General features: G+C 54.0%; 8 protein-coding genes across 17 annotated transcripts; 3 read left to right on the forward strand and 5 right to left on the reverse strand.

The window, feature by feature from the left end:
- Positions 1–443: 443 nt before the first annotated feature.
- Positions 444–6980, reverse strand: ISG20L2 (interferon stimulated exonuclease gene 20 like 2). 3 transcript variants are annotated; one of them, XM_081113190.1, is made up of 4 exons: positions 6696–6980; positions 5222–6070; positions 2238–2438; positions 444–1413 (listed from the first exon to the last, which is right to left on the reverse strand). In XM_081113190.1, the coding sequence occupies exons 2-4, from the start codon at positions 5954–5956 to the stop codon at positions 1300–1302; spliced, it is 1050 nt and encodes a 349-aa protein (XP_080969316.1). In that variant the 5' UTR covers positions 5957–6070; positions 6696–6980; the 3' UTR covers positions 444–1299. The 3 variants fall into 3 exon arrangements, with proteins under 3 accessions (XP_080969316.1, XP_080969314.1, XP_080969315.1); XM_081113188.1 differs by having other exon boundaries at positions 6641–6915; XM_081113189.1 differs by having other exon boundaries at positions 6440–6698.
- METTL25B (methyltransferase like 25B) lies at positions 6748–13658 on the forward strand. 6 transcript variants are annotated; one of them, XM_081113182.1, is made up of 9 exons: positions 6748–6913; positions 7107–7439; positions 9733–9857; positions 10013–10205; positions 10701–10763; positions 11046–11189; positions 11652–12136; positions 12788–12972; positions 13356–13658. In XM_081113182.1, exons 2-9 carry the CDS (start codon positions 7329–7331, stop codon positions 13529–13531), a joined length of 1482 nt encoding a protein of 493 aa, XP_080969308.1. In that variant the 5' UTR covers positions 6748–6913; positions 7107–7328; the 3' UTR covers positions 13532–13658. The 6 variants fall into 6 exon arrangements, with proteins under 6 accessions (XP_080969308.1, XP_080969310.1, XP_080969309.1 ...); XM_081113184.1 differs by having other exon boundaries at positions 13404–13658; XM_081113183.1 differs by having other exon boundaries at positions 13373–13635.
- Positions 13659–13698: 40 nt separating this feature from the next.
- On the reverse strand, positions 13699–17617 carry MRPL24 (mitochondrial ribosomal protein L24). 3 transcript variants are annotated; one of them, XM_081113191.1, is made up of 6 exons: positions 17529–17617; positions 15472–15715; positions 15295–15390; positions 14986–15089; positions 14625–14755; positions 13699–14522 (listed from the first exon to the last, which is right to left on the reverse strand). In XM_081113191.1, the coding sequence occupies exons 2-6, from the start codon at positions 15652–15654 to the stop codon at positions 14386–14388; spliced, it is 651 nt and encodes a 216-aa protein (XP_080969317.1). In that variant the 5' UTR covers positions 15655–15715; positions 17529–17617; the 3' UTR covers positions 13699–14385. The 3 variants fall into 3 exon arrangements, with proteins under 3 accessions (XP_080969317.1, XP_080969319.1, XP_080969318.1); XM_081113193.1 differs by having other exon boundaries at positions 17393–17599; XM_081113192.1 differs by having other exon boundaries at positions 17246–17550.
- Positions 17618–18482: 865 nt separating this feature from the next.
- HDGF (heparin binding growth factor) lies at positions 18483–28047 on the reverse strand. Its single transcript, XM_081113195.1, has 6 exons — positions 27675–28047; positions 21541–21617; positions 21263–21401; positions 20402–20593; positions 19973–20181; positions 18483–19795 (listed from the first exon to the last, which is right to left on the reverse strand). Exons 1-6 carry the CDS (start codon positions 27759–27761, stop codon positions 19789–19791), a joined length of 711 nt encoding a protein of 236 aa, XP_080969321.1. The 5' UTR covers positions 27762–28047; the 3' UTR covers positions 18483–19788.
- An 8921-nt stretch (positions 28048–36968) lies between these two features.
- PRCC (proline rich mitotic checkpoint control factor) lies at positions 36969–62344 on the forward strand. The gene is made up of 7 exons (XM_081113318.1): positions 36969–37693; positions 48516–48563; positions 50767–51333; positions 53869–53964; positions 56384–56527; positions 59299–59364; positions 61917–62344. Exons 1-7 carry the CDS (start codon positions 37235–37237, stop codon positions 62001–62003), a joined length of 1467 nt encoding a protein of 488 aa, XP_080969444.1. The 5' UTR covers positions 36969–37234; the 3' UTR covers positions 62004–62344.
- A 4968-nt stretch (positions 62345–67312) lies between these two features.
- Positions 67313–77426, reverse strand: SH2D2A (SH2 domain containing 2A; the record flags this gene model as incomplete). The annotated part of the gene is made up of 8 exons (XM_081113277.1): positions 67313–68412; positions 70092–70403; positions 70580–70729; positions 74302–74470; positions 74641–74730; positions 75496–75680; positions 76441–76595; positions 77393–77426. The coding sequence occupies 8 exons, from the start codon at positions 77424–77426 to the stop codon at positions 68263–68265; spliced, it is 1245 nt and encodes a 414-aa protein (XP_080969403.1). The 3' UTR covers positions 67313–68262.
- A 13518-nt stretch (positions 77427–90944) lies between these two features.
- Positions 90945–105728, reverse strand: INSRR (insulin receptor related receptor; the record flags this gene model as incomplete). The annotated part of the gene is made up of 22 exons (XM_081113278.1): positions 90945–91245; positions 91483–91617; positions 91733–91862; positions 92175–92334; positions 92471–92581; positions 93038–93267; positions 93433–93485; positions 93880–93982; positions 94171–94333; positions 94417–94553; positions 95623–95846; positions 95923–95964; positions 96115–96310; positions 96399–96566; positions 97192–97430; positions 98844–98970; positions 99190–99404; positions 99542–99686; positions 99904–100046; positions 100141–100444; positions 101940–102491; positions 105644–105728. 22 exons carry the CDS (start codon positions 105726–105728, stop codon positions 90945–90947), a joined length of 3963 nt encoding a protein of 1320 aa, XP_080969404.1.
- Positions 105729–107818: 2090 nt separating this feature from the next.
- NTRK1 (neurotrophic receptor tyrosine kinase 1) lies at positions 107819–127372 on the forward strand (the record flags this gene model as incomplete). Its single annotated transcript, XM_081113279.1, has 17 exons — positions 107819–108192; positions 111366–111440; positions 111749–111820; positions 113304–113372; positions 114029–114168; positions 114432–114574; positions 117277–117409; positions 118914–119240; positions 119728–119745; positions 119914–119969; positions 120239–120341; positions 120817–120963; positions 122576–122706; positions 122795–122967; positions 124950–125190; positions 125577–125735; positions 126984–127372. 17 exons carry the CDS (start codon positions 107819–107821, stop codon positions 127167–127169), a joined length of 2547 nt encoding a protein of 848 aa, XP_080969405.1. The 3' UTR covers positions 127170–127372.
- Positions 127373–136873: the final 9501 nt, after the last annotated feature.

Raw genomic sequence — 136873 nt, forward strand, 5'->3', positions numbered from 1 at the left:
TGTGATTTGAGGTGTGGTCCTTAGTATGTGGTAAGGATGAGGACAAGGCGCCAGAGCACACGGGCTACACAAAAGGCTTAGTCAGTGCTTCCCCATGATTTCCAGCAAACAAGGGCCTAGTTAGTGTCATCCAGACTCTGGAACCCCCTTACAGAATTATAGCCCTACAGGACCTGTGACAGAAGTTTAATGTAAAGTTAGTAAGGAAACACCACACACCCTGGCTGGGTTGCTCAGTGGGTTGGAACATTGTCCCGTAAACCAAAAGATGGCGGGTTCGATTCCCAGTCAGGGCACAGTTCCAGGTTGTGGGTTCAATCTTTGGTCAGGGTGCATATGAAAGGCAACTGATTGATGTTTCTCTCTCACTTTGATGTTTTTCTCTCCCTCCCTTCCTCTCTAAAAAAACAAAGCAAAAGACAAAACACCACATAATTGTTTTTCCATTATTAAAATTTATCAAGAAAAAAATTTATCAAGGGAATAATTTGAGTTTTTAGAGGCTTGGTTTAGCAAAGTAAAAGCCTAGAAACTGCTGGGAGGATAAGGGTAGGGGAGAAATGGGAGATATTTGTAATACAATCAACAATAAAAAATATATTTAAAAATAAAATTTTTACCCTTGACAGGGGGAAAAAAAAGACTAAAACCATTTAAACATTTTAAATCTTTTAACCTACCAAGTGGGATCTCAGTTAAATAAATCCTCTCATGCTTTAGGAAAGAGAGCTTTCCTAAATCATAAAAGTTGACTTCCAAGTCACACTCTTACCTCGACTGCCCTGTAATCCTACGAACCACACCTCACCAGGGATGGCTTCTCTGGAAGTCAGGGTGGGATAAATAGGCGCTATCCTGACACAAATTAGATGTAGACTCTGATATGCGATCATACAATTTATCATCCAACCAGGATACTTTTGAGAGTGAAAAGGGGTGCTGTTCACCACTTGAGAACAGAAGGCATACAATGGCCACGCTTGGATAAGGCAGTTTGGGAGACTAAATTTCCCAATATGCCCTGCCCTTGAAAGTAAAAAAGCTTGACTAGAACAAAGCACTCTGGGACCTGTGGTTAGCACCATTTAAGAGGTAAACAGTATAGGGCTGGGTGCTGGCACGGAAACTTCCTCCTTCCTGGGATACTTAACCAGACACAGAACACAACACCTGAGGTGAGATTTCAATGGATATTAAGTCTGGGGGAGAGCCTCTCACCCTCCCCAATAACTCTAGCTTCCAAAGGTGCGGAGCAGGTAGAGCCATCCATTGGTTCACTGCCCTGTGCCCCCACTGCTGCTAATCTTTAGGGGAATTCTGGGCCAGGTGCTGCTCCCACTCAACTTCAACCAACTTGTACAGCTCCATGGTGGCCTGAGCGTCTTCCACAGAGGAATGTCCACTTTTTCCAGCCTGAACAAGGGAGGAAGAGAAAAGCATTGGGCTATAAGAAAGTGTTGTTTTATATGCATAACCCATAGACCAGACAATGGGGTGGTGAAGGCTTGGGGGGAGGTTGGAGAGGGCAATGGGGGGAAAGGGTCCATATGTAATACTTTCAACAATGAAGATTTTTAAAGAAGTGTTGTTTTCCCCCCTTCCCTACCGGTTCCCCCTAACCCCTTCTATAAGCAGTTGCTTCTGCAGTTAGTAGGCTGCAAAGGTAGAACTATGGTAGGGCCCTACTCCTTAATTTCAAGGGTTCAACTCCTAGGAAGTCTGCTCTTATCTGCCTCAATTCTTTCTGTGGCAACATGTGAGCGCCATATTCTTCTATTCTGTAGAGACAAGACATCTAGACCATAGCCAGGCCTTCTAAGTCCTCCATTTTCCCCAGTTCCAAACTCTCTCTCTATGACATGTCTACACCCTCTACCAGGCAGGTCACCCCTTTCTTGAATGCCAAATATGTGAAATACATGAGAGGTCCTTGCATCCACTCTGAGGTCTTTAGACCATCACCACCTGGTTTTCTAGTTTCTTAGGGTTTTACACCCACTTAAGACTTTTTTTTCCTTTCCCAAGTACAATTTGGAACACTGGTAGCGAACAGGAATTATTATCCTTATGTACACATGGAGAGATCAGTGGGCCTCTCAGCCCACAGCTCTTCCTTTAAGAGCAGCCTGCCTGGATTTCTCTACAAAGGAATTCTGGGCTCAGAGCCTGGAGAGGCAGTAAGAAAGGACCCCCCAGTGTCCAACCAAGGGGCCTGGCAGCCTTTGGGGAGAGGTTACCTGGATGTCCCGGTTCAGCAGCTTCTTTGTGAGATGCTTCAGAGACATGGTAACATTCTCGGGGCAGTCAGCCTTCCGGTTGAGAGGAGGGATGTGGGACGTGTCACGGGTGAGAGACTTGGGGTGAAAGTACTGAAGGGCTTTGAAGTCATTGTGGATGGCGTGTCCCACCACTATCTTCCCTGTGAGTATTTTCAAGATCTGAAATCGGCATGGAAGAGGTAGTAAGGAGGAGGACTCGGGTGGAGCCCTGCATCCTAAAAGTCCATCGTGGTCCTAGGTCCTTTCAGATTCTTTCCATCAAGTGCCCACCTCCTTCTCCTTGAAATGCCCTCTCCCCAAGTTTTCTTTCACTTAAAATCTATCTTCTCCCCACAAGGTGAAAGGTGAAAGTAGGCATTTGTGTGTGTGTGTGTGTGTGCGTGCGCATGTGTGTATTATTTTTATTTTTCAATTACAGTTTATTTTCAATACTATTTTGTATTAGTTCCAGGAGTACAGCATAATGGTTAGACAATCATATACTAATACTTTACAAGATGTTCTTCCCAATATTTCCAGCATCCACCTGGCATCATATATAGTTATCACAATGTCATTAACTACACTCCGCATGCTGTACTTTATATCCTCATGACTATTTTATAATTACCAATTTGTATTTCTTAATCCCTTCACTTCTTTCACCCAGTCCCCGAACCCCCTTCCCTGAAAGTAGATATTTTTCAGTGTAACTCTTTTTGAACTTACATCATCCGTGATTCCTTACCTTCTCATCAATTTCCACTCCAATGATAGATTAACTTGCTACAGTCTTAAATCACACTCACATTCAGGATGTTTATGTAACTATATAGTTCAGTTCTGGCTTGCTACTTGAAGTTCTTTAAACATTATCATTATGTTGACCTTAGGCAGAAGGCTGTGACAAACGGAGTCAAAGATGGGCTCCAGGGAGGTGACAGAAGCCCTAAATTACAGGCCAATACATATATATACTAGTATATAGTTTGTTTTTTTGCAGGGAGAGTCTATGGCTTTCATCATATTCTCAAAAAGTCTACAAACCATAAAAGATTAAGAATCACTTATGGCCCTGGTCACTGTGGCTCAGTTGGTTCAGCGTCATTCCGTGCATGGAAAGGTCGCTGGTTCAATTCCAGGTCAGGGCACTTGCCCAGGTTGCGGGTTTGGTCCCCAGTTGGGGTGCGTATGAGAGCAACAGATCGATGTTTCTTTCTCTCTCTCCCTCCTTCCCTCTCTAAAATTAATAAAAACATGTATTTTTAAAAAAAGAATCACTTGTAGACTAAGGCTGTAGAGGGAAGTGGGTGACCCATGCCTGTGCTGTTTTGTTTTGAATGTTTTTATTAATTTTTTTTTTTTTGAGAGAAACAGAAACATCGATGAGAAACATCAATCAGCTACCTCCTGCACGCCCCCGACTGAGGATCGGGCTGCAATCTGGGCATGTGCCCTGATCTGAAATTGAACTAGGGACCTCTTGGTTCACGGGTCGATGCTCAACCACTGAGCCAGAGCAGTGCTGTTTTAACAGAAAGTCAGTTTCACTGCTGTATAGCTCCTCCTGTCATAACCAAAGGGTATTTACCAGCTGTTCAGGAAACATGCACACTAGACTTGCAACCAAATAGCTTCCCATGATTCCAGGATCCTAAAGTATGACATACTACCTACCAGTGAGGACAACCAAAAACTATGCCATGGGCTCTGAAGGCCATTCCAAAATGGAGTTCCAAATAGGTTGTGAGCAAGAGCAATAGTCCTAGAAAAATCAGTGTGTGGCCTCCCAACGGGACCTCTTGGGAGGGGCCAGACTCACTGGGATAGACCTTAGTCCAGTGATGGCGAACCTATGACACGCGTGTCAGAGGTGACACGCGAACTCATTTTTTTGGTTGATTTTTTCTTTGTTAAATGGCATTTAAATATATAAAATAAATATCAAAAATATAAATCTTTGTTTTACTATGGTTGCAAATATCAAAAAATTTCTATATGTGACATGGCACCAGAGTTAAGTTAGGGTTTTTCAAAATGCTGACACGCCGAGCTCAAAAGGTTCGCCATCACTGCCTTAGTCTCATGCACAGCTTGGGCACTGGGAAGTGATTTATGATGAAAACCAGATGTGTGTAATCAACCAAGTATTTAGTTGCTCTTGATTTCACCTCCAGTTTATTGTCCACCAACACCTTTACTTCACATTAACTTCAACACATAGCCCTTGTTAGAGCTGAGTGGATTTGCTGTCAGAGACCCACCCCATCTTCTGCCTCTCCCAAGCCTTTGTTCAGCTGTGCCCCTAATGAAGACAATGTTCTTTAACTCCATTCTGAAGGCTAGGCGCTCTCGCCTCCTGGGAGCACACCCACATCTTCCCTCTCCTCCTCTTCTTCCTCCCAGGCATATTTCCTTTACCCTTCTCTCTCCTAAGCTCCAAGGGTCACCCCCCCCCCCTTTTTTTTTTTTTTTGCCTCTGAACTTGTTTTCTGAGCCCATTTCTTCTAACACTCACTTCTTTACCTCTATGAATTCCTAATTAAACTTTCCCTTATCGTTTGAAAAAAAAATTCCACTGTTTGGGCATATAAGCAATTATTGGAACAGAGTGTGTCCTAGAGAAGGCAAAGAATGTGACTCTGAAATTACAAAGAGGTGGACCAAGGGCGCCCTCTGCAGGCCTCCCTGGTTCATCTTCCTTTCCTGTTCATTTGTTGCGCTCCCAGGATCCAGCACAGGGCTACAATGAGCAGGTTTGCTCAACGGGTGAAATTAGAAATCGGACACATCAACCCTGTGTCTTTTATCCCCTTCACTGCAGGCTACCTGTTCCAGTTATACAAATAATCCCCAGCTCCTTCTGTAAACGTTCTGCCTTCTCCTACCACCAACACTGTCCGCACTTACCTGGACCTCTCCCCACCCACCTGGCTGCTATCGTTGTGCCCCATGACGCTCACCTGGCCCCGAGCAATCTTGAAGGGGGTAGCATTCACCATGTGCTGCTTGCGGATACCACTCCATCTGGTGCGGTAGTCCACAATGTGGCAGGGGGGAAGGATGTACTCATCGTAGAGCACATCTCCGTTGTAGCTGACGATGCTACATCGAGCCAAGGAACTCACATGCCCCTTGGGTCCTGTGCCCACCATCTCACAGTCAATTGCCACCATCTTCCTTGGCATCTTCTGGGATGCTCCAGAGCATTTATTCTCTGAACGAGCCAGGGTGGAGTTATGTGGTGTATTCTTCTGAATAGGGTTCTTTTGGGGGTTCTTCTTCTGAGGGCGAGTTGGGGGGCTCTTAATCTCTGGAAGGGAACTCTGGAACTCCTCCAGCAAATCCGCTTTCGCCACAAAAGAACCAGTCTTCTGCGAAGGGGCAGGGGTCAGCCAGGGCACCGAGGCTTTCTTGTCCAGGGACCGCTCTGACCCACTGCTCGAGTCTGCAGTCTTCTTCTTTTTTGGAAGGGGAGAAATTTTCCAAGCGCCATCCACCTGAGGCGTTACCCCTTTCTTTGCAGGTTCTGAGTGCAACTTAGGCACATTGTTAGGGGGCTGTTTCTTCTTATTCAGAACGCCTCTCCTCTCTAGGAACCGCCGCCTCCTGACAAATTTTTGGTGCTTGGCATTCCCTTCTAATGCCTTTTTGGGGGGAGGTTCGCCAAAATCCAGATTGAGGAGTAAGGTAGACATGAGGATGGTGGATGGTAGGAGAGCAGCTGGGACGAGTGGCTCACCAATGAGAGGAGAGAGGGCTCATCCTCTGCCGAGTCCCACAGGCCAGCATCCGAGGGTTTGTGGTATACCCTGGGGAAGAAAGTGAACCTGATAGCAGATCCCAGATGGGAGAACAGTAAGACCCATCTCCATAGAACTTAAGGTAGGAAATAAAGCAGAGCAACCTCCCAGATAGAGGGGGGCAAATCTGTAATGTGAAATGACGGAAGGACACTGTCCGAGGCAAGCCCGCGATTCACCAGTCCCATGGCCTTAGGAAGGTCACCTCCCGCTCTCTAGATCTGTCCCACTGGTAAAATGAGGGGGTTGGAGGGCCAACCAGCCTGATTCTCTTTCCGAGTCTGGAAAGCCAGGACAGGTGGGCTCTACATCCGCCCAGGGAGAGAACGTCTAAGTACGCTCGAAACCAGGGACGAGGACGGCGTAGATGACTCTTACCTGGCATCTATCTAGGTTTGCCAGGCATCCCCAGCGCGGGTCCCACGAATAGGTATAACTCCAGGTACCCCTTTCCCCCGTTTCCGGGTGGAGGCCATCTCCACATGCTTCTCACCCACGTCCTTCTCCCAAGAAAGGACCTTTTACAACACACAGCAGCGGGGGTGGGCGTCGGGGGAGGCCGAGGCCGGGGGCAGTTACCTCGGCGAGCGCACTTGGGCGGTCCAGAAGCCGGTTCCTCGCCATCACCACCTACCTCTCAGATGTGCCCGCTGAGAACGGAAACGCTTGGAACCGGATACGGAAATGAGCGCGCGCCGACGGGGCCCCCGGGCCGGCAGGCGTGCGGCGGGGAACGTGCCGGAGGCCGTAGGTCCCCTGCCCCTGGGAGCGAGGTCCGGACTTCCGAGTGCTAGAGCAGCGGCAGCGCGGCGCGGGCGGGACGCGCTCCCCGGCCCCTCTAGCCCCGTGGAGGTACAACTCGAAGGTGTGGGGAGGCCGAGACGAGCGGGAACTGCCGCGCGCTAGGGCCCCGAGCCCCACTTCCGGGATGGGCGGGAAGTGCACGGGGTAGGCGGGGCGTGCACGGGGTGGGCGGGGCCTGAACGCCGCGGCCCGCCTCTGTGGCGTCACAGTCGGGCACACTACTTGTTTTCCGTGCTGACAGCTTCGCGCTGTGGACGTCGCGCACTGTGATGTCAGGAGGACGCCTCGGGTCTTGAACCTCCATCTGGAACCTGGAAGAGGCAGCGTCTCGGGCCAATGCTGAGCGCTTTCTTCTCGCCCCGCCCGCAGAGCTGAACCCAGCCCGGGCTCTGGATCCGCGTGGTGCTGACCCTGCTTCGGTCCTCACCGCGTTCTCGCTCCAGGCGCCACCGACCGGACCCCGATGCCAGGCGTTTCCGCCCGGGGCCTCTCTCTCGAGGAGAGGAGGCAGCTAGCTGTGAATCTCACCCGGGTGCTGTCTCTCTACCGTTCCATCCTGGACGCCTACATCATCGTGAGGCCACGGGGTTGGGGACGGGGTGCTCCTGGTTATGTGCTTGGCTGGGTGCCCGCGACAGGGAGAGCATCTGGAGCAGCGGTTCTCAACCTGTGGGTCGCGACGCCTTTGGGGGTCCAATGACCCTTTCACAGGGGTCACCTAAGACCATCGGAAAACACATATATAATTACATATTGTTTTTGTGATTAATCACTATGCTTTAATTATGTTCAATTTGTAACCATGAAAATACATCCTGCATATCAGATATTTACATTACAATTCCTAACAGTAGCAAAATTACAGTTATGAAGTAGCAACGAAAATAATATTATGGTTGGGGGTCACCACAACATGAGGAACTGTATTAAAGGGGGTCGCGGCATAAGGAAGGTTGAGAACCACTGATCTGGAGAGTTAGTGTCTCATCTCTTTTCTTTCATGATTTTCAGTCTGTCGTTACAAGAAGGGGTTAAAACGGGGGAGCTTCTTCCTTTTTTGTTTTTTGGCAGATGACACATACATTCATATTTCTAATATCTAGGTTATTTTTCCAAATCCAAAATAATAAAACGCATGCTTGCAGCTACGTTGAACTGTCTAGGAGCATGTGAGGTATTCCCAGAACACACAAGTTTGTTCATCCACGCTTTGAATAAATTCCTGGTTTTGTAATGTAATGGACAATTTAAACTTTAGAATTAGGCAGGCTCCAACTAGAATCCTGCCTCCCCTGCTGTGTTAACTTACGTAGGCATGAAATGAAAATTCCTCCTCGCCCCGGTTGCTCAGCTGTAACATGGAATCCTGTTTGAAGGGTCCTTGTGAAGAATGAATGAGATGATGTGTTAGTGGCACCAGCATCCACTGAACTGTTCAGCCCCTAAACCCAGAAGCCATTTTTGATTCAGCTCTTTCCTTCACTGATCTACAGTCCAATTCTTCAACAATTCCTGTTGGCTCTACCTCTAGAAAAGATACCACCAAATTCACCCATTTGTCCTCATTTCATTGCTACCACCCTGGACCAACCCACCATCACCTCTCCTGGACTGCTTCCTAATTAATCTCTGTGTTTACTTCAGCCCCTCCATAATCAACTCTTCACAAGCAGCCAGATTAATCTCTTTAAAATAAAAATCTGATCATGGCAGTCCCTTGCTTCCTAGGTGTTTTGATGAAATCCTAACTCTTTACCAATACCTGTGCTACCCATGAAGCCCTATGGGATTGTCCCCTGCTGTCTCTTGAATCCTGTCACATTTCATCCTCTTCCACATTCACTATCCTGTACCTCCAGTGGCCTGAGTTTTGCTCCACAAATATGGCAGACATCTGGGTCTTTGCTCTTACAGATCTGCCTGGAATGTTTGTCCTCAGCAGAAAGGCTATAGAATAGAATGGTTAAAGGCAAGAATTCTAAAGTCAGGTTGATTTCAAATCTCAGCTCTGATACTAGCTTTTTGATTTGGGCAAGTTACTTACTTGTGTGTTAGTTTTCTTATCTGTAAAATGAGGGATAAAAATGGTACCTCATAGGGTTGTTTTGGGGATTAAATGTGTGTGTGTGTGTGTGTATAATGTTTAGAACAGTGCCTGGCATATTATAAGTATTTAATAAGTGTTTGCTATTACATAATTTTTTTTACATGCCTGTTTGCTGTTCATCGTTCAAATCTCAGCTCAAGTGTCAGCTCAAGTCTTTTCCTCATTACTCTTACCTAAAGTGGTCCTGTCTCAATGTCTCCTGTTTTGTTAGTGTTTTCTTACCCATGTGTCATTTGATGCTCTGAAAAACATTTCTTTTTAATGTGAACTGTGCGAGAGTAAGAATTTTGTCTGTCTGGTTCATTGTTGTGTCCTCAGAGCCTAGAATAGAACGTGGTGCATACCCAAAACTCCAGAATTTGTGTTCAACAAATGAATGAATAAAAATACATTCTGGCATATCCAGTGTCTGACATATACACGGGTCCATTACTAAATGGTAACATACTAACACTGCATGTTAGTCACTGTGGTGGTGTGGATGGGATTGTAGAGAAGGCACCATCCCTGCCCTTAGGTTCTTCACTCAGTTGAATGGAGAAAACAGACACATAAGTGGGAAATTGCTAAAAGGAGAGGTGTGTTCAGAATGCAGTCTGGGCTCTGAGGAAGGAGTGGGAGGCTGGGGCGGGCTTTACAGAAGAGGTAGCTCGGATGCGTAGTAGGTACCTGCTGGTTGCAGCCAGTGGCCCTGTGTTGAGAGAGGGGTGGAAAGCATGGGAAAGGTAGGAGCCTGCTGATTGCTTCTCCCCTTCTGCAGGAATTTTTTACAGACAACCTGTGGGGCACACTCCCTTGCTCATGGCAGGAAGCATTGGATGGACTGAACCCACCACAACTGGCCACACAGCTGCTGGGGATGCCTGGGGAAGGGGAAGTGGTCAGGTATGGGCAAGGGGGGCCCTGTGCTGGCGGACTTGGCACTGAACCCTGTCGCTAGTCATTGCTCAGAGGGTCTCACAAGGGATTCCTGGGTTGTAAATGGGTGCACCCAGGACACAATGGGACGATTCACTGGGGTTCTGGCCGGGCTCTCTCAGGTACAGGTCAGTGTGGCCACTCACCCTGCTTGCCCTGAAGTCCACAGCCTGTGCCTTGGCCTTTACCCGGACACCTAAGTTTCAGGCCCCCTCAGAGTTTCGGGAGAACCCCAGCCAGAGCTCCCGACTTAAAGCTCCATTCCGAAAACATGTCAGGCCCAAGAAGCAGCATGAGATCCGGCGGCTGGGAGAGGTGAGGAGATGCCTGGGGTATAGGTGGTGTCTGGGAGCCTGGGGACTGAAGCCAGTGGAGGGAGGAAAGGACAAAGATGTGGGCATCTTATATCATCTGCCGGTCCCTTCCTTGGCAGGTGTACGAGAACCCTGGCTTGATGCTGGTTTGGGGGATTTGTGGGTTTTTGTTTTGTTTTTTTATCCTGGGTTGGTTGGTAGCCTTGTCGGAGTCACTGCCTTATTCCTGTGTTCACACCCCCATAATCTGTTCATGGCTTCACAGAGGGGCTCTTCTTATTCTGGGGGGAGGTTGAATCACTGACCTTAGAGGGGTGAGGAGAGTAGCCTGAGCTCAGAGTCAGCACCCCTAGTTCTGGTTTCCCTATCTCGTATCTTCCATGGCACCCTCTACCCCTCTTCCTCTGCCATCTTCATCTTCTTCACTCTTATTATGGCTAATGCTCCCGGGAATCAAGAACCAGTGGCCAAGAGAGAATGTTCCCTTCTGTTTCAGTTGGTGAAAAAGCTGAGTGACCTCACAGGCTGCACCCAGGTTGTGGATGTAGGCTCAGGCCAGGTGAGCCAGACACTCCTAACATTCTTATTTTTGTTGTTGTTTGTGTGTGTGTGTGTGTGTGTGGAGGAGGGGGGCGGGGGTTGAGTGTGGGGATAGAGCAGCTGGAAGGCAACAGGTTGTCAGGCCTAGGCCCAGGGAGGCAGGTGCCAAGGAGTGATAGAAGTAAACGGTAGAATTTAAGCCCTCTGGGCGCCTGGGACCCAGGTGTCTTGGCCACTGAAAGAGGTGACAGTAGATGAGAGCTGAACGGGGCTGTCTCTACCCTCCCTCTCGTGACTCCAGGGCCATCTCTCCCGCTTCATGTCTCTGGGGCTAGGGCTGAAGGTGAAGAGCATCGAAGGGGATCAGAGGCTGGTGGAGAGAGCCCAGCACCTGGACCAGGAGCTCCTGCAGACTCTGGGAAAAGAGGAGAAGAGGAACCCGCAGGTAGGCCTGCCCTTCCTGCAGCCAGGACTGCAGCAGCGGGGTCTGCCTGGCTGGATTCCCGCTTCCAAGTTTCTCAGCTTGAGATGATGTGGTCCCGATCTCCGCTCCCCCTCCCCCAGGTTTCCCCTTCGCCAAAGCCTCTTCACATCTTAGAGGCACTCTCTGGTTCCAAAGTGCTTTCCACACGGGCACGTCCATCTCACCACCACCTGTGAATGGCCAGTCGGGTATTGGACTCATTACACATGAGGAAATTGGGGCTCAGACATGAAAAATTTGCAGTTATGATGACAGATCCGTAATTTATCCCCTCTGGTTCCAGGTCTAGCTCTCTCCCATGCCCGTTTCTTCTCCACCTTCTTCCTTAGGAGGGAACAGAGGACAGACCCCTCCTGCAGCCTGAGGTGGCATGGGGACCGCACACGGACTTCCCAGCTGCCTTGTCCTTTCCTGCCTCCACAGGTGGTGCAAATGCACTCTCACCGCTCCCCGCACCATGTGGCCCAGTGGGTAGACCCTAGGACCCTGTGTGAGGAGGTTCTGCTTCCGCTGGAGACCTCCCCTCAGGGTGAGGCCCGCTTGCTGCTGACAGGCCTCCATGCCTGCGGGGACCTGAGCGTCGCCTTGCTGAGGCACTTCTCCTCCTGCCCTGAGGTGGTGGCCCTGGCCTCAGTAGGCTGCTGCTACATGAAGCTGAGTGACCCTGGCGGCTACCCACTTAGTCAGTGGGTGGCCGCGCTGCCTGGCTATGAACTGTCCTACAGGCTGCGGGAGGGGGCCTGCCACGCCCTGGAGGAATATGCCGAGAGGCTACAGAAAGCAGGGCCTGGCCTCCGAACCCACTGCTACCGGGCAGCACTGGAGACGGTCATCCGGCACGTCCAGCCCAAGCTCCGTCGGCCAGGCGTGCAGGGGATCCCCAGGGTCCACGAGCTCAAGATTGAAGAGTGAGGCTGGAGGAGGTTGGGGGGCGGGGGTGTTGGGAGCCCACGGGAGGTCCGATTCCCCTCCCACCCTCGCTTGTTAGCAAACCTTACAGTAAAGCGAAATGCAGGCAGGGGAGTGATTGAATTCTCTGACTGGGGCAGCTTCTCAAAATTTCTTTAAAAAGGAGTGTCATTCTTTTATCAGTAGACTATCAAGACTTAAATGTTAAGAATATGGCTAATTGGACCAGTCTGGCTGAAAATACATTTTTGGATCAATTTGTTATTGGATAGACAACTCATAGCCAGAGAAACATTTAAAAGTGCCCATTAGGCCCTGCCTGGAGGGTGTGGCTCGGTTGGTTGGGGGGTCGTCCTGTGCACCGGAACATGCCGAAGGCGACAGAAAGCAGCCCCTGGTCCTATTCCGGCTCAGGGCACATGGCAGGTTGTGGGTTTGATCCCCACCCAGTTGGGGTGAGTACGGGAGGCAACCAATCAGTGTATCTCTCACATCGATGTTTCCCCTGGCCTCCCTAAAATCAATTAACAACAAAAAAGAAAAATACAAGTTAGGGTAGCAAATCAAGCAAAGTTGGAATCAGATGAGTGGACAGTTTGGGAGGTGGAGGTTCTAAAACCAACTGAGTGCTGTGTGTGGCTGACCCACAGATACGTGCAGCGGGGGCTGCAGCGGGTGGGGCTGGACCCCCAGCTGCCACTGAACCTGGCAGCTCTCCAGGCCCACCAGGCCCAGGAGAACCGCGTGGTAGCTTTCTTCAGCCTGGCCCTGCTGCTGGCCCCACTGGTGGAGACACTGATTCTACTGGACCGGCTGCTGTTCCTTCAGGAGCAGGGTGAGGGAGGCCTACAGCAGGGACCTAGGGCTAGAGGGGCTGGATCTTGGGGTTCCGCCTTCGGGTCCCACATTTCATCACTGTAGTGGTTCTTAGACCATCTTGCTTCAGAGTCACCGTGGGATGGACGTGGGGTGGGGACTTGTAAAGAGAGATTCCTACTGACTCAGCCTCCGGCGTGCATTCCGGAAGTGTACTCTAAGCGAGTGTCCCGGAAGTACTGAGGACTGCCTTCTCCCGAGTCAGTACCTCAGGCACCGGTGTTCCTGGTAGAGACCCCGGTCTCCTTAGTATCCCGGGGCCTCCATGGGGGAAAGGGGCTCTGCCTGCCTGCAGCCTGGGCACCAAGTGGGGCTGAGTGGGCTTCATTCCACCCTTCTCAGTCCTGCCTTTCTCCCAGGCTTCCATTCTGAGCTCCTGCCCATCTTCAGCCCTCAACTCTCTCCCAGAAACCTGGTTTTGGTGGCTACCAAGAGGCCCCTGGGTCAGGCCTTCTCTGTTCTGGAGACTGAAGACGCTGCTGCACTCTGAGGAAAGGTGCATCTTGGACCCCATCTGAAACCACCCAGGTGCCACAGTGGGTCCTCACCCAGAGAAGCAGCATCCCACACCCTCCCCAGAATCATGGTGTCCCACAGACCTTTAGCTTCGTACTCTCTCTCCCTCCATGTGTTATGTAATATTATGTAAAAACTTATTTTTAATTTATTAAAAGTTTAAAATTTTGCTCTGGCTAGTGTTGCTTAGTGGTTAGAGTGTTGGTCTGTGCACCAAAGGGTCATGGGTTCAATTCCCGGTCAAGTGCATGTACCTGGGTTGCAGGTTCAATCCCCAGCCTCCGGGTGCTTGTGAGAAACAATCAATTGATGTGTCTCTCTCACATCAATGTTTCTCTCTTCCCCCTCCCTCCTACTCTAAAATAATCAATGGAAAAAATATCTTTGGGTGAAGACTGCCCCAAAATTACAGTATTTATTTCCCTTCCACTTCTACTAAGTATAGAAAAGGACAGATGTGCACCCTCTCTACTTAGATCCTGCAGAGATGCAACAATCAGATCTTACACCCCCCAAACTCCACTGCCCTCCAGAACAGGTGGCATCTTCTGTTACTCAGAGGTCTCCATTGGAGGGAGCCTCTCTCCCTTTGGTCTCTATCCCAGAATCTGTCAGCCCTGCCCCTTGGGAAGGCCACCTTAAGGCTAGCTAACTTCCATTCCGGACCCACAACAACACTGGGACAGATGCTCCCCTCCTCCAGTCCCTGAAACAGGTACCGTGGGGTTAGGGTTAGGGGTGCCAGAAGACAGCAGCTGCACGGAGAGCAGGAATCATGGCTCTTTATTGACGTCTGAAGGTGATGTGGCCCCAGCCTTCAAGGCTAAGACTAGGAGGGGGCGAAGCTCCCCCAGGTTCAATACCAATAGACTTTCTTGTGTCTCCGAGTCTCCTGGATCCCCATTGCCTCCATCACCTCTTCTTCCAGTGTCTTCAGACGGGGCACATAGGTTCTTTCTAGAGCATCTTCCACTGATGTGTCTTTAGGGCCATCTATTGAGGAAGGAAGACCAGTGGGAGGTCTTAACATCTCTTATTCCCACTTCTGTCACCCCCACCCCCACCCCCATCTTCCTATCCATCCCCCAGCCTCACCAGTCCATGTTTCAGGGACGATGCCATCCGCTCGGGGAAACTCAGGTTTGGGAATAATTCTTCCTGATCTTGTGGAGACTCGGACCCGCTCTCCTGCCTCAGTGAACCTCCACTCCACCTCAGTGGGTTTCCTAGTGGGCAGAAGAGGTGAGCCTGGCCTGGGAGCCAGGTTTCCCTGCTGCTCTGAAACCTAAAATTCAATGGCTGGAAATACTGAGGTCACCATCTTGTTTCACTGCTACCTCTGCACTGGGATTGCCTGTAGGGTCATGTCCCACAAGATGACCCCTCTCAACTTCCAGAGCATCCAAACCACCATTCAGACGATGGAAACCATCTGACCAGAACCCCACGTGCTTGCCTGTCCACAGGATCCACAAGTTTGACCTGGTTGTGGAGCAAGGGTGCTTCGCTAGGGATCATGGTTCCTCGGTAATCCTTGGTCCTGCCAATGTAGCGGTAATGCTGTCCAAAAGAGGGGGTTATCAGAAACCAAAGGGAATGAAGGCAGCTTGCCTACTGCAGCCCTACGCATCCAGTCCATGTTGAAGAACGGACGGCTCAGTGGTCTCACCGTGCCCGCAGCTAGTGCCAGGCCCTGTGCTGCTCTTGCTGACAGGGCTGGATGGGACAGGCTTCCTGAGCACCCACAACCCCATGCCTCACTCACCGTATTCAGCCCCTCCAGGACCACCCAGTTTCGCTCCCGGATGACTTGAACCACTTTGCCTTGCTTCCCGGCATCCTTGCCTTCTAGAATCTCCACCTGTGGCAAGACATGAGGGTCAGGGAGGAAGATCCTTCCCCAGGAGCCCCACCACCACGCTATCCCCCCTGAGGTTCTCACCCTATCCCCACAGAAGAGATGCCAGTCTTCATCAGAAATGGGTTCCACAACCACGGGGCGCCGCCGGGTCCCTGGCGGGTTCCTCCTTTTGTCTGCCAAGCTACCTGGGCGGCTCATCCCATAGCGGTAGTTGGGGGGCAAAGTGACCTTGGATGCCAAGGCCAACAGGGCCGAGAGACGCATGGCTGACGGCTGTGAGAAATCCCCGGGCCAGGGAAGGACCCAGAAACCTTCCTGGTCAGCGCTGGGGTAGACAGGTGGAAACAAGGGGACAAAGAAGCAAAGGAAGGGATTTTTTGTAAGTATTTACTCTGTTGTTCAATGGGCCTCATCTCGTTGAATCCCCACATTATATCACCTTCATTTTACAAATGAGGAAATAGAGCCAGAGAGGTTAACTGACTTGTCCATGGCCGTAAAGCTACTATGCAGGAGAATCAGCATTCAAACCCACATATATCTGACTCCAAAGTCCGAAGAGTTCATTGAGGCCAGGAATCATATTATCTAGCTCACCCCTGAATTCAACAGATTTCGGTAGGGCGTAGCACATAGTAGGTACTCAATAAAAAGTTATTGAATAAATACACAAACAGCAGGATAGGAAGAAAACAGGTAATGGAACAAAACACTAACATAAGGCCAAAAAAACCCCAGGCAGTTATAAAGTATATAACAAACAGGGAACAGAGGTAAAACTGTTATTAAAATGTTCCTACATTACTTTCAATTCCTATCTTCTGTCAGGAAAAGACCATTCTTAAGACAGCTTCTTTTCTAAAAGAAAAGGACCCAGAGCCAGACTCTAGGATTATGATGAATTAAATCAACAGGGTGGTGGAGAACTGATGGCAAAAGTAAGTGCTTCTGTTTATTGAGCATTTGCTACCTGCCAGGTGCCATCTAAGTGCTTTCCTGTATTGTATCGTGTAAGAAAGGAGACAGCATTAACCTTGTTGTAGAGCTAAGAATGAAGGCAAGCCTCGAGTACAAATAAAATGCACTGCAATGGCATAAACATGTCTGGACGGGGAGTTAGATGGTCTAGGAGGTTCTAGTTCCTACGTCACCTTATTATGTGACCCAAGGCCCCTTAACTTCTGAGCCTGTTTCATCATCCATGAAACTTTACAGGCTTGTTGGTGTCATTCAAATTATTTGTAATACTTCAAGAATAATGTAAGCAGTATTATTCCTTTTGGGTAAATTAAAAAAATATATATGTATTCTGGTACAATCATAAATATTTATCGGAAGGAATTAGGAAGTAACTCTAGTTTTGGGGGAGAGGAACAGTTTGGGAGGGCTCTTTCCATCTGTTCCTTGCCACGACGTTTGCATTTCTTAACCATGGGTAGTTTTAAATAATTGTTTATCTGAACAGACATTTCTTTATACTTCTCAGTATGAAAAAGGCCTAACGTTATTTTGAATGTTAGTTGAACATGAGGGCCTTAATGCTCCCATTCAGAATTAACAAACGGTCTAGCGAGCACGACTATGAGAACCAATGCTGGGAACTTCACTCTTGCTGGCATTTGGTCTTCACACTCCTGTGAGACCAGGAAACCGAGGCCCCGAGAGCTGTGTGCCTGTCCCAGCTCACACAGCTAGACGGGCAGCGCCCATCCTAAGACCCACGACTCCTGCAAGAAGTCCTTTAGCCTCCGCCATTCTAAATCTGAAGCTCTGGGAGGAGATCCCCAAAGCGAGCTCCTTGCCCCCCCCCCCGCCCCCCCGCCCCGGATCCTTTCCATTTTCCCCCCCTCCATACCCTGGAGTGGTTGGTGTCTCTTTCACAGTAAAGCGCCGTGCAAGGCAGTGCCTGGTGGCGCGTCTGCCCTTCCAGCCCCAGCTCCAAAGGCTTTCCCGCCAGCCCCATCCCAGGTGCGGGCATGTCCCAGCAGCGGGCAGCACCCACCCGCTCCAAGCTTCCGGTGCAGGGCAAATCCAGGCGATACCACTGAGCAACAGCCCGGGAAAAGGAAGGCCTTTACCGCACCCACCTCCCCCACGAGCCCGACGTTGTCAACATCCCCAAGCTGAGCGGGCCTCACCTCCACTACCCGTTGCACCGTGGCCCTTCCGCCCGTTACCTCCTGCATGTGAGCCCCAAGTCCTGTCCGTCCCCGTCCCTCGGCTTTCTGGGAAATGTAGTCTTACCGTAGAGCGGAAGCTCAATCAATCTAGCCTCTCTGCATGCTGGGAGTTGTAGTCCGCCGCTACGAAGCAAGCTGAAACAGGAAATAGGGTCGGGTAGGAAATCAAGGAAGCGTAAACTCACCGTGAAGCACCACGGGCGTTGGAGGCCAAGCGCGATAGGCTGCCGCACCGGGCACAGTTCTGAACAAGCTGTGTGGGCTGCTGGGAATTGTAGTTGAGACGATGGCTCCATTTTCTACATGATTGTGGCTTCCAGGTTAAAGCAGAGAGCCACCCTTTCCAGGCAAGGCTACGGATAATACTCTTCCCACACGCCCTTCTCTGCCGGAGGCGGCCGAGGCAGATTAAAACACTGTCAGCCAATGATCTGGTCACGAAATGTCAAATCTGCCAGGACCCGCATATGATCGATGATCTCATCCACCTGGGAAGATTCCACCTACCAACCCCCTCGCCTCTGATCACCAGTGAAAGGTGCCTGTTTACTGAGCTCTTGGGTGTCAGTTACTTCCACAGCCAACCCAGATGCCCCACTTCCATGGCCATGTGGGCTGTGCCTGGTATCGACACTGACACCTCCATCGTGTGCACTTTTTTTTTTTTTTTACCTTTTCAGGTGCTTACGGAGAAACCTGTGTTAAACAGTGACTGGGCAAGAGAAGTAAAACAAATAGTGTATTCTGTGACTTTGCCTTCATGCAGAACTTTGGATATTTTGAACAGCCTGAGAATGAAGGAGAGGCTTGATACCCCCTATCTCAGTCTGAAAGTTAATTTGGAAATCATTTGTATTCCCCTTCCCCTCTCCCTCTCAATAGACCCCCCCAAAAATCAGCCAGAATCCAATGTAGTAATCAACAGGTTTATTTTCCTAGAACTGAAATTGTCTACGGTTCTCAGAGCTAAACTACAGTCAGCAATTTTTCATCAGAGCCCTAGGGAGAGGGAGAGGGGCACGAGATGGAAGAGGCAGAGAGGCCCCGAGAAAGAGGCTGGGAGGGGCACTCACTTCCCTGTCCTCTCAGGGGGGACAATCGGATCTGGTGAAACACGGAGGGAGCCGGGTGGGAGAGTGTGGGTGGGGAGTGACACCAGGAGGGACACCAAAGCCCCAGCTACAGAAGGAGCGTCACCAAGCCCTAGCAGAAGGGGGGCCTCCCAGTGCACCTCAGAAACGAGGGCAACAGCGAGGAAGAAAGGAGCCGAGTGGGGGCCACACAGAGGGATAGGGATCTTTAAATTTTTTTTTTAAATTTTCTTTTATTAAAAACATTTCCTAAAAAATGTGTCTTCTCCTTTATGTCTGGGTGACCTGTGACTGCAGGCTGGCCTTGAGCACTGTGGGGAGAGGGGAAGGGCAGTGAGGGGTCTCCCCAGGGCATCACATCTCTGGCCCAAGATCTAAAAGGAGAAGCTACTCCTCAACACTCCCACCGCAGCTCAGCGAAGTCGGCCCTTCAGATCCCAAGTCCACGGACCAAACAACTGGAAGCCCCAAAATCTTTTGATGAATAACTACAACTCCCAGAACTCCTGGGGTGATCAGCAAAGGGAAAAATGGGTGTTATCCATCGTCGAGGGAGGCCCTCCCCCGTGAGCTGTCCCACTTTCCCTGAATCGAGGCAGCTGAGATAACAGGTGTCGGAGGAAGGGACCGGAGCTCAAGGAGATGCCGTCCTCCTGCCCACTCCCCACCCCGACCTGAGGACTGTCCCTCTCGGCCCAGAAGCCCACCCTTGCCATTTACCCTCCATCCTTTTTACTCCTAACTCTGACCCAAACCAACCCAGAGACCCAGAATGCCTGGGGGAGGGGCAAAAGGGTGTAAGGAGATGAAAACAGCTGGTCCAGAAACCCTGGGACCCAGATCCAGGCAGGGAGGGACATAATGGCCTCATCTCAGCCCATGGAGCAGAAGACATAGCCCTGACTCAGATCCCAGCGGTGTGGGGGCGTGGAGGTGACGTGGCGGCAGGGCCAGATGGCGTGCCACATCCAGGTCCATCTCCGGGACCGGCTCGGGGAGGGAGAGTGAGTGGAAGAGAGCAGGTGGGGTGGGGAGGGGTTCCCAGTTTGCAGGCCATGGCCAGTTTCCCCAGTAGCACCCAGACAGCAGCAGGAACGGGGCAGGGGCTCCTCTTGAAACATTGGTGGCTACAGGCTGCGAAGGAGGGTTAGAGGGGAGAAGGGTTAGTGATGAGGCCTTGGCCTGCCCTCGCCCCAGCCAGTGCCATCTCCTCGCCAAGTCCACCCGGCCGCCCGAGAGGCGGGTAGCTGCAGACCCTCCACCCCGCCTCGCCAGAGGTGGCTGGGCCCTCCCAGCTCAGGGCTCACTCACCTCTCATGATCTCTGATGCCTGGGACCTCAGCATCTTCCTTGGCAGCCTCTTCCTCCTCTTCCTCTGGGGGCTCCCGGCCAGAGCTGGGCTCCGAGGGGGTGCTGTTCTTCTCCACCTCCACAGGGACGGGCCGCTCCCCCTCCAAGTTGGCCACCTCCTTCTCCTCCCCTTCAGGATCTTCCGCCTCTTTGGGACGTTTCGGGGAGTCCTAGGCGGGATCGGGAGGGATGGATGAGGTGGGCTGAGGCTAGAGAGGGAGGGTGGCAGCCACCGGCCTGGGCCTCCCCCTCCTTTCTCCAGAGGCTCCTTCCTGGATAGGCCAGTCCCTGGCCAGCCCTCTGCTCCTCAGCAAGGGACTCCCTAAGACGAGGGGCCAGGCCTCTCTCAGACTGGGAACCCAGCCCCGGGGCCCCAGGGAGGCCAGTTACCTCCAGCAGGTCCCCTGCTCTCCTTTTCAGCGCTCCCTTCTCATTCTTCTCCTTGGTGGCCTCGTCGATGACCAGCTTCCCTTCCTCATCACTGCTACCTTCGGTGTTCCCCTTCTTGTCACCATCGCCCTCTGCGGCCTCAGGCTCCGGCTCCGGCTCCGGCTCCTCCACGCAGCTCTTTTTCTGGGAGGACTGTGGCAGTGACGGCAGAGGCTGAGTGGCACCAGTGGCTGCCAGGCTGGGCCCCCTCCCCAGACCCCTCCCTCAGCCACTCACTCCTTCCTTTTCCCACCTCTCCCCCACCCCCACCCAGGTGCCCAGTCTCACAAGTGATTTGAGACCCACCTCTGTCGGATTAGCCCCGGGGTAAACCCACTGGCCGGGCAGGCAGGGCTCTGTGCAGGAGGGGGGAGGGCTGGAGCAGGAGGCAAAACCTCGGGTCAACTTCTCCCAAAGGGAGCTAGGACCCTTTCCCCGCCAACCCCCGCCCCCCACCCTCCCGCCTCGTCCTGCCCGGCTCACGTGCACCTCCTCCGGGAAGCCTTTGTGAAAGAGTTAAGGCCAAGTGCTACACTCACCCTGGGCCCAACAGAGGCCTCCCCACTTACCGCCTCCATCCTGTTCTTGCCCCCCACCCCCGGTCTCACAGCTACACCACACACCAGCACCCCATACCCTCTGGCCAGAAGCCTCCCCCGCCCCCTGGCCCCCGTCCCTCTGCCCTCTGAGCTACTACTGTGAGAGCCCTGGTTCTCCTGAGACCCATTCCTGAAGACTAAGCATCCTGCTTGGGCCCGGGGTGTCCAGAGCCTGTGGCCACACCTGCTCTCCAGGGGGTCTACTGGGCAGTTGGCAGCTCACCTGGTAGCCAGAAGCCTTGACCGTAGGGTTGTTCTCGATCTCCCACAGCCCCTCGCTGAACCCTTTCCTCTTGTTGGGCTTGCCAAACTTCTCCTTGGACTCCTCGTAAGGGAAGAGGTCTTTGGGGCCCAGGAATGCCCTGGTGAGAGATGGGAGACTGTGCTCTCGAGCCCCTCGCTGCCTCGGAGCTGTGCAGCCCCACAGGGAAGGGGCGCCATAACCACCCGTTCCCCAAAGCGGTCTGCCTGGGGCCCTCCCCACCGCTGCCCCTCACTCACGTCTCGTGGGTCCCGAAAAAAAAGACTTGGTATTTGTTGGCGGCTGACTTCACCGCAGTCTCCGGCATCTCGTCAATCTGTGAGCAAGAAGAGAAGTAAGTTGAGCGGGAGGTCTGAGTTGCAGGTTTGGGGTGGGGGCTGGCCTCTAAGGCACATCAGCGTAAGCCCGAGAGGGACCCAGGAGGTCACCCAGGGGCTGTGGAATGACCCTTAGCGGTGGAACTTTTCAAACAAAGCTAGACATGACGGCTCATCAGAAACCCCAGAGTTGTCACCCCCGCTCCTTCACAAATCAAACAGCATCCACTCTGCCCTCAAATGCCCAGACCCTATCCGTACGCTCTACATCTCTGCTATCACCCTGGCCAACCACGGTCCCCTCTTGCCTGGACTAAAACCACAGCACCCACATCCTTTCAGGCTCCATTCTTGCCCCCCTACCCCCCCCACCCCCCACGGCAGCCAGCGCGGCCTTTGGAAGTGCTGGACCCCGGTGAGCATCTCCTCCCATCAACCTGTCACCTCTTCTCATGACGGCAGGTCCCACTGCTGCCACCAATATTGGTACGACGCTGGGCAACTTATGGCACCTCTCTGCCTCGGTTTCCTCGTCTTTGAAATGGAGATAGTCATAGGGCTTAAGCCACAGGGTGGTGAGGGCTAAAGGACCGTAACCAGCCAGGCTGATCCTTCAGCCTCCTGTACTCACCAACGCCTGACCAGCCTTCCAACCTCAGCCCTGTCACCATTTCCTCCAGAAACTCCCCCATCTCCCCCAACCTGGTCAGCTCCCCAGATACAGCTCTCAGCACCTCAACTTCACGGCAGCCTCACGATCCCAATTTCAGCCGTTCACGTTATCATCGAATCAATGTCCACGAGGACCACGCATGCCCGAGATCAGGGAGGCCTGTCTGTACGCCCCGCAGTGCCTAGCACACAGCAGGTGCACAGCAAAGGCTGCCGAATGAACCTGAGACAGATGGAAGCACACGGCTCTGGTGCCAGTGGAGGGGCGAGGCCATGGCTGCCTATTCCCCGCCCCCCCCCCCCCCCGCCCCCCAGTAGTAACCACAACAGGCTTCTAGGAAAACACTTTGAAAAGTTATTTGCCCAAATAACAGGGCAAGTGAGTGAGGGCCAGGGCTTGGGGAGAGCCCTCCTGACTTGGCGCCCTGCCCGGCCTGCCCTGGGCGCTGCAGGCAGCTGTGAACGTGCCGGGGTCTGAGGTCCGGGAAACGCAGAGGGCAGCGGCCCAGCCGGCCTCTCAGATCAGGCCCTGGACGCCCAGGCCAAGCTCAACGGAGGAGAAACTACAACTCCCAGCAGCACTTGCAGCAGCTCCAGCTACCGGGCTTCCCTCGGACGGAGGCCAGGTGGCCATGTTGCCCGGGGCCCCAGGCGCAGATAGGAAAGAGGCGGACAGGCAGTGATTCACGCATCCAGACGGGAACAGAGCACCTGAGGGCCCGGGAGACAGGAAGCTGGGAGGTTGGAAATGTGCTAAAATAGACCCAGGAGAGAGAGTGGGCCCTGGGCGCGAATCGGAGGGGCATCTTGCTCCAGACATGGAGCCTTCCAGCCCCTGGGCACCTCCTCCACTTGCCCCGTGGCCTCTGGGGACAGAGGTCCAGCCCCTCCCCCCAGGAAGGTCGGGCACCGACGGGGCCTCCCCGTGACCAGCAGACGCTGAGGTGCGAATGCGGGAGGTGGAAAGGCACCCTGCCCCCCCCCCAAAAAAAACACACACGATCTCCATCGCCATGACAACCCAACCCCGCCCCCCGGGGCCACTCAGCAACCAGGAATGTGACCACCCCTCCCCCAGGCCCTCTCTCCGGATCGGGGAGGAGGGGACGCTGACACACACCCCACCCACAAGCCTGGAGCCTGGAGCCCGGCGCCCGGGCGCAGGGCAGTGCTCTCAGCTCCAGCCCGGGCCTCTCGGGGAGCGAGGACCTCGGGGTGGGGGTGGAGGCAGAGGGGCCCGTCCTCGGCCAGGACACCTGGGTCCAGTTACCAGCTAGCTCCCCGCCCTCTTCTCGGAGGGAGAAGCAAAAAGCAAACAAACAAAAAAACACACCACAAACTGAGAGCCTCCGGGGCTTAGGGATCCCGGGAGACTCGCACTATAATAGCAACAATAGCCCCTTCCCTAAGCGGCTTCCCCGGGGCAGGGGTGGGGTCTGCGGGTCCCAGCTGAGAGCACCGCAGCGAACTCCCAGCTCCGTGCTCAGTGCCACGCGGGAGCCGCGCATGCGCATGCGCCCGGAAAATGCGTGATGACAGGAGAGAAACTGAGGCTGGGGGAGGGCGTGGGGCCAGCGAAGCTGTGTCCAGCACAGCCGCAGCCGAGCAGCTCCCCGGACCGCGGGGCTCTTTCCCGGGGAAGCCGACTTGGAGATAAGGGGTGACAGGGCCCAGGAGGTCACGGCTGCCCAACCTCAGGGTGGGAGGGAAAGAAAAGAACGGCTAGGAATTAAAAACAGACAATGAGACACAACGGACAGACCCTCCCTGCTGGCCTCTAGCCGAATAAAAGGTGGGTCTAGAGGAGAAGAGAGACCAGGGCCTGGGCAGATGGGCCGCTACCCCTAAAGCAGTGGTTCTCAACCTCCCTACCGCCGCGACCCCTTAATACAGTTCCTCATGTGGTGGTGACCCCCAACCATAAAATTATTTTCGTTGCTACTTCATAACTGTAATTTTGCTACTGTTATGCATCGTCATGTAAATATCTGATATACAGGATGTATTTAGGCGACCCCTGTGAAAGGGTCGTTTGACTGCCAAAGGGGTCTGGACCCACAGGTTGAGGCCTAAAGGGTCACCCCACCCCCCTGCCTCACCTTGTGTGTGGACACCTGTGGGGAAGGGGCCAGGAGGTACATTCTTTTCACTAAATGGAGTTTCTACCTCCCCCAGCCGCCCAGAGAAATCCCTTCTATCGTGGGCCCTCCACTATAAGCATTTGGAAGATGACATGAGGTCTCTGAGGATGCATGTGCCCCCAATACAAACATACGTCTCCCAGGCGGTGCCTTTATATCCCGGCTGTGACTCAACACGTGAGTCAAGGCTAAGTGGGTCGGGGTGAGGCCAGATGGGTGCTGGAGACCCACTGCAGCCCCTCCACTGGCCCAGCAGGGGAGCGGGGTCTGCTACTTCTCTGCCCTCCCAGAATCCAGGCAAGTTACTTTTTCCTCTCGGGCCAGGCCCACGCATAGGAAATCCTGTCCTCGCAGAGCCCGTGGGCACCCTGAAGAATGAAGAGGGATCGGGAACCCCCAGGTGAGGAGAGGGGGAGAGGCCTGAACACCTCACCCCCGGCCTCAGACCAAACCCCGGCCCAGGGTGGCCTGAGCAGTTCAGAGGAAGGCAGCAGGGAAGGCACAGCCCACGGTCCCTGCCAGCCAGGGCTCTAACCACCACACCCAGGGCCCAGGCCCCACCTGACCCAGGAACCGGAAAATCTGGGGCAGGAGACAGTTGGGGCCGGGAAAGTGTGGCAAACCCAAGAGGCAGAAAAGAGAAGGTAGTGTGCTGGGTGTGGGGGCGGGGCGGCGGGAGGAAAGAGGAGTGAGGCCCTCGGGCTGCTCAGGTTAGGTTGTCCGGGACCCAGAGGAATGGGAGAAAGGAGGAAGGAACCTGGGGGGAAGGGGGGCAAGTGCCTGAGTCCTGGTGGTTAACTGTTAAGAGCTTGGAGATCCCCCAAGAAGTCAGGCAGGAGGAAGAGGGAGGAGAAGGTCAAGATGGAGTCACACCATCCTCCCAGGTGGGGCCCAGCACGTGGCCCTCTGGCTGACTCTCCCAGCACCCGGCTGTTCTAGCCTCACCCAGGATCAGCCATGCTGCCCAGAAGCGGGAAGGAGGGTCCACGGTGGCCTTCACCACAGCAGAGGGGTGGTCCCCTGCTCTTCATCTCAGGAGGGATCCGGCCCCTCTAGGGACTAGGACCACATCCAGGGGATGGGGAGGAGACCAATTTGTCTGTTTTTTTATTTTTGGGGTGTTTGGGGTTTTTTTTTGGTGTTTAAGGGGGATGCATGTCAGAAATAACTTGGGTGTAGTGCCCCCACCCCACCCCACCCCACCCCACCCAAAGAGCCAGAGCACAGGCAAAGGGTGGAGTCCCAGCTCTGGGACCCTGGTCTGGTCTTCCTCCCCCAGCCCTAACTTTATCTAAGAGGCCCAGGCATCAACAAAGGAAGAGGCTCTGCCTGCGGGCGGGGGGGGGGGCGGGGGGGGCCCACCCTCTGCCCTGGAGGCCAGTGGGAAGAGATGAAATGGATGGCATCCCCAGCCCCAGGCATTGCCCTCACTACAAACAGCCACCAAAACCTACAGGTATTCCTCACAGGGCCAATGTAGGCGCACCTGTGTCTCTCCTGCCCCCTCTTCTCATCCCTGGTTCTCTAACCCACATTCCAGCTGTAACCCCTCCCCAGGCCCTAGCCCAGTCTCTGGACTTTGTCCCACCCCAGCAGGCAGAGCAGTAAAGACCTGGATTCAGTTCTTGCCCGGCCCACCAGGGCCTTGCATGCAGGCCAAGAAGCCAGTTGGATCAAAGGTGCAGGGTAAAGTACATGAGTGTTCACATGCCACACACATACATGTACACACCAGGCCGCTGTGGGTGCTGCCTCCCCTATCCTCTAGGAGGCCCTGGGGTCGGGCAGAGTCCAGCTCTTTTTGTACTCCATTCCAGAAGCCAGGCATCTAGAAGTTCCAGGAAACAGGAGCTCCAGGCATATGGGATTAGGCAGACTCAGAGGAGAGTACGGAATGAGGAAGGGTCTTCCGGGTTTCCTCCCAGTGACCCCAAAGTTGGCCTGACACTCTGAACAGGACACCAGGGAGCCTGGGGGCAACTTCCTAAGCTCAGGGCAGGATCTGGGCCAGATGAAGACACACAGACTCGCGCCACCAAGAGAAACCACGGCCTTAAGGGAATTCTGCACGTGGCCCCCTGACCCAGAAGATGCCCTCCCCCTCCACCCTCTCTGCCTTTGGACTCCACTCTCCACCAGTCCTACACCCTAGGCACCCCCTCCGAATGCCAAGGCCGCCCCATACCAACTTTGAAAGAAGTTGCCAGAGGCACTGCCCCCTGTGGCATCCCCCAACTCCTCCAGCTCCATCCGGCCACCTTCCTCCCTCCTACTTCACCTGTCGCAGGCCTCAGGGGGGAAACATGACTACAAACCCAGGACTTTGGGGCCCACCCTCCCACCTGGCCAGGTGCTGGACTGGGGGGAGGGGCCCTCATATTGGCGGGCTGATCCACCACATGGCAGATTGGGCCTTTGAGGCCCGCGAGGCTCACGTGGGGGTGGGATGGGGTGGGGGAGGTGTAGCAGCCACTCGGGCTCTCCACCCACGTCGCCTCGCCTCCAGCCTCCGCGAAGAGGCGGTATGGACTGGACTTCCCTGCCCCACCGGGTGCGCCCGGCACCCTCAGGCCCAAATGTGAGTTGGCGGCATATGGAGGCATGTTTTCGTGGGGCCAAGGAGTGAAGAAGGGTCCTGGCGGATGATTTCCGAACCAGGGCGATCGCCTCCTACACCGTCCCCAACCATTCCTCGACCCTCTCCACGTCAGACCTCTTAAGGACGCCCCGAACCAAAGTTTTCCAGAAGCCAACTCCGCCCCCATCTATTCCTTTCACGGGCTGGTGTCCTTCTTTCATCATTTAACCCAGCAAGGAGTTTGAGCTTGGGGCGACAATCAATGAAGAAGCGGGGCGTCTAAGGGGGTCCCAAAGGGGGTGGCGGTGGCGCCTGGGGGGGTGGGAGGAGTTACAAGACCGGCCCAAACCGAAGGCAGCGGGTCCGAAGCCGCTGGGAGGACGGGGGCTGGGAGCAGAGCTGAGCGCGCACGGCCAAGTCGCAAAGTGACCCGCGCCCTCGGGTCCCCACGCCGCGCACACGCCTCTGCGCTCGGACGCCGTCTTGCCAGGTGTTCGCCGCCCCCACCCGGTCGCCTCCCCATTATATAACCCGCGAGCGGGCTGGGGGCAAGTCAGGGGCCCGGACCCCCGCCCCCACCCGCCTCGCGGACCGCTCGCACCCTCCCCGGTGTTATGCAACCCGAGCCCGAGGGGGGGGATCGGACGGCTGGCCGCGCTGCTCACCCGGGCTGGCCAGTGTGGGTAGCCTTTCATCTTGGCGAACACCAGGTCCCCGCATTTGTACTCCTTCTGCCGGTTGGATCGCGACATGGCTGGGCTCCGGGTGCCCCGGGCTCCGCGCCGGGCCGGGAAGCGCGAGCCCAAGTTGGCGCGCGTGGCGGTGGCGGCGCCGCTCCGCTCCGGCCCTCGCGCGGCCCCCGCCTCGATGGCGGCCCCCGGCCCGAACTCCGGCGCGGCCACGGCGTCTCCCCGCGCGCGCCGCACGGACGGGGCGGGCGCCGATCCCGGGGCGACGCTCCGGCGCGGTGGGTGCGCGCTCGTGCAGTTGTTTGTGTTTGAAATTAAATTGCTCCCTCCTCTGCGCGAGGCCTCTTCCTCCACCCCCCGCCCGGTCCCCACTCCCGCTCCCTCCTCCCCCTCCCCTCCTCCTCCCCCGCCGCACCCCCTCCCGCCGAGGTTCGATGCGCGCAGCTTCCGGACGCTCGGGCCTGCCACCGCCCGACGCCCAACCTGAGGCCGCCCTGGCGGCGCGCGGCGACACAGGCGTGGGGAGCCGAGCGCCGATCTCGCCGAGCAGGCTTTGTGTGCCCCCGGTCGGAGGGTGCCCGCCCGGCGGGAGGAGCTGGCGCCCGGCTGGACGGAGCGGCCTGGCGCCCCTCCCCCGGCCCCGCGGGGCGCTCACCACGGTGGCCTGCACTCGGTCAAGTGGCGACTTCTCGCAGGGTCTCCCTGCCCTCTGCCCCCTGCCCTCTGCTCCATCCCCAGCCGGGAGCGTGTGCTCGGCGCCCGCCGGGTTCGCAGCCTGCTGGGCGCCGGGGCGAGGGGCGCGCACAGGGCCGCTGGGCGCCGGGGCGAGGGGCGCGCACAGGGCCGCTGCGCGCGCAGGGGCTGCCCTGGACCTCCACGTGCTTCCAGTCGGTGACCCCGGGAACGTCGGAGATTTGCTCCTCAGTGCGGGCTTTATGGAAGCGTTTGGTAGCCAGGAGGTGGCAGAGGGGCTGTGGCACGAAGTGGCCACGTTCCGCGTGCATTAGATGGATGTCAGTTCTCCATGCTAGCTCCTGCCGAAAGAGAGCTGGGCTCTACGCTAGCCAAGCCCTCGAAGATGAGGTGTATTCTAGCGGGAAGAGGTTGTAGAAGCCAGTAAGTCCCAGATCCTTAGCAAGCTGTGAAGACCCGGAGCCAGGCGCTACCTTGCTTGGGGTGGGAGCGGGAGAGAAACTGCGAAGCCTTCGCAGAGGTGGCTACCAGAGCTGGGCCTTAAAGAACGAGTGTGATTTTGCTGGATTCCGGAGACTACATTTTAGCCAGGGTTGCAGCTTATCTAGTGATCGAACAAAACTTGACCTCAGGCCTCTTCCCACTGAGCCAAACAAGACTTTATTCTAATGACATCTTTGATTTGCTGTCACTGTATGGGTCTTGGATTTGCCCAAATTCCAGATACCTGTGGTCTCTTAGAAATAAGATATCGGTGCCCCCTGCCGAAACCGGTTTGGCTCAGTGGATAGAGCGTCGGCCTGCGGACTGAGAGGTCCCAGGTTCGATTCCTGTCAGGGGCATGTACCTGGGTTGCGGGCACATCCCCAGTGGGAGGTGTGCAGGAGGCGGCTGATCGATGTTTCTCTCTCATCGATGTTTCTAGCTCTCTATCTCTCTCCCTTCCTCTCTGTAAAAAATCAATAAAATATATTTAAAAAAAAAAAAGATATCGGTGCCCTAGCCAGTTTGGCTCAGTGGGTAGAGTGTAGGCTCACCAACTGAAGGATCATGAATTTGATTCCGCTCAGGGGCACTACCTCCTTTGCTGGATCCCTGCGGTGGGGCGTGTGCAGGAGGCAGCCAATCAATCAATGTGTCTATCTCCCTATCTCTTTCCACTCTCTCTAAAAATCAATGGAAGAATGTCCTAGAGCAGTGGTTCTCAACCTTCTGGCCCTTTAAATACAGTTCCTCATGTTGTGACCCAACATAAAATTATTTTCGTTGCTACTTCATAACTGTCATGTTGCTACTGTTATGAATCGTAATGTAAATATCTGATATGCAGGATGGTCTCAGGCGACCCCTGTGAAAGGGTCGTTGGACCGCCGAAGGGGTCGCGACCCACAGGTTGAGAACCTCTGTCCTAGAGTGAGGATTAACAACAACAACAAAAGAAATAAGATATTTGAATTCTCTGTTATAGCGTGTCCAGATCCTTAAAGGTTTGCAACAAAATATTTTAGGTTTGAAAAGGTAAAATATGCATGTTTTTCTTTCCATACGTTTCCGGATCCTAGTTCAAAGCATATTGTAGTCTCCTTGCAAGGAAGGGCAGGAGGTAGCCAAAAAGCCCAGGTCCACATCCCACTCTGCTGGCTGTTCACCCATCGTGAGAACTTGGACGACCCCTGAACCTAACTCTTGAGTTTCAGTGTCCTCAGCCATCAGATGGGGTAACATTGCTGCTCTGCCAGCTTCGGCCGCAGGGAGTAGGCGCTCATCATTGGCGAAGGCCTGCCGTTCCTACAGGCCTTCCTGCCAGTTGGTTGTCCTGCCCACGGCAATGCAGTCACAAGTCTTGCCAATATAACAGTGTGTCCTCTTAGCATCGTTCATTCCCCCTGTGATAGGAGTCCCTCTAGACCCCAGGCTGCTGGCTCAGTGGTGTTGGGGTCCAGCCCCAGCAGGTCCAGGGGTTCCCCAAGGTGTGGATGGAGTCAGCAAAGAAGGAATGACACGGAGGCAGCATTCAGGTGATCATCATAGCCAGGTTCCTCTTTATTGTCTTGTTACATCTGTATTTATACCAGTTGATTTTAATCCTATCAATTCTATTCCAAAGGTTAGGGCGTTTCTTATCTCCATTCCAGGGAGTAAAGATTATGTAGTTTAAGCGTGATTGTTCGTAGTTAAAGTGATTAACTACCAGCCTGGCACTTAGTTAAGGGGTTTTATTCCCTCCCTAACTTCAGGGAAAAATCCCTACCTGGGGAAACAACATTTTTCGGAGAGGTGACCTTGGTTAAAACACATAGCGCCAAGAAGGTGAGAAAACATATTAAGAACAGTATGCCATATACGCCAGGTCCCTTGAAACATATGCTGTGCAGATGTTTCTTCCCTGCAGCGACCGTGTCAAGCAGCAAGGATGGACCGGCTTCCAGCACAGTGGGGCCCTCTGCAAGGTCCTGGTGCAAGAAAAGAGCATGTCTTCAGCCCTGGACTTGCAGATTTGTCCAATAGCAAATCCAAACTTGTTGCAACAGAGCAGCGCCATTCCAGGAGGCATTTATCCTGCGATGCATTCTACTTAGAAATGCAGTCAGTCCTTGTGATAGTCCATTTTCTGTCAGGCTAATGTTTTCCTTTGTTGTTCTTACTGCTGTTAGGAGAGACACTTGTCACACATTTTTAAAGATATTTCAGTAAAGCCAGTGTCACAATAGGTTTTCTTTTAGTGCTCAGGCCGGTATTATAAATGTGCACACTTGCAATGCAACAAACATTTTAAAACTACTTTCCAATGTAGCACACACCCATTGAGTTAAGAGTCCTATCCATTTCTCCACTTTGTTGTGTCAGGAAATCCTGTGCAGAGGTGGCAATAAGGATCCTACGTTCTGTTTTGCAACAAATCTCTTGGGCCTGCCTCAGTCCACCATGCAGATGCTGGTTGCAATAAACCAACCAGGGTTCCCTTTGTTGCTGTAATCTCCCAGGCCTTGGGTGCAATTTAATATCCAAGTTCTCTTCACAACAACATCCACCAACTCACAGCTGCCCCTAACAACCCAGCCAAGAGCAGAAGAGGGTCAGTTACAGGGGCAGGTGGGCATAAGCCCGCATCCCTTGGGATGTAGGTCTGACTTAGTGCTGTATAGTCTTTAATGTGCAACCGAATCACCTGGGGATCCTCTTAAAAAGCAATTCTAATTCAGTAAGTGTGGGGTGCCTGCATTTCTAACAAGCCTCAAGGTGCCGTGGCTGCTTTACACGACGCTTTGAGTGGTCAGATCTGAGCACACAGGTCACAGGCCCCCCGACTGCCAGTGCAGCTTGGAACCAATTCACAAATGTCTCAGTGAAACGATGCGGTGGCTGCTGGTGCTTGCTTCTGCATTTGTACAGGAGGGAGGTCAGGACAGAAGTCAGGGGACTTGAGGCCCCAGCGCAGAGCAGACGTGTGAGTGCAGATCTGGTTGTGGGGTTCTGAAGGAGCAAGGTCGGGGAAGAGGGGGGTGGACTTATTCTGTCCATATCAGGAAGGAAGATTGACTCAGAGCAGGAGGGATGGGGCTGAGGGTGCTAGGGAAGGGGAAGTGTGGGCTACTGGCAACAACCTGGGTTTGTATTCCAGGGGACCTGGGTTTGAATCTTGCTTTCGGCAAGTGACTTGAACCTCTCAACAACATTTCCTTCCACCACTGTGAACATGTAAATACAAATAGCTGTGTTATGGGGTGGTAAGGGAGATCGTCAGTATCAAAACCTCATAGATGCACCCGGCTGGTGTGGCTCAGTGGTTCAACGGTGACCTATGAACCAGGGAGTCACGGTGTGATTCCTGGTCAGGGCACTTGGCCAGGTTGTAGGCTCGATCCCAGGGGGTGTGCAGGAGGCAGCTGATCAATGATTCTCATCATTGATGTTTCTCTCTCTCCCTCCCTCCCTCCCTCTCCCTTCCTCTCTAAAATCAATAAAAATATATTAAAACACAAACAAAAAAAGCCTCACTAATTCATTAGTTTCCAAGGAAACGTCAGTTTCTTCCCTTTAAACTCCTGAGAGAGAGTAGAGGGGTTTGGCCCCAGCCCTCAGGGCTGTGTGACCTACGCCCATCACCACTTCTTGGCGCCCCAGTACCCCCACTAGGAGAGGAAGAGGGGTAGTTTAGACCAGTGGTTTTTCAAAACAATATCTCTATTGCCCCCTCTCCCGAGTGCCACCCAAAAATAAAAGTGCAGCCATGCTGCTCTGCATTTTAGGGGGAATCAGAGTGGCTAAGGATCAGAGATATCGGGGTCTGGGTGCCCGCTCCACCATCCGTGTCACTTTAGGAAAGTTACCTAATGGACCTGAGTCTCTGTTTGAATGTCTGTAAAATGGAGTGTCTCCGTTTCCATGTCTATGAAATGGGTTGTATTGAGGAATGAATTAATGTATTTAAAGTGCTTCCAACAGAGCCTGGGAACATAGTAAGTGTTTAATAAAATTATCACTGCCCTGGTTGGGATGGTTGGAGCGTTGGAGTATCATCTCGCGTACCAGAAGAGAGAGAGAGAGAGAGAGAGAGGTTACTTGGTTGATCGGTTGCCTCCTGCAGGGGCCCCTGCCTGGGGCTGGGGAACCTGCAACTGAGGTATGTACCCTTGACCAGCCCCTTGACCGGGAATCAAACCCACCACCCTTCGGTCCTCGGCTGAGCCTCTAATCACTGAGCCAAACCAGCCAGGGCTAGCCTTCTTTTATTCTTTTTTAATATATTTTATTGATTTTTTACAGAGAGGAAGAGAGAGGGATAGAGAGTTAGAAACATCGATCAGCTGCCTTCTGCACCGCCCCGCTCCCCCCCCCCCCCCAAAGGGATGTTCCTGCAATCAAAGTACATGCCCTTGACCGGAATCGAACCTGGGACCCTTCAGTCCGCAGGCTGAGGCTCTATCCACTGAGCCAGACCAGCCAGGGCGCCTTCTTTTATTCTTGTCTGGGGTTGGGAGAGCCTGTTTCCCACTATCCTGAAGCGGGGGAGGGGCTATAGCCGTTCCTTAAACAGCTTTTAACCAGCCCTCCTTTTTGTTCCCTTCCCCTCCCGTGTCTCATTCCCTCCCAGAGGCCTCCTGAGCCCGGGAGGCTCCTCAGGAGATCGTATTGATCCTCACACTCCCCGCGGCCAACTTGGGTCTCCGCTCTCTGGGATGTGCCAAGCCAGTTACCACTGGGCCATTTGCTTCCCATCTTCCAAATGTTGTAACCGTGCTTTCCTCTTTCCATCATCCCCGTCTTTGTGGGTTTGAATCTCTTCAAAATGGTCTTTCATGCCTTTTCACAAAAAATTTCTTTATTGAAGTTTTAGCAGGATTTCAGGAGGGAATCCAATTAGGTAGGTTCAATTCAGTATTTTTTACTGGAAGACTTTATTACTATTACTACTTTTGGAATAGATAATACATGTACAGGTTACAAATTTCTAAACGTATGAAAGAGTGCACGTAAGAAATATAAATCCCTTTCCCACCCATGCCCTGAAGTCTCTTTCTTTCTTTCTTTCTTTCTTTCTTTCTTTCTTTCTTTCTTTCTTTCCTTCCTTTTCTCTCTCTCTCTCTCTCTCTCTCATCCTCACTCAAGGATATTTTTTCATTGATTTTTAGAGAGAGTGGAAGAGAGAGGGAAAGATAGAAATATCTATGTGAGAGAATACATGGATTGGTTGCCTCCTGCATGAGCCCTGACCAGGCCCTGGGCCCTGGAGGAGCCTGCCACCAAGGTCCGTGCCCTTGACTGGAATCGAATCTGAAACCCTTTGGTCCACAGGCTGACGTTCTATCCACTGAGCCAAACCAGCTAGTGTACCGTGAAGTTTCTGTTATCAGTTTCTTGTATAAAAATAGCCATTTGAGGGCCGGGTATATACCTAATAAGATGAATCATCAATCTTTAGAGTAAGAGGACCAGCTTTGAAAATATCTGTCAAAGACAGGTCCCTGGCCTTGTGGGGCTTCTTGTCTCTGCAGGGCAGCAGATGTGTTAACAAGGAACAAGGATAGCCACATCCCTTTAAAAGTTTCTTATTCTCTTAGGGTTCTAAGTCGTTTCACTGTGTGTTAATAGCAGGGGTTTCTCACAGAAGTAGGACAGGGCTCCTTAATGCTCTATCCATTTTTCTAAGGAGAAAAGTGAGACTCAGAGAAGAGAGGTGACCGCCCAAAGTCACCAGAAAATAGGTTGGGGGACCGAGATTCGGAAAGCGGGTATCAGAAGGCAGCCTTGTGCAAAGCTCACCAAGATTGGAAGGTCAAGTTTCCCAGAGTGGTTCTGCTTTGCAATTAATTTCTTAAAAATGGACTCTGGGCCCCACCCCACCCTTACTGAATAAGCATCTCTTAAGCACCAATTCAGAAATTTTCCTTTTTAAGAAGATTTCCCAGCCCTGGCCGGTTTGGCTCAGTGGATAGAGCATCGGCCTGTGGACTGGGGGTCCTGGGTTCAATTCCAGTCAGGGGCACATGCCCGGGTTGCAGGCTAGATCCCCCCCATTGGGGGGCGTGCAGGAGGCAGCCAATCAGTGATTCTCTCTCATCATTGATGTTTCTATCTCTCTGTCTCTCTCCCTTCCTCTCTGAAATAAATTAAAATATATATATATATATATATATATATATATATATATGTATAAAGTTTTCCCACTGACCTCAGGGGCATTAAAGTTTAAGACTTGATGTGCAGAAAGAATGCTGTGGAATCCAGAGCAGGAAGCAAACAAGAAGGCTTCATGGAGAAGGTGGCATATGAGTTTGTCTATATCGGCAGGGTGAGCTTTAGACACATGGAGAGGGTACAGAAGAGGGGGCCATAGCAGGCGTTAGGGAAGACTCAAGCTTGGGCCTTTCACTGTCCTTTCGTTTTTGTCATCATCTTTGTCCCCCTCATGATCCTTTCCATCTTCCATTATATATTTCTTTTTTTTTTTTTTTTTTGCAGGGCCCACATTTCACATTTTATTGCACTTTTTCCACAATCGCTGAGTCCTCCCGGGCTGTGCCCAGGGCTCCGGAGCCAGGACCTGGAAGGGGAGGCTGCGCAGCAAGCCATTCCCATGGAGGGGCTGCCCCAGGGACCCGTGAGGAGGGTGACCTCGTGGCCATGGATGGGAGACCCGTCGAGGACTGAACCCCACACCCAGCGCCCACATAGGTGGCTTCTCAGGTCTTCCCACCGCCTCCCGGATGCTGCCCCCAAACAGGGGCATCTTCCATTATATATTTCTTATATAATTCATATATAATTGATTTCAGAGAGGAAGGGAGAGGGAGAGAGAAACATTAATGATGAAAGAGAGAATCATTGATCAGCTGCCTCCTGCACGCCCCACACCAGGTACCAAGCCCGCATGTGCCCTGACCAGGAATGGAACCGTGACCTCCATGTCCATAGGTCCACGTTCATCACCGCGCCTCCGGCCAGGTTCCATCTTCCTCTCTGGCCTCCTTCCCCAACCTCAACAGAAGTAGAATCTCCTCTCTGGGAGCAGGAAGGTGGCGCCCACGCAGAGGTGGATTAGCGTGTGAAGGACACACAGAGGCAGAGTGGACAAGGGCACCCAGTCTCGGGCAGGAAGGGACAAAGAGGGATAAACAGGAATAGGACACAAGGTCGCTCACAGATGGACAGGGAAGGACAGGTACAGAACCGTGGGCATCTGAAGGGCACACACAAAGGCCGGATGAACGCCAGGCACAGACAGAGCCCATCTGGAGGGCATGTGCAGAGGGGGAGGTGGGAGTCGTGGCAGACAGCGATGGCGCAGGGGATGCCCCAGATTTGTGGGGGGGCTGAGATGCAGGGGCTCCTTTGGGCCGAGGGAAGGGAGTAGCCTTAGACACCGCCCCTGACATCTTTCTGTCTCACGGCTGCTGCAGGGGGAGCCAGTCCCCAGGCTGCAAGGGCTAGGTTTGCTCCGGGATGTGCACCTTCGTCAAGAGGGGGGGGGCCACCTCCTCCCTCTTATGTCACATGTATTTCAGCTCTCAGATGTTTATTGTTAAGCTTGAAAGCTCGCCTCTTTCTAGCTCGCAGCCCAATTTCCTACAGGTCTCTCGGGCCCTGTCTCTTTTTGGGGTGTTTGATTCCAACTCCGGTTTCAGCCGACTGGGGAACTTCAGTTTATTTCCGTAGCACTTTCTCTTTAAGCTATTCTCCTCTGGCCCCCTAATCCGCCACCTTCCCAGACTCCCTCTCATTCCCGACATCACTTGCAGTTTCGACGAGCACTACAACTCCCATAAACCTTAGCGCTCAAGAGGCTACCCTTAGGGAACTTCAAGAACCGAAAGGCTCTCCTGTCTGCCTCCGTGATTACCGCGGTGACCGACGGGGCTGGTAGTCACCCAGGAATTGTCTGGCGACATCACCGCTCGAAAAAACCTACTCATCCCAGAAGACCTCGCGCCAGAGGCGGGTGGACCATCTGTCTTAAGGCGCAACCCTTAATCCTCCCTCGGACTCCAACTCCCGCCGGGCCTTGCACCGAATTCCCTGCGGCGGAGAATGGGGCTATGTCCAAAGCTTTCTGGGAGTTGTAGTTCGTATGTTAGAGAGGGAAGGAGGGGGCGGAGTGACGCGGCGGCCATTAGCTGTGTGTAGTTGCCCGGGACTGGGAGCCTAAGTGAAGAGGGAAGTCTTATTCGGTGGAAATCCGCTGTGGCGATGGGCTACTGCCGGGGCTAGCCCTCGAGTACGGAGAAGGTGGACTTTACGGTTCCCCGCCCCGCCAAGTGGCGGGGCCCACTAGGCCTCCGGGCATCCCCGGTCTCAAGTAGGCCTAGTCTGCCGGCAAGGGCGCCCCCAAAAGCGGAGGCGCCATGTCGCTGGTTGCTTACGCCAGCAGCGATGAAAGTGAGCCGGATGAAGCGGAGCCGGAGGAGGAGGCGGCGGCACCCACATCTGGGCCGACTTTAGGGGGCTTGTTCGCTTCTCTCCCCGCACCCAAGGGTCCGGCCCTGCTGCCTCCGCCCCCTCAGATGCTAGCCCCCGCCTTCCCCCCTCCGCTGTTGCTGCCCCCACCCGGCGGAGACCCCCGGCTCCAGCCCCCTCCCCCCTTGCCCTTCGGCCTGGGAGGCTTCCCCCCACCTCCAGGCGTGAGCCCGGCTGAAGCTGCGGGGGTCGGGGAGGGGCTGGGATTGGGGCTGCCCTCGGCCCTGGGCCCTGGCCTCAGCCTGCCCCCCCCTATCGGCGGCGCCGGGCCCCCCCTGGGGCTTCCCAAGCCAAAGAAGAGAACGGAGCCCGTGAAGATTGCGGCGCCGGAGCTGCATAAGGGGGATGTGAGTATCCGAGGAGGGCACCCCTGCACTCCATGGGGCGTGGGCACGGGCACAGCCGGAGGCAGGACTCCCTCCGATGAACGCCTCCATGGACGCCAGGCCGCTGGCTTCCTAGTCCATGCAATGAACTGAGCTGAAGGTTGCCCGCCTCGGGGAGCGAAGGGGCTGGTGCCTGCCGCTTCTCGAGGCTGGACCCGCCTGCAGAAGGGTCGCACCCCATCATTGGGCCTGAGACCCAGGCTCAGGCCTCGGGACACCTGGCGCTGCGCCCTCTTGTTGCATCTTCTGCCTCGGGCCAGGTCTTTTGCTCTGTTTTGTTTTCCCTCCTCCGCTGAGGGCAGCTTAACATCTGGGACCTGCGCGGTGACAGGAGAGAGGATTCTTGAAGCCCTTGAGCTGAACTGGAGACTAACCTCTCCCTTTGCCTCGGGACTTACAAGCATCAGGGGCTGAAGGAAAAGGGCAGGAATCCTGGGTTCTCTTTTTGAGGGGAGTGAGGGAAGAAATGGAGTATTTGTTGGGTTCAGATCGTTCGGCAGGCTTTGACCCTTCAGGTATGACAGAACTCGGGGTCTTACAGTTGAGAAACGGGTGTTGAGCGGGCAAGGTCTTGCCTGGTGGAGGGCGGAGGGGGTCTGTCTGAGCCCCAGGTCCGGGGCTCCGTGTCTCCATTCAGGCATTGCCGAGCTTAGGGGAGTTAGGGTGCTTGGGGACTATTTCTAGAAGAGGCAGCCAAGCTTATATTTTCTGTTTATTAGAGCAGAAAGCTAGAAGGCCTTTTCTGGAATACTTTGGGGATCGGGGCAGGCAGTGTTGTATATGTGTGAGTGTTTATTGATCTCAGAGAGAGGCAGGGAGAGGGAGAGACAGATAGAAACAGCGAGAGAGAAGCATCCATCGGCTTCCTCCTTCACATCCCCGCCCGGAGACCAAGCCCGAAACCCGGGTATGTGCCCAGACCGGTCATGGAGCTGGTGCGTGGGTTGGTGCTTGACCACTGAGCCACACCAGCCGGGACGGGCAGGTAGTGTTTTAGAGTTTATCCCGAGTTCCTTACTTTCTTTCTCTTCTGAAAAGTTAACTGGCCAGCCCCTGGCTTACCTTCAGGAACCCCCCCGAGAGAAGCTTCTTGCTCTTTTCTTACCGCTTTCCTACGGACTTCCACCGCTGCCTGGGCGCCGTTTCCGCTCTTAGTGCTTCCGGGCCCTGGGTTTCTTCCCCAGGAATCCTAGTGTTCTCTCCCTCTCCTCTTTCAGTTCGTAGCTTAAAAGACACGTTTTCTGCCCGAGCCGGTTTGGCTCAGTGGATAGAGCGTGGGCCTGCAGACTGCAGAGTCCCGGGTTCGATTCTGGCCAAGGGCACATGCCCAGGTGGTGGGCTCTGTCTCTGAAATCAGTAGAAATATATTAAAAAAAAAAAGACATGTTTTCAGTGAGGACTTCCTCGCCTACCTATTTAAATTGCAACTTCCTATCACCCACTCTTCCGCACCCCTTTCTTTGTTTCATTTTTCTCTACAGCGCTTACCACCGCCTAACATACTATCTACTTTTTTTTAAAATTGTTTTATTGCTTAAAGTATTACAAAGAGTGTTACATATGCCTCCTTTTTTTCCTCCTGCCTAGCATACTATCTACTTTTTTTGTTTGTTTGTTTTTTCGAGAGGAAGGGAGAGGGAGAGAGAGATAGAAACATCAGTGATGAGAGAGAATCATTGATCGGCTGCCTCCTGCAGGCCCCACACTGGGGATCGAACCCACAACCTGGGCATGTGCCCTGACTGGGAGTCAGACCGCGACCTCCTGGCTCAGAGGTCGACACGCAACCACTGAGCCGCACCGGCCGGGCAGTATGCTATTGAGTTTCGTTGCCTCCACAAAGGCATGGCTTATGGTTTATCTTATTCACACTATGTCTCTAGGCAGAGATTCTCAACCTGTGGGTCGCGACCCCTGAAAACACATCCTGCATGTCAGGTATTTACATGACGATTCATGACAGTAGCAAAATTGCAGTTATGAAGTAGCAACGAAGATAATTTTATGGTTGGGGGTCACCACAACATGAGGAACTGTAGTAAAGGGTCGCGACATGAGGAAGGTTGAGAACCCCTGTGAGTGGTTTAAAACAATGCTTGGCACATAGTGACACTACTGAGTATGTTCTGAGTGAATGAACTCAAATAAATATGGATTATTCATGGGAAGGGCGGTTCCAGAATCTCCCTCCCTACCTGTTCCAAACTTTCTTCCAGATTACTTCCTCCTCCTTTCTCACCCGAGTCTGTCATTTTTTTTTTTTAATATATATTTTATTGATTTTTTTACAGAGAGGAAGGGGAGGGATAGAGAATTAGAAACATCGATGAGAGAGAAACATCGATCAGCTGCCTCCTGCACACTCCCTACTGGGGATGTGCCTGAAACCAAGGTACATGCCCTTGACCGGAATCGAACCTGGGACCCTTGAGTCCGCAGGCCGACGCGCTATCCACTGAGCCAACCCGGTTTGGGCGAGTCTGTCATTTTTTAAGTCGAGGGTCCAAAAGCCTCTTGTTGCCACACTGAAATTTACTTTGACCTGGATTTAACCTGAAACAAAGGAAAGCCCCTGAATACGACAGAGGAAAATAGGTTCATTTCCTTGGCGTTCTCTTTTCTCCCCTCTTCACAGTTCTCTCCCCAGACTGTGCCTTAGCCTCACTGTGGTGTCTGGGGGAAGGGGCCCTGAACCAGCTGCCTCCTTCCACCGTGACCGTGGGAAGGCTCATTCCTGGGTCTGGGAAGGCAGCAGTAGAGAAGTTGCTGGTGGGGACTACTGAGCCTTCCATGTAGGCTGGCCGACATGGCAGCACACTCTGAGGACTCCTAACTCTCTCCCTGCCTTGTAAGTCTAATTCCCTCAGTTTCTGAGGTGGACTGTGTGACATGGATAGTTAAACTTAAGTCACACGCTGGCCTTTAGCTGGCTCCGTTCCCACTTTGATCTGTTCAAGTTACTGTTCTCTGAACACACGATTCCTGGGGACAGAAAGATAGCCTAGGAGTATTCAGGATGATCAGGTGAGGGTGACCTTCGCCTCCGAAATCGTGCCCCCTCCAGGTCTCAGCCCCTCTGGATCTAAGCTTTGTGTCTCACACTTAGTAGGCTCTCAGTACACGTTTAAATAAACGAATTAGGTTTCCTTAAGTAATTTCCCTTTAGAGTTGGGTGCTAAAGTAGAAGTAATTAACGCTGAACTTTTATTAATTAAATTAACTCAGCATTGAGCTACTTCTCTGCCAGGAGCTAAGAGTACAGCAGTGAACATGATAGACCCTGCTCAAAAGGAGCGAATGGTCTATTGGAGGAGCCCAACAAGGAAATGGATTTCAGGTCAAGTCAGAGGAGAGAGCTGGTGCCATGGGAGCACACCAGTCCAGCAGTTGGGGAGGCTCCAGAAAGAGGAGATAGCTGAAGAGAGAGAAGACAGATGAGTAGGAGGTGGCCAGAGAGAGCGGTGGACTGGGGAGGAGCCCCTCAGGCAGAGGGAATAAAATGTACAGAAGCCTAGAGGGGGGAGAAGGAAAATGCTGTGGGAGAACCTGAAGGCACAGCAACTGGAGCCCATGGGTGGGCAGGGGAAGTGATGAGAGAAGGTGTTACCGCCCTAGCCAGTTTGGCTCAGTGGATGGAGTGTCAGCCTGGGGACTAAGGTCCTGGGTTGCGGGCTTGATCCCCAAGTGGGGGAGTAGGCAGGAGGCAGCCAATCAATGATTATCTCTCATCACTCATGTTTCTGTCTCTCTCTTTTCTTCTTCCTTCCCCTCTGAAATAAATAAATGTATACATATACATGTATATGAAAAAAAGAAGGGGTTACAGAGAGAAAAAGGTTGAGGCCAGATGATAATATGCCTTAGATGCCATGCAGAGGCCTTTCTATTCTGGGGTAGTGAAGAGCCCTTAAAGGCTGAGCGAGAATTCTCTGATCACAGATGGTGAAAGGCCTGGAGGGAGCAAGACTGTCAGAGACACAGTGTGTGAGATGATGGCCGTCTGGAAAAGGGCGTAGCAGGGCCTGGAAAGAACTGGAGGCTCCAGGTCTGTTCAGGAGGTAGAAGTGATAAGACTAGAGGATTGATTGGATGTCATGGATCAAGGTGAGGATTTAAGGCTGACCCCTGCCTTTTGGCCCAGCCCACTGGGAGAGCAGTGATGCCATTTATTTGGGGAATAAAAAAGGCAGAGCAGATTGGGAATTCGTTAGATTTAATTGGTTGCAAGTATCAAAAACCAACTCAAGCTACTTTAAATAGTAAAGCATCAGATGCACTGAGGTACCTCAGAAAGTGCTGGGTCAGGAATTGGGACCCACACAGCTTCTTGCACATTTGACTCATTCAGCTGCAGGCCACTTCCCCCTGCTGCTTATTAGCCTTGGTTGCAGTGAAAGATGGCCATCACACCTTCGTGTTTTCTCATTCCCTTCCTTTTAGTGGTCAGCCAGATTGAACTACAATCTTAGTCCCAATTCTGGTTTTGTGGGAGAGATTGGTTTGATTTCGGTCACTCATCCATTAGCTGCAGCCAGAGGATAGGTTAGTATCATATTCTGTCTCCAGGCGCGTGGCAGAATCACATTTCAGCTTTTGATTTGTCTGAGGAGTTAGGAACGGTCCATGAAGTGGTTACTTCGTCCTCTTCTTTTCCCTTCTTACTCTTGCTTCCACCCAAGCTACCTCCGGACATTGGTCGATTGTTGATGTCATGGGCTTAGAGGATACAGACTTCTAAAATAGAATATAGAAAACCAAAATTAGACTAAAATAGAATCTAGAAAACCAAAATTAGACTAAAATAGAATCTAGAAAACCAAAATTAGAAGAGTAAGTCTACTGAGAGAACGTGCATTCCAAAGCAACCAGGAATGTAGGCTTATTTGGATTAGTGTTACCCATACTTTCAGATTGTTTACTCAGATAGTGGAAAGGCTGAAGCTGTGTGATTGATTTTTCACTAATTTTGGTCATTTCTGTTAACCAAATAATTAAGAGTTGACTGCAGTGGTTTAAGCTAAGTTTTAGCTCTGAATAGAAAGGGAATGAGGGCCCCACTAACACTGTGGGCCACTTGCTTAACACCTGACATTGTGCGAGGCACTTCGTGACCCTGGAAGGTATTGTTTCTAGTTTATAGATGAGGAAATAGAAGTTTAGAGAACAGAGGTGATTTGCCTAAAATCACACAGTTTGGTGGTAGCAGAAGTCATATATGCACCCAGATAGGTTTTGTTCTGCCTGTTGAAAAGAGAAGAGCCTCGGGCAGACAGAAATAGGAAAGCAATACAATGAGGCGTGCAAAATGGGAGAGAAAATGATAACCTAACTAAAATGCAGATGTAAGCAGAAGGTGTTTCAGACCAAAGAGTAAAAAACATTGGCGAATCTAGCTGATTGGGGTAATAGCAGAGAGGAGTGTAGTAGTGACCTGAGTCTGGAGCCTGGAGTGGAGGTGTGTGTGTGTGTGTGTGTGTGTGTGTGTGTGTGTGTGTGTGTGATGGGGGGGGGGCAGGGGCGGGGGGACCAGATGAGAGGGAGAGAGAGAGAGAGAGAGAGAGAGAGAGAGAGAGACTGTCTGTCTCTTTGTCTCTGTCTGTCTGAGCTTGGGCCCTTATTTCCTCCTTGGCTCCTGGCCCCGGCAACTAGTGATTGCTTTTTGGAGAGGCAGCCTGTGAGAACCAGAGCCTGAGAAGATAAGAGAGAGGCTGCCATGGGGAATGAGGCTCTGATAGATTAGCAGATCCCACTGGGCTTAGCTTAATGGAAAGTGTCTGTTTCCGTTCTTGCTCAGCAGTCTCAGGGTGTGTGTGTCTTGTCACTCTTGGCAGCTAGAGCAGAGGGGACAGTGGTGGCCATTGAGGCTCAGGCTCTTGTGAGGCCAAGAAGAAATACAATCCTTTCTTCTTAAGAGCCCTGGCTGTTTGGCTCAGTTGGTAGAGCATCAGCCCGTGGACTGAAGGGTCCTGGGTTCGATTCCAGTCAAGGGCATGTACCTCCATTGCAGGCTTGATCTTGGGGGGGTGGGAGCCAACCAATCCGATGTGTCTCACATCGATGTTTCTCTCTCTGTCTCTCCCCTCTCTTCCACTCTGTCTAAAAATCAGTGGGAAAATATCCTCAGGTGAGGATTAGCCAGAGAGAGAGAGAGGGAGAGAGAGACGATCAGTTTGTGCCTCCAAAACTCAGGAATGCCTATTCTGGCCCTGCACACTTCTCCCAGCCCTGGGTGCTCTGGTATTTCTAGCATTGCCCGTTTCTCTGGGTCCCATGGCACAGACCCACTTAGATTGCCATTCGCTGGTCTGTAGTGCTCTATAGGAGTTGGCTCCACAACTTTCATTTAATAGGTTCCTGGGGAAAACAGTTTGACAGGTCCTCAAAAAGTTAATTAGAATGACCATGTGATCTAGCAATTTCACTCCTCTGTGAAAACGGTTAAAAGCAAGGATTCAAACGGGTTCTTGTACACCACTGCGCACAGTAGCATTACTCCCAGGCGCCAAAAGATGGCAGCAACCCCGTGCCCATCAACAGATGAGTGATCAACAAAGTGTGAGAGATACATACTGAGGAATATTATTCAGCCTTACAAAGGATTGAAATTTGGATACATGCAGTAACATGGATGGACTTTGAAGACCTTATGCTAAGTAAATACTATACACAAAAGGATACATATTGTATGATTCACTTATACCAGGAACCTGAATAGGCGAATTCATGGAGATGGAAAGTGGAAGAGTTGTTACCAGGTGCTGGAGGGTGGGGGTGGGAAATGAGGAGTTATCATTTAGTAGGTACAGAGTTTCAGTTTGGGATGTTGAAAAAGGTCAGAAGCCTGGCCGACATAGCTGTGTGGTTGAGGGTCGACCTATGAATCAGTAGGTCACGGTTCGATTTCTGGTCAGGGCACGTGCCCGGGTTGCAGGCTCGATCCCCAGTGGGGATCAATTCTCATCATTGATGTTTCTTTCTCTCCTCCCTTCTTCTCTGAAATAAAAAAAATATATTAAAAAAAAGTTCTGGAAATAGTGGTGTTTGTTATACAACATTGTGAATGTACTTAATGCCACTGAATTGTACACTTACGTGGTTAAGTGGTAAATTTTATGTTATATGTATTTTACTGTGATAAAGAAAAACCCCCGATATGCTTCTGTACCTCTCACCATCAAGGAAGTTCTCCTTGAGTCTAAGTTAAGTACCGTGCGCCTAAGCTAAGCCCATTGCTTCTAGCCAGTTCTCAATAGAAGCAGAATTGATTTTCTTTTCAAATGCTCGAAGGCAGCTGTATTTCCTCCTCCCTCCATCCTTCCCAGGGTGACAGGAGAATATATGACACATCTTTTATCATTTGGATTACTCATCACTCTGCTTTTTGGAACTCTAAACCAAAATTTATTATCTTTTGTGACTATTTGGATAATTCCTTGCTGAACTTTCCTTCTGTTTCCTGTTAGTTTTCAATCAGGCCCCCACATGCCCAGAAGTGTTTTGAGTGGTATCTAAACTTGTGTTTTTTTAAAAAATATATATTTGTATGGATTTCAGGGAGGAAGGGAGAGGGAGAGAGAGAGAGATAGAAACATCAACGATGAGAGAGAATTATTGATCGGCTGCCTCCTGCACATCCCCTACTGGGGCTTGAGCCCACAACCTGGGCATGTGCCCGGGACCTTTTAGTCCACAGGCTGACACTCTATCCACTGAGCCAAACAGGCTAGGGCTAAGATGTTAAAGTTTAAACGTGCCTGGGGACTTCAAGAGACCCTCATATACCCCATAATGGGGTGGTACTCTGTGGTCCGCTGGGAGGAAGATAAACCTTCATGGTCAAAAGATGGGAGATGATCAGGAGGACCTGAGGCAATGGGAGTTTGGAACTGAGAGAAAAGGTTGAAAATGCTTAGGTGTTTGGGGCTTAAGGCTTTTTCTTTGGTTGAGTTTGACATCTTGGCAGACTAGAGAGAATAATCCTTGACCTCTTTTGAATATTAGTTTACTGTATACGTTTTCTCTCAGAGCAGCTCGTGTAATCTCTAGAACATCTTTGTGACATGGATAAGTATTTCCAACTGAGGCTTAGAGTTAGTTAAATGGCTTATTGGGGGATTCCCTGCCCAGTAAGTGGCAAAGCTGAGACTCAAACCTGTGTTTCTGATTCTGTGGGTGGTGCTTTCTTGGCTGAGTCTTGTGGAGTCTCGTAGGATCTGGTCAGTGTGGATCTCAAACCTGGACAAACACGGACAGCTCAGCTTGATGTTGCTGCAAAAACATGGGAGCCAGAACGGACTCGGTCATATTTGACCTCTCGGAACCTTATTTTTCTTACCCGTAAAATTGAGATACTAATGCCTGCTTTGAGATGTTATTGTAAGGGTTAATGAGCGATTGTGCGCAAATTGCCTGACACATAGCAGGGACTCAGCAGATGGCTGTCCTTTCCTTTACCACCTTATCCTACCCCTCACATGTAAGTACACACACACACACACACACACACACACACACTATGGCAGTTAGTAATTATTAAAGTCATTATGGCCCTGGCCGGGTAGCTCAGTTGGTTAGAGTGTTATCCGATAAGCCAAAGTTGTGGATTTGATCCCCAGTCAGGGCACATACAACAAACAACCAATGAATGCATAAATAAGTGGAATAGCAAATCGATGTATCTCTAACTCTCTCTATCTCTTTCTCCCTCTCTCCCTGTCCTCTCTCTCTTAAATCAATAAATTTAAAAAAATGATTATGTACTGACTACTCTGAGGCAATATTGAACTATAGGGCCTTGGCTGTCAGAGGCGAGGCAAGGCCAGAATGTATACATGAAAAATGTAACGTTTCCAAAGCAAGCGCAACTAAATCAGGGTTAGAGTGATCCCATCTCAACAAATGAATGACACCGGGTCAGAAAGAACAAGGTGAGACTCTCCCGGAAGACTTCTCAGGAGTTTTGAATGAGGAAGTACAAGGGTGTAGATTGACAGGAGAGTGGGTGGTGGTAGTGGTATAGGTACAGGGAGAGAGAAGGCGAGGGACTTACATGAAAGAAGGCACAAATGTAAGAACAACAGATTCTTTGAAGGCATATTTGAACCACACTTGATGCCCTTAACTCTTACTGCCTTTAGTTATTAGTTATTTGGGTGCTTGTCATTATTCTTACCAGACTGTCAGCTCCTTGAGGGGAGGGACTTTTGTCATGTCCTGGCACATACAGAAAACCTCTGAGGCACACTGACTAACTGGCCCAGGGCTTGCCTCTGTAGTCCGTGTACTCCAAGCCCTGCCAGGTGCCTGTGGGCTGAGTAGACCCATATCATAGCTTTACCCCAGCCATGGGACACCAGTCGGGAAGCTCTGTGTACACTATCTAGCACTCAGTCCTGCATAGAATAGGTTCTTTTTATTGGTTGATTGATTGATTTTAGAGAGAGAAACATTGATTTGTTGTACTTATTTATGCATTTATTGCTTGGTTCTGACCAGGGATTGAACCCCCAAACTGGGCGTATCAGGATGACACTCCAACAGAGCTACTCAGTCAGGCCCTATAATAGGTTCTTAGTAATGATGATTAAAATATCCTGGTAGCCCTGGTTGGTGTGGCTCAGTTGGTTGAGCGTCATCTCATCCACCGAAAGGTCGCAGTTTGATTCATGGTTGGGGCACACACCCAGGTTGTGGGTGTGATCCCCAGTCGGGGTGTGTAAGGGAGGTAACCTATTAATGTTTCTCTCACATCAATGTTTCTCTTCCTCTCTCTCTAAAATCAATAAAAACATATTATATATATATATATGTATATATATATATATATATATATATGTATATATATATATATATGAAGATCCGATAACAGACAAATCCAGAAAGAGAGATGGGAAGGTCAGTTGAAAAAGATAAGCAGAGGGTTTGAATTTGTGTAGAATCTTGGAGGTGATTCCTGCCTAATCATCTTTATTTATAGATGCCCAAATCAAGGTCCTGACAACAGATGGAAAGCTTTTAAGGTTCTTGGTTTGGGATTACTTTTAAAAATGAAATGTTAAAGCTTGCTGTTCATATGCCTTGCATCTTTCTGGTAGTTGAAGATACTAAGAATTAGTATTGAGTTAAAAGTTTAAGATATTTTTCAGTGTGAGAGCTTGTATTTGAAGCAGTTCTGATGAGTCAGAGGGATAATACAGATGACCTTCTGTCTTGCCCAAATTCTCACAGTCATCATTTGCTAGCCTTCTTTCTGGACACGAACAACTGTTCAGCAGATAATAGATCATACTTGGAGAGGGAATGGATTTCTCCAATGGCTTTGACCTTTAATGCCTCATAGAAGAGTAGTTAACACACCACTTAATCCCACGAGAGTTCCCCAGCCCTGTGGTTATGTAGTCTATATAAGTGGTTTTAGAAATGAAGCTGAGATTAGGTGAGATTGTGGGCCAAATCCCATTCATCTTCTAGTGGACAGATTTATAGGAAGAAGAATGGGTATAGCTTTTTATTTCCATCAAAGACTAAATGGGAGAAAATGGTTTTAATATAAAGAAATAGAAATTGATGCAACAGGGTAAGAGAATGAAAGACCAGGGGAGCTCAGCACATCCCCCGTTCTCTGAAGATGTGTGAAAGCAGGACGGGAGCTCTGCTGGTGGCCTGGGCTGAGGGTGGCGGTGCCCTTGCCGGAGGTGGACACAGTCCTTCACACGTGCTGTATTGAATGTTTCCCCCACTGTCCTTAAACAGTGAGGCCTTATTCCATGTCTTTTTCTCTTAGTCAGATTCCGAGGAAGATGAACCCACAAAGAAGAAAACTGTCCTTCAGGTAAGCTTCATGACACAATCACAGCCATTTTTTCTTCTTCCCATATTACTTTCTAAAAGACAGGATTTACGATGCCCAGCAGTTTCCAAATCAGGCTTAGAACAAACGCAGGCATTTGAGGACCAACTGTTTCAGTACGATTCTGTTTTCTTTGATAACATCAGACTTTGTGTTCTCTGCCCTCTCCTCACTTTAGCGTGGTAGTGTTACCTCTTACAGGACAGGCAGTGGTAGGGAGATGAATTGAAGCTCAGTTTGATTCACTATGTTTCAGGTAAAAGGATTATCTAGGAAAGATAGAAACAATGGCTTGGTCAAAATGATGTTAGGGAACATCTGTAATTTATTTTTAAAATGTTAATTTTTCCATTAAAGTTGACATACAGTGTTATGTTTCAGGTGTACAACATAGTAATTAGACATTTATATAACTTAGAAAATGATCACACCTTTCTAATACCCACCTGACATCATACAGTTATTACAATATTATTGACTCTATTCCCTATGCTGTACTTTATATTCCCATGACTATTTTATAACTTTTATTTGTATTTCTTAATCCCTTCACCTTTTTCATCCAGCTCCTCAACCCCCCTCTCATCTGGCAAGCATCCATTTGTTCTCTGTATTAATGAGTTTGTTTCGAGAACATCTGTATTTTAAAATTATTCATCTTCTCCCTGCCTCATTTTTAAACTAGAAAATAAACACTTCAATAGCACTTATTGTGTACCAGGCACTGTTCTGAGTGCTTTAGTAGCATTTAATTGATTTAACCCTTATAATATTGCCTGTCATAGTGTTATCATCATCCTTGTGTTACATAGGAGGAAACTGAGAGATTAAAGAACTTGCTGAAGGTCAGACAATTGTGGGGGGCGAGGCAGGGCTGGAGAGCTGAGATTAGACTCAGGTGGTCTGACTATGGAGTCCAGGCTCCTAACTGTTACATTTGGCTGCTGCTCCGTAGTCAAGACCAGAGGCCTTCAACCAGCTGGTGCCAGGAGATGGTCTCTGCTGTTTTCTTTGTTTCTTTATTCTGGCTCCCGAGATTTTCTTCCTGTTTACTTCACATTTAGGACCATGCTATCAGCATGGCTTCCCGGAGGAGGTGGACGGGCATAGAAAGTGATGGGAGGACGCTGGCTCGGATCAGAGGGCACCCCAGTGTAAAGAGCAGTCTTCGGGGTGGTAGGAAGAGATGAGTAGTTAGAGAAACTCTCAACTTGAAGGCAGAGTGGGGACCCATCATTGCAAAGGGATGTAGCCATGAATCCAAGTGTCATCTGAGAAGTCAGACACTTCAGAGCTCTCCTGAGGATGTGCTCCATATGGAACCTCATTCCGGTTCCTATGACTCTGAGCCTCTGGGCTGTGTCAGGCCGGAGTGACCCAAACCTGTGAACACAGGCAGCAGGGAAAGGAGCCCATTTTCCGGATGAAAAGTTCGGCCTGGCCTGCTTGACTGCAAATCTTATTTATGTGTTCTGGGCATTTCTTGGCTGAGAGGGATATAGTATACTGGTCCTCCAAGACCAGTGACCTTATTCCATTCTCCTTTTTCAAACTGGCCTTCCCGCAGCGGTACAGTTAGGCCAGGCTGGCCCTGTAGCATACAGAAAGCAGAATCTGAGAGATTCTATGATATGTTAAATGCTTGACTCTGACATAAACGAGCTGAATGTAACACATCTTTAGGGCTTTCCCTGGGCAAAGGAGGGACATGTATGAATGTCTCTTGGACAGAGCCTTGTTCTTGACTTTAGAGCAGTCCAAAGGCAGCAGCAAGATCCCATGTGAAGAGGAACCTTCAGGACATGGAGAGAGGTTAGGTGAATAGCTGGAGAGAGCCCTGGGCTTTTGGGGAAGAAGGATGATGAGGTTGAGACCATCATATTTGACAAGAACACAGTCAGGGGAGGCTCTGTGGCAGAGGGCAATGGAGCTGGGTAGGGATGGAGCCAAGGAAACAGGGACGACATCTTACCTGGGGGAAGCAGCCAGCAGAAAAGAGGGGCCTGACATAGAAGTTAGGCCCAGGTTGGATCACTGGAGTAGGTGAAGGTGAGAAGGCAACAGGGCTGATAAGGTTTTAGGCTCGAGCACATATCTGTAATTCTTGTTTTTGACGTTAGCAGTACATGTCATAACAGTTCACTTGTCATCTTTCTTTCCGGCTTCCCTGACGCGGGCTCACCAGGGATCTGGCCAGGGGACTGGTTTGTCTGCCTTGCTTCCCCAACCTAAAAACCTGACTGTGAAAGAGACTAACAGGTTGCTCCTGCCCCATGCCTTCTCTCGGAAACCCGCGGATGGCTCCTCTGACACTAAGCCCTCCAGGCAGGCTTCTAAGACCAAGCCCTCCTCTCTCGCCCCTGTTGTGGGCACCACAACCACCACGCCGTCGCCCTCCGCCATCAAGGCTGCTGCCAAGAGTGCTGCCCTGCAGGTGACGAAGCAGATCACACAGGAGGAGGACGACAGCGATGAAGAAGTAGCCCCTGAGAACTTTTTCTCCCTCCCTGACAAGGCTGAGCCACCTGGAGTTGAGCCATACCCTTACCCCATTCCCTCTGTCCCTGAAGAGCTGCCTCCAGGCACGGAACCAGAACCCGCCTTCCAGGATGACGCAGCCAATGCGCCCCTCGAATTCAAGATGGCAGCAGGCTCAAGTGGGGCCCCTTGGATGCCCAAGCCTGGGGACGACTACAGCTACTGTCAGTTCTCCACATATGGCGATGCCAATGCCGCTGGTGCTTATTATCAGGTGGGTAGGAGGGATCGTTGGAGCATGGCGGTCAGGGAGAGCTCTGAGCCCGTGCTACAGCCTCTGGGCATCACTTTGGCTGAACTAAAAAATCTCCTAGTGGTTTTCCTATACCTTCAGGCCTCAAAACATACTACTTTTATTCTGAACCATATTGGGCTAAAATTTCCCAAGTCTTGAAGTCTGACAGGTAGGACCACATAATTGACACCTTTATTCTGAAAACATATTCTGGTGAGAGAGGGAGAGGTGGAAGAGGAGTGGTCTCTAACCTTAGAGATCGAGATCGCTGTGCAGATGTGGATGATGAAGATAGTGAACTGTGGCCTGGATTTCTAGTTGTAATGAGTCCAAGAAGAGCTGCTGGAGGTGGAAAGTCAGAGGACACGGAAAGGAGGGGGAGAGGTGGGACTGGGAAGGAAGGAGGGAACCTGGATTGTTGAATGACAAGGGAATAAGGAGATTGGTGAGAGGCCCCGACTGAGTCATGAGAAGTTGAAAGGACCCAGTAAGGCCCTGGGAGGGGACCTTAGGGGGCTATCAGCTGGGCTGTGATAGAGAATGAGGTCTGAGGGTGGTTTGGGGTTTGAATCCCAAGCTATATGAGTCTGGGCAAATCCTCAACTGTCTCTGAGTCTCAGATTCCTCAGCTGTTAAATGGGGATGAAAATGGCAACCTCATAGGATTGCTAGGAGAATTACATTAGCTTAACATGGTACCTGGAACATAGTAAGTGCTCAATAAATGTTATAACTTTTTATTCAGATGTTATTTGGATTAGCTATTTAGGTTGTTCTTTGTGGCCTCAGAGAGTGACAGTACAGGGTGCCGGCTTGTGAATAGGTTTAAGACTTTCCCAGCAATCAGAGCTTCTTTAGATGGAGAGGGATCCCAGGAGTTTGGGGACTTGCAGAGGCAGCTGGCTGACTGGTCCCAGCTGGGCAGCTGTAGAACGTTTCCTGCTGGCCTGGGATGGTTGGAAGGCTTAAGTCCCTTTCGACCACTGTGATTCTCTGGTCAGTGTTAATCTTATTTTCAGTTTGGGTATGGGTAGGGACCCTTTTCAGATCAGAAACTCAAACAATTGTGTTTCCTAGATATTGGCTGTTAAACCTTGTTGTATCCCATAGCTAATCAGGGACAATCTGTCTTCCTTAAACATTGTTAGAAGGAAGGAAGATGAGAGTGTTTTGACCTCTTTAGGGAAAAAAAAAAGATGCTATTTAAATCAGAAACCTTGTTTACATCCAGCAAATGAATAACAAAAGGGAGTTCTCTGTCCAGTTATAAACATCATTGAGGCAGTCTATGCAATTAAGGCACTTTAAGTACACTAGGGGACCCTGTAATGTAAATACGTTATTGTGAATACAGTTGATCCTTGAACAAGGAGAGGGTTAGGGGGCTGATGCCCCCTCCTCCCTGCACAGTCAGAAGTCCTCTTAATAACTTTCCATTCCCCCAAAACTTAGCTACTATTAGCCTACTGTTGACTGGAAGCTTTACTGATAACGTAAGTAGTTGATTAACACATATTTTGTATATTATATGTATTATATACTACTATATTCTTACAATAAAGTAAGCTAGAGAAGAGAAAACGCATTTACAGTGTCGGAAAAAATCCACATGTAAGTGGAGCCATGCAGTTCAAATTCCTGTTATTCAAGGGCCAACTGTACTTTTATGGAAAATCATAATCGTTCTGGATTTTTATATAGCATTTTGATTTAGTCATTATTAAGCCTTATTTTCCACTTAGCTCACTATAAAATGAATGTTTTTACAGGGGCATTTGTTTGGAATTTGGAGCAAAGGTGGAAGGATTAGAAAAAGTGTGGGCAGGGTAGACACAGTTTCTCAGCCCTATGGCTGCCTGGCTTGGCTGCAGCAGGGGCCTTGCCTTCTTCTAGGGTCCATAACGACATCTGCATAGCTCACCCCTAAGGGGAGAAGCATCAGATTCCTGAACCAAAAATCTGGTAACACAAACTTGCTTTGTTCCCAGCTTTGTAAATTCCAGATAGTGGTTGTTTTTTGCATCAGAGATCCGGACGCCTTCCTGCCCGTTCATTATAGGCAGTCTCCCTGTGTCTAGAGGCCCTAAATAGAATGAAGAGCAGGAATGACCTGCCCTCACATCTTCTGCCCCCTCTCACATCAGAGCTTATGAGGGTCTATGAGCAGGAGGAGCAGAGCTGGGGGCACAGTAGATGTAAAGGGTGGGAATCACTCTTGGGAAGCAGCCTAGGGAGCAGGGTGTAAACTGAAGCAGGAGAGAACATCTTTATTTCTTGTCACCCTTTCCTAAAAAATTCCCATCTGTCTGGATGATGCATATCAGAAAAGCTGCCGAAGTTGTTCTTGAATTGTGGGAGCGGTCCTGAGGCTCTGTGCCTTTCACTGGTCCACCTGAGCTCTAGTGTGGGCGTCACCATTACCTCTTGATGAGGGTTTTCTCGGTTCCTGGGCAGACCTTGTCCCCTCTCCACTGTGCCCTCAGTTGATGTGCTTTTTCCTTTCCTTGGCTGCAGGATTATTACAGTGGTGGCTACTATCCTGTACAGGACCCGACCCTGGTACCCCCCCAGGAAATTGCTTCAGATGCCTCCTTTATCGATGATGAAGCAGTAAGTTAACAAAGCGCAAGTGACCATCTTTGACCCACAGGAAAATTGGAAGCTAAAGGAAATTCTCTTTAAAACTATTCAGATAGGCCCTGGCCTGTTTGGCTCACTGGATAGAGCGTCGGTCTAGGGACTGAAGGGTCCCGGGTTCGATTCCGGTCAGGGGCATGTACCTTGGTTGCGGACACATCGCCAGTGGGGGGTATCCAGGAGGCAGCTGGTCGATGTTTCTCTCTCATCGATGTTTTTGGCTCTCTATCCCTTTCCCTTCCTCTCTGTAAAAAATCAATAAAATATATTTTTTTAAAAAACCAAAAAACAAAAAACTATTCAGTTAGGATTAGGTGTGATAGCACGTAACTGAGAATCTCCAAATAATAGGGCTTCTATAAGAGAAGGTAATTATTTTCCTCGTAAAAGAAGACTAGAGTAGGCAAGCCAGGCAGGACTAGTGGGACAGTTCCACAAAGTAGTCGGGTCCAGTCCCCTTCTGATCATTATTTTGCCACCTCTAGGTTGTGGCCTTTATTCTTACGGTCAGTGATAGCAACTGAGGCTACAGCTGCCACCTCTGCATTCCATCTTGCCCTCCGCAGCTGGGTGGGGAGGAAAGAGAAGAGACATTTTCCCTCCCCTTTTAGGAGACTTCCCAAAAGTTTCTAAGTTCACTTCTACTCCTATTTCATTGACTAGAACAGGGGTGGGCAAACTTTTTGACTCGAGGGCCACAATGGGTTCTTAAACTGGACCGGAGGGCTGGAATAAGCATGGATGGAGTGTTTGTGTGAACTAATATAAATTCAAAGTAAACATCATTACATAAAAGGGTACGGTCTTTTTTTTCAATAGTTTTATTCATTTCAAACGGGCCAGATCCGGCCCGCGGGCCGTAGTTTGCCCACGGCTGGCCTAGAATCTGGTCACATGGCCTTACTAGTGGTAGGGGAGCCTAGGACAGGTAGTCTTCTGGTTGGGTGATAATATGCCTAGCCAACATGTTGGGTTCATTCACAGGACAGGAGAAGGGGGAATGGATTTTGGGAAGGAACAGCAGCCACACTAAATAACCCCTGTGTTTCCTGTAACTGGGTCCGCTGCTGCTGAGCTTCCTAACCTCAGTGCAAGGGAATATAAGAGCCCTATGTCCTGTGGCCATCAGGCCATGTTCAGGTTATAAAGTATTGTTTTATCTGTAGGGATGTCATAGCCAATTGAGGGGGCGCTGGAAATAGAGGCTGCTTCCTCTTTGCATGCAGGTTCTTAAGAAATTCTAGCCCAGCCAGCATGTGCAACAACAACAACAAAAACCAATTTCTACTTACCTGTTCACAGAAAGGTGTGCATACCTTTGCATACTTCTCTGCCTGTGGTTAATATTGTGTATGTCCTTTCTTTTTTTTTTTTTTCCTAAATAGTGCTTTTAAAAAAATATTTTTATTGATTTCAGAGAGGAAGGGAGAGGGAGAGATAGAAACATCAATGATGAGAGAGAATCATTGACCAGCTGCCTTCTGCATGTCCCCCACTGGGGATCGAGCCCGAAACCCGGGCATATGCCCTGATTGGGAATTGAACCATGACCTCCTGGTTCATAGATCGATGCTCAACCACTGAGCCACACCGGCCAGGCTTATGTCCTTCTTGACAAGTTCCATAGTTAGGTTCTTTTTGTTCTAAGCCTAAGAGGCATAAAGGAGCTGCTCATCCAGTGGCAAAAGTCAGTTTTTTGTGGTAAAGTGACCCTAGAGGCCTCATTAATGCTCAGACAAGGACCTGGGTCTGACTGAAGTCCGAATGTTTTAATTTGGTTCCTCAGCACCCACACTCCCTTCCTGGAACATCTTTGGGTGACTGGAGAGATCTGTATGCTTCGTGAGGGGAAGAGGAAAGAGGAGTGAGTGGTCTCCTCGAAAATTTGCCAGGCCTTTTCCCATGAAGCTCCCTCTCTATGCAGCTCCATGTTTTTTTTCCCTCTCTGATGTCTGCTCTGGGGTGGGGTCTGCTGAATTGGTGATACCAAACCAGTGAGAAGGAACAGACATGTAAAAATAACTGATTTACAGAGGAGAATTCCTGGATTTTTTTTTTATCCCAAATTGTTCATTTGAAAACTGCATGCAATCCTTTAGGCAGATATAATTTATAGTAATTTGAGTACAAATTCATAAAATTATTCTCAGTACTCACATATGTTTGGAAATGTCTCTTGATCTTCCTTTCCCTGAGTCCAGGAGAACTGAGAAGCAGCCATGCATCTGGCATCAGGGCAGCTTGGTAGTGGGCAGGGTGAATCAGATATTACAGAGGGGAAATGAGGATGCAGTGGAACTGGGGAGTCACGAAATGATTTGATAACATATGGGTCCTTAGCCACATCTCCTAATCGTAACCCCCCACTCCTGCATTTTTTCTCCTTTTCTAGTTTAAGCGGCTGCAGGGCAAGAGGAACCGAGGGAGGGAGGAGATCAACTTTGTGGAGATCAAAGGTGATGACCAGCTCAGTGGGGCCCAGCAGTGGATGACCAAGTCATTGACAGAAGAGAAATCCATGAAGTCATTCAGCAAAGTAAGTGGGAAAGATCTATTGAGTGGCAAACTTGGAAGGCCCCAGAGCAAAATTTGGTCCTGCTTCCTACTGTTACTGTCAGCAACACATTTAGCAAACACCTGTTGTCAATGGCATTAGCGTATGCACTGAGCCTCACAGACACTGCTCCTGCTTCCAGAACTTTGCAGCACGTTGCTCTCCATCTGGACGGTGGAGTCTGGTTGCTGAGATGGAATGGTGGAGCAGTTTCCCAGTTGGGAAGATGCTAATATGTTGTGGCCTCTTCCCTGGCTGGATAGAATCCATAGCCGCCCTGCCCTCTCCCTACTGTCATGCCCTTTCTCCATCCCATTAAGCTGGGACCCAGCTCAGCGTATCTTTGAGGTATGGGCACCACAGAGCTCAGAAGTCCTGGGGTCCTAGGTTCTCAGTGTGCAACCCCTCCTCTCTCCTTTATTTATTTATTGTAGCCATCTGTGGTCTTTTTTCCCCATTATTTATTGTAGCCATCTGTGGTCTTTTCCCCCCATTATTTATTGTAGCCATCTGTGGTCTTTTTTTAAAAATGTTTTTATTGATTTTAGAGAGAGAAGAAAGGAGAGAGGAGAGAGAGAGAAACATTGATGTCAGAGAGAAACATCGTTCAGCTGCCTCCCGCACATACCCTAACTGGGGATTGAACCCACAACCTGGGCATTTGCCCTGACTGGGAATCAAACCAACAACCTTTTGGTGCACAGGATGACAATCAACCAACAGAGCCACACTGGCCAGGGCCACTTAATGGGGTCTTTTCATACGCTATATCCCTCATATTCCCACACCACACTCCCACCTTCTTGGGGCTAGTTGTCATCTTTCAGAATGATGACCATCTCTTCACCTAGTAGCTGAGTACAGCAAACGTGGACATTTCTGAGTCTGCCATGGGGGGGAGAATGTGGGGAAACCTTGGATTCCAGCCCAGCACCAGCAAGGCCAAGGTCAGGCATCTTATTCCCTTCTCCTCTCGTTTGTTTTATTTGCAGCCACAGATGGCCATCTGAGCCCTAGCCATTTGTTTTAACTGAATGCTGGCGGTCATATAGGACTGAGCAAAGGTAGTGGTTAGATCAGCGTAGATCCATCACTGTTTACTGGAAAAACCACTTAGAGCGTGCTCTACTAACTGTGGGTGGAGAGAGTTATCACATAGCAATAGCAACTGTTGTTAACGCCCCCTGTGGGCCAAGGATGGCGCTGGATGTTTTATGTTTCTCATCTTTAACTGTCACATTAAATGACATTAAATAGCAGCAAGGAATTGGAGTTTGCTATTTTCCCTGGTCTAAGTTTTCTTTCCACCATCTCATTGTATTGAGCTAGATTTTTAAAAAAGAATACAGGCCCTAGCTGTTGTGGCTCAGTTGGTTGTTATTATCTTGTACACCGAAATGTCGAAGGTTCTATTTCCAGTCAGGACCCATACTTAGGTTGTGGGTTCAGTCTCCTGTTGGGAGTGGGTTCGGTCCCCAGTTGGAGTGGGTTTGGTTCCCAGTTGGGGCATGTATGGGAGGCAACGGATCGATGTTTCTCTCTCTCGCTTCCTTCCTCTCTCTAAAATCAATAAATGTATTCTCTAGTGAGGATTAAAAAAAATAAAAATAAGCCTGGCCAGTGTGGTTCAGTGGTTAAGCGCTGACCCATGAACCAGGAGGTCACGGTTCGATTCTCGGTCAGGGCACCAGGACACATGCCCAGGTTTCGGGCTTGATCCCCAGTAGGGGGCGTGCAGGGGGCAGCCAATCCATGATTCTCTCTCACTGATGTTTCTATCTCTCCTTCTTCCTTACTCTCTTGAAATGAATAAAAAACATATTAAAAAAAATAAAGTAAAAATAAAAATGAAGATAAAGATGTGGATCTTGTCCCTGCGGAGTTTACAGTGTAGTTGGGGAAAACAGATTTAAGGACACTTGAGTGTAAATGATTACAGTGCAAATTGATTACTTAAGTGCTGAGGAGACTCCAGAGAGTTTTGGGAGTTGGGTGGGGCTAATTAGGAAGCTTCTAGTCTGAGACAACACTGGCAGAGGACAGAAAAAGCACAGAATGAAAGCCCAGACCAATACAGATTTTGACAGTAGATCTTTTGCATCATAATTCGGTTAGTGGTTCAGTGCAGTTATGGGTGGAGGTTGGATGATTGGAGAGAGGTGGAGAGATGGTGAAAATTCTAGTTCCAGGGAAGCTGTTGGTACTTACTAGGATGGGGGAGGTAGAGATTTAGCCAAAGGTAAGAGAGTTTGATGGTAGAGAGCTTGGTAAACAGTAGGTAAGAGACAGGCTAGACATCTGGACTGACTGGGGAGTAGGGGACAGAGATGAACAGGCTTGAGGGGTTGTGAGAGGGGAGGGAGGTCTATGCTCTGGCACTTAAGCTGTTTTAGATGAACTATAGGCAATACAACTGGTATCAAGTGTTCACTGTGGGCAGAGCTTTGTGTGGGGGTGGGATGGGGTTATTAAGAAATAGAAGACAGAGTTCTGACAGTATTTCCAGTCTAATGGGGATATTAGCAGGCTATTTCAGGCAAGTATTCTGAGCTTGGGTTTTTTGCATAAGAGCTTTAATAAAAATAATTGCTTTGTAAGTGTATAGGCATAAAAACAGCTCCAGACACACTCTTCCCCCCAGGACTTGGGCAGTGTCTTTGGTTTCCCATTCCCCATCATTGCACCATCTGGGTCCCTGAAAAACTTCTGCTTTTCTTCCTGTGGCTTAATGGTTGTGTTGTCTTCTCTTGCAGAAGAAAGGTGAGCAGCCAACAGGCCAGCAGCGGCGGAAACACCAGATCACATATCTGATTCATCAGGTGAGAGCACTGAGAGCCCTGGCCTGCCTGGCAGGATCCCTATAAACCTGAGAATTTAAAGGCTGAGCTAAAAGCCCAGGTGCCAGGCACCAACTCTGGGAAGGCATCCTCTGCCATTCTCCATGTGGCCACTAGGAGTGTGTGTGTCCTTCAGAATTACTACTCTGTGTCATTCTCACTTCATGTAAGACTCAGGTACAGGTGCTTAAAATAAACTCAGTATGCCCAAAACATTATTAAACGTAGAGGGAGTGAAATAGTTTATCACAGGGTTTTAAAAATTTATTTTAGTTTAATTTATATTAGTTTCAGGTGTCCAGCATAGTGGTTAGACATTTATGTAATTTATGAAGTGGTTCCCCCAATAAGTCTAGTACCCATCTGGCACCATACATAGTTATTATAATACTAGAGGCCCGGTGCACAAAAATTTGTGCACTCAGGGTTGGGCGGGGGGGGGGTCCCTCAGCCCAGTCTGTGCCCTCTCACAGTCTGGGACCTCTCGGGGGATGACCACTTGCTGGCTTAGGTCTGCTCCCCGGGGGGATTGGGCCTAAGATGGCAATCAGACATCCCTCTGGCAGCCCGGCAGCCCTCGGGAGATGTCCACTTGCCAGCGGGAGCAGACCTAAGCTGCAGTCAGACATCCTTAGTGCCGCTGAGGAGGCAGGAGAGGCTCCCACCACCACCGCTGTACTGGCAGCCATCATCCTGGCTTGTCGCTGAGTAGAGCTCCCCCATGTGAGAGCGCACTGACCACCAGAGGGCAGTTCCTGCATTGATCGTCTGCCCCTTGGTGGTCAGTGTGTGTCATAGTGACCAGTCATTCCCAGTCTTTCTGCTGTTGGGGTCAGTTTGCATATTACCCTTTTACTATATAGGATAGAGGCCTGGTGCACGGGTGGGGGCTGGCTGGTTTGCCCTGAAGGGTGTCCCGGTTCAGGGTGGGGGTCCCACTTGGGTGCCTGGCCAACCTGGGTGAGGGACTGATGGCTGTTTGCAGCTGGTCACACCCCCTTCAGGGTGGGGGTCCCCACTGGGGTGCCTGGCCAATCTGGGTGAGGGGCTGAGGGCCGTTTTCAGGCTGGCGGGCGACTGAAGCTCCCAGCCTCTCCTTTTTTTCTTTTTTATTCTGGGATTTATTTACCTTCTATAATTGAAATATTGTTGCCATCACTGGTGCTCCCAGCTCTGAGGCCGCGGCCTGCTGAAAGCAGGTATCTGGGGTTTGTTTAACTTCTATAATTAAAACATTGTTGCTTCTGGAGCTCAGAGCCGGGCCGCAGCAGGTGAGGAACCTTGGCTTCCTCCATCACTGGAGCAAGCAAGCCTCATGTTCACTTCAGCTGCGTGGCTGCCGGCCGCCATCTTGGTTGGCAGTTAATTTGCATATCGCCCTGATTAGCCAATGGGAAGCATAGCGGAGGTATGGTTAATTACCCTTTTTGTCTTTTATTAGATAGGACTAGAGGTCTGGTGCACAAATTTGTGTACGGCTGGGGATCCCTTGGCCTGGCTGGCGATTGGGGCTGATTAGGGCCATCTCACCCAGTCCAAATGGGGGCTGATCAGGGCAGTTGGCTGGGGGGAGAAACTGCGGGAGGTTGGCTGTGGAACGCACTGACCACCAGGGGGCAGCTCCTGCATTGAGTATCTGCCCCCTGGTAGTCAGTGCGCATCATAGCGACTGGTCAACCGGTTGCTCGTTTGGTCGCTTAAGCTTTTATATATATAGATTGACTATATTCCCTGTGCTGTATTTTATTATATTTAAAAATATATTTTTATTGATTTCAGAGAGGAAGGGAGAAGGAGAGAGAAAGAGAAACATCAATGATGAGAGAATCATTTATGGCTGTCTCCTGCATACCCCCTACTGGGGATCAAGATTGCAACCCTGGGCATGTGCCCCAACTGGAAATTGAACCAGTGGCCTTTGGTTCATGGGTCGACATTCAATTGCTGAGTCACACTGGCTGGACTTGTTAAGGATTTTGCATTTATGTTCATCAGTGATATTGGCCAATAATTTTCTTTTTCTTTTATTGATTGTTTTGTCTAGTTTGGGAGGACATGGTTTGATTCCTGGTTCAGGGCATATGCTCAGATTGTGGGCTCAATCCCCAGTGGGGGGTGTGCAAGAGGCAGCCAATCAGTGATTTTCTCTCATCATTGATGTTTCTATCTCTCCCTCTACCTTCCTCTCTAAAATAAGTAAAAAAATATTTAAAAATATTCTTTAAAAAAAAACCACACACACCTCAGCCCTGGCCGGTTTGGCTCAGTGGATAGAGCGTCAGCCTGTGGACTGAAGGGTCCCCGGTTCGATTCCGGCCAAGGGCACATGCCTGGGTTGTGGGCTTGATCCCCAGTAGGGGCATTCAGGAGGCAGCCGATCAATGATTCTCTCTCATCACTGATGTTTCTATCTCTTTCTCCCTCTCCCTTCCTCTCTGAAATCAATAAAGAAATATAAATATATATATATATAAACACACACACACACAAAACACCTCAGTCTGACTCTCCCCGCCCCTGTCTCCTTGCCACAGGCTAAGGAGCGAGAGCTGGAGCTGAAGAACACTTGGTCCGAGAACAAGCTCAGCCGCCGGCAAACCCAGGCCAAGTACGGGTTCTAGGCTCCGACCTGACGCGGACCCCGGGTCTCCAGGAGCCCGCGGCCCCGCCCCCTCGGGGACACCGGCCGCTCCACGCCCAGGACCTCTGTCCTCGAGGATCTAGCCCTCGCCTCTGCGAGAATGAACATATTTGATAGATTTTTCTTACAAAAGTTAGAAAACTCAGCTCCTTTCTGCCTTGGAGCGAGCAAAGACTCGAGTGATGCCTCCGAAGGGGCTCAGAGTTCTAGGGTGAGAATTTGCTCCCTATTGGGTGTGATGAAATGTTGAACCCCTCCCTCCACCTTTTTTTTTTTTAACCAGGGATGTCTGTTGAAATAAAACATTCAGTCTGACAGATGCTGCCTGCCCTACCTCCTTTCCTACTTTTTAGTATGGCCTCCTTTTTCGTTTTGGACCTGTCTCATGTGGTATCCTGTCCCTGCGTCTGCTTTTACCTTGTGTAAGGCACTCCCTGGCCAGCGTGAGTTGCCTCGATGATGACCTTGCCTTTGTTTCTCTGGACCTAAAGTAGGTACAGAGAAACTAGGTACGTGGCCATTGAAGACCCAGGAGTTGTATGTACATTGTGTTTGGGGCAGGAGCCTGTGACCCCAAACATGGGGAATACTGCTGTTCTCAGGTGTCTCTGAAGATTGGGGAGGTCAGGAGGTTCTTTCTGTGACAGGAAAGAGTTGTTAGACATAACATCCATTCCAGCAAAAGGTAAAGTGGGGAAATGCCTTCCCTGAAGATGATTTAAGTTTTCGCTGGTAGTTGGCCTAGACTGGTTTGAGAGCTTTGCATAGAGCTTGGGGGCTGGACAAGTCTGGGAGGCTTCTGGATCCCTAGCTTTTTGCCAGCAGGAAGGGCTGGTTTGGGTGGGTGGCTGGAGAAGGGAGCTGGTGGGGTCTATGGATTCAGTTAGCTGTCCGGCTCTGTGATGCCCAGAGGGACGAGAGAAGGAAGGCATGGTTCCTCCCTGCCAGGGAGGGTGCGCGGAGGGAGGGAAGGTGCGTGTACTGGTCACAAAACTGTGTGCAGATTTTCCTGAAATGTGTTGCTGAGAATACTGGGACTCCAGTGGGGCTTAACCGCAGTGGTGTCCTACAGGAAGAGAGTGTTGAAGAAACTCCTATGAGAAGAAAGGCCTTGGGTGCCAATCAGAGGAGCACTGATTGGACAGAGATGCTTGACTCCCGTTGCAGGTTTGGAGCAGGGAATATACAGAGGAATTGGTTTTTGTCAGTCCTGGTGACAGAGGAAGGTTAAGGCCAGAGGGGCAGTTTAAGTGTGTGGTGGGGACTTGGGGCTGAGAGGGAAGAGGCAGCCGTGTGGCCTCTCACCATCCTTCTGGTCCTGTGTGCTGGGTAAGTTGAGTCTGTTTGCCATTAAGTGCAGTGGAGGGTTTCATCACTTACAGGAAAACCACCCACTTATCTGAAATCTGACCTACTTTGGGGTTGGAGCCAGACAGGGCTCTTGGATCCCTCAGGGACCTTCAGGCTGCAGTTGTCAAAATCGGTGCATTAGCCCCACCACTCCCATCATCCACAGAGGCACTGGGGACTGAGATCGCCCCTCTGGGTGTCTTAGGTGGTGAGGCAGGTTTAACAGGGCCAAACCGTCTGTGATCCTGAGGAGTCAAGTGCTCTTCCCTGTGTCCATTATGCTACAGGTGCAGCGCTGCTCCTGCAGTGCCATACTCCCGGGACTGCAGCCGGCTTCTCATTCTTGGGGTCGCATCGCGATGTAGCGGGAAGGGCTCTGTGCCCGGAGGCAGGACATGGTAGGTCGGGAGAGCCCAGTGTCTTCTGGGAATGACAGGCCAGATATTTTTTAGGTTCCCTTTGCCTTCCGCCTCCTTTGATTCTCTGCAAGTCATTTAAGCCACTTTTTTTAAAAGCCACTTTTTAATTCTGTCAACAATGATGTTTTATTTAGTGGGTGGAATTTCTTGGTCACCAAGAGAAATTTGACAGGTTAGAAAGTTGACAGCTTCTGGGTGGTAGTAGCCTCAAGTCTGGTAAACAAACAGGAAAGAGAAGACAGGGATGAGGGAGAGAGGAGGCGTAAGGAATGGCACTTGGTTAGAGTTGGCAGGCAGCAACAACCAGGGGGCAGAGGGAGGAGGGGTGGAGAACGTGGTCGGAGATGGATCCCAGTCGCTGGCAGATTTTGGAGGGGCTGGGGCACAGTTCCAGTGTATTACCGGACCGTAGAGCCTAGGAGCTGAGCTACACAGGGACCCAGCTTAGAAACTGCACAGAGCTGCTTCTTCTTCTTTCTTCTTCTTCTTCTTCTTCTTCTTCTTCTTCTTCTTCTTCTTCTTCTTCTTCTTCTTCTTCTTCTTCTCTCTCTCTCTCTCTCTCTCTCTCTCTCTCTCTCTCTCTTTCTCTTTCTCTCTTTCTCTCTCTCTCCCTCTCTCTCTCTCTCTCTCTCTCTGTCTCTCTCTCTCTCTCTCTCTCTCTCCCCCTCGTCTCCTACTTAGCAGCAGGAGCCTAGTAAGAATGGAAGACAGATAAAATCAGCACCAGAAACAGAAAGCCCATGCTTGAGTGCTACAAAATCAGAACACATATCAACTTGGGTTCCACCCCCAAAAAATGCCTTCTAGTTGGAAAAAAATGCACTTCATTCTAGCATCCAACTGCCTGCTTCATTTGCAATTGCTGGAACTGGAAAATAAAGACACTTCAAAATGAACAGAAAATAGCAGTCATAATATTACATAAAGATGACAAAAAAAATGAGAATAACTATTTTTAAAACTAACCATGAAACAGGAAAACTGGAACACACACTCCAGCCTGGATTAAATAACCTTAAACAGTCATTTGGTGATATGAAAAAATACTGTAAATAAAATTTAAAAAAAAAAAAAAAAAAAAAAAAGAAACTGCACAGAGACGGCAAGGCTGTCAGGGTTTTCAGCTTCTGCCCCACAGCCTCTGGCCCTGGGGAGGGGCTTGGCCAGGTCTTCTCCCCAATTGGGTGCTGAGCTTGCTGTCCAAGAAGCCACAGTCTCTTGAAGGGAATGGTTGCAGTTCTGTGGGCCTTGGGAAGCTCTGTGCTACCTGCTTCCACCCTTTTTACCCTCTCCTCCCTCAGCTTTCAAGTAGAGTCCCGTGTTCTCAGGCCAGGAGAGAGGGTTGAAGGTGGGGCCTCTGACAAGTGGGTTCATGGGCAGCGATGTGCTGTGAAATTGGGAACTCTGAGGTTACGGAGTTCTCCACCCCCCCCCCCTCGCCACCCCTCGAGCCAGGATTATAGAACACCCTACTGAGATTGTCTTCTGCTTTTGCTGAGGGAGCAGATAGGATGAAAGGGGCAGGTCAGGGGAGGCAGGAGCAGGACAATATGGACAGTCGTCAGGGTCAGCCATGGTGCTGAAGGGGCTGGAGCTGGGAGGTGTGGCCGTTCTGAAGGGGCCCTGGGCTGGGGGTGGGAGACTCCCCTCAGACCTGAGAGTGGGCTGTGCCAGAGAAAGCCCTGCCTGGAGAAGGCAGAGGAGGGATGGACTGGCCATGGGAAGATTAGCAGGGAAATGCCCCAACCCCACCCCCACCCTCAGCACAATGGCTCCAGCTCATTTTCCTATAAAAGTTACCTTCATCCTGAGGTCCCACCATAGCCTCAGACCTTAGCTTGGCAGTGAGCGAGCAGCATGGTGTAGGGCCATGATTTTGGTGAGGGGCAGGAGGCCCCAGCGCCTCGTGCTCAGGGTTGGGCCTGCAGCTGGAGCTCCCGGGAGGATGGGGCCCTGTGGTCTAAGGGAGAGCCCTGGGTTGGGATGACATGATCGGGCCTGACTGCGTCCAACTCCCTGTCACTTCCCCTCTCTAGACCTGAGTTTCCTATTTAGTTGAACCGAAGTCAGTCACAAGGGGTCTGAGGTCCCTGTTAGCCCTGGCAGCCCTGCTCTGCCAAGCCCTTCATTCTGATGGTCTTGTCTGAACTGTACAGCAGCCCTGTGTGCAAATGAGGAGGCACTACTTCCATTTCAGAGGAATGTGGGGAATGGACAGACGCAGAGAAAAGGTTTCCTGCAAAGGTTATGCAGCCAGTTAGCACAGAGCCACCCCGGGAACCTTTGGATGCCATCATCTGGATTCTCCCGCCACCCCTCCGGAGGCCCACCCCAGGCTGCGTGAAGGAGAGGGAGCCGGAGGGTCACTGGGTCCCACTCTGCCCGCCTCTAGCAGGCTTTGCTCCTTCAGAAACACCGAGTGGGTCCCTAGGCAGTCCTGCTTCCTCCCAGCACCTGCCCATCCTGCTACCGCGGGTCTTCTGACTTTCTGGGGTCCAGCTCTTGCTATACAGCGAACTCCTTTCTCTGCCTCCTCCCCCTGCCACAAGGAATCAGCCACTAGGTGACTCCCTGAGTCTAATCTGAGACCTTCCTTGCACTTTCGGCCTCTGATGTATGTAAACCATCTGCTCCCTTTCCTCCCTCCCTCTCCTCTTGCTCAGGAGGGGGTTTAGACCTACAGGCAGCAGGAAGTGGAACCCCAGCTCTGTTGACTCAGCAACCATATTCCTCCTTAAGCCGATTAGCATTGGAGTGGAAAGGAGGGGAATTTGCTTGTCACTGGAGCTGGCACCTGCACCAGGCTGGGGGTGGCGTGATGGCTGCAGCACCTGGGCCGGGGGATTTCCGTGCCTCTGGCAGGAGAAGGAGCCCTGACAGGCACTGATTGCCTTGAGCAGCTGCACAGGCAGGACCACTGGAGTACCTGGGCCTGAGTGGCTTTGGGGTGGGTGGGGGGCAGTCTCTGTTCTGAGCCCTGAGGGCAACCCAAGGGCAGACAGTCCTGCTGCAAAGAGCCCCCAGTCTGAGACAAAAATAAGACCCAGGGCAGATTATTCCAGGTGGTTGAAGCCCAGAATACGGGTTCTGCCCGAGGCTGCCCTGAAGTGGGTCTGGGCAGAGGATGCTTCACAAAAGAGAAGAGAACTGGGTTCCAACTGAGGCAGAAGCCGATGGCCTTGGTCTTGGCCTTGCTTGGAAGACACAAAAGAGTCTTGGGGCCGCTCGTCCTCTAAGCCTAAGGGCTCACACACAGGCTGGCAGTACACTCTCCCTTCCCAGTCTTGTGCTTGCCCCTCTTTCTCTCCTGGCATCCACAGGAGATAGAGCCACCCTCTGGCCCTGGCTGCCTGCCCAGCCCAACCCAGTTAGGGAAGGAATACTTTGCAGAGAAAGGTCTGTGTCCCTTGTCTCGTGTCTCCTGCCAACAGATCTGTGACCCTTGCGCAGGTGTCTCTCAGCCCCCGACCCCTCTGCCTTCCACAACATGAGAGAGTCAGAGACAGAAGGAGCCCGGAGTACCTGCATCGCTGTAGGGGGAGGTGGTTGGTGATGATTTATTAGCCAGACAAGAATCAACAAACAAGTTCTAACATCTGTTCTCGCCAAACCAACCCCCAGACAGCAGCAGCATTGGAGCAGGGCCCAGACCCAAAGGCTCAGAGGACCAAGGAAATCAGACTCGGTGCGGAGAGGCCTGGGCAGTGGGAGGCAGCAGGCCCTCCTCGCCCACATCCTCAGAGGAGCACCAAACACTGAGGACTCTGGGAGGGAGCCGGTGAGTGTGTCCCTAAAAGGAAGTGGGTTCCACATTTGCTCCTCTGACCTCCGGGCTTCTTTGTGGGAGGCCCAGACCTGTCAGGATAACAGGGCTACGCTGGGATCTGGAGGAAGGGAACCAGCACCCAGGACCCAGTGCGGTGGAACCCAGGAAAGCCACAGACTTCCTATCTTAGGAAATGTCTGACATTTCCTGTGAAGACAGTGGAGGGGGGTCAGGAACATAGCACTAAACGAGGGGCTTAGGAGGCCTGGGTCCTAGTCCTTGACCTCAGCCAAGTCATCCCACTGGCTTTGTTTCCTTATCTGCACAGCAAGGGAGTTGGACTTGATCAATAAGGGCAAAAAAAAAAAAAATGCTGCTCCTCTTCCTTCCCTCACCCATAGCAGACATCACTAATCAATCACGGCGCTCTTTTCTGCTGAGTTCAGATATGACCTTAACATCCTTTCCAAGGCAGCGCCTTAGAGCCTTAGGCAGCAAGGACCAATGGATTGGAGTTGGGATACAAGGTGACACATTTTTGCCGTCTTTGCAATAGGTGACAGCTGAGGTCCTTTCCCGCTTGGATCGATCACCTTGTTCCATCCACATTTCCTTAGGAGGGCACCTGGGTGTGTGTGAAGTTCTCTGGACCTGCTGTTCCAGGTTAGCCTCCCTCCGCTCAGACACTGGCTCCTGAGGAGGCCCTAGGGAGGGCTGCGTCTTTCCTCTGTCCTGGAACTCCTGTCTAGGTTGTGAGGGAGGCTGTGTCCCCAGAGAGGCAGGGGCTGGCGGGGCAGGGGAGGGCCTTGTCCAGCCACAGAGTTCTCGGAATGTAGTTGCTGGCCACCTGGATTCTGGAGAGGGAAGGACAGTCTTAGGGCACACCCTTGACCCTCTGCCTTTTAGGCCTAACTGCAGCCTCACAGGCCAAGACATCTGGTCTCAACAGACACTGGCCTGCACAGAGGAGGGCTAAGTCCCTCTCATTCATTCAACAAACATGTCCTGAGCACCTGTTCTGCCAGGCACTGTGCTGGGTGCTCTGGAAACAGAGGTGAGTAAGTCCCAGCCCTGCCCTCAGGGAACTCACTCTGCCGGGCAAGGGGAAGCCAGTGTCCGGCTGCTCAGTGGCGTGGCAGGTGTGTATAAAACACAGTGGACCCTCTGTGGTCAGGTCAGGGAAGTCCTTCCAGAGGAGAAGGGCAAGCTGGTCTTGTAGGATGAGTAGGATGCTCCCACGCCACAGGAGGGTGCCCGAAGTTGGTGCGGGCAGAGGGGCTGGCGTGTGCCAACCCCAGGAGGCTTGAAACCACTTGTCTACTTGGAGAAACATGACCAGTTCTGGGAGGGAGGGAGATAAAGCTGAGGAGGGGGCACCCTCCCTCTGAGTATGGAGGGCCGCATGGGCCAGGAAGCCGTTTTAGAAAGACCCTTCTGGCTTCCTTGGGGTACAGTGGCTCAGAAGTGGCAAGACTGGTGGTTAGAGACCAGCTAAGAAGCTCTTGGAAAAGTCCTGACGAGAGAAATGGGGCTTGTAACTGGGGAAAGGAAAAATATATTTGGGAGCAGACCCAGCAGAAACCAGTGACTTATAGGGGATGGGGGTGAAAAGGGAAGATGTAGAAGGAGCCCTAGGATTCTGACTTGGGTGGTTGGGTGGCTGGAAGGTTATTGATCCTGATAGGGCACCTGGGAGGGAGCAATCGGGGAAAAGGCTGGGGCAGTGCTGGCTGTGCTGAGTTCGAGAGGCCATGGGACACTGGGGAGTTGAGCAGAAGCCTGAAGAGAAGTTTGGATAGAGACAGGGACTGGTGACATCAGCTCCAGGATGGCAGCAGGTGGCAGGGGTGTGGGTGAGTGTGAACAGATACGAGGGCTGGGGGGAGCCTGGGGCACCAGCAGGGAGAGAGAGTGGGAAAGGGCCTGAGGTGGTGGGGGCAGCGGGAGAGGGTGGGAGCAGCCCATGACATACTGACTTGAACTGACCAGTGAGAAGACTGGGGAGGTGGAGGGATGGAAAAGGGAGAGGGGAGTGTGCACTGGGGGTGGGGTGGAGGGCGTGTGTTCATCTGAGACGGCACAAGTCTCTTCTTCAGGATGGGCGGTTGATAAAGGCTGGGGGAGGGAGCCCAAGTTCAGACTGGGAAGGAGAGGATGGGTGGGGCACAGGCTGGGGTCAGTCTTGGGTGGGTTTAAGAAGACAGGCTGGGTGAGATGGACACCAACCAACACACAGGCTCTGTGTGGAAGGCCTTCGGGGCTTGCTGGGGCCTCTGTGAATTAGGAAGGGATGAACTGCTGAGAGGTGGGAGGGGGTGGGGACTTGGCAGAGGGTCCCAGTGACTCTAGGAAGAGGAGCGGGAGCAATTGCTGGGCCTGCAAAAGGAGTGCTGGCAGCCTGGACTCTGTCCTCCCCATCTCACCTCAGACCGCTGACCTTCACCCTGACCCAGGCATCCAATCTGAACCCTTCCCAAACCAGCTTTCAGGAAGTCCTTCCTGTGATCTAGCTTTTCTCTGCTCCCCCATTTACCTGTCTTCTTGGGAGAGGCCTGGACCGGCACTTCCGGAGGACCGGGTGCCAGAGGATGCACGATGGGCCCTCACCCCCTGACGGCACCTCCATCTCCACCTCCACCTCGGCATAAATGTTGCTGGGGGCTTCCCCAGGGCTGCCCCGGCCCATAGCATAGAAGGCTATGGGTTCATCCGGCTCGTGGTAGATGGGGTTGGAGGGCTTGCAGGGCAGGGTCCGGCAGAGTCTTGGCGCTGGGCTGGTGTAGGCTTCGGAGGACAGCAGAGGTTTGGCGGGGACGGGAGGTTTGGGTCTAGGTGGCTGGGAGGGCTAGGAGAGAGTGACACCAGGGAGGAGAGTGGGTCAGAGCAACCAGGTAGGGTCGTGCCCTCTGCAGACACCCCTCCTCCCAGTGGCCCCACTCCTCACTGGCCATGCCTCCTTTTTGTCTCCTGGGTCCTCACCTCCCTCTGCCCCGCCTCCTCCCAGTTCCTCCAGCCCAATACCTCCTTTGGCTCGCTGCCCCCCTCTTTCTGCGTGAGGGCTCTGGGCTTCTCCTTTTTGAGGACTGGGCTATACTGGGAGTGTGGGTCCTGGCTTTTGCTTCCAGCGTCTGCTTCTTCAGTCCTTAGGGAAAGTCCTGCTGGCTCAGGAGTCTGCAGGGAAAGGAGGCTTGAGGGACTTGGTTGAGCAGGGACAGTAGGTGGGACGGGCAGGTGATCCAGGAGGACAAAATAAACCAGTCCAGGTGGAGGATGGGGCGAGGGGCACAGAAATTCGGCCTGTCCTGGGTTCCCTGGGTGAGGAAGAGGGCACAAGGATGGCAAGGAGACCAGGGGGCGGGGAGGTAGCTCTGGTCACGGCAATCTCTAGCATTAAACTTAATTTCACCTGCAGCACAGGGCCAGGCTGGTCTTCGTTTGTGCCTGTGGTTGTAAACACGCAACAAGCCTGGAGAAGTCTTTAGCCTAACATTTTTTTGGCATGATAGATCTCCAAGATTGCTGTGCCTACATTTATTTCTGCAGGTGCCAGAGGAATACTTTATGGAGAGATCAGCCAGATGTTTTAGGGCTGACAGACCGCCTCAGAAGGGACGAGCCCTACAGTGGGACGCTTCCCTCCCTCAATAGGTGTGCTTTTAGTTAGGCATTTAGCCCTGGGGTCATGGAAGCCCCCGGGTGGCTCAGGCCGTAGGCTTTCCTTGTGCTCCTGCAATCCGCCAAGTGTACGTTCCATCTGGAGGTGTACAGGCGCTGCAGGCTTCATGGATCCAAATCGGAATTCTTATTCCCTGCCCCCTCCTCCTCCTCTCTCAGCATTCCCTTTATGAATAAAAAAGTAACACCTCCCTTCCCCCCCTGCCATAGCAGTATCTTAGGAGTCAACCTTGACCCCTCCCTGCCCACATCTGATGGAACACAGCCCTGCTCCTTCCACTGCCTAAATATTTTTACATCTGCACACTTCTCTCCCTGCCCACAGCCACCACACACAGTCCAGGCCTCTTAAATCTTCCCCTGTGTTATCTTGCCCTTTCAGCCCACTCTCCACTCTACGTGCATGAGCCTGCAGAAACTCTCCTAGCAATCCTTCGGTGGCTGCCCCTTGCTCCGTGATAAAGTCCAAACTCCAAAGAGCTTGAGTGACAAGGCCCTTTGAGACGCCCTCATAGAGGCTGGTCTCCAGCAGTCCTGCCTTCAGCTCTGTCAGTTCCAGCTGGTGCCCCTCACCTCCAGACTTCCCTACACCCCGTTCTCACTGCTCCGGATCTTCAGGTCTCCCCTATTCCTCACAAAAGTCTACAAGAGCTGCCTATAAGGCATAGTTCCCATTTTTAACAAAAGATTTTTATTGATATTTAGAGAGAGAGAGAAACATCAATGTGAGAGCAAAACATCGATTGGCTGCCTCCTGCACACCCCTACAGGGGATCGAGCCCAAAACCCAGTCATGTGCCCTGACCAGGAATTAAACCAGCAACCTTGCAGAGCATGAAATGACACCCAATCAACTGAGCACACCAGCCAGAGCGACCCCACTTTTTTTGAGCTGATTCCAATCAAGCTCCAAGAAACCATTCTTGCCCAGGTCTCCAGTGAGTTCTTGGCTAAATTCAATGGTCAGTTCTGGACCCCTAGGCACTTGCTCTTCCCTGACTTGCTTTTTTTTGCTTGGCTTCCAGACCATCACACTCCTGATTTTCTCCTCTCTCTCTGCTCCTTCTCAATGTTCTTTGCAGGTTCTGCCTCATTTCTGCAAACTCTAAATGCTGAAGACGTGGTAGTCCTTTCTTTTCCATCTACACTCACTCCTGGGTGAGATTTCACCCCTCCTGAAGGCTTTAGAATCAACCCAGCTACATGCTGATGACTAAATATTTATCTCCACTCCAGACCTCTCTCCCAGACTCCAGACCCGTGTATTCCAACTGCCTACTTGCCATCTCCACGTGGACATCGAATGGCCATTTCAAACTGTACATGTCAAAACTGACCTCCTGATCTCCACTGCCCCCAGACTTGCCCCTCCATAGCTTCCTCCTCTTGTGGCAGGATAGGAAGAAGCTGGGGAAATTCCTTGATAAGTGGAATAAGGGAAACGGAGGCAAAATAATTAAACAAGGCCAAACACTTTGAGCAATTCACAGCCAGCTAATGAAGCAGAAGGTTTTATCTTCCCTAACCAGGGACACTTAGGAGCAAATGGTTTACACACTCCAGACTGTCCTGGGGCAGACCAGCCTCGGTCTGGTCCCTCTTCAATAATGTTCGTTAAAAGTAAAACTAACCCCCGACCCCTCTATCTGCACATTCTGATGAATCAATATATTGAAGGACACACCTGAAAAGCTAATGAACATTCTACTGAGACCTTCTCCTAAGACCTCCCCTAGGATTCCACTGGGCCAACGAAAGATAAGAAGCCTCAAGACAAAGGGCTCACAGTGCTCAGCTGGTTTGGGTCAGTGGACAGAGCATTGGCCCACAGACTGAAGGGTCCTGGGTTCGATTCCAGTCAAGGGCACATATCTCGGTTGCAGGCTCGATCCCCTGCTGCATGTGGGAGGCAACTAATCAATGTGTCTCTCTCACAACGATGTTTCTGTCTCTCCTCCCTTTCACTCTCTAAAAACTATTGAAAAAAAATGTCCTCAGGTGAGGATCAACAGCAACAAAAACCACAAAGGGCTCACAGCGGATTCTTGTTAGAGCATGCTTACAGCTTGTGTTCGTTGTCTGTCTCCTCTCACTAGAATGCAAGCTCCATGAAGGCAGAGATATTTGGTCAGTTTTGTTTACTGTTACTTTCCCAGACCAATGCCTGGCACAGAGTGGTCCCTCAGAACTGCCTGAACTTCCTCAGGGAGGTAATTCCGGACACAGCTCTCCTCTCTCATCACACCCTCACACTTGTTACCCATTATTTGTCTCTTTGCTGCTGGTTAGTAAGCTTTGTGGGTTTGGAACCCGTCTGTCTGTCCATGGTTCTATTTCCAGAGCCTGCAGCACCTGGGACATGCTGGGTATTCAGTAAATACCTTTTCCCCCCTCAAATATGTTTTCATTGATTTTTAGAAAAAGAAGAAGGGAGAGGGATGGAGAGATAGAAACACTGATGAGAGAGAAACATTATCAATTGTCTGCCTCCTGCATGCCCCCTACTAGGGATCAAGCCTGCAACCTGGGCATGTGCCCTGACATTTTGGTTCCTGAGTCGATGCTCAACTACTGAGCTATACCAGCCAGGCAATAAATATCTTTTAATTAAAAACAAAACAAAAACGCAAAACAAATGGCCTGCCTGACCGGGTGGCTCAGTTGGATGGAGCATCATCTGAGGCACCAGGGTTTCGGGTTGATCCCTGGTCAGGGCACATACACGAATCAGCCAGTGGCTGCATGAATGGGTGGCACAACAAATCGGTATTTCTCTCTCTCTCAAATTAATAAATTAAAACAACAACAAAACAAAATAAAACCCACAAATGCCCCAGGTGCCTGACTGGGGGCTCTCAGAAGGCCCTGTCTCTGGCTGGGCTGGTCTCTCAAGGATTCCCGCCCAGCAGGCACCTTCTCCACGGAGAGGTGGGTAGGAGCGGGGCTGGGCAGTCCTCCCGCAGGAGAAAGTGCCCGGTGTCCCGGGCTCTGTGAGAAGGGGCGCTGGTCAGGTGAGGGTGAGGGTCAGGGCGGAAGGGGGGGTCCGGGGGAGGGTGGTGGTCAGGTACCTGGCGGGCGAGGGGCTGGCTGAGCGTCTCCCCGTAGGGGCTGAGCGGGGACCCCGAGTAGTGGCGCAGCAGATCCTGCAGCCGCGCGTGGGCGCTGTCCTCGCCCAGCACCACGTGGCGGCCGTCCCGGAGCTGGGCCAGCAGGAAGTGGCGGCAGCAAGTGCGGCTCCTGGGGGGCCCAATGGGGATCAGGCCTGCGCCCCAACACCCCCAACCCTCCCCGCCCCGCGCCACGGTGTCCCCCTCTCGGCAGTGGGATGGGGAGGAGCTGCCGGAGGGGCTCACCCAGCCCCGGTCAGCCCCCCGAAGCCGGCTTCCTGGTCGCGGCCCCGCCCTCACCTGTAGGTCAGCACGAAGGTCACGGCGCTTTCGCTGAACCGCACCAGGTAGCATCCCTGCGGCTGGGTCTCCAGCAGCCGTTCGGCCTCTCTGGTGACGGAGGAGAAGAGCGAACGGGGCTCGGACCCTTCCAGCCTTGACCCCTGTTTCCCGGGCTCTCACGGGGGACCCCACCCCAAACCAGGTGAACTGAAGAGGCTGGAGAGGGTGGGGGTGGGAGAGAGAGGATGTGGGCACTGCTTCTCCGCCGCAGGGCCTGGGCGTGGACGGGACCAGAGGTCCCACCCAGGACGACTCCCAGCCCTGCATCCTCCGGCCCCATCCTGGAAGGGCAGCTGGTTGTGGGCTGGTTGTGGGCTGGTTGTGGGCTGGCGGGGCGTGGGGGGCGGGGGGGAGCGGGGAGTGAGGTGGCGGCTCTGGGGGGGGGGGGGGTGTTGCGGCCACACCAACAGGGATGGTGATAGACTTCTAGATGCCAAAAGTCAAGCTGACAGAAGTGAAGTAGGAATGGAGGAGGCGGTAGGAACTGCAAGGGAGGCAAGAAAGAGGAGAGGGCTGGGTGAGCCGGAGGTAAAGATGGCGGGAGAGAGCCCGAGAGGCAGGTGGAAACCATGAGGATTAGAGGGCTTAGATACAGGAGGACAATTGAGTCTGTGGTAGAGAGGGGAGACTGAGGCACAGAGGGGGTGGACTGGAGCCTCTTCAACCATCTCCTCCAGGAGAGATGCCTTGGGGAGTGGCCTGGGAGCCTCCAGGAGTCATGGCCTGGACTTGTAGCCCAATCTACGCCCGACTGGCTGCGGACCAGGCCTTGCCCCTGCCCCTCTCTGGGCCTGTTTCCTCCCGGTGACTCACCTCCGAGTGATGAAGCCGTGGAACCAAGGAGGGGCTGCCCCGTGCTGCAGGAGCCCACGGGCCTGGGTCTTCTGGAACCAAGCCCGGGTCTCGGCCTGCAGGGACTGGCCTCCTTCCTTAGGCACCTCCTCAGCCTTCCCAGTGTCCTCTTGACTGGAGGCAGCCTCCAGGGCCTGGGGAGAGGCCTGGTTAGGGTTCAAGGAGGGAAAGTCGCCATGATTCGTGGGCCCTCTCCTGACTCCAGGCCAGCGGCCACCTTCTCATTCTTACCCCAGACCCTCCTGGGCATGGGAGGAAGCTCCCAGCCCCATCCCAGTTGCCTATTTTAAGTCTAATTGCCCAGAAAGTCCTTCCCAAAGTGTAACTTAAATCCCGTCTTCAGCTCCCCCGCTGTCTGGTTTCAGGGATACTTCTTTCTACTTCCCTTTTGGCCTTGAAGCCAGTAGCAGTAAGCTGTTAAATTGTGCCTAAATGGGGGTGAAGTCTTCCAGACGGGCAGAAAGTCATGTCCTGGCCTGAAGGATGAAGACAGTGATGCCGGAGGTCACCCCAGAGGCCAGAATGGGGGAGAGCTCACCCTAGAGGAGGAGGGACTGCGTGGGTTGGCAGGGAGGACCTTCTAACCACTGGGCAGGCTAGAGGGACTGAGATGGGGATGTGCCAGGCGAGTAAGAGCCGCGGGTGAAGGTGCCGACGCCTGCTTCCAGGACTCGATACCCTCACTGTACCTTGGTCGCCTGGGGACTCAGCTGAGCTTCCCAGGGACCGAGGAGCAGTTCAGCATACGAAGGAGGGACTTCCCACCTCCTTTTCCTCAGTGCCCTTGCCCTGTAGGCAGCCCCAGACCGCTCCTGCTTTCTCCCATTGGCGTTTGTCCGTCTGTGTGTCCTCACCCAGGGGAGGCTTGGAGCAGATGAAGGAGCTGCACCCCAGGTTCCCACTCACCGCAGCGTGGACATCTGGGGCTCTGGGGCTGAACGGGGCCTCTCCAGCCTGCAGGGCCTGGAGTCTGGTCTCCTTAAGCAAGCCCTGGCAGCTTTTTCGAGTGAAGTCCAAGGGCTGGAAGGTGGTGAAGGTTGGAGGGGGGGTGTTGTGACTTCCTGTGAGCACAAAGAGGACAGTGGGGTTCTCAGTGAGGGACTGCATCTCTCTGCTGCCCACCCTCCCCCAGGCTGAGAGGTGCCTCTGACCAGGGACCTGGAGGACAGGGGCAGTCACGACAGCAGGAGAAATGCAGGTAGGACAGTGGGGGAAGACGGGGGAGTTTATCAGGGAAGAGGAGTATGGAGCCAATGGGGTGAAGAGGGGCTGAGGCAGCAGAGGGGCTTGTTGGGGGCAACTGGGCACCAGGAAAGAAGGTGGATGTCAGCTGGTCGTCTGGTGGCCTGGAAGTCAGTCCCACAATCAGGGAGCTGAGGCAGATCTCTTTATTTTAAAAAATATCTTTTTTTTATTGATTTTAGAGAGGAAGAGAGAGGGAGAGAGAGGGAGAAACATCAAAGGTGAGAGAGAATCATCGATTGGCTGTCTCGTGAAGGTCCCCTCCAGGGATCGAGCCAGCAACCTGGGCATGTGCCCTGACTGGGAATTGAACTGTGACCTCCTGGTTCATAGGTCGATGCTCAACCACTGAGCCATGCTGGCCGGGCCAGGCAGATCTCTTTAGTGCAGCCCCTCTTTCTGGCCTAGGGTCCCCGGGCTTCCCCCATCCCTCCTCCCTCCTCCCTAAGAAGCACACAGCAGACCCTGTCACCTTTGTTCTCAGGTCTGAGGGGACCTGCAGTCCCAGAGAAGGAGAAGGGGTGGTGGGCCCCCTGCCAGCTCTGGCTTGCGGTAGGGTTCTGGCCCAGGGGTCTCCTTGTCCCCTCCCACCCACATTCTTAAACATCACACTTACCTTGGGGGCTTATCTGGGCCAGGGGGAGCTCCATGGGGCAGCCTGAGAAGGAGCCCAGGAGCCGGGTGTGTGTCTGTGCTCTCAAATCATGTGCACACTCAGCAACTCTCCTCTCCCCCTGCCCCCTGGGCAGGAAATGTCGCTCTACCCACAACCCTAGCCCTAGCAGAGCACCCACGTCATGGAAAGCCATAAGACAGTCGTCCCTCCCCCGGAAGCCAGGCAGCTGAAGGTGGTGGTGGTGTGGTGGTGGGTGTTTGTGTCAGTCGCTCTGTGTCTGGGTGTTAGGAAGTCTATTCTGCTATCTGACCTCGACCCCCGCCCCCCTCCGATTCTTTCTTTACTCCCTCACTCCAGACTGGGACTTCCCTTTCTCTCTCTCTGTCTCCGTCTCAGCTTCTGCTCTGAGCAGTGGTAGTGGGGATATCAACCTTAGGGCGATAAGCCCTAAAAGGTGCTCAGGCTTCGGACTCCCTGGAGATTTATACTCAGGATTATGTTCTTGGGACACCTGAGGGGGGGGAGCAGGCAGGGCTGCAACAGGAAGGACGTAGGTCAGACCTCTGGAAGGACATTTTGAGGTCATACGAAATCTGTGAGACAAAGGGTAGGGAGGAGGGGGGCCTGGCTTCATCCTCCAACAGATACAGAAGTGTTAGGGCAAACCAGGCAATCCTGGAGGAAGGAGGGAGAATTCCCTCCAGCTAGGCAGACTGTCTTAGCAGTAACACTGTTAGCAGTTGTTAACGACTTCAATGCTGACGTCTCGCAGTGGGCTGTGTCTCCTGCTGTCCTAGAGGACCAATCCCATTCTCCCTCATTTGATCCCTCGTGAATGAGAAGGGGACTGGGAACATGATCCCCATTTTCCAGGAGGGAAAACTGGAGCTCAGAGAAGTGCCTTCGCCAGGGTTTTTCAGTGTCTCAGAAGGTGGTGACAGAGTTGGAGCAGGACCTAGATCTCTTACTGATCTCACCGTGATTTAGGCCAACGGTCCTTGACTACGTGCCAGGCACTGTTCTTGGTGCAAAGAACCCAGAGAAAAAAAGGATCTTGTTTCAAGATATCAGGTGGCGTGATGCTGTATATAGAAAACCCTAAAGACTCCACCAAAAAAAACTGTTAGAAACAATAAACAAATACAGTAAATTTGCAGGATATAAAATTAATGTATAAAAATCCACTGCTTTCCTATATACTAACAAGTTTCTGAAACTTCAGAAAATGAAATGAAATAAAGAATTCCTTTTGCAATTGCAACCAAAAGAGAAACAGAGGATGTGAAGGACCTATATACTGAAAACTACGAAGCATTACTAAAAGAGATTGAAAAAGACAATGAAATCGAAAGCTATTCCATGTTCATGGATTGGAAGAATCAACATAATTAAAATGGCCAGCCCCACCAGTGTGGCTCAGTGGTTGAGTGTTGACCCATGAACCAGGAGGTCAGGATTTGATTCCTGGTCAGAGCACATGCCCAGGTTGCAAGCTCCATTCCCAGTAGGGGAACATGTAGGAGATGGTCGATCTATGATTTTCTCTCATCATTGACGTTTCTCTCTCTCTCTCTCTCTCTCTCTCTCTCTCTCTCTCTCTCTCCCCCCTCTCCCTCCCTTCCTCTCTCTGAAATCAATAAAAACATATTTAAAAAAATAAATATTATGGCCATATTACCCAAAGAAATATACAGATTTAATACAATCATCAAAATCCCAATGTCATTTTTGTTGTTGTTGTTGTTAATCCTCACCCGAGGATATTTTCCCATGGATTTTTTAGGGAGAGTGGAAGAGAGAGGGAAAGACAGAGAGAAACATCGATATGAGAGAAACACATCAATTGGTTGCCTCCTGCACACGCCCTGACCAAGGCCCGGGCCAGGGAGGAGCCTGCAACCAAGGTACCGATATGTGCCCTTGACCGGAATCAAACCCAGACCCTTTGGTCTACAGGCTGACGCTCAACCCACTGAGCAAAACTGGTTAGGGACCAATGTAATTTTTTAAAGAAATAGAATAAAAAATCGTCAGATCTGTATGGAACCACAAAAGACCCTGAATAGCCAAAGCAATTCTGGGAAAAAAGAATGAAGCTATAACACAATCTGATTTCAAATTATACTGCACAGTTATGGTAATCAAAACAGCAAGGCACTGGCAAAGGAACAGACACAGAGACCAATGGAACAGAATTGAGAGCCCAGAAATGAAACCACATTATATGGGCAGATAATTTTCAGCAAAGTAGCCAAAAGCACACAATGGTGTAAAGAAAGCCTCTTTAATAAATGGTGCTGGGAAAACTGGAAAGCCACATGCAAAAGAATGAAACTAGATTATAGTTTGTCCTCTTGTACAAAAATTAATTCAAAATGGATCAAAAACCTAAATATATGATCTGAAACAGTAAAGCACATAGAAGAAAACATAGGTACTAAACTTATGGACCTTGGTCATAGAGAACATTTTATGATTTTGGCCCCAAAAGGCAAGAGAAGGGGAGGCAAAAATAAATGATTTTTAGAGAGAGAGGAAGGGGAGAGAGAGAGAGAGAGAGAGAGAGAGACACTTTGGTTTGTTGTTCCGCTTATTTGTGCATTCATTAGTTGATTCTTATATGTGCCCTGACCAGGGATCGAACCTGCAACCGTGGCATATTAGGATGATGCTCTAACCAATTGAGCTACCCGGCCAGGTCTCATGCAATTTGCTTGTACATTCTGGAGCAGCTCAGCCTGGTCCAGAGGTATCACATGATGAGTTCCTGCTGTGCTTGTCCTACTTTATGCTCCTGGATCAGATAACATTCAGCTTATGAGGGGTAGCTCGGGTTGGATGGTCACTTGGTGAGGTACTTGGTTTTTATTAGGGCCCAATAGCATACCAGTAGCTATTTTTCAGATGTAATTCTCTGTCAGCGAGGGCATGACCTTGTTCCAGAACCTCAGGGCATGTGCTGCAATTCTCCATCAGAACTTGCCAGAGACTCCACACAGCATCCTGCTCTGCCACCGGCGTGTCTAGCACCACTGGACATGCTGGGTCACAAGGCCCAAGAGCCAGAGCAGCTGGTTCGCAGCCCGGAGCTGCTGCAGGGGCACCTGAATCTGGGATGCACTTGAAGCTGGCGGCCTTCGGTGTCCCCCAGTGATTAGCTTGAAGTGGTATTCTCAAGCACAGCCTACCTTGCCTCCAAAATTCAGAGGCCAGATGAATGCTGTGCCCCTCTCTTAGTGCTAGGGTGCAACATCTTGTCCTTGCCAGCAAGCTGCAGACCAGGGCTTTTGGGAAGGAGGTGGTGACCAAGGGCATCTGAGATCTGTGTCCAGTGTAGCTAGGATGATGCATGCTTCTGATAGAACCAATGCCTTTCTTCGCTTTTTTGCTCCTCCTGTCTGCTGTCAGGGAACAAAACCGATGAGGTTTTGTTTTTACCAGCCCTTCCTTTGTGTCCAGACTTTACCAATAGCCTACGATTACCTTGTATAATAAATTACTATTTTATAAGTAACCGCCAAGGGCCGGCCTTGTGTTATCTGAGGATTACCTGGCACCACCTTACAAGCGGGAAAATTGAGATCAAGGCCAAGAGACTTAGCTTCAGTCGCACGAGAACATTAGTTTCAATGGGGGGCTTCCGCTTAGGGCTTCTAGGCTCTGGGTGAGGAGGGGGTGTCCGCTGTGAGCAGGCACTGTGCCGAGTGTTTACACGTATGAGCTCCTACACCCTAGGACAGGCCATCGATGGTGCTCATTACCATTCCCGCTTCACAGACAGTGGGTCTGAGACTCAGGGAGGATAAGCAACCTGCTCAAGGTCACACAGTAGGGAAGGGGGCAGTAGAACAAGGTGGTCCGACTTCCTATCGCAGGCTGCCATCTTCTCCATCACCTGCCATTTAATTGATGGGCAGGAGGCTGGGCCGTCTCAGCGCAGCCCCCTGAAATGCCAGGGCTCTGGGCGGCGATGCCCGGCGTGACTGGAATTCCGCTTTGCATGGCCCACTTCTGGAAACTGCCTGCCACTTTGTGATAATTGCAGTGGAAGCATTTTTCACGTTTAAAATGGCATCACTCTCTCTTTGTCTGGAGGCCTGGGCCCAGGCCAGCAGCACGGGCAAGCGGAGGGTTTCCTCAGCCCCAGGTGCCGCTGACCCGTCCCGCAGCAGCTCTGTCCAAACGCCGGCCAGGCCACGGGGCTGCCAGGAGCCTCACGTGTGTCCACATTCCATCAGACGAGTGTTACTTGGAGAGCCAGCACCTCTCTGAGGCGGTGCCTGCTTCTCACCTGGTTTGTAGTTCATCCCCTTCCACCTGATGCCCAGGTCCCCTGGGTCAGCTACTTGATCTCTGCAAGTTGAAGTGCCTCACCTGGGAAACGGGAGAGATCACCTCTATGGACAGAGCACAGAGAAGAGTTTGGGGGCATCTAGGCTGAACCTTGATGAGAAGTCAAGGGTGAGCAGGGTGCCCTAGGGACCGGGGCAGTCTGGGCCAAAACTTGGGGCATGTGAGGAACACACAGGGTTGGACCGATTTGCAGTCTCCACTTCTCTCCTTCTCTCCCCCGCTCTGGGCACGTGGGGAGCGTGTGCACCGCCAGCAGTTCTCAGGCTGAATTTGCTGTTAGAGCGCATCGCACCACGCACCGCGGCAAAGGACGGAGCTGGCTGGAGTGGCTGCGACAGGAGGGCTGGCGCCAGGCAGCCAGCTGGCCTGTGTCCAGCTGTGCCAGGGTTAGAGCTGGCAGTGCCCAGAGGGGGTGGGGGAGAAGGAGACAAGGTAGGCTGGGAGACTGCAGAGAGAGAGAGAGAGAGAGTTCTTGGTGACTCGAGTCAGGTTCCATGGCTGCTTGGAGGTGATCAGGAAGGGAGGCAGGTGGACAAGTGTAGAGGATCCTCATGGTTTCAGGAGACCCCAGAGAACCCAAGGAAGCGCAGACGTTCTGAGGAATCTGTGAAGCTCAGGGCATCAAAGGCCCCAGGAAACTTGGGGGTCAGGACAGTGTGTTCAAGAGAGTTTGGGATCTCATAGACTCTGGGGGCTGGGACCCAAGGTCTAGCAGTGGTCGGCATACTGCGGCTCGGCAAACTGCGGCTCGGGAGTCACATGAGGCTCTTTGGCCCCTTGAGTGTGGCTCTTCCACAAAATACCGACTTCTGCGCATGGGCCATGAAGTTTCAATCACACTGTACATGCGCGCCCGCACGTGGTATTTTGTGGAAGAGCCACACTCAAGGGGCCAAAGAGCCGCATGTGGCTCGCGAGCCGCGGTTTGCTGACCACGGGGCTAGAGGGATGGGGAGGCTTTAGGTTCCCACTCTCTCCTCCAGCTGGTCCGGAGTGTAGACTGCGGCCGAGAAGGAGTCAGGGCAGCGAGTCCTGCAGATTGCTTGGTGCCTCGCTGGCATCTGAGGGCCTCCCATGTGGTCCGAACATCACCCACAGCCGCTGAGGAGGAGGCAGGTGGGCCTGCAGATGTCTTGGGTCAGGCATCGTGCTGTGGGGTGTGCGGTGGGCTTTCCATGTGACAGATGAGCCAACCTGAGGCTAGGAGAGTAAATAATCAACAGTTTGCTCAGGCAGACGATAAGTGTGTGGAACTAGGATTCAGCTCCGATCTGGCTCCGACGGCAGTATTTGTCCCTCTTCGCACGCTCTGCCCCTGGCTGGTTTGCTATCGCTAATTCACTGAGCATCTATGGAAAACCTACTATGTGCTGGAGTGTGTGGTAGTTTCAAGGGCTACAAAGAAAAATCAGACACAAGGGCAGAAGAGATACAGAGGCAAACAAGTCCAGGCAATTCAGAATGACAGGAGCTGAACTGGAGGCATGAGGTCCAGGAGGAGTGGGAAGGAGTGATCCGTCTGCCTGGGGTGAGGGTGTATGGGGGAAAGAGGTCCAGGAAGGTTCCGGAGAGGAGGCGGTAGCTGAGAGAGCTGGTTGAAAAGGGAGCAGGTGATTCTCAGTATAAATGGGGAGAGGGGGTGGAGGAGAAGGAGGAGGTTCTGGGCGGGAGAAGCGAATGATGGCGCGGAGGCGAGAGCTGCAGTGGCCGCTGGGGATGGTCTGGATGTGAAGGGCAGAGGGCTGAGAGCTGAGGCTAAGGGGTCAGCCTGCCGGGGAGCTGTGACCTTAGCTGGTTGGCACTGGGGAGCCATTGAGGGGCTTTCAGAGGGAAGTGAGATGAGCCTCACTTCCGATGCTGACAGCCGGCTCCAGCACAGCTCTGTGAGGGCTCATGGAGGGCTGCAGTCTGCGGTCCGGGTGCCTTTGAGCCGAGCGGGCCCTGGGTGCCTCCAGGGCAGAGCCCACATCTTGCTCACCTTTGAGACCCTGTCACTCACTGCATAATTCCTGTGAGCAGGTGCTCAGCACATCATGAGGTGCTAGAGGTGGTTGGCCCTGGGGCCAGGCAATTGCACAAGCCAGCATCCCTGCCCACAGGACTCATGCCCGCCCCTCTCCAGAGCTCAGTGCGGACACCGGGACATCGCCGGCAAGGACATGGCCAGCCCCGCGGCCCTGCTGCCCAGCGCGGTGATGCTGATGGCCTCCTGGGCTGCGGGACCACGCCAGGCGGAGTGAGGCTGCCTGGATATCTGGATCACCCCAACTCGGGGGTATCTGCCCCTCTCCAAAGCCAGGAGAGGCAGCCGCCTGCCCGGGATCTTGGCTGACTGAGTAGATATTCCAGCCCCAGCGTCGATATGCCCTTCGTTCGGCTCCTGGGAAGGCAGGACATCTGAAGAGTTTGGCCTCTCGGACTGAGCAGGCCAGGAGCTTCTCCTCCCGCCGTCATCACTCCCACCACAGAGGAGGAGAGAGAAGAGGTGGGGGCCCCTGGTGAGCCAGTGGTGCCAATGGGCAGAAGGGAGGTACTCCCAGGATAAAGACGTGGACAAAAGAGGAGCACTTAGTCAGGGCACAGGATATTCCTCCCTGCCCTCTCCCCACCTTCCCCCACCCCAGGGGCTGCAGCTCTCAATCACCAGGTTGTTCTCAAATCAAACGTCAGACAGAGAAAGGATGGGAGGCTGGAGAGGCCGTGAGGAGAGAGGAGCAGACAGAGGGGGTGTGGGAGAGACAGAGGCAGGGAGACGGAAGGTTAGACCCCTTTACGCAGCTGCGGTGGGAGCTCAGAGGCCCCCTCAGGGCTTCTCACCCACCTGCCCTTTTGCTCTTTTGGGTGCGCCCCACCCCCACTGGTGAGCACCGGCCTGGAGACCACATGGAGGCCTTGTGTTGGGGGCGGGGCACATCCGGAGGGGGCAGAGGGTCACTCAGGTTCCCTCCCTCTCAGGTTGTGCCGGGCTGGTCCTGATGCATGATTTCACAGGACCGGGGACTAGGCAGAGGTGCAGGGGGAGAGGGAAGGTGGCAGCAGGGAAGAAGTTCTGAGAAGATGGAGAAAGATTCTGAGCTGAGGACTCTCTCTCTCTGGGAGGCAGAGAAGGAGAGAGTGGGCAGCAGGGCAGAGGTTGACAGCTGAGTCAGGCAGGGAGCAGTGCGATGGAAGCGAGGGGCCTCCAGTGTCCACCTCTCAGAATGGCAGGCAGGGTGGGCTCAGTGTTGCCAAAGCAGGAAGGATGAAGGTGGGACTGCAGACAGACGGCTGGAGCGAGGCGGGTGGAGGGAGGCCAGGGGCAGAGGAGGCGGGGTGGCCGATTTGGAAACAGAATCACACCAGGGAGAGACCTGCATTCGGGAAGGCCACGGGCTGAAATCTGATAAGGGGCAGCAAGTGCTTTGTAAGCTGCAGAGCACGTAGAAATGATTGTCGTCGTTGTCTAATTGTGAGAGCCTGTAACTAGACGCTGCAGGAGCGCATTCGGTGCCAGGGAGGGAAGGCCACGCTGCCCTGCCGCGAGGAGGGGCAGGTGACAAATATGCTGGCCATTGTTGGCCTTTGCACGGACCGACTCAGAAGAATATCTGGAAGTGTAAATGCCCATCTGGGAGGTGGGGCTGTGGATGATTTATATCTTATTTCTGCTTATCTGTATCTTCTCTTTATGATTTTAAAAGCACATACATTATTTATAGAGTGAAAAACACGCAGTTTGCTTTCAAAAGGAGCCTCCCTGTGCGGGTGGTGGAGGGTGCGGGGGAGGGGGGCTGAGGTCGGAGCCTGCAGCCTGGCCCTGCCCTCTCTCTACCTGGTTGGGTACCACGGAGTCTGACCCACATGCATTGTCCAAGAATGTCTTTCCTCCACGCTCTGGGCTGAGCCAGAGTCGGTTGTTGTGAACTTGGGACGGGCAGTATGTTTTGTGTCTGGGGAAATAAAAACAGGCAGGAGATAGAGAAAAGCAGACACTTCTCAGAGATTTCCTGGCAACTCTGCCTGCCCCCCACGCCCCCAGCCAAAACAGCCCTTTGCTTGCAGTGTCTTTGGGGCCATAAAAAGTGAGGGCAGCCTCCCCTCCCGACCCTGCGGGATCAGCCTCCACCTCTAGTGGCTCTCACGCACCCCTCATTCCTCAGTACCACGCCTCTTGCCTTTCCCATCCCCCCCACGTCCTCTGTCCAGCTTTGCTTCCCAGTCTGAGTGTGGACCATCACACCCCGAAGGCCCCCCCACATTCTTCCCCGCGGGGCCCTCACCCTCCTCTCTTTCCCAGCCTAGACTCACCCTCCCGGGTCCTGTGAGCCCGCTCTTCCCCACCTGCTCAGAATAATCTCCAATATCAATCATTCCTTATGCTGGGAAGAGCTTTCCAGCTCCAACGTGTGTGCGTGTGCGTGCATGTGTGCGTGCGTGTGCGTGTGCGTGAAAATCCACTTGAGCGAGAATGCGTCAGTGATCTGAGAGGTGAAATGACTTGCCTAAGATCACATCACATAGCCAGTCCTTGGACGTCCAGCGCCTTCCCCCACCATCCTGCCTCAAGGGCCGAAAACCAGCTGAATTGTCCTCTCTTGTCCCTCAGCCCCTTCTCTCTCTCTCATCTGAAGTCTTCATTCACTCTCAGTAATTCCTATGGAGGACAAATCTGTCTTACTTTCCGTGCCATAAGGCAATCTCCCATAGTCACTGTTTCTGATGTGAACTTTCTTAGAAATCTGTCTTGTGCCTGTTCACTTGATAAGAATGTCACCTTGTGCTATTATGATGTCAATATTCTGCTTTATTTCTATAATGTTTTTCACAAACTAAGGAAAACGGTTTCTTTAAAAAACTAAGACATTTTCTCTTATTAATTCTGTATCATATTTACAGCGGAGGAAAAACTGTTTTAACCAAAGTGTAAAATGGTTAATGGTGGCAACTGATAGAGTCTGCTTAGAGTTTATAAAAAATGTATACCAAAGAGACATTCATAAATAAAACAGGCACTTGGAAAACTCCTTTGAAAGCAGACCTAGGGATGTCACCTACACCCTTTGCACAGATTTTGTTAAAATGACAGATCTAGAAACGCACCGTCAGCAACCAAGTGCACACAGAAAGGGACTGTTCCATACAGCTTTCCGTGGCTTCGTTCGGAGTGACGGATGCAAGTGCCGTCTGTGAAGCCTGAATCGACTCTTTCCCTCGGTGACAGACTTATTCCTGTGAAGTCTGAGCATGTTGCCTTGCCTCCCGAATCTTTTGGGCCTGAGTTCAGTCCGCATCAGGGGAGGCTGAGGACTTGACCTCAAGCTCCTGACTGTCTCCCCAAGGCCTCACCCCGTGCCCTCTCCTCCCCTCTGACCATGTGCCAGGCCCTCACAGCACCCTCTGCTCTGACTCCCTCGTAGCCTTACCAGCCTGGATTCCTAATCGGGTACCTGCTCATCCTCCCTCATCCTCTCCAGGGTGGACAATGCCACTAGTGTCCACTCACTAGTGACTCCTTTCGACAAGAGGCCCAGCGGGGCTCTTACTCATGGCAGGCAACAGGAGAGGGTCCGGGTGCTCACACCTGCTGACACCTGGACAAAGACAAGGATGGGGAGGAGGAAACCAAAACCCACCTCTCACCCCTGGGGCAGGCAGTGTTGGCCCAGGTGGTGCCTGGGAGCCTCTAGCAGGAAGGAAGGAGACCTTTGCTGTGGGGCCATGGCCCTGTACTAACATCTCCCTTGATCTATCCCCCAACAGGAGGTTGGAGACAAAGGCAAACAGCTTGTAGACCGGGAGGGGCTCCACAGCATTCCTCACACCAGGCAGGAGAAGGTCCCTGTCATCCCATCCAACACCCTATACTGGCTGGACAGACTCGGGCTCATAGGAAGACATACATTTTGGCACCTAAGAAACTGGAAAAGTTTCAGTAGAAAAGGTAAGCAGACTTGAAAGTATAAGAAAGACACGTGCTTATAAGGGGTAAGTATTTTTTTCCATCCTTTTCCTCCTTGTTCTTATTAATATCAGTTATTTATTTACACAAATGGTTTTCTCGGGTCCATGGGCATGATAAGCTATTTTAAGTTGTTTCTGTGTTATAAAATCTATCATTTATTGGCAACTCCTCAGTTTTTCTCATCAAACTCATATGAAAATTCCTACAATTGAGTTTTAAGTATAATAGTGTATCTGAGACTTTACACGAAGCAGTTCCTAAACATAGATGTCAAATTTCCCCAAAAGGGCCCAGGTGCGTGGTTCACTGGTTTGAGGGTTGACCTATGAACCAGGAGGTCATGGTTTGACTCCCGGTCAGGCGACATGCCTGTGTTGCAGGCTTGATCCCCAGTGGGGGACATGCAGGAGACAGCCAATCAATGATTCTCATCATTGATGTTTCTCTCTCTCTCACTCTCCTTTCCTCTCTAAACATCAATACAAATATTTTAAAAATTCCCGCACTGGGAGCCATTATGAATTTGGTGGACTGGAAAGGTTTCAGGAAGTATTATGAATCTTCTTGTTGAAAAATAAAGGCAAAAAATAAGATTAATTGTAGGTATCATTTATCTTTAGTTAAAAATAGCTCTCAGGACATATTAAAGGAAGCCACTGTCTGCAAGGCAAGGGGATGAAGCGACTTTGTCCTTATGGACTGAAATGTACAGAACCATCACTGACATCAGTGAGTGTCTGTACACTAGTACTAATGCCCACAGGGGACACAAATTCTCGTTCATCTGCCATCTTCAAGGCATATAGTTGGTTATGCTTCAGAAAAATTCTCTCAAGTTTTTCTTCCGAAGACCATGACGGTGAGAAGGGAGATTTGTGCATGATAGCATATAAATGACTTTTGCAGAAGTTAATTAGAATGATGAGCTGCCCCTGGCTGGGCATCTAAGACCTGGTGCCCTGCCATACAAGCTCCTTGGACCTGGAGGGGGCACAGTGCTATGGAGCTGACCTAAGAGCACGGAATCATGGAGGGTGTTTCTGGAATCTCTCTTTTAGTCACTGCGTTTCCCTTTATGCCTCTGTGGTAAGTGTCCATCCCTCCCTCCCAGCTGTCTCTGGGTGAGGAGACCCTCTTCCCCTCCACACAACTCCCCTGTATAGTTGGGAAGTCCCTTCTGAAGTCTAACCCCCATCTCTCCTGCTACCTTGGTTAATCCACTTCTAGGGCATGGCTGGCAGTAGAGTTTGTATTCTAGCATCCCTTCATCCTTCTCCCCAAAGTTCTTGGCCAGCCACCACCTGCTCATCTTTGGAGATGGAGCACAGACAGAATTTTTCTGAAGCTCTCTTTCCTTCTGCATCCAATCCCTTCCATAAGCCCCTCCACATTCAGATGACCAGCCTTCCTGGGCGTGCAGGGTCCAGCACTGTGGAGGTTAGGGGGCATGGGTGGTGATGGGAGGCTGAGCCCACTGCTGCCCTCTGGGCCTTTGCAAGTTCAGGGGCGCCTGTGTGCTCTGTGTGAGTCTCAGATCCTGGGTTTCTGTGTGGAATATCTCCTCCCTTCTACTTGTTGGAGGCCTCTCTGAGACCCAAAACACAGAGGAGAGACCATCTTTCCCCCCTAAGCTGTGGTTCCGCCAGCAACCATTAGGGGCCACTGTTGCTTCAGCTTCCAATGACAAGTGGGTCAGGGCAGGGGTGGGGGACAGGCGGTCCTTAGTGCCCACCCTGGCCCTGTCAGGGGAGTGGATAAGAGTTATAGTTGTCATAGACTCATGCCCAGTCCACTCAGGCCCTGCCTTAATGAGCTGTGGTTTGTGGGACAGCTGCTGGAGTGAGCACATCTCTTCAGACTCCAGGTGTGTGGCAGGGAGTGGCAGCGTATGGCAGCGTGTGGCAGCAGGAGCTATAGCCCTGAGAATCTGGATGCAGGAAACACTGGTACAGGATGCTAAAAAGTCCTGAGCTATGACCAACCCCTTCCGCTGCCCCCCTTCACCAAGGTTTTAAGTCATCCATCTGTGGTTCTTTCCCTTCAAATGCCCGGATGGCCCTGGCATAAGAGCTGGGAAATGAACTCCCCTGTGCTCCTTCAACCTGCCTCCAGGGCGTCTCTGCTGGGGGAGGGGCGCCAGACACACAGACTCTGCTCTGATTTGTGTCTCCTGCCTCCCTGAGTGGCATTGAGCAGGGACTGGTGATGTCCTCAAGGCGCTCCCCCGCCCCCTGTTCTGCCCACTTCAGACCATGTCTGCCCATGGAGGCAGCAAGGGAAAACTTCAAGATGAGGTGTCAGGATGGGTTGGTGAGGCTGGGAGGCCAGATACAGGGTCCCCTGCTGGCTCAGCCACGTCTGCCGCCTGAGCTCAGACACTGGGATGGTCCTGCTTCCCTGCCATGGCAACTCTGGCTGCTCGGGTCCTCGGGAGGTGGTGTTTGGCAGCAGTGTGTTCATCCCCAGTCCCTGCTTCGGGGTCACCACCTCAGATCTCCACGGAGGAGGGAGTGGGGGATCTCATCCAGCGTTAACCCCGTAGAGATGAGGAGACAATGGGCTGCTGGGACGAGAGTACAAACAGACATTGGCATTTATTGTGGCTTCCCCGGAGAGGGGAGGGGGGGCAGGAGTGAGGGCAGGGAGGAAGCAAACCTCTTAAAGCCTTAATCATCGAAGGGTCTGAGGGAGATTGAGGGGATGAGACTGGGAGGGGTGGGGTGATTCACTCCAAGGGATTTTCCAGGGGAAGAGGGCGGAGGAGCACCAAGCTTGGAAATCCCTGCGATGCCAAAGGAGAGGAGGAAGTGAGGGCAGGCCTGAGGGCCAGGCTGAGAACCGTTCCCCCTGGGGTCTGAGGCAGAGGGTAGGCGGTGACACGCAGAGGTGAGAAAGGCAGTTATGTGGACCGTCCTTCCAGCAGCCCAAACACGGACAGAGAAGGGTCCAGGCCCATTCTGGCCGCTTATCTGGTTTCAAGTGTGTGGATGGCCCCAGATGTCCACAGAGACCTGAGGGCTGAGGGTGGGGTTCTCCCGACAAGAGCTCTGGGGTGGACAGGCCCTCGCTTCTTAGTCTGAGTAGGGGCTCGGTGAGGGCCTCGTCTCCGCTCCTGCTGGGACCTTGCTGCCTTCCTCAGGGAGGACTCAGTGAGTCTGCTCTGACCACCCCCCCTTGCCTGCCCCTGCTGTCCGCCCCTCCCTTGGCCACCCCACGGTCAGGGGGTATGAAAGCCTGCACGTCTCTCAGCCACAAAGGTCAGAGCCCTTCCTCTCTGCCCGTGGGAGGCCAATCAGACAGGGAAGGGAGTGCCCCTCGGTGCCCTGGACCCCCGTTTTGAGGGCTGCAGTCTGAGGAAGCCCCCTTTGGGGATGGTGGGGAGTCGGGCTCCGCCTCAGGGGGCAGGAGGGAAGCCCGGGGCCCCCGGCACTCTGGGCTGTAGTAGAAGGAAAGGAGGCGGAAGGAAGGCCGCAGCTCCTCCTGAATGCTGTCCAGGATGTGGGTGAAGGTTGGTCGCAGGCGTGGGTTCTGTTGCCAACAGCGGCTCATCAGCTCCTGCCTGGTGGGGTGGGAGGGAGCGTCAGAGGGTCTACATCCCCTGCCTCTTGTACTGAGAAGGTCAGTCAGGATGAGTGTGGGGGGGGAGGGCCAAGGGTATCATAATGGGGGTTTAGAATTGGGCTCAGAGCTGGGCATCAGTGGAAGTGAAAGCATCAGAGGAGGCAGACCAGGTCCCAGGGCAGGGGACAGGGGTAGGCAGAGCAGGGATGTGGAAGGGGCAGGCTGGGTGACTCACAGCTGAAGGGGACAGCTCTCTAGCTCCTCCAGGACCCCACCATCCATGACAAACTTGAGCACCTGCTCATTGGACAGACCCTGGTAGGGTTGTTCAGCCAGGGTCACGATCTCCCAGAGCACCACGCCGAAGGACCTGGAGGACACACAGGAGGGCTTGAACCCAGCACCTTCATGAGGGATTGCACCCAGGCCTCTCCCCAGACCCCACCTCCACATCCCCCGAGCCCTCTGCTCCAGCCAGGCCCCACCAGACATCCGAGTGGGTGGTAAAGATTCCATCTTTGAGGGACTCGGGAGCCATCCAGCGCACAGGCAGCAGCCCCTTCCCGCCCTTGCGGTAGTAGTCTGTCTCATACACATCTCGAGTCATCCCGAAATCTGGAAAGCAAGGGGGGAGAGGGTGTGGAGCAGCAGAGCCTTAACCAGCTCCTGATGCAGGAATACCTCTCCCAATCTCTCCACCTCCAGAGTCTCTAAGAATCCTGGAAAGCGAGGGCTCTAAGTATATCAGAGACTCTCCCATCCGACCCTTCTGTACTTGGACAGGGAGACTGAGACTCAGGGTCAGGGGTCATGGGGGCGGAACTACCAGGGACAGAGCTGTGGACCAGGCCTGGGTCCTTGGGTACCTAGCTTAGGAGGAGTCTCTCAATTCCTCAGATTGCCCCACCTGCCTGGCACCCTCCATACCCCCGATCTTGACGGTGAAGTCCTGGGACACCATGCAGTTCCGGGCGGCCAGGTCTCGGTGCACAAACTTTTTGGCGGCAAGGTAGGCCATGCCGTCTGCAATCTCACCGGCCATCTGGATCATGTCTCCCAGTGCTGGCCGTGGGAGCCCAGGGTTATTCTAGAGCCAGGAGAGGGGACGGGTGACGAAGGAACCTAGAGGCAGGACTCCTCGCCAAGGATTACCCACCACAACGATGCCCGCGTTTTCTCTAACTCTCCAGCTCATTGGCTCAGAGTCTTCTCTCAGTCCTCACCTCTGCCTCGGGCCGCAAAGACCGAAGATGGCTCTTGAGGTCCCCACGAGTCATTAATTCCATGATGACCAGAGTCGGCTGGCCCTGGGACACCACACCCAGGAGACGTACCTGAGATGAACAAAGAGCCTAGTTGCAGGTCCCCTCAGCTCTCTGTGACCATCTGGCCAAAATCATGGCCTGCTATGACCACACTCTGACCCAGACACCAAGCCTGATCCTAACCCCAAGCATAAGCATAACTCTAATCTGGGCCTAACAATGACCATGACCTTGATTATGTCTAACTGTCATCCTAGTCTTTATGATTGGCCCAGTTCTGATCTTGAACCCAATCATGATCTTGACATTCAATATTGACCCCAACCATGACTTATCTCAGCCCTAGCCATGATTCTATCATGACCCTACCATGACCCTGGTTTGACGAACCCCAACCATGACCTTTACCCCAGTTAGGGTCCCAACCACAATCCCAACCCTGACCTTGATGGGAGCCTGACCTCATCCCTGACACTGTCCTCCTACCTGGTTATGGCCCTGGCAGTGCTGCTGAGCCTCCCTTACCACATGGTGACACTTGAAGGCCTTCATGACAGAGGCTTCCTTGAGGAACTCAATGCGTTCTCGTGGGCTGGCCAGCTCATTCACCGTCTTCAGGGCCACAGGTGTGGTCTCCTCTTCAGCCTCCAGTCCTTGTGCCAGCCCCTCATACACCATCCCGAAGAAGCCCTGGCCCAGCTCCCGGATGATGGAGATCTGCTCCCGAGGCACCTCCCACTCGTCAGGGATGTACACTGAGAGGAGGTGGGGTCACAAGGCAAGGCTACTGCTGTCGGCCACTCCGCCTCTGAAGGGCTCAGGTCCCACGGCTGCCTGCTCCAAAAAGGTCTCCTGCAAGTTTGCCTCTCCACCCCTCCTGTGTCTTGTCCACACCACCTGTCCGCTCACCCCCGACCTACCATCAGAAGCACTGAAGTACTCTGGATTCACAGAGGCATAGAGGGTGCTGTTTCTGCAACGGAAGGTGAGGGGGTCAGGCTGGAAGGTCCCCAGGAAGGAAGGAGCAACATCAAAAGGCAAGGAAGAGGGACAGTGCAAGGAGGAGGGAAGCCCTGAACACCCTTGTCTCTGGTCAGGATGACCCCTAGGGGAGCCCTAAGCACTCTCTAAGCTGGTCTGGGTCTTCGTCCTTAGACCCAGGGAGTAGGGAGGACAGTGTAGAGGGCTCCTGCCTCCTCAGCTAATCCTTAGACTCCAACTAACCAAAGCCCTGCCCCCATTTCCCTCTTTTATTCAGTCCCAGGAGGCACCTGACACCAAGCATCTACTCCCTCCTGACTGCACTGACTTTCCGCTGAGGGCTCATGGCGAGAAGGCGGCTGGGGGCCAGTAGGACCTGTTCTCACCTCTTCTTGCTGTAAAAGAAACCAAGGGCGGCAAGAATGATGAGCAGCATGAGTCCCACGGGGGTGACAGTGAGAAGGCGCAGCCCCCCGGAGTCTTCCTCCTCTGGTGGCCAGTCAGTGGACAGGAACAGAGGGCAGCAGAGGGTGGGGTCCAAGGTGGAGAAGTCAGAGGGTAGAGGACACTTCTCTTTCCTCAGTGGAAGGTGAGGATGAGGCGAGGATGGGATGGGGGGCCTAGGGACCTAGTGGCGCTGTTTGCGAGCACAGGTCTGGGACAGGGGCTGTGTGTACCTGAGCCAGGGATGTAGAAAGCGACACTTTCGGTCCAGGAGCCGTTGCCAGCCAGTGAGGTTGCCCGCACTCTGGCGGAGTAGTTTCCCGGGGGCAGCAGGGCCAGGTGGACGCCCCCAAACTTGGCATATCGCAGGCGGGACACACACAGCACTGTGGCCTCCTGAGGGCAACACAGAACAGCTGGCTGGGAGAAGGATGGAGGCACAAACTGGGTCTGGGTTAGGGGGACTTCTGGGTACCGACCTCTCCCAAGCGGCGGTACTTGATCTCGTACTTGAGGATAAGTCCATTGGGGTCCGATGGCTCCAGCCAGCGCAGGAGGACACTGCTCTTGCTGGCCGCCTCCCAGGCCACCTTCCCTGGGATACCATCAGCCTCTCCTGCGGTAGAGGGCATCAGCTAGCCCAGCCACAAGGACAGTCATGTGCCCCTTGGGGATGTTTCTGTCAATAACGGACCACATATATGGTGGTGGTCCCATAAGGTCATAATAGAGCTGGGAAATTCCTATTGCTACTGACTTTGTACCTGTCCTAACGTCATAGCACAGAGCATTACTCACATGTTTGTGGGGATGCTGGTGTAAACCAACCTACTCTGCTGCCAGTGTATAAATGTATAGCACATACAACTGTGTATAGTACATAATAGGTGATGATAACAAACTCTATGGTACTGGTTTTGTATTTATTATAATATACTTTCTGTCATCACATTATTATTATTTTTAATCCTCACATGAGGATATGTTTTTATTGATTTTGAGAGAGAGAGAGAGAGAGAGAGAGAGAGAGAGAGAGAGAGAGAGAGAAACATCAATGAGAGAGAGAAACATGGCTAGGTTGCCTCCTGTAATCACCTCAAAGGAGATTGAACCTTCAGCCTAGGTATGTGCTCTGATCAGGAATCAAACCTGCAAACTTTTTTGGTGTGTGGGAATGACGCTCCAATCAACGAAGCCACCCAGCCAGGGCTGTCCTTATTTTAGAGGGTACTCTTTCTACTCATAAAACATGGTCGCTGGCAAATAGTATGCGGTGTTATGGCTGCTGCATCTTGCGTGCTTACTGTGCTTCTTGATTGCATTTTCTCTTGTGCTTGATTTAATTCGTGTTGTTTTGTACAGTAACATGCTGTGCAGGCTTGTAACCTAGGAGCAGTCGGCACCATACAGCCTAGGTGCGTAGTCGGCTATACCAACAGCCTAGGTGCGTAGTTGGCTATACCATATAGGCTGTTTGAGTGCACTCTCTGATGTTCTCACCTTCAAATGCAAACTCTAGGGGGCTAAGCTGGGAGGTTTGAGGAAACGCTAGGATTACGGGGCCTGGGAGGAGGATGAAAGCAAGGCCCTGGGGTGAGCTGGAGCTCAAACTCGCTAGCTGGAGCACTGATCGGAGAGGGTGCCTGGGCCGGTGGTGGGTGTAGAAGGTGGGGTGGGTCACTCACTGTGGGGCATGGTGCGCGCAAAGACGAAGGTGGCCGCGCTGCAGCCCACAGCGTGCGCCGCGTGGTTGCAGGCATGGATGTCGATGCGGTACTCCGTGAAGTGGCGCAGGCCGCTCAGCACTGCTCGCTCTCGGGGCACTTTGTCCTCCCGGATCTCGAAATCTGAGCTGTTTCCCCCGAGTCGGAGGGCCCCGGAGGCGCGGCGGTGCCTCCCGGAGGAGTCCCTAGGGAGGGCGAGAGTCAGAGCCAGGCGCCCCCACCCCCGCCGCACCCCTCAGCCTTGGCCCCGTCCCTGCTCACCTTTGAGGGCTCTTATTGATGGACGTCACCTTCCAGGGGGATCTGGGGAGAGCAGGGAGGACCCTGTCACGGTTGCAGACGGGGTGCACCGCTTCTAAACCCACCCACAACCAGGTGCCGCCAGCACACCCACCCTCGGCAAGACACGCCCTCCAGCCCCGCCCCTTAGCCCCGCCCCGCCGGCCGGCGCACTTGGGGATGGTGATGGCGTTGTGCAGAAAGTTTTCAAACTTCTTCTGGAACGAGGCCTCTTGCGCCTCCAGTGGCGGCAAGACCTGCCCCGGAGGTGGGTGTTGGCACGGGCAACAGCCGGGCTCCATCTCCGCCTCGAGTTCCCCGTCTTCCTGGTCGAAGCGGGGGTCGTTGTTGCTGGTGGGCAGCCGCAGGCCTGGCGCGGCAGGGGAGGGAGGCCGTTAGACTGGCGGTCGCCACCCGGGCGCCCCGTCCCCGCGGGCTCACGCCTCCTCCCTGCGCACCGCGGTGGCAGTAGTCATTGAGGTAGAGGTCGCTGTCTTCTGCCAGGCGCTGCCACAACACCAGGTAGTAGGTGATGTTGCCGTTTCGTTGGGTCGGTGGCTTCCAGCGCACCAGCAGGTGGGAGGAGGAGTTGGACGTGGAGATGACGTCTTGGGGAACGGTGGGCGCTAGGGTGTGAGGAGGGCACCACTGAGAAGCTTCAGGTCCCTTTTCAAATAGTCTGGCCCCTGTCTCTGAGTCCAGCCCTCACTTCTCCCAAGGAATAGGTGGCTCTCAACCTCCTCGTCCTACAACTGAGCATTTTGTTCTTCCCTCGTCCCCAAAGGCCCTTGATTTGGCCCAGTTATTCCCCCTGCACTCTCCACCCACAGCCTCCTAGGATCTAGGAGAATTCCCCCTATTCTTTTTTTTTTTTTTTTTTTAATCCTCACCCGAGGATATTTTTCCCCTTTGATTTTTAGAGAGAGTGGAAGGGAATGAGGGAAGGAGGGCGGGAGGGAGAGAGAGAGAGAGCGGAGAGAGGTTTGTTGTTCCGCTTATTTATGCATTTATTACTTGTATGCACCCTGACAGGGGATCAAACTCACAATACTGGTGTATCCAAGGACACTCTAACCCACGGAACTACCTGGCCAGAGCCTGCCCCCTCTTCCTTCTAGGACTCAAGCATCTGGCCTCCCAGCCTCTATGGGCCAGGTGTTCGGTGACTCAGCATCTCTGTTTCTGGTGCCTGGGCTCCCCCATCCTCACTAGGACCCAGGCATCTAGCTCCCACTCCGTCCAAAGGCCTACCTGCAGGCAGGGTTCGGAGGTAGATGATGGGGCTCTGGGCTCCTTGGTGGGGGCTGTCCTCAGCAGTGGTCAGCGTGATGGCCCGCACAAACACTGCGTACTGTGTCCAGGGCTTGAGGGGGGCCAAGGTCACCCCTGGCTCCTGGTTGCGGCTTAGGGGCAGCTCCACATCTAGCAGGTTCCAGCTCTGGGCCCCACAGGCATCTGGACCTATGTGCTCCGTAGCATTCTGGAACGGGCTGAACACCCCACCCCCAACTTCTAGCAGCCCCCTCCTCTCTGAATCACCCCAGGATTGCTATTGTCATTCTTCAAATACGCATGAGGACATCCAGAAGCCGATGTGCGTCCACCCTTTGGGGTAGGTGCCTGGTGGCACTGAGTGGGTCTGCTCAGAGCTGGATTGAGGCAGGATCCACAGTATAGTCTGTGAGGGGGCACGGCCACACCCGCCCTGCAAGCAGTGATGGCGGGGGGCTTCCTGAAGGACCTCTATGACACTCTGCCCCTTGAGTATAGGTGTGCAGATTGTCAGCTGCACAAGCCGAAGGTGACATTTACATTGCAACCCATGTTAGTGCTCCTCAAAGTATGGTTCCGGGACCAGAAGATTTAGTATTACCTGGGAGCTAGCTAGAAATGCAGGTTCACGGGCTCTATCCAGGACTAACTGAATCAGACTCTGTAGGGGTGGGGCCCAGGAATCTGTATTTAACAAACTCTGCCGCTCCCCTTGCTAGAGACCTTCACCTACCTCTGAGGCCTAGGGGAGCTTTGGCCACCTGAGCAGGCCTCCCACCATTGACTTCCCTCCCTTCCTCCCAGGCCAGGCCCTGCCGCTCAGTGAGCAACTACAACCTCTCAATTTTAACTCCCAGGAACTGCTTCTAAGCCAGGTGGCTCCCACCTCCCCTCCACCATACGAGGGGAGTACCCTCACCCCTGCCCTCCCAGCCTGCCACCCCAAGTCCATCTCTCCTGTAAGGATTTCTGTTTTTGAGTCCTGGCCACGCTTTTGGGGAAGTCCTTCCTGCGGCCTAAGCACTAGCCCTCGTGCTTTGGTCTGCACTCTCTCCCAAGCCAAGAGCAGCCTGTCCTCGTCCGTCCCTGCCCCCTTCCTTCGTCAGGCTTTAATGAAATGCTGGCCAAGCTGCATAGAAAACTGGCCAAATTAGTGGCTGCTCCCCAGACCGCTGCTGGGGCAGGAGCGTGTGGTCAGTACAGAATATTAGCATAGTAAATTGGAGTTTAATTATCCAAGCCTTCCCAGCGGGCGCCTCTCCTTGGCTCTCAGAAGTCCTGACTCCCCGCCCCATTTCCCTGGGTGAGGTGAAAACCACACACGCAGGGATGAAGGGGAGGGGCGGGGCCAGAGGTAGTGGACCCTACAGGGAGTGCGACTTAAGGTCCAGACTAAGAGGGTAACCCTCTCAGCCTGCCTTCTGCTGCCTTCAGTCCGGAGGATTTTGCTCCCGTTCCGCCCCGCCCCCCTGGTCCCCGCGCTAGCCACGCCCCGTCCCAGTTGGCCACGCCCCCGGTTGCCCCCCCGGCTGGCTCCGCCCCGGTTGGCCCCGCCCCCGGTTGCCCCCCCCCCCCGGCTGGCTCCGCCCCGGTTGGCCCCGCCCCCCGGCCCTGTCCCGGAGGGTACTCACGACTCCTTGTAGTACACGATGAAGCTGAGTAGGTCTCGGGCCTCCAGCGGCTCATAGCGCTCCCAGCGCAGTAAGATGCGGTCGGTCTCGGTCACGTTGGACACGAAGCGCAGGGTGCGAGTCTGGCCTGGGCGGGGCGAGTGGCGAACACCCGCTCTCAACAACCTACTTCCAAGCCCCGACCTGGACCCCGCGGCATCCCACCCCCAAGGCAGCCTCTGAAGACAAGTATCGCCCGGTCCACTCCAAGCGCCCCTTCCCATCCGGCTGCACGGCTGGGTGTTTCTGGGCGCCGTGTGCTCGCTCCCCCTCGGGGTTGGGGTCGGGGTTGGGGTTGGGGCCTCACAGGCGGCGCGGTCTCCGTTGGTCCGGGGGTTGATCTCCGCCTTGTTTTGCCGCCCCCGCGTGCCGGTCACCTGCTCCAAGTGGTAAATGTGCTCCAAGCAGAGGCGTGGGTTGAAAGCGAAGTAGATCTTGCCCACGGGAATGGTGAGCCCCGCCGCCACCCAGGACCCCAGTTGCTGCAGGTTCTGGTTGTCCAGCACGTACAGAGTGTAGTTCCTGGGGGCCGGAGGGGACCTTGTTCCAAACGGGAGGTGGGGGCGGGGGTGGGAGGAGGTGCCTTATGGGCTCCTCTTGGGAGTGTAGGGAAGGTGGGATAGAGGGGGCTGGTCAGAGGCTTGCTTCTGACCCCTTACCCATCCACCATGGCATCTCCCCGGATTAATTTGAGGTTCTTGAAAAAGCCCAGGGACACGAGGGCGAAGGAGTGCTTGATTTTGAGGAAGCCAGTGATGGTCTCCACCAGCCCCAGGCTGTGCTGCAGCTCCTGCTCCAGGTTGTCTGGGGAGAGGGAGGACAGGGCTGGAGCAGGGGCAGGGACAGTGGTGGGTCCCACAGGGCAGGGGGCTCAGTGGGATGCAGGGAAGGGGGGTCCTCAACCCTGGACCCCGGGTAATGGGTAATGGGATGTGGTGCTTTAGCTGGGCCTCTGTAAGGGGCGTGGCAGGGAGGAAGGGCGGGACCAGGAGAGAGGTGTGGCCCCGAGGGAGGTACTGACAGCCCTGGCGAAGATTGAGGATGAGACTCCCCTCCACGTGGGTGCAGCCCACCAGATCTTGTGCCACCTGGACGGAGTCGATAGTCTTGGTGCCCACCTTGCACTCTTTGGGGCACAGCCCCTCACACTTGTGGCAGAAGATGCTGGCAGGGGCAAACGGAGGGTGTGGCATGAGCCCTGGACCAGGGTGGACCTTCTTGGTACTCCCAGGGTGACCCCCACCCGCCCTCCACTCACCTACTGCCATTACGGGTGAAGCCTGGAGGGCACTGGGCCAGGCAACTGCCCTGGTGGATCCCAAAGGTGGAGGGGAGGCTGGGCACAGAGCGCAGGCTGGCACAGAGCTCGGCTGTGACACAGCGCCACGACTCGTGCTGGTAGGTGCCTGGAGGGCAGGCCTGGTGGCAGGCGCCCTGGAAGTAGAAGTGGCGGCAGGCAACGCAGGCACTGGGGTCATCCGGCTGGCTGCAGCCCCCCAAGCATTCCATGTGGCAGCACTCACCCCCAGCTGTGCAGGCCAGCCCATGGGGACAGGGGCACACTGTGGGCAGAGTGCTGTGTGAGACTGCATCCAGCCCCCTCGGTCCTGGCCCCAACCCCTCCCTCTGGGTAACCCTCTTAGTCTGAACCCAAACCACTCCCATTCAGATAACCCTGGCTGCTGACTTCCGCAGGCAGGGGCTGCTGAGGACAAGGACCGTGGCTCCCCTCTGAGGCTCCCCACCTCCCACAGTGCCTAGTCAGGGGTGTCAGAACTCAGCACAGAGCAGTGACCTTGTCCATCAGGGCTGCTGCTCCCCCGCCTGCTGTCCTGTCTAGGCCTGGTGCCCAGATCATTGCTGGGCATGGCGCCAGGGGGAAACAGCCAGCTTCTCCTGAGTAGCTTGGCCCAGGGCAAGGTGGGCCTGGGAGTGTGTGGAAGAAGGGGCCACCACTGGTCATTTCCCCCAGGCCCCTGTCCAGACCTCCTCCCTCTTCAGCTCTCTGCCCTGGGGGGGAGGCAGCCCCAAGCAAAAGTGGGTGGTTTGGGGGCTGGGGAAGCGACGGCCTGGGAATCTGCACAGGGGCAGCTGCATGTCTGCGGGAGCGTGCATGTGGCGGGGGTCAGCCAGGGCGTGTTGACACTGTACACGCGAGAGGCCATGAGAGAGGACGCGCAGCTGTGTTTACAGCCAACAGGGAGGCTGCAGGGAGGTGGGGCTGGGAGGATACAGTCGGGATCTGGTTACTCTTCTGCTCTGAGGCTGAGGGTGAGGGAAGCTGATCTCCAGAAACTGTTGGAAAGAGCCCCAGTTTGGGGGACCCCCACTCTGCTCCCAGACTCTGAGAGGTCTGCCTGCCCTCCCCTAGAACTTTCAACTCCTCCTCCCCCCACCATCCCCTCCTTATCCTACTCCCCACTTTCTCCCCTCCCTTCCTTTTGTTTCCTCTCAGTGCACTTTACTTCCTAAAGAAGTTCCCACCTCACGTATTTGTCCTCATCTGTCCTGTCCTTCATCTGCTGCCTCCTCCTTTCTTTACCCAGCTCCCAACCTCCCCCGTACAAAGCTGCCAGCTCACCCTGGGCACCTGTGCTGTGGTCCCTGTTCTCAGGACCAGAACTGCTACCACAGCCTAGGTGGTTTATAGAATAGCTCATTCCTCGTAACAACTCTACCATCTTTTTACAGATAAGGAAAGCGAGGCACAGATAGGCTAAGAGAACACAGCCAGTAAGTAGTAGAGCTGAGATTTGCACCGGGGCCATCTGGCTTTGTACTTAACCACTGCCCTAAACTGCTTCTTGTGCTGCTGTCTTGGATCCATCCAGGCCTACCCTTCCCCCCATGCCCACCTTGTACCTGCCCTTGACTTTCTCCATTACTATCTGATGTCATCTAGTGTCTACATCTTGACTACCTTATGCTACATCATAGTTCCTGCCTCATAGGATGACTGAGGACTAAAATGAACAGTGGCTGCAAAGCACTGACCCACACTCCCCTGCGGCCACCCTCTGGCCCTGCCTTCCCCGCGGGTTCTGTGCGAGTGCCCACCTCGCTGGCAGTGGCTGGAGGTCCAGCACCTGTAGTCGGTGTGCCCACTGAAGGTGGTCCTGGCACAGGGCTCGCCAGTGGCACCCAGCACGCCGGGACACACATCGGCACACTCCTCGCCCAGCTTGTTGCCCACGATGTGGTTGGCGCCAGGGGAAGGCTGCAGCAGGCCCCAGTCAATGGTGGAGAGGTGGCAGAGCTCCTGGTTTTTTTCCACGCGCACGGCTCCACGAAGCACAGCCCCCAGGGCGGGCAGCCCCACGTCCCGCAGGTGTGGCATCTCAAAGATGACGAGCGCGTAGCCCAGGAAGAGGCGGGCGCCGCGGATGACCGCTAGGTTGGGGAAGAGGTCACGCAGGCTCTCCAGGCCGTAGACACGGAAGAGCAGCAAGTACTCGGTGACTTGAGTGAGGCGCGGGAAGCTGAGGCCACGAAAGTCCTCGCCGGTGGCCGTGAACATGAGCAGGATCTGCAGATGGCCTTCCACCACACTGCAGTTCTCCAGCCGCCGCAGCTCTGCCACCTCTGAGCGGATGTCCAGGCTGGGGCACACTGTGGGCACACGTGGCAGGCCGTGGTCAGGACAGCCTGGGCCAAGCACTTCACCCCAACCCGCAGCTCTGGAGAAGGGGCGTCACACTGGGAGCAGAACAGGGAGTTCTGCTGTGGGTGTGGGGTGCCCTCCTCTCAGGGCCTCGGAGGCCTCATGGGCAGCTTGAGGGGGCTCTAGCAAATGAGCCCCCCTCACCCATTTCCCCTTCTTCATGGACTGCCGCTTTATTCTTGCAGCGGACTCCAGATTTAAAGCCATCCTGACTCCTTTCCTTTTCTCACACCCACCCCGTGGGCTCTGTCTTTAACATACAACCAGAATCCAACCACTGGTCGCCAGCTTTATGCTTTCACCATCACCTTCTCCTGGATTTAGCCTCCCAGATAGTCACTCCACTTCCACCCTGTCCCCTCTTCGGTCTATTCTCCACTTTATGGCCAGAACGATCTTCTCAGAACAGAAGTTGGGTCACATTCCTTCACTGCTCAAAACATCCCAGTGGCCCCCACATCACTGTGAAAAGCTGAGGTCCTTACCACAAGTCCTCTAGCCTCACTGCCATCATCCCCTCTCTCTCTCTCCTGCAGCCACACTGACCCCTGCCCCCCCACCCCCCCCACACACACTGGTGACAAGCCAGCCAGACTTGTCCTGAGGCCTTTGCAAGTTCTGTTCCCTTGGGCTAGAAACTCTTCTCTCTAAACAGCTCCCTCAGCCCCTTTAAGTCCTTGCTCAAATGTCACCTCTGACCATCCTGTTAAAACTGTGACATGCCTTATCCCCTTCCTACTTTATTTTTTCCATGATTCTTAACACTGGCTAATATATAATTTATTTATTTTGTTTACTGTAAGCTCCAGAACAGGGATCTCTGTATAATCTTTGCTATGTCCTAGTACAGTGCTTGGCACTCAACAAATATTTGATGAATGAATGAACTCTGACTGGGAATCAGTAGTCTGAGTTTCATACACTCTACTTCTCCCCCAGACCTAAAGGAGCTAGATGCCTGCTCCCTGCATTTGTTTACTTTCAAAGGGACATTCCATGGCTCCCCATTGCCAAAAGTTCAAGTTAAAATTCCTCAGCCTGACATTTGGGTGTTGAGAAACTGGTCCCACTAATATCTACAGCCTCAGAAGGGTTCCTCACCCCGGTAGTACCTTCAGCTCTTGTCCTGCAAGCCTCAGGTCGGGTCCCCTGCCCCTTCCCTGACCCTCTGACCCTGAGTTAATCACTTTCCCTTCGGGCTCAGCAGCACTTAGCCGGGCACCCACTCTAGACTACCTGGGGCATTGCCTCAACGTTGCTCTCTCTATCTAGGCCACCCCCTCCAAGGACAGCTTTTGAAGGAAGGGCCCTGGTTAGTTGTCTCTGCACCCCCCATGGTACCCAATTCAGGGCTGGAACCACTGGGCACTCAGGAACCGTGGGTGGAATTGATGGACATCTGGATCCCAAGTCCACTCTGTGAGGATCCGATACCTCTGGCTTCTCCGAGGTCCCAGTCCCACTTCCTTTCTCTCCCCAAGGCACTGGGGACCATTCCCCTCAGTGGGCTGCCTGGTCCCTGCACTCACTTACTCCCAAGGATACTTTTCATGCTCCTCACTGGGAACGAGTCAAGTCTGAATTCTTCCACTTGCCATTCAAGTCCTGCTAACCTCTCCAGCCTCTGCTCCCTCCCTTTCTACCTAGCCCTCAGCAACACCACAGGGGTCACCCATAAGAGGCCCATCCCCCATGGCTAAAAGTGGGGTGGACAGGAAAGCCTGGCTCCCTGGAGCTGACTCCACACCTTCTCTAGTGGTCCCTAATGGTCCCTGTGCTTAGCTCTGCCCAGCAACTCTGAGTGTGTGTGTGCGCACATGCAGGTACACGCACATACACAGAGAGAGGGAGAGTGAGAAAACACTTCTAGCCCCTCCATACACCGGCCAATCAGGCTCTTTGAGGCAGATGGGGTTTCTCTCTGTGCCCAGTGCCACTTCCCATCATCCCCTCGGCCTCTCTAGGGCTCCCCTGATGGGAGTCATTTGGAAAAACAAATCTCCGCCCTTCACAGTTTAACCCTCGCCTGTTTCCCCTTAGGGCATGGCCCTGTGCAGAGCTGCACTGGGAATAGGACATCTGGGTCCCTGATCAAACACCCACCCCTCCATCCCCCGCCCCAGGGACGTGCTCCTGTCCTGACAACCATGATTCTGGCTGGCATTTTCTGTGCCCAGCCCTGGCACAGCAGCGGAGGAGGGCAAGCGGTGCCAGGGAGGGACTATGCCTTGAAGAGAGTGCCTCTATGACTCTTCAGGGAGCCCCTATCCCAACCCACTTGCATCATTCTGTCTGTGTAGGATGGGAAGACTCCGCCCCCGCCCCCAAGACCCCTGTCTTAGGGCCTCAGGCAGGCACTGGATTTGCTGCTGGACTCCTGAGCCCCCTGAGGCTGGGAGGGAAGGGTGGGTTCCCGAAGGGACATCTCTTAATCCTTCCCCTTTTGAATCTTCTATCCTCGGCTTTTTTCCTCTCCTGGCCAATTCCCCAGTACCCCCACGAGGGCCGTTTAGTCTACATGATCCGACCCACCCCCGAACCCTACACATGGGGATTGTCTGGCCTGGGGCACCAATAGAAAGGAGCCCACCCCCTCTAGTGAACCGGCCCTAAGTGGGGGATATGGGACACAGCCCTGGAGGCAGGAGCGCAGGACCCCAGTCTAGCCTTCTCTCTCGATTTTCTGAGCCTCGGTCTCTGTCTGCACACGGGGTTCAGTCATTTAATGCACCTAGTTCTCAGCTGCCATTCCATTCCTGCCCACGTCCCACCCTGGGGCCCTGGGAATGGCCTCCAAGACGCTCCTTCCTCCTTTTGGTTCTCATTCAGGCTCTGCTGGGATCATGCTCTCACAAGTTGAAGGGAGGGCATCTGTTCATCTCTGTGCTCCAAGGTCCTTCCCACCTCCCAGGGAACTGAGAGGCGAACACCCTCACGTAGGGAACTAACTGCTCTTCCTATGGGAAGTTCTCCTGAGAGCTAACCCCCGTCTTCACAGTGCAGTAGCTAAATAGATACATTCCAGCTGGAAGCTCAGTGGTTTGGCCTCCCAGCAGGCTGGGAGGGAGATGGGGCTCTAGGAGACAGTACGGGGACTCACCCTCTAGTGTGTCCAGGCCAGATCCCAAGGACAGGAGGATCACAAGCAGACATGCCACCCGCGGCCACAGTCTGGGCACTGCCATTGCCCCAGTCCTGACTCTCCAGATGGCTCTGGGCAGAAGGGTCTGACAGGCCCTAAGGGACACAGAAACACAAGCTTCGGAGGCAACGGGAAGGGCAGGGACCCAGCCACAAGGAATCCTCCACAGATACGGCAGGAGACAGAACAAAGGAATGACAGCCACAGAGACAGACAGCGACAGGCAGCTAGAAACGGAAGACTCGGCGTGAAGCCGGAGACAGAGGAGAGGACCGGGACGCAGGCAGCAGGGGAAGAGACTCAGAGAGACCCCATGGCGGGGTGGTCGCACAGGGTGCAGAGCAAAGGGGTCTGAGAGGCCGACCAGCGCCAAGGGCCAGAGGAGCCCGAGGAGCTTGCAGCCCCCGGAGAGCAGTGGGGGTCCGGGAGCGCACGGAGAGTCTTCTCGGGGCTCTAGGGGCGCGCTTTGCTCCCAAGTGCCCGCCGCCGGCCGCCTCCCCGCCGCGCACGCAGGGGCTCCCGTGCTCCCCGCCCCCCGTCCAAAGGGATTGGTTTGTCGGCCTCGGGTCTCTCCGCCCCTCCCGCCAAGCCAAAATATTTAACCTGACAACTGAGGGGGTGCGATGGGGGACAGGTCTGTTGGGGAAATAAGGCCAAAATACGGGGGCGGGGGCGGGGGGGGGGGGGTAGGCCAGGGATGAGTTCCCTGGCGCCGCCGTGTGGACTTCTCTCAAGCTGGGCTGCTCAACCCGAGGCGCACAGCCGGCTGCGGGGTTCTAGGTCCTGCCATCAAGCAAGGACACCCGCGGGGGGACTGCTGGCAGCCATGTCCTGGCTGAGCGAGCTTGTTGAAACCTGGCGGGAACGTGAATTGTGTCTCCTTCATATTAAAGTCCTTGGTCTCTCCCCGCCCCCAGCATCCCTGGAGGCCTCCGTCCCAGCCAAGTCCGTGGTCCCGACCACTATCCCCTTGGAGAGAGCAGTCGCCCTGTGGGCCCCGCCTCTGTCCTTGACTTCTTGATCTTAGCCAAAAGGCCGAGAAGCGATGTCCTTGACTTCTTGAATTCAGGCTGCTGGGTTGGCCTGGTTTGTCTGTGCGTCTGTGCCTCAGGGAATTGGGGGTGGGGGTGCGGTCTGTGCCGGGTTCTGGAGAAGAGACCTGCGCGCTGCTCTTTCCCGGGAGCCCTTGTCTGCACCCCCCACCCCCACCCCCGCATCCCTCTCCTCCTCCTCCTTTTCTTGGCTCTTGAGGCCACGAAGGCCGACGGGGTGTGAGGGCTGGGACATGCCCTGTGACGCCCTGGGTGCTGGGGATCCAGGGGCTTTCCAGGTGTGCGGCCTCCTAAGACCGACGGGTCCCAGCTTCACCCGCCGGCCGCTCCCGCGTCCAAGGAGCTAAGAGAAGATCTATTAATTTCTCCGTGCAGAAATCGATGCTCTTGTCGGGGTGGCGATCGATGCCCGTCCAACTTGGACCTACCCGGCCTGGGGGCCAGCGCTGGCTAGCCTGGGCCGGGGGCTGCTGCTGGGGTCGGGAGGCGCAGGGCGGTGGGCGCCGCGGGCCGTGCCCCCCCCCCCCCCACCCCGGCGGAGCTCACACCTTTGCGCGCTGGCTTCTTGCGCCACCCTGTGGTCTCTGCCGGAAATCGGCATCTCCGCTCCCCCGTCCCCCTTCTCCCGCTTTTTGGGTGTCACCTTCTCTTTTCTCTGACTCTTGACTTCACCTTCTCGAGGTCCCGCGTTGGGTCTTTTTGGGGTCCCTTCCCTTTTCTTCTTGGGGTTTAGAGTGGGTTTCACCTGATTTACCCCAAGTGACATTGCACACTCCCACAGGCACGTGCGCCGTGAGGAGGGACCTCTGAGACCCGGACTGGCTAGGATGACCTGGACGGCAACCTTTCCCGGGCTCAGTCCCCTTCCCTCCCCCCTAAATGCAGCTGCTTTAGGCTGGGAGAAATACCGTATCAACTTCCCAGTTCCCCACCCCAGCGGACACTTCTGAGGCGTTCCGCGATTGCCCCTCCGCGTCTCCCAGAGCCCCAGAGCGGGGGGATCTTGGGGAAGAAAGCTGGCGCGGCCCCCCCTCCAAAGGGGTGGGGACTGAGTTGGGGGCTTAGCAGAGGTGGGGGAGGGATGCGAGCCAGAGGGGGCGGAGCCGGGCGGGGGCCGCTGGCTCCGCCCTTTCCTGGCGACCGGGTCTTTAACACCGCCCAGCGCACGTGTCTGGGGAGCCCCAGCAGCCGCTGGAGGAGCGCACTGACGGCGGCCCGGCCGGGCGAGGCGGGCGCCGCCGGGATGCTGCGAGGCGGACGGCGCGGGCAGCTACGCGGGCACTGCCTGGCTATGGGCCCCGGTCGCCTGCTGGTCTGGCTGATGCTGGCATCTGCGGGCGCTGCGCCCTGCCCCGAGGTCTGCTGCCGCCACGGCCCTTCGGTGCTGCGCTGCAGCCGGGCTGGGGCCCTGGAGAGCCTCCGCCACCTGCAGGACCCTGAGAAACTGACCGAGCTGTGAGTGTCGGGCGGGCGAGAGGGCGCGGGGACAAGCGAGCATAGCCGAGCCCCGAGGGTGCGGACTCGCTGCGATCAGGACGGCGGGCGCGGCTGGAGGCTGCGCCCTGGTCCTGCTCCTGCGCCGCTGCCGCCCTGTCGGGAACCACAGCCCCTGCCTGGACGTTACCAGTGCTCAGGGAAGCTGGGGCGCTGGCTTCGGGGAGAACTAGGGGGACTCTCCGCGGACCAGGTCTGAGAGAGCCCAGCCGTCTCCAAGCAGCTTTCTGGAGCTCAGGAGAACCCTTCCGTTTGGACACCCTTACCGCCTTATCCTCTTTCCCGGGGAAACTACCCCTCACCCCTCCCTTGTCATGACCAGGCAGCCCCCACTCCTTCCCTCTGGAATTGGGAATTTAACTGGGAGGTGGTGAGGAGCCATAGCTTGGGTGGTTGAGCTTTCTTCTCCCCATGTCCCCAGGATTCCTTGATTTGGATATAGGAAATGAGACCCCCCTCCCCTTCCTGGCTTCTCTCTCCCCACACCCATCTCCCTGTCCACCCTTGTCTCTCTACTTGGGAGAGGAAGGCAGGGCCCAGCACTGGGAGGAATGTCCAGCCTTCTGCAGTAACCGGCTACAAAATACTCAAGTATCCTCGCCCAAGGCTCAGTGGTTGAGCGTCAACCTATGAACCAGGAGGTCACGGTTGGACTCCAGGTCATGGTGGCACCCACCTGGGTTGCGGGCTCAATCCCCAGTGTGGGGTGTGCCGGAGGCAGCCAATCCATGATTCTCTCTCATCATTAATGTTTCTATCTCTCTCTCCCTCTCTCTTCCTCTCTGAAATCAATAAAAATATATTTTAAATACTCAAGTACTTTTTAGCAGCTGGCGAAACCTATGGGAGTGTTCTGTAATAACTGGCTTAGAGATACTCAAGCATCGCATGGTGATGGCTAGAAAATACTTGAGTATTCTGTCTGGCTGGTGGGGCCAGCAAGACGAGGAGGAGAGAGGAGGACCTGCTAGAAAAGCCCCCTCTTGTGGGCTTGGGGCTTAGAGGGTGGGCCAGGAGCCTGGGTCTCATGCAGGGACGGACAGGCGAGAAGGTATCTGAGTCAGGGGCCATCTCTGGAAGTTACTTGAGCAGCCTGCGGTAATGGGCACTGAGTTCCTCGGGTATCTTGCCATTAACGGGAAGGTGCTCAGTCTCTCTAAAGGCCCTAGGGAGACCAGGGGAAAAAGAGATGGCCTTGTCTTGGTCTGGGCCTAGGTCTCGGCATAATGGGAGGGGACATGAGATCCAGTTGCCACCCCTCTGTCCATTCCATTCATCACCCTGGACCTTCAAGCCAGGGCCCAGGCTCTGGAATATTTCCTATCAGAGCTCTCATTTCTCAATTTCCTCCCAAGCCCCAAGTGGGTCCAGCCTGGGAGTGAGGGGCGCGGACAGGCTGGGGCTGGGTGGGTAGGAGGAGACCTGCAGGCTGGTGAGCTGAGCTCTCTCTCTGGGTGGGGCGGCAGCCTGACCCCCTGCCTCCGCTTGCAGGGTCCCCTCCTCCTCCATCACTGGCAGAGCTAACGAGGAGATAATGGACTTGAATAGACAGATTGATTATGAATCCAAACGAATGAGGCAGCTTTGAGCACGCTGCCTGACAGCTTGCACATGCCCGGCCACTGCATTCTCACCCCCTCCCGGGTCCATACAGCTCCACGCACTCTGGGCAGGGGCCCACTCCCCTCAGAGTCACTGGAGTTCATTCCCGAGGCCCCGGGGGACTGTCTGCTGGGACCAAGGTTGGGAAGGGGAGAGGAAGAGAGGGTCACTCAGGCTTCTCCTGGTTCCCACAACTTCGGGGAAGTCAGAGGGGAGGGGGGGGGGTTCTGAGACAGTGAGTCAGGGGCCCCTGGCGTGTGTGTGGGTGGGGGGTTCACTGACGTGCCCCTGCAGGGCAGCCGAGTTCTCAGGAATTCCCTGGCATGTCAGATCCAGAGGCTGGGCAGTGCCCAGGGCATCAACAATCCCCCCCCCCCCCCCCCCCCCGCATGCCTGCTCTTCCTTCTTCCTCCTTTCTTTCCCATATCCCTACCGAGCTTTCTCTGGCTCTCTGTCTCCTCTCTCTCTCTCTCTCTCTCTCTCTCTCTCTCTCTCTCTCTCTCTCTCTCCTAGTCTCTTCCTATCAGTTTCTCTTTCTCAGTGCCTTTTTTTTCTCGTTCTCTGTTTGCTTTTCTGCCACCCCCCACCCTGGGCCTTCCCGTGGCCCTCTCACTGTGTAAGTCAGCCCCCCACGCCTCTTCACCACGCACTCTGACCCATCCTCTCACTGCCCCGCTCCTCCTTCCTAGGTCCCTCCTGGGGCGGGGAGGGGTTCAAGATGTCTCTGGCTGACAGCCTCTGTGTCTCTGCTCGCTGTGCTGAAAGGTGGCAGGGGGGAGTAGGGATTTGTGTTGAGCGTGGCTTTAAGGGGGAGGGTGGTGTGTGTGTGTGTGTGTGCGCGCGGAGGGATGGGTGAGCAGGTGTGTTTGGGCACACATATTTGCATGACCATGAGGCATCCTCTGTGCTAGGTGGGCAGTGGCCGCTAAGAGCCTAGGCCCCTATGGAAGCAAGTGCTTCAGCAGGGCCCCCATTGTTGGCACGAGCAGGACAGGCCTGTGTAAAAGAGCAGAATGCCAAGCCAAGAATGGACTTGTGTGTGTTTATGAATGTGAGTGTGCACATACAGTCTCACACATGTGTACGTGTGCCTGAGAGAGCTCTATGTATATGTGTGTCCATGGGTGAGGGTGTGAGCATACCCAGGCGCACATCTGTGGCTTCAGGCATGCATGTGTGTGACCGTGTGTGAGGAGTTACATTTCTATGCATATATTTATGCCTCTGTGTGTGTGTCCATGTCTGAGCGTGCGCATGTCCATGAGAAATGAGAGCGTGCATGTGTGACGGTGTGAGGATGCATGCATACATGTTCACGTGTGACTTGTGTGAGGAGGTGTGTGCCTGTGCATGTGTGTATGCAGATGTGGGTGCGTGCCTGTGCCTGTGTGTGTGTGTAAATGAGTCTGTGCACAGTATGAGCGTTCATGCATGCACACAGGTGTGTGTGACTGTGAGAGAGGCGGGTAGGCGGGTATGGGGACTTGAGGGTGGGTCTGGCCTCCCGTGACTCCCCTCCCCTCTCCCCACAGCTACATCGAGAATGAGCAGCATCTGCAGCGTCTGGAGCCCAATCACCTGAGGGGCCTGGGGGAGCTGAGAAACCTGTGAGGAGCGGGGACTGTGGGTGAAGGGCTCAGTGCCGAGCCCGTTGGACCAGAGGGTCGGGTGGGCTCAAAGGTCCCAGGGGCCTGGGAGGACCTGAGAGGCTGAGGCCTGAGGGCTGGAGGAGTCACAAAGCACGGGGGTCCCGGGCAGCTGAGGAAGCTGTGAGAGATGGGGGATGGGGGGTGGGGGATGGGGGATGGGGAGGGGTCCAGGCTCAGCACGGGGACTGGGGGCTGGCCTGGGCAGAGAGAGATGCCAGGACCCGGTGGCGGAGGCCCTGGAGCTGCCCCTGCTGCACCCTTCCCAGCACCATCGTGAAGAGTGGCCTCCGGGGCGTGGCGCCAGATGCCTTCCACTTCACCCCTCGCCTCAGTCGCCTGTGAGTGGCCCGGGCTGGGCAGGGAGGGTGGGAGGCCACCCAGACGTGGGCAGCTGATGGGCTGGGCCCTCCCCCGGGGCCTGTAGTGAGGAAGGGGGCAGCCTGGGGCTCTCCTCCACTTCAGGGGGCAGCGCTCTCAGCTCCCACCCTGCAGCCAGAGGCCCTTCTCGCTGTCTCACTTCCATGCTTCATGCGACAGGAACATTCTCCTAGGCTCCCGTCCCGTTTTTTTCTCCCCAGAGTTCAGATACGCGTGAACTGGGGAGCAAGGGGCTGGAGCAGGACCCTGGGGTCTGGCTGGGATCCATCTTCCCTGGGAGCTGGGGTATCAGACCTGCCACTCGTCACCCTCCCCATGCCTTGGAGTCCCGGCTCAGGACGGGGCGGGGAAGGGCGGGCAGGAGAGACTGCTGAAGGAGAGGCCCTTGGTGTCCCTGACTGCCCCTCCCTGAGGGCAAGAGTCCAGCAACTTCCCCCCATCACAGGCAGATGGAGAGAGGGAAGGGTGGTGGGACCTGTCATCCACATGGCTGTGCTGGGTACCCTAAACTCTCTGTTGTGTCCAGTGATTGAACAACAATAACCACAAATGCCGCATCAGATGCCACATCACTGACTCTGAACTGGGGGTTCCGCTAACAATGTGCACCTCACCCTCCGTATGCTAGTGAGTCTGCACTCAGCCTGGAGAGAGTGTCATCCCCACTTTCAGAACGAGGGTTCTGAGACTCAGCGAGGCTACTTTCTGGGCTGAGGTCACTCAGCTGTGAGTGGCCGGACAGAACCACACTCAGCGCTGTGGTGCTGGAGAGGGTAGGCTTTCCGATCCCTCTGCAGGACAGCTAAGCAAGGAGAGGGCCAGGGCAGGCCCCTCGGAGGCAGAAGGCCCCAGGAGGGGCAGGAACATTCTCATAGGTGCTGGTTGGTGCCGGGAGCTCCTAAACCAGCTTCCTGTGTGGCCTGGAGCTGCCCCCCCCCGCCCCCAGGTCACCTCTCCATCTCTCCAACAAGGGGATGGGGGCCTGGGGGCCCTTTCAGCTGCTTTCTTAAGTCCCCGAGGAGGAATGGGGAGGGGACCTGAGGAAGCACTCTGAACCCCTCCTCATCCGGTAGGGGGCAAGAGAGTGTGGGAGCCCAGTCCCCCCAACCCCCTCCGTCCTGGGCTCTGTGGGGAGGAGAGCACAGATGGAGCCCCCTCCCCCCGCTGGGGCCTCAGCACTTTGCCAGCTGGGGCCAAGGGTGGGGAGGAAGGAGCAGCTGTTCTCTGGACCCCCTCCCTGGAGTCTGGGGAGGGGGTTAAGTGGGGTGAGCTCTTGTTCCAGGAAGAAGAAGGGCACGCGAAGAGCCTAACCTGTCCCCCCACCCCCAAGGCCTCCCTGCTGGGCTGGGCTCCTGGGCTCCTCCCCTCCCTCAAGCTGGGTCAGGCTGGTCCGAGGGAGGTCGCTGCTCACTGGGGTCTGTCTCGCTGTCTCACCTCCCGCAGGAACCTCTCCTTCAATGCTCTGGAGTCTCTCTCCTGGAAGACCGTCCAGGGCCTCTCCTTACAGGAACTGTGAGTGTGGGTGCTCCAGGGGCAAGAGCAGCATGCGTGCGTGCGTGCGTGTGTGTGTGGTGTGTGTGTGTGTGTGTGTGTGATACTGTGTCACTGTGTCTGTGTGGAGCTGGCAGGGCAGAGTGGCTCTGGGGACTCCCTGTTTATCTGTGAGCTGAGACGGGGGACTCTGTGCATGCCTGTGAACCTCCCATGAAAACGTAGGCTGCAGACCTACCCCTTGAGGGGCTTATTGCCTTGGGGGGCGGATGGGGTGTGGGGTGGGGTGCTGGCCTGGACAACCAATTCTGTGTGTGCTCAGGAGGCTGGGGGCTGCAGCTGCCTGTGCAGTGGGGTGGGTGGGACACCGAAGGCCTCTGGGCCTCCCCTGGAGGCAATGTCCGTCCCTCCTTGTCACCTGGCCCCTCCCCCGGGGGAGCCAGGGTCAGAGAGGGCCATGGGCCATAGGCACCTGTCTGACCTTCTGCGTTCTGTTTCTTCCCATGTCTTGTTACTGGTTGGTGAGAGGGACTTCCATGTCCACACTCCTTTTCCTCGAGACATTCCACGCTGCTAACTGCACTCCCTCTTACTGTGGGCTTCATTCAGTGTGGCTCTCAGGCCCACCCCTCTCCTCCCCTCTCCTGACTCTCCTGGTATCCCCCCCTCCCCCCCAGAGTCCTGTCTGGGAACCCTCTGCTCTGCTCCTGTGCCCTGCACTGGCTGCAGCGCTGGGAGGAGGAGGGACTGGGCGGCGTCCGGAAGCTCCAGTGTCTCGGGCAGGAGTCCGTTGCCCACATGTCCAACACCAGCTGTGGTAGGTGCTGGAGGTGGGCCAGGGGCTGGGAAAGAGAGCTACGTGCTTGGGGAGAGGGCACAGAGCAGAGCTGGTGGGGGGCGGGCAGCACTGAAGGACGCCTGGGGAGCGGGCATTGGCAAGAGCTGGGGAAACGGAAGGGTGGGGAGCATGGCAGTGGCGGGCTCAGGGTCCCCGAGGAGGTTGGGGAAAGGAGCACGGCTTTGGGTGGGTTCTGAGGCCACTGCCTTCTCTAACACCCCTTGGGCATCCTGGGTGACCAGGCGTGCCCATGCTGAAGGTCCAGATGCCCAATGCCTCCGTGGGCGTGGGGGACGACGTGTTGCTGCAGTGCCAGGTGAAGGGGCAGGGCGTGAAGGACACCGGCTGGATTGTCTCAGAGTTGGAGGAGTCAGCCACGGTGATGGTGAGCAGCCCTCCACCATCGCTGCCCCTTCCCCTCTCCCCGGAATCCTGGGCAGAACACAGGGGACAAAGACAGGAAAAGAGACCACAGATAAGAAGCACATAGAGGGCAACAGAGGGACAGAGCTGGTTGAGGTCCTCGGGGCTCAGGCTCGTGCTGTGGGGCAGCCCCAGGCCCACACGTGGCCTCAGGAAGGGCACTGGCCCCGTGGGGACCCCAGGCTCTGCTGGAGCCCCCTCTCTGGGAACATGGTTCTGGCTGCAAGACAGAGGGTCGCAGAGCCCTCACATTTGGAGCTGCAGACCATCCCTCCCGCCCACCCCCTCTCTAGATAAGGAAATTGAGGGCCGTGGAGAGGGCGCAGTGTCTGTGGTCCCGTCCCATAGCCAGGCTGGTTCTCGGGGGACTTCCGGCCTCTTTCTGGAGATTCTGGAAGCAGGCTGTCTTGGGTGTGTGATAAGCATATAGTAAAGGAGGCTTAGGTCTGGTTCCAGCTCGCTCACTCATTAATCCTTAGAGCGAGTTTCGGAAACATCTCTTAATCTGCCTGCACTCGGTTTTCTTATCTGTAAACTGAAGAGGTGGACGTGATGGCCTTCTGATGTCCTGCCTGCCTCTGGCCACTCTCTGGCCTTTATCTCTGTCATTCAGATGTGTCTTTGGGCACCTTCCCAGGCTCGCCCTGTGTCCTCAGGCTGGCGACGGGCAGTCAAGAGCAGCCACAGCTGGCTCAGGAGGCCTTGTGGACAAGGTCAGGAGGGGCCAGCCGTGGGCTGTGCCCACCCCAAAAGCTGTCCCCACCTGGGTAGACACACAGGGTCCAGCCCCTGGGAAGAGATGGGCCAGTGGGACCCGGGCGGGGGTGTTCAGCTGAGAGGCCCTCACTTGGGGAGGGGCGTCGACTCCAGGATTGCCGGAGGCGCCTGGAGCAGGGGCTGCAGGAAGAAACGCTGGAGCCCCGAGTAGGGGGAGCCAGACATGGTGGAGGGGCCACTCGCCTCTGGTTCTTCCACCCAGAGGTCAAAGCCACTGGAGTAATGGAAAGGGGACAAGGCGGAGGCCAGAGGTGGGCCTTGACTATCTGTGGAGATCAGCGATGCTTTGACAAACTCCAGGGTTTTGTTTTTCTCTTTGAGAGATTTACATGTTTGCTATCAGTTATGTGTGTTTTTTTAAAAAATATATTTTATTGATTTTTTTACAGAGAGGAAGGGAGAGGGATAGAGAGTTAGAAACATCGATGAGAGAGAAACATCCATCAGCTGCCTCCTGCACACCTCCTACTGGGGATGTGCCCGCAACCCAGGTACATGCCCTTGACCGGAATCGAACCTGGGACCCTTCAGTCTGCAGGCCGATGCTCTATCCACTGAGCCAAACCGGTTAGGGCGCTATCAGTTATGTTTTCCAGAAAGTTCCTATAGAAAAGTCACCCCCTAACTGGGTTAAATGGAGGGGAGGGAGGATGGTCACCTTGAGGGGAATGAAGGCTGCAGAGGGAAGAGTTAGTAGGATACCACACTCCAGGGTGATTTGGAGATGGGACGGCAAAGAGGGCCTTAGGGCAGGGCTTGTCCTCACAGAGCCTGGGCCTCGGAGCCCGCACAAGAGGCTGGGCAGCACTTCCAGCACCTTTGAACTCCCATAGTCCCGCGGAAGCCCAGGGGATCCTCACCTCCTCTAGCTTTAGTCGAGGGATTCCACATTTAGAAGTTTCCAGATCAGTGAGATTTGTCCACTACTTCACTTCTTTCCCTCGTTTTTATGAAAACGGCTAAGCTGTCAAAAGATCATTTTGTCTACCTCGTCGTCTTACAAAAGCAAGGAAACCATGGCTCAGCAAGATAAGAGCACGTAACTTCCACATGCCCACGGTTTCTTAGGAAGAGAACCGGAACCCGACTCAACCTTTTTATTTATTTTATTTTTTAAAAATACATTTTTATCGATTTCAGAGAGGACGGGAGAGGGGGGATAGAGATAGAAACATCCATGATGGGAGAGAAGCGTGGGGATCGAGCCTGCGACCTGGGCATGTGCCCTGACCAGAAATCAAACCCTGACCTCCTGGTTCATAGGTCGATGCTCAGCTCCTGAGCCAGGCCGCGGGTTGGGCTGAGTCAGCCTTTTGATGATGATGCAGAATGAGGTCACGTTGCCTCTCTAACTTCACTCTGTGTCTGCATCTGCCCGAGGAGGTCATGCTGCTGCTGTTGCTTCTAACTGGCGCCCTGTGGCCAGGGCCATGCCTTGCTTCCGGCCTGCCCTGCGCTGAGACTAAGTGTGTTAGAACTGGCGTGGGGAAGGGGGGTGAGTAGGTGGCGAGGTCCCCGTTTGTTCTCCAGGTGTGTATGGTGTGTATTTGATACTTGGATCCCTGACAGCTGTTTAGCTGTTCAGAAGGGCGATTTGGGTTCGGGGCATTTTGTGTCTACTCTGAGGTCATTGGTTATGTTCTACATTTTCCAGATCATTTTAAAATAAATAATCCAGGAGAGAGTCTGATCAAGCTCTAATGGAGGAGGCCCGTTCTCTGCAAGATTCCCTCCCATCCCTCTCTCCTCCCCCTCCCTACCAGGCCCCTCTCTTTCCCATCTGGAGCCGGAGGGGGTCCCTGAAGACATCCGCTCCTCGAGCCCCCAGCCTCTAGCCAGAAGCCAGCGGATGCTCTTCTTGATTTCCCCCTCTTTTTCCTGACACAGCAATCTGGGAATCTGACATCTCTGAGGCTGACCCTGGCCAACGTTACCAGCGACCTCAATAGAAAGAATGTGACATGCTGGGCGGAGAACGAGGTGGGCCGGGCTGAAGTCTCTGTCCAGGTCAACGTCTCCTGTGAGTCCCAGCGACTGCCCTGTGCCCGCCGGCCCGCATCTCCTTCTCTGAAAAGAAGATGTGAGGGTGGGAGGGGCTGGAGGAAAGGGGTGGGGAGTGTGTCTCCACAGCTGCTCCTTCCCAGCTGTTCCCAGATTCCCATGAAAACCTGATCCTTTGGGGGGAAAGCCTGGGGGCTCATCAAGGCCAGAGGGATGGAGATGGATTTCTCCCTGGCCCTCTGCCCAAGTCTTACTACCTGAGGTCATCAGCTGTTCTCCCGGCTCCACTGTACTTCTTCGTGCCTGACCCTCTGTAGGACGCTAACTCTACAAACTAGTTTTAAGAGAAGCAATTGCCCTTCCCAGTTCCTCTCTAGGCTCACTGCCTAATTTCTCTAGGCCTGCCAATAAATTATTTTAAATCTTCTACATTATGTAACTTTTCTTTTAATATGAAATGTAGCAGACATAGATTCCCGCATAAAACCTATACCCTTGAAGCAATAATTATTCTTACCAGCACCTCGGGGACCCTCCCTTCCTCTCCCCAATCAGAATCCCATCCTTCCCCTCCACCCCATCCTGACTTTTGTGATAATCATTTCCTTGCTTTTGAAAGGAATTTTATGCAAGTATGCATCCCTATCAATATGGCGTAGTTTTTGCCCGTTCTTGCACGTTCTATAAATGGAATCATACCTCAAGTATTATTTTGTGTCTAGTTCCTTTTGCTCACATTATACTTGTAAGATTCATCCATGTGAATGGGAGTAGTTTTTCATTTAGTTCATTGCTGAATAATATTCCATTGCATGAGTGCTGGCTGGAATTCCAATATAAACTATATATGCATATAGATCTATAGCTATAGATATTTTCCTATTATTGAGGTGCTTTTTGCCTCTTTCAGGCTGGGTTATTTCAAAACCATGTCTTCTTTCCAAACATTTTAAAACTTCTGTTTATTTTTTGCTTGTTTGATGCTTATCTGGGGCTATCTTCTTTTTATATATATATTTCTTTATTGATTTCAGAGAGGAAGGGAGAAGGAGAGAGAGATAGAACATCAATGATGAGAGAGAATCACCGATCGGCTGCTTCCTGCACGCCCCCAACTGGGGATTGAGCCCGCAACCCAGGCATGTGCCCCTGGCCAGAATCGAACCTGGGACCCTTCAGTCTGCAGGCTGACACTCTATCCACTGAGCCAAACCAGCGAGGGCTGGGGCTATCTTCTTAACCTTGATGACACTTATCCAAAAGACTCCATGTTTAATTTCCATCAGCTGGTACCTCTCATCTCTAGGGCTATTGCTTACTTACTTTAGACCCACCACTTTTCTCTAAGCCTCCAAATGTCATACACTTGCTGCCTGATTTATTTAAGATTTACTGCCAACGCCCTCCCACCCCCACTAGTCCCTGCACGTGTCAGGTCCTGCTGGGTCCCCTCCAGCTACCCCCGCTCCCTCCCCCCCCGCCCCCCCCCCCCACTTCTCACCAGCACTGTCTCTGGCCCACAGTCCCGGCCAGCGTGCAGCTGCATGAGGCAGTGGCGTTTCATCAATGGTGCATCCCCTTCTCGGTGGATGGGCAGCCGGCACCCTCTCTTCGCTGGCTCTTCAATGGCTCCGTGCTCAACGAGACCAGCTTCATCTTCACCGAGTTCCTGGAGCCGGCAGCCAATGAGACTGTGCGACATGGGTGCCTGCGCCTCAACCAACCCACTCACATCAACAATGGCAACTACACGCTGCTGGCCACCAACCCCTTAGGCCAGGCCTCCGCCTCCGTCATGGCTGCCTTCATGGACAACCCTTTCGAGTTCAACCCCGAGGACCCCATCCCTGGTGCGAGGGCCACCCTGAACCCTGCCCCCCCTCCCTGGGCTACACCCGGGTCCATAGCCTGGTGTCCGGGGAGGCCTGGCCCACTATCTGCTGTGATCCTGACACTAGAAGTGGGAGAGCCTAGTCCTGGACAGAAAACAGTGGAGTTCTGTTCTCCAGCTTTGTACTGGCCTCCTTGCCCCTGCCTCCTCCGTGCCCCAGGAATCCTTAATCCCTGAGCTGTGCCATTCCCTTGGGCTGGCTGGAGAGAGCCATCCAGGGCATCCACAGCCCAGCTGGAAAAGGGCCATGTGCGTCTTCTTGCTTGAGGTCCAGCACCCCACCACCCCATCCCACCCGCAGCCCATGAAGGCCTGGGGCCTGGTCCCCCCGTAAGCCACTCCCCAGGTGTCCGTCACATCGAAGCCGGGGCCTGAGTCCCAAGGGGGAAGGGGACTCACTGCGCTCCTTCCCCTTCTGACTGCTTTCTCTCCTCCCTCCGCTGCAGTCTCCTTCTCGCCAGTGGGTGAGTACCCCGGGTGGAGGCAGGTTCTGTCTGGTCCCTGGAGCCAAGCCTGGGGCAGAGGGAACAGTTAAGCTGGTCCCCAAGGGGTCAGCCAGGGCCAGGGTGGGGAGTTGCTGGAGGAGCCACAGCACATGCCCAGGCCCACCTTCCTGCTCTGTGTCCCCACAGACACGAACAGCACGTCGGGAGACCCAGTGGAGAAGAAGGATGAGACGCCGTTTGGGGTGAGCATGGGAAGTGGAAGCTTGTCCACGGGATTGGGAGGCTGGGCTAGGGGCTCATCTGCATGTCAGTTCTGATCAGAGAACGGGGAGCATTAGAGTCTGGCCTGCACTCGGTCAGCCACCCTCACAGCCACAACCTGGGCCCCAGGGGAGGCGGAGGCGGGGCTGGGAGCCTGCTCTGGGCTCCTATGCAGGATGGAGACACAGTTTGCTGTGGGGGAGCTCTTAGGGATGGAGAGCAGCCCCGGATCTAACCTCCTCACCCCCAGGTCTCGGTGGCTGTGGGCCTGGCCGTCTTTGCCTGCCTCTTCCTTTCTACGCTGTTCCTTGTGCTCAATAAATGTGGACGGAGGAACAAGTTTGGGATCAACCGTGAGTGGAGGGGCTGTAGCAGGGCTGTCCGCCAGCTTGTCCTGCTGGCTTTGTTTCCCACCTGCTCTTCCTGACTCTGTCTTCTGTGGGCTGGGGTGGGGGCAGCGGACACGTGGAGTTTAGGGACTGTGTGTTTGGGGGTGTGAGGGCCTGGCTGTGGGGCTGTGCGTGTGAGTGCGTGTCGGGCTGGTGCTGGGTAGTTTCAGAAGTAGCAGATGCTAATTGGTGGCTGGATGGTAGTCAAACACTAAGTGGGTCTGGGAGGTCTGAGCTGGGGGGAGGGGCAGTGGGAGAGTTCTTTGGGGGCCCATGGGGCCTGGGGTTGGACAGGAGCCAGGCATAGAGAGGCCATCGGGCCTTCCCTTCTCCCTGCTGGCTGCCTGGCTCCCTAGCTCCTCTGTTCCTCCCCCTGCAGATTACAAGGCGGGTGGGGTCACCGGCCACCCTGCCACCTGTGGCTGTGTCTCCTTCCCAGGCCCTGCTGTGCTGGCTCCAGAGGACGGACTGGCCATGTCCCTGCATTTCATGACATTGGGTGGCAGCTCCTTGTCCCCCACTGAGGGCAAAGGCTCCGGGCTCCAAGGCCACATTATCGAGAACCCACAATACTTCAGTGATGCCTGTGAGGGACTATGCTGGGTCAAGGGTGGGGGCAAGTTTACCTGCATGCACGTGTATAGGACCCCTGCATCATCACCTTAGCCTACACCAGGCCTGAACAAGCCTTCCCTTCCACCACCACCCTTGTCTACACCATCACCACCCCTGTCTCACCATCACCACCCCTGTCTATACCATCACCGCCCCTGTCTACACCATCATGACCCCTGTCTCACCATCACCACCCTTGTCTACACCATCACCACCCGTCTATACCATCAACACCCCTGTCTCACCATCACCACCCTTGTCTCACCATCATCACCCTTGTCTATACCATCACCGCCCCTGTCTATGTTGAGTGTTTCCTTCCACGACTCGCGTGGAGTAGGGTTCGGTATCTGAAAGAGGAGCCGCACAGCAAATGAGAGAAAAAGACACGAGATAATTTTGCAATATTGGGGGACCAGGCGGCAAGTCCCGAAGGACTTCTCCTCTCTGTGCTCAGGCCTCACCAAGCTTTTATTGATCTGAGATGCACCCATAGCATCGCCCTAGGCAGGTGACCCCCTAGTAACAAGCAGACTAGCCCATCAGCAAGGATTTACATAATAATAAATGGGGGAGTAGTTTCAGCTACCACTGTCTGGACAAACAGAGGTGGCGCCTAGCTCCGACCTTTGGGAGGGCTTCAAAGGCACCCAGCCTTCGGGGTTTCGGGAAGTGCTCTGTCTATGCTTATCAGATAGTGAAGGCAATAAACAGTTTCCCACATGTCTACACCATCACCACCCCTGTCTACACCATCATGACCCCTGTCTCACCATCACCACCCTTGTCTACACCATCACCACCCCTGTCTACACCATCATGACCCCTGTATCACCATCACCACCCTTGTCTACACCATCACCACCCCTGTCTATACCATCAACAACCCTGTCTCACCATCACCACCCTTGTCTTACCATCACCACCCTTGTCTATACCATCACCGCCCCTGTCTACACCATCATGACCCCTGTCTCACCATCACCACACTTGTCTACACCATCACCACCCCTGTCTATACCATCAACACCCCTGTCTCACCATCACCACCCTTGTCTACACCATCACCACCCCTGTCTCACCATCACCACCCTTGTCTACACCATCACCACCCCTGTCTATACCATCAACACCCCTGTCTCACCATTACCACCCCTGTCTATACCATCACCACCCTTGTCTATACCAGGGGTCCTCAAACTACGGCCCGCGGGCCACATGCAAATACAAATATTGTATTTGTTCCCGTTTTGTTTTTTTACTTCAAAATAAGATATGTGCAGTGTGCATAGGAATTTGTTCATAGTTTTTTTTTAAACTATAGTCTGGCCCTCCAACGGTCTGAGGGACAGTGAACTGGCCCCTGTTTAAAAAGTTTGAGGACCCCTGCTCTATACCATCACCACCCCTGTCTCACCACGGCATGGGGCTTGGTGAAGGGGTGAGGGCTCAGTTTCAGTCCCCATCTGCCCCTTGGTCGGTGCCTTGTGCAGCGCACAGCCCTGCTAGGCAGTCCTGTCCTGGCCCCGACCCCACCCTTCCCAAGACGGGGCTCCTGTCTGATCCCGTGAGCCACTCCCCAGGTGTCCGTCACATCAAGCGCTGCGACATCGTACTCAAGTGGGAGCTGGGCGAGGGCGCCTTTGGGAAGGTCTTCCTGGCGGAGTGCCACAGCCTGCTGCCGGAGCAGGACAAGATGCTGGTGGCCGTGAAGGTAAGGCCTGGGCCACTGTCCCAGGACGGGGGCTCAGGCTGGGGGTGGGCTCTGCCCTGCTCAGCCCGGTCCCTGCCCCCACCCGCAGGTGCTGAAGGAGGTGTCGGAGAGCGCGCGGCAGGACTTCCAGCGCGAGGCCGAGCTGCTCACCGTGCTGCAGCACCAGCACATCGTGCGCTTCTTTGGCGTCTGCACCGAGGGCCGCCCGCTGCTCATGGTCTTCGAGTACATGCGGCACGGGGACCTCAACCGCTTCCTCCGGTACGAGCACCCGGCCCGGCGCTGGCCCCTGGCCCCGGGCCCTGGCGTCCCTTCCCTGCAAGGACAACCTTGCTTGCCTGTTGACCTGAGGGGGGGCACTAAGAAGCAGGAAGACATGACTCCTGACCGTAAGGAGGCAGATGTGTGAATATGGGGACGGGCCATGCAAAGGAGCGGGTAGCCAGGGAGGCGGCCCTGGCAGAAGTCACGCGCTGAAACTTCGGGGGGCGGTGAGCTTTGCAGAGAGTGTGCATTTGTGTGTGGCCCACAGCGGCCTCACCTGTAAGAGGTGGCAGCTGAGATAACTGCTACGACAGCAGCGACACTCACCAGGCACGATGTCCTGTACTTCACAGTCCACTCCCAATAAGGCTGTACGTGCTTGAACATGTATATCTGTGTAATAATATAAATATATATTTATTTTTCATAGTCTCCAAGCATATATGGCCATTTATACTTGAAGAAAGTTATCAAAAATTCATTTCTTTGGCTTTGGCCAGAACGACTCTGGATATGGGTACTAATTTGTGCTGATCATTTGAATAACTTCAAGAATTGTGCCCATCTCACAGATGAGGCTTAGAGAGGTTCAAGGGCACCTAGGTAGTAAATGACCCAGGAGAGATATGACCCCAGGCAGAGCCCTGCTTTTAACCCCTGACTGTGATGGTCACATGTTCTGATGAAATAAATGGTCACCTGTTCTGATGAGATGATGGGAGCGGGCAGTGTTTGGAATCAGCTGTGACTCATTAGCTGAACCTTCGTTGTCAAGTAGCTTTCTTCTCTGACCAGGCTCCCCACCCCGGGGACTGTCATTCTGGAGGAGAAAGCTCGGTGTGATTGTTAGGTGACGGTCGTGCTTTGGTCCCCACACAGTCCCTTGGGAGGGAGTGATGGGTCATCCATGCAATCAGGCGGCAGACGTCGGCTGGGAGAGACCCGGAGTCTGAGCTTCCCTTGTGGGTGGGGAGGAGCCACTGAGGGTGTGGGGCCGGAGGGAGGCGTCGCCAGACCTGAGGTTGAGTGTGGAGAGGGACTAGCTCAGAGGAAGAGGCGAGAGGAGCCGGAGAGGAGCCCTGGCCTTTGCTCACAAGACACTGTGTGGGCTCAGTGCTAGGTTCCAGGGATGCAGGCCACCGTCTGGGGCCCAGGCTGTGGGAGAAGCAGCCCTCAAAGTTGGGTGGAGCACAGGGGAACCAAAGGAAGGCATCAGGGAAGCTCCTAACAAGTCTGGAAGACTTCCCCTAGGAGGGGCCATTTGCTCCTTCTTGCCTCTGGGCCTTTGTACTTACAGTTGCCTCTGCCTGGCACACTGGACTGCCCTCCCAGCCACTCCATCCCTGACCCATGGCTTACCCACCTCTACTCCTCAGGGCTGGAGTCTCAGTTTAGATGACTCTACCTCCAGGAAGCTTTCCTTGACTTCCTCCATTCCTACCCTGCGTGCTGATCAGGTGCCCCTCACATTCCATCCTACTCTCCATGTAGCTCAGGTGCATTTAACAAATATCTGTAATAAATGAAGAAATTAATGGATAAGGAGAAAGCTGGCCAGTAGGAAAGGGTAGTATTGTCAAAGCCATCAGCTCAGGCAAAGGTTCAGAAGAAGGAATATTGGGGAATAGAATGAGTGGCCAGGGACTGCCCTGAAGGGGTGCCCGTGGGGAGGAGGAGGGCATCCTGGAAACCTTTGGAAGGAAGAAGACCCCACAGGCATGGCTGGATATTGAGGGCAAAGGTGAGAGGGACAGGAATCCTGGAGGGCTCCCAGGCGCAGAGCTGGGCGGAGATGTCGGCACCAGTGGGCACACCTGCGCTCCCCTGTCCCTCAGACAGCTGCCTCTCCCGTTCTCCCTCCTTTCCCAGCCCCGAGTCCCCTCCCCACTCCACCCCAGCTCCCCAGACCCCCCTCCCTCGGGCTTTGGTCCCCGGGGGATTCTCTCCTCCCAGCCCACGCCTCCCTCACTCTTTTGCAGGTCCCACGGGCCTGATGCCAAGCTGCTGGCTGGCGGGGAGGACGTGGCTCCGGGGCCCCTGGGCCTGGGGCAGCTGCTGGCTGTGGCCAGCCAGGTCGCTGCGGGGATGGTGTACCTGGCGGGGCTGCACTTCGTGCACCGGGACCTGGCCACGCGCAACTGCTTGGTGGGTCAGGGTCTGGTGGTTAAGATCGGCGATTTCGGCATGAGCAGGGACATCTACAGCACCGACTACTACCGCGTAAGGCTCTTCGGTCCCAGGCCCGCCCCGGCACCGAACCATAGACTCCTGGGTGCTCAGTCCCCGCCCAGCGCCCGCCCCTCCAGGCCCGCCCTCCTCTTCCTCGGCCGGGGCGCTGGGGTCTGAGGCGCTCGGGCTGAAACCCCGCTCTTAGCCTCTGAGCTCGGGGGGTGGGGGGCATGGCTGCACGACCCAGTGCGGGAGGCGTAAAGCAGGTGGAGTCACTGGTGGTAGGACGAAAAGGCATCACCTGCTTTTCCCTCTGGCCCCGGACGGGAGAGCCCCTTCCTTGCATTTTTAATGACCGGCCTGGGGGCGGGTGTCGCCGGGAGAGGCTGCGCGGGGCCGCCGGGCGGAGGTGACGCCCCGCCCCGTGCCCGCCGCAGGTGGGGGGCCGCACCATGCTGCCCATCCGCTGGATGCCGCCCGAGAGCATCCTCTACCGCAAGTTCACCACCGAGAGCGACGTGTGGAGCTTCGGCGTGCTGCTCTGGGAGATCTTCACCTACGGCAAGCAGCCCTGGTACCAGCTCTCCAACAACGAGGTCAGCCCCTCCTGGGGGGCCCCCGCCGGCCCCGCCCCGCCCCGCCCCGGGGTCTCTGTTAGAGCTCCGACCCCTTCTGGCCCTCTTCCCGCGGCCAGCTCCCGCCCACACTGTGCTCCCTCCGCCCGACCCTGTTCTTTCTTGCATCCTTCCGCCTCCTGTTCTTGCCTCCACTTACTGGCTCCTGGGGAGCCTGAGCGCACTTTCTAAATGGCCCTCAGGCCCCTGCATTTCACAGACCTGCTAGGCATTATCAGTGGGAGGGAGAGGCACGGGAAGAGCGCAGCACACGAGGGCCTGGCACTGACTGCAGCAGGAAGGCTGCAGGTCAGACTGTAGGAAGGACCGTCCTGCCTCCTCCCCCTCAGGGCTGGACACAGCAGAGCAGGCCCCAGGTGTTCTGCCTTCCAGAGCCGCTCCCCCGCCCCCTCCTTGGCTCACAGCTGTCAGTTTCCATTTCTTCTCCTAATGCAGTCTGTTCCCTGGAGGCTGGTGGGGTGGGGGAGAGGGTTATAGATTTTAATTTTCTCAAGCACTGAGAGAAGGAATGGAATTAGTGCCGCCTATAACCCAAGTCCTCTAATGGGGTGGGAGGGAAGGAGGGGAGGGGAGAGGCTCCAGGCCCCTTCAACCAGCTCTCTGCCACCGCCTCTTCTTCGTTAGATCCCTTAGCAGCTCTAGCAGTCCTTCCTGGAGTCTAACTCTGATCTTCCCTGCTGCCGTTCCTTTTCCGAGGAGCTAGGGCCCCACAGAGTGATACCCACAGGATAGAGAAGGACGAGGGGTTGCCTTCTACCTTCAAACGCAAGCAGCCATTTTTCAAGGCCTAAACCCGCAATCCTGCTCTGATTTCCTTTTGCCTCTGGAGCCCAGAGGTGGGGGGCCCTGCGTTCCTCCCTCCAGCCCTCAACCCTGGGCTGATGGTGTTGGCAAATGCCCAGGCCCCTCCCCTTCTTCGGCCCACCTGGCAAGTCTTCTGGGCATAGGATTCTGGCCCTTTGGGGAGCAATCCTCCCCCAGCCCCACCTTCCCAGAGGCTGTCTAGCCTTAATCCTTCCCACTGCTGTGCCAGAGTGGGAAGGAATCTTGGGGTTCGCTGCATCCTTTTAGATTATGAGTAGCCAAGAGGCCCAGACATGTTGTGGGGCCTGCCTTGCAGCCTCAGGGAGGCGGGGTAGTCCTGGGGCTGGCCTCCCTCTCCGACCCCAGCCCAGTGTGCCCTCTTCTCTCTCTTTCCGGTGGCCCCAGGCGATTGAGTGCATCACTCAGGGACGGGAGCTGGAGCGGCCACGGGCCTGCCCACCGGAGGTCTATGCCATCATGCAGGGCTGCTGGCAGCGGGAGCCCCAGCAACGCCACAGCATCAAAGATGTGCACGCCAGGCTGCAAGCCCTGGTCCAGGCGCCTCCCGTCTACCTGGACGTCCTGGGCTAGAGGGCTGGCCAGGGTCTGGGGCTGAGTAGCCAGAATACTGGCACCCACCCTCAGCAACCCGATTCCCAGCAGCCCCAGGGTGATCTCAACGCATCTAACTCTCCCTCAGCATGCGGGAGGGGCCAGGTGGGGTCTGGGAGGGTGGGATGTGCCCCCTTCTCTAGGTAGACTTCTGTCACAGCAATTATATTTATTATCCCTTGGCTGTGTCTCTTGCCAGTTCTTGGGATGACGTCATTCCGGGAGTGGGGTACGGGACTCAGATAGGGGGCGACTCTCTGGGATCCCCCCCCCGTTGGTTCCCCTCAGCACCGACCCCTACTCCAAGGAGCTGTTCCCTCCACCTGTGGCTGTGGTTTGCCTCCCAGTCCTGGTCACCTTGTGCACCTGGTGGTGAGGAGGCCTCGGGTGAAGCTTGTCAGGCCTTCAGACCCTAATTGCCTGTCTCCGTAGTTCACGTTCAGGGGGCGGGCGCTACAGTGGGAGGGGTGGAAGTTAGCTGTCGTGGTGGACAGAATGGAAACATTGGTGGGGTGAGTCTTCCTTGCTCAGAACAGAGCAAGCACACAGTAGAATCAACGGATGAGAGAGAAAGAGAGGAAGAGAGAATGTGTGTGTGTGTGTGGTGTGTGTGTGTGTGTAAGTGTAAGTGTGTGTACACATATGGCAGGGACAGGGAAGGAGCAGGATGAAGGAATGATGAGGGAGGCAGAACCCCTTGTCGCTTCCCCTCTTTCACTCTTCTTGGCAATAAAAGCTTTAAGATCAGCATCTGGGCCCTAGCTGGTTGTTCAGTGGTTAGAGCGTGGGCCCCAGGAGAGAAGGGTCTCAGGTTCCATTCCGGTCAAGGGCATGTGACTCAGTTGCGGGCTCGATCCAATCCATGTGTCTCTCTCACATTGATGTTTCTCTCTCTGTCTCTCCCCCTCCCTTCCACTCTCTAAAAATCAGTTTTAAAAAAAAGATCAGCATCTGGAGGCCCCGGACTGGACAAAGCCATCTCCTGTCCCCTTCTGCCCAAGGGGGTCTCCTTTCCCCTCTCCCCCTTGGAACACTACTGCCCTTACGGAGTGGCCTGAGGCTCCTGTCACCATGGAGGGTGCGCAAGGCCCCTCATCCCCAGGCCTGGGCCCTGCCCCCATCTCCCTCACCCCAGAGCCAGGGAGGAGCAATCTCCCCCCGCCCCCCAGCCCCATCACTTTCAATCACCTGCCCAGCTCCTGCAATAACCCACGTTCCCCACAGCTCCTCGGGGCTAATGGCATGGCTGCCTCATGTCCCTGGGTGCACAGCTCTCCCTGCACGGTGATTCAATCTGGGTCTTATCACCCCTAGGCCTAGCCCAATGGTGTCTGCCTCTTGTCCAGGCTGGTTAGTGCTAATGGAGGTCTGACCAGGGCTGCAGGCTGATTGATGGGAGGCCTGGCCGCTGAGGGCAAGTTCGCAGGCCTCCTCTCCTGCCCTGGGGTGGGCGGGCGGGCTGGTGCTACACACCCCAGTGAGGGAGGCTTCAAGCAGGTGGAGTCATTGGGAGGAGGAGGGGTGGGAACCTGGAGGGAAAAACAGGGGGGAATAGATCTGGCAGGTGAGCCTAGGGACAGAGAGACGGTGCAGACAGATGGGGACAGGACCTACAGGTGTGGAGACATGTGGAGACTGCAGAGAGAGACAGCAAACAGAGTGGAGAGAGACATACACACGTGGGTGGACAGAGGAGGGACAGAGAGACAGATGAGTGGACAGCAGCGGAATCAGAGTGTCCTGGAGAACAGCATGGACTCCCGGGCACTTTATCTCACCTGCACTCCCACCCTCCGCGCCTCTTCTGCCCCTTGAGCCTCTCTTCAGGGCTGGGAGGTGCAGTGTGTGTGTGTGGGGGGGGGGGCCAGGTGGGGGGGCTACCAGCCTTGGAGACTCTGTGTTAGGCTCAGGGTTCTGAGTTTCAGCCGACGTTGAACAGGACTGAAGTAGAGGGGATGGAGGGCAGATAGCAGAAGGGACCTGCCAGGGCACGGGTAGCATTTCCAAGGTCAAGAGCCTCAGAGACTTAAAATCACAGCTGGGGGTCTTGCTGGAAAAGCTGGGCAGGTGAGGTGAGGGGTTCACTCTGGGAGAGCCTGGGGAAGGAGCTGGGCAGCTGTTATCTATCTGGGAACAGGAGCTGAAGCCGGTCACTCCGCCCCCTTCAGGCCATCTGGGCCCAGAGCCTTGTCCTGGGTGGTGAAGAGGGGGGCTAGCACCCACATTACCAGCTTCACTGATGGACATGCAGCATAGCCACAGACACTGGCCAAGCCCACACAGCCAGGCACACACACACACAGCCCTCCCCCTCACCCAGAGCTGGGGGGTTGGCACCCCCCGCCCCCACACCCTATTGTGATGCACGCCCCCTCCCTGTTAGTTACCTCCTGGCTGTGCCAAGTCCATTAGCTGCATCCCCCCCCCCCCAGCCACACACACACACACACACACACACACACACACACACACACACCAGGAGCTGAGCACCAGCGGAGATGGATCAATGGAATGGGACCCTGAGGACCCAGGGGGAGCTGGGACAGGACCTGAGGCTGTGGGAATCAGACACCTGGGTCCTCTGGACCTGGAATTCCCCCCCACCCCCCGCCCCCGCATCCAGCTCTTCCTCTCAGAAATGCTGTCCTGGAGGGAAGGCAGAGGCTCAGAAAGGGTGGTGGGCACTGCCAGGCACCCAGCATCCAGGACAGAACTCAGAATGCCTCTCTCTAAGGAAGCTCCTGCCAGCTCCCCCACACCGACTCTGAAGAGAAGGACTCGGTGCAGAAGCCAGGGGCTCCCCAGCCCCCCACATGGGGAGTTTCTCTAAAGAAGCCAGGGGCTCCCCAGCCCCCCACATGGGGACAGTTTCCCTAAAGAAGCCAGGGGCTCCCCAGCCCCCCACATGGGGAGTTTCTCTAAAGAAGCCAGGGGCTCCCCAGCCCCCCACATGGGGAGTTTCTCTAAAGAAGCCAGGGGCTCCCCATCCTGCCCCCTCTCCTGCCCCAGAGGGCGGACAGTCCTTCCTAGGCAGCCTGGCTTCCTTCCTGTCCTGCTCCCTCAGGGCTGGATCCCGACAGGAGGGCAGAGCTTCTGCTCTGGTTTCCAGAAACAGTGTGGGCAAAGCGCTGGGCAGCCTGGGTAGAGAATGTCCTGAGCCCCCTGGGACCCTCAAGGTACAAAGGGTTCCCAGAGAGAAGTCCAGTCTCCGTGGGCCCTGGGCGCTCTAACTACCAGCTGGAGAGAGCCCCTCTGGCCAAATTCCTAAAGTGAAGTGTCCTTGAACAGGCTGCTGGGGAGGAGGAAGTGAGCCCGGGAGGAGCCAGGACTCGGGAATCCTGACTTTCAGCGACTGCCAGGAGGACCCACCAGGCAGCCGAGCTCCCCCACTGCCCTTTCCCGGGAATGAGGTGACTCCATTACTTGGAGCACCAGTCCCCTCCCAGACTGTCTCTCTCTGTCCCCCACCCCCAACCCAGCTCTGACAGCCTGTCCTGCTAAGATGGAAAAGTTTGAGCAGCGTTGGCTCTGGGGCACTGGGGAGGAGAAAGGCCTGGAGCCAGGAAGGACAGAGACAGACAGGGCCAGAGCTGCAGGCGGGGCCTTCAGAGGGGCCCAGAGCAGAGGAACAGACTGTGCATGCAGAGGACACAGGGCAAAAGGGAGAGAGCGCAGGTGCAGAAGGGCAGAGCCCAGGGCAATACTCTGAGCCCACCTCCCGCTAAATGGGGTGCCTCCCGCTAGTTCCTGGCCTGGCTTCCCTGGAGGTGACCTCTGGACTCTGGAGTCAGAGTGCCTGGTTCTGCACTTACCAGCTGTGTGATGTCAAGCAAGTTACTCAACCTTTCTGTGCCGTAGTGTCCTCTACAAAGTGGGGGGTGAGAATAGCACTAACCTCGTCAGGTTATGAGGTTTAAACAAGTCTCCTGTGTAGAGCTTCTGCAACGGGGCCTGGCCTGCACTCTTTCCCACTCCTCCTCCTCCATTTCCCTTCTCCTCTGTCCTACTCCCAGTCCAGGCCCCAGCCCTGGTCTTTGGAGAAGTGGCAGGACAGGCGGGCCGGGGTATATTTTGGGGGGATTGGGCTCCCAAAAGAGAAGCTCGTGCCCCCTGATTCCAACCACCCCCTCCAGCTGCAGCTGCTTGGGAGAGGACTTGCCTGGTGGGGAGTGTGAGGTGAGGAGGGGCTGCAGGTCCCTGGGCTGCCCCAACAGACCCTGTGGGAGGAAGAGCCCAGGTACTGCTGGGAGGGCAGGGCCAGAGCGCCCCCTCTGGCCCCCCCCATCAATTCCAGTCCCCTGACGCCCTGATTTTTCCCAGTGGGAACTTGCCTCCCAGCTCACCTCCTCCAGGGAGCCCTCATGGATTAGACGTGGATTTGGTACACTCGTAGGTGCTTCCCAGGTCACAAACCCTCAGACTCTCAGGTCTCCAATGCGTCCACCCAGGAGTGGGAAAGATCTTCCGAGGCTTCTCTCCCTAATCCCCATGGCCTCCCATTCCTGAGTGTTAGGAAGTCCTTCCTGCTATCTCCCTCCAGCTTCCTACCTGGATCTGAAGGGGTTAGTCAGCTCCAGCCCCCCCTCCCCGCCCCCCACCACTGCAGGTCCCAGCTGCCTGGGGCCTGTGGTCAGAGCTAATGTAGGTGAGAGTTAGCGGACAAGAAGGGATAGAGTTATTAGCGTCTTTATCTTTGAGGAGTATCGATTGTGGGGTCTCCAGGCTCGCTTGGTCTTATAACGGGGCTCACGGGGGTGATGGGAGGGGCTCAGGAGATCCTCCTGGAACCTATGGCCCCTGTAGTGGGTGGGAGCAGGGCTGCTGGGTCTTCTCAAAGGAGGACACAGGGAGACAGACACATGTGGGAGGCAAGGGCTCCGGGAAGGCAGAGGGACTGAGAGGGGAGCTGGGTTTGTTATCCTGGGCAAGGCGCACACACTGGGGGGGCGGGGCGGGGCAGACAGCTGAGGTGGGCGTGGCTTGGTGTCATTTCACTCCACTTTGCTTTAATAGATGCACACTCATGTGCGTGTGCGTGAGAGAGAGACAGAGACAGAGAGACAGAGAATGCTAGAGAGATTCAAAATGGCAGCACAAGCGGGGAGAAGGCATGGATCCCTCCTCCCAAGGCTCATCTATATGCAAGTGACCCCCAACCTCCCCCCACGGAGGCGGCCTCCACAGACTCTTGGATGCTCTGTGCCCCTAGCCTGTGCCTCTCCAGGCAGCCATCTCAGCACGTGGTGGTGGTGGCACCTCACGGGGGAGCATGTCCCCTTCTCACCCCCAGGGTGACTGGCCCCAGAGCGTCTGGTTTTGTGTTTGACAGTCCTGTGTGAAGGTTTGTGCAAACTTGGCTCTCTGCATGCGTCTGTGCAGATCCCCATCCCCAAGAAGGGATGTAGGCAGGGGCGGGCGCAGGGCCCTGGCCCCTTCCCAGCCAGAGGTTCTCCAGCTCCGGGCTGACCGCTGCTTCCCGGATGGAGCTGGGGATGGAGCTTGGGCTGCAGAAAGTCTCCACGGGGTGAGCACCTCAGAGAGGGAGGTATGGGGGTGCTAGAAGGACATGACCGCCCCTCCTTCTCCATCCCTCCCTCCCTCCCTTCCTCCCTCCCTCCCTTCCGCTGGATTCCTCTCTTCCTCTCTTTTCCTTCGGAAGTTGGGAGGAGGGGGCAGGAGTGGCTTCTTGGGCAGGGGGTCAGGCCCAGTGCCTTCTGCCCCAGAGGAGCGACTTTCCCTCTGCGGCTGGAGGAGCGGTAATTAATGACGGGGAGGCCAGGAGGGGAGTGTGTTCAGGGCTAATGTTGGTATTAATGAGGGGCCGGTCCCTAGTGAGGGATAGGATTCAGCTGGGGCACTGTGTGTGCGTGTGTGTGTGTGCGCGCGTGCGTGTGTTTGTGTGTGTGTGTGCGCGTGCGTGCGTGTGTTTGTGTGTGTGCGTGTGTGCGCGCGTGCGTGTGTTTGTGTGTGTGTGTGTGTGTGTGGTGGGGGCTATGGGGAACCAGGACTCCTGATGTATCCAGTCCCCTCCCTCCCCACAGGGCCCCAGCACCCCACCCGTTGCCTTTGTTTTTCTGGAAGTCCCTCCTGCCATCTGCCTTCCAGCCTCCTGCGGAGGGAGGGCCAGGATCCCTCCCCAAGTCCAAGTCCACCCTGGCTGTGGGAGTGGGCAGCCCCCTCACCCTTCCTCAGTCCTTATTGTGGGCAGGGGAAGGGGGGACGCATTAGGTGATTCCCAAGGCTGTCAGCCCTGCTAATTGCCTCTCAACCTTCCCCTCATCACCAGGGCGCCCCCCACGAACTCCATTAGCCTCCCTTTCCCCTGATAGCCCCTAAATCAGCCCCAATTACTCACAGGAGGGGGGTAGGGACTGAGCTGTGATTACAGCTAGAGTGGAGGGGTGAGGGATGGGAGCTTGAGTGCCAGGAAGGCTGGTGGGCAGGCTGTAGGCGGGGCTGGGAGGGGGAGAGGAGGGGATGGGGGCCTGTGGGCAGATCCAGGCCAGGGACCACTAGGGGCAGGGACTGAGAGCTGGAAATAGGGAGGGGAGGCCAGGTGGAAGGTGGGCAACTGGGATTATAGCTTGTGTTTTAGCCCCCCCCCCAACATACACTTAAGACCCAGGAGAGTTAGGGAGTGGGTCATCCTGACCATTGGCGTCATTGCCAAGCGCTTATGCCAAGCTTGGCTGGAGAGGCAGGGGTGGCAGCAGGGATCTCTATCCCAGTGGTTCTCAACCTTTCTGGCCCTTTAAATACAGTTCCTCATGTTGTGACCCAACCATAAAATTATTTTCGTTGCTACTTCGTAACTGTAATGTTGCTACTGTGATGAATCGTAATGTAAACATCTGATATGCAGGATGGTCTTGGGCGACCCCTGTGAACGGGTCGTTCAACCACCAAAGGGGTCGCGACCCACAGGTTGAGAACCGCTGCTCTATCCTTTCAGGCTTTCCTGAGAGGACCTGCTGTTCCTTTCAGCTCTCACCAGGGCAGCCACCCTCCCCCTGCCCATGTCCTGGTGAGCGCATCTAGTGGGACTGCAGCTGAGACAGGTGGGGTGTGAGGTGAATTGTATATTCAGGAGAGAGACCAGCCTCGTGCTCAACTTTCAGCCACTCTTTCCAAGTGGGATCAGGGAGCCCCCTCCAGCCCTCTCTAATTCCTTCAGGGCAGCTGCCTCTAGGACAGTGATGGCGAACCTATGACACGCGTGTCAGAGGTGACACGCAAACTCATTTCTTTGGTTGATTTTTCTTTGTTAAATGGCATTTAAATATATAAAATAAATATCAAAAATATAAGTCTTTGTTTTACTATGGTTGCAAATATCAAAAAATTTCTATATGTGACACGGCACCAGAGTTAAGTTAGGGTTTTTCAAAATGCTGACACGCCGAGCTCAAAAGTTTCGCCATCACTGCCCTAGGACTTGTCAGCAACCCCCTCCCATGCTAGAGGAAAGAGACACCCACACCTTGCCCCCTAGCTCCCCTCTGTGGGCACCTTACTGTGTTCTGAGCCCACACACTCCTTGGCACCCCTGCTGGTCCAAGCCATCATCACTGCTCACCTGGGTCCGTGCAGTGGCCTCCTCACTGGTCTTTCTGCCGCCACCATGTTCCCTAGAACCCATTCTGAACACAGCGGTAATTCTTGTAGAACCTGGGTGGCATCACGTCCCTCATTTGTTCAAAATCCTCTAGGGCAGTGGTCCTCAACCTTCTGGCCCTTTAAATTCAGTTCCTCATGTTGTGACCCAGCCATAAAATTATTTTTCGTTGCTACTTCATAACTGTCATGTTGCTACTGTTATGAATCATAATGTAAATATCTGATATGCAGGATGGTCTTAGGCGACCCCCGTGAAAGGGTCGTTCGACCGCCAAAGGGGTCGCGACCCACAGGTTGAGAACCGCTGCTCTAGTGGCTTCCCCTCTGAGGCAGCACAGACGCTATAGCCGGCCACAGCTGACAAGGTCCTGCAGGATCTGACCCCCATCACACCTCTGTCCTCAACATCTCTTACCAAGTTCTCCTCACTCACGGCTCCCAGGCCCCTAACAGGTCTTTGAACATGGCACATGCTCTGGCTGCAGGGCTTTGTACTTGCTCTTCCCCCCAACACCTGTGTGCCCCCCTTCACCTCCTTTAGGCCTTCACCTTTTCAGCAAGGCTTTCCTTGACCACTTTTCCACACTGCACCCCCAGCACCCCTATCCTCTTCCTATGTTTTGTTTTTCTGTATTTTTCATGATCAGACTTACCATCATCTAAGGTGTCAGTTTATTTAGCATCTCTCCACCAGCACCACCCCTAGAATGTAAGCCTTATATTTTACTTCCCATATTTGGGAAGAGGTTTTTGTCTGTTTCACTCATAGCTGTAGCCCCAATGCCTGCACATAGTAGGTTCTCAACAAATCTATTCAATGAATGAATAATTGATCCTCCCCCACTAGCATGTGAGCGCTTTGAAGAAGGAAACCTTTATTTCTTCCCTAAATAAGTCATTAAACATAGACATCTTAAAAGAGTTAAGTTAGCCTGGCCAGTGTGGCTCAGTGGTTGAGCTTCAATCCATGAACCAAGACGTCACCGGGTTTGATCTCCAGTCAGGGCACATGCCCAGGTTACAGGCTTGATCCCCAGCAGAGGGCGTGCGGGAGGCAGCCGATTGATGATGTTTCTCTCTCGTTGCTGTTTCTATCTTTCTATCCCTCTCCCTTCCTCTCTCTCTAAAAATCAATAAAAACTTTTTTTTTTTTAAAAAGTTAGTAGTTGTCATTAACATCATCAACTCATTTTCTCTGTATCCTGGACATCAGGTAACTACAAAGTGAATACTTGTGGAACAAAAGCATGAATGAGGACCTTGAGTCCCCTGGTACTTCCCTCGGTCCTTCTGGCTATAGGACTGGACCCAGGAGCATGTTGGGGTCCAGACTGCTGGAGGAGCATTGCAGAGTGGCATCCATGCCCTATAATGTCCATGGAGCACTCACTTTGTGCCAGGCCCTGGGATTGCAAAGATGACTTCAACCTGGCCCCAGTCTGTGAAGAACTCAGAGTATAGGGAGAGAAGCAAGTGAGACTTTCATATGCAGGTGGGGTGGGAGGGAGACGCAGAGGCTGGGAACACTCCCAGAGAAAGGGCAGTTGAGCTGAGTGTGAAGGATGAGAACAAGTGAGCCAGGTGAAGGCAGGGAGGAGCTCAGGTTCCTCTTCTCGGATCCTTAGTCTCTTCCCTTTTGCCCCTTGAAGGTGATGGATCACGACTTTCAAGGTCCCTCTGGCTTTTGACATGCTGCAACTCTATGGTCTTTGGCCTCCGGACCCTGGAGCTATGCGCTGGCTTCTGCTGCCCCCTGCTGGAGACTGTTGGTGGCACAACAGCTAACCTTACCTTTTCCTTTCCTTCCTTTCCCAAAGTGGCCAACACCATCCAATGCGCCACCCCCGCTCCAAAAAAAAAAAACCTCCCACCTCTCCAATAAGAAATTAAACAACACTTGCTTATCTCTCACATAGAAAATATTCTCAGTACATATTATTTTTTAAAATCTTTATTGTTGAGAGTATTACAGATTCTGCCCCCATCATTGGCCCCCTCCACCTGGTTCCCACCCTACCCCAGGCCTTCACCACCCTATTGTCTATGTCCATGGGTAATGCATATAT

This window comes from Myotis nattereri (genome assembly GCF_964212035.1).
Source record: "Myotis nattereri genome assembly, chromosome: 18".
Lineage (NCBI taxonomy): Eukaryota > Metazoa > Chordata > Mammalia > Chiroptera > Vespertilionidae > Myotis > Myotis nattereri.

What these genes read in the sequence shown, in the direction of transcription:
- ISG20L2 (XM_081113190.1), bottom strand. Translation starts at nt 5,956, where the DNA reads ATGTCTACCTTACTCCTCAATCTGGATTTTGGCGAACCTCCCCCCAAA. An exon ending in TCAAGATTGCTCGGGGCCAG is followed by an intron (nt 2,439 to 5,221) that starts GTGAGCGTCATG and finishes TGCCGATTTCAG; the next exon opens with ATCTTGAAAATACTCACAGG. An exon ending in TGCTGAACCGGGACATCCAG is followed by an intron (nt 1,414 to 2,237) that starts GTAACCTCTCCC and finishes TCCCTTGTTCAG; the next exon opens with GCTGGAAAAAGTGGACATTC.
- METTL25B (XM_081113182.1), top strand. Translation starts at nt 7,329, where the DNA reads ATGCCAGGCGTTTCCGCCCGGGGCCTCTCTCTCGAGGAGAGGAGGCAG. An exon ending in GGGGAAGGGGAAGTGGTCAG is followed by an intron (nt 9,858 to 10,012) that starts GTATGGGCAAGG and finishes GGGCTCTCTCAG; the next exon opens with GTACAGGTCAGTGTGGCCAC. An exon ending in TGGATGTAGGCTCAGGCCAG is followed by an intron (nt 10,764 to 11,045) that starts GTGAGCCAGACA and finishes TCGTGACTCCAG; the next exon opens with GGCCATCTCTCCCGCTTCAT.
- MRPL24 (XM_081113191.1), bottom strand. Translation starts at nt 15,654, where the DNA reads ATGCGTCTCTCGGCCCTGTTGGCCTTGGCATCCAAGGTCACTTTGCCC. An exon ending in CTTGTGGATCCTGTGGACAG is followed by an intron (nt 14,756 to 14,985) that starts GCAAGCACGTGG and finishes TCTGCCCACTAG; the next exon opens with GAAACCCACTGAGGTGGAGT. An exon ending in CGTCCCTGAAACATGGACTG is followed by an intron (nt 14,523 to 14,624) that starts GTGAGGCTGGGG and finishes CTTCCTCAATAG; the next exon opens with ATGGCCCTAAAGACACATCA.
- HDGF (XM_081113195.1), bottom strand. Translation starts at nt 27,761, where the DNA reads ATGTCGCGATCCAACCGGCAGAAGGAGTACAAATGCGGGGACCTGGTG. An exon ending in ACCCACACTGGCCAGCCCGG is followed by an intron (nt 21,618 to 27,674) that starts GTGAGCAGCGCG and finishes TCTTGCTCACAG; the next exon opens with ATTGACGAGATGCCGGAGAC. An exon ending in TCAAGGCTTCTGGCTACCAG is followed by an intron (nt 20,594 to 21,262) that starts GTGAGCTGCCAA and finishes TCACTGCCACAG; the next exon opens with TCCTCCCAGAAAAAGAGCTG.
- PRCC (XM_081113318.1), top strand. Translation starts at nt 37,235, where the DNA reads ATGTCGCTGGTTGCTTACGCCAGCAGCGATGAAAGTGAGCCGGATGAA. An exon ending in CCTTTATCGATGATGAAGCA is followed by an intron (nt 53,965 to 56,383) that starts GTAAGTTAACAA and finishes CTCCTTTTCTAG; the next exon opens with TTTAAGCGGCTGCAGGGCAA. An exon ending in TCACATATCTGATTCATCAG is followed by an intron (nt 59,365 to 61,916) that starts GTGAGAGCACTG and finishes TCCTTGCCACAG; the next exon opens with GCTAAGGAGCGAGAGCTGGA.